This window comes from Pogoniulus pusillus, chromosome 17 (genome assembly GCF_015220805.1).
Source record: "Pogoniulus pusillus isolate bPogPus1 chromosome 17, bPogPus1.pri, whole genome shotgun sequence".
Taxonomy (NCBI): domain Eukaryota; kingdom Metazoa; phylum Chordata; class Aves; order Piciformes; family Lybiidae; genus Pogoniulus; species Pogoniulus pusillus.
In genome coordinates, this window is record NC_087280.1 from 24389232 (window position 1) to 24524060 (window position 134829).

A 134829-nucleotide genomic window follows, 5' to 3' on the forward strand; every position below is an offset into this window, starting at 1 on the left:
ACATGTGGGCAGCAGCAGAAGGTGCTGCCCTTCATCACCAGCCCTGAGTGGCTCTGCTCACTCTTCCCATCTGATAGATGAGGGAGAGCCATCCAGCTCCTGACTTCATCCCCAACCACCCAGACCCTGACTTCATCCCCAACCACCCAGACCCTGACTTCATCCCCAACCACCCAGACCCTGACTTCATCACCAGCCCTGAGTGGCTCTGCTGATCACCCTCACTCTTCCCATCTGATAGATGAGGGAGAACCATCCAATTCCTGACTTCAGCACCAACCACCCAGATCCTGACTACACCACCAGCCCCGAGTAGCTCTGCTGATCATCTTCACTTCTCCCATCTGACAGATGAGGGCGAAGCATCCAACTCCTGTCTCCGTGCTGTATTTTTCCTAGTAGGTGTGTGTGATTTTCAAAGCCTAATTTGTGCTTGAGTGATGCTTACTGCCTTCTGCTGCCAGGGAAGCTCCAGGGAGCAGAAAGAGCAAGGGCAGCTATCTTCTCAGTCTGAAAATGACCCTTCTGGCCAGCTGAGGCCCTGGGAAGCCCCCTGCACTGCCTCTTGCAGACAGACAGGTAATTCAGCTCTCGGTGCCCTGAGCCCCTGGTTTGCATGAGCACAGAGGTGTATTACAAGCAGAGGAAGCCTCACCTTGTTAAATAATTAAAGCTGGGTACACACAACTGTAGTGAACAATCTGAAATGTAAGTGGGAAATTGAGTCTTTGTCCTTCTTTTTCAGGGGAAAAAAAGAAGTAAGAAGAGAGGCAAGGGAGTGATAACAATGTAAAAGCACAGCAGAGGGGTGAGTGGACTACATCTTGCTTCTAAGTACCTCTGTGACCCAAAGGATTTGTGACTGCAGCTCAGTAATTTTGAGGTAAATGAATTGAATTCCGGGAGAAGTGGGAGAGGAGCAGAGCAGCCTGCTGGCAGGAGCGCACAGGTGCAACAGGTAGCAGCAGGCAATATGCAGCAGCCGCAGCTCCTTGCAGCCGGCACTAACCCAGAATGCCATTAGCAGTCCTGGCACAGCGCAGAACGGGAGGGAGATAAAGCAGGCAAAGCAATGAGGATTGATGTCCTCTTCCTGTAGCTGTTATCTTCCAGAGAGCAGCAGCAGAATACAGATCAGCCCAGCCCACGGGCAGGAGCTGGCATCCCTCGAGACTCTTGTTTTATGGATGAAATAAATGCAGCCACTGGGGAATGAAAGGCTCTGGAAGTGTAAAGCAAACCCAAAGCTTTCCCTTCACCCCCCCGAGGCAAGAGCCGGAGCTGTGCGAGGGGAAACACCAACGGTGGCTTGGCTAAGGATGGACACAACTTTCCTCTAACCAGAAGCAAAGCTCCAACAGATTTCTTCCACTGCTTTCCTGGAGATGAGAGTGGCACAGACAGAGAGGGGAAACCTGAGAGGAGCTGGCTAAGGAGAAGCTGCCCAGGCAGAAGCAGGGGAAGGCACACTGAGCAGCTGCCAGCAGAGACCAGCAGCCTCACTCTCCCCACTCTGCAGTTCCCGACCTGAAAACCAGGACCACACCTGCCACCCTCTGCCCGAGCCTGCCTCTTCCCGAGGGCACAACACAGGCAGCACCAGGCGGGGGAAGCAGTCCCAGCTCACCACCAACCCTCTCCAGCTCAGTGCTGGTGACATTGCAAAGCTATTTCCCACACTGGAGCACAGCCTGGAAAGCAAGAGAGATTCTGCAGCTCTCCAGACTCACCACAGCAGCAAGAGCTGAAACTGGACTGCAGGGCTCCCTAAAAGACATTCCTGGCCTCAGCTCCTGCAGAGGAGCACATTTTGTGGCCACCTCTTCAGGCCCTTTGCTAGAGTACCCAGATTTACAACTGGAGTCAGGATATTGATTGCTGTAATAACATCACTCATCAGCACAGTACTTCCCTGTTGCCATCAGAGCAAATATTCCAGAGCAACTGGGACTCTTGGAGTCCCCAAACACATTGTGCCCAGAAGGTGATCTCCCTGTGAAACCAAATCTCTCTCTAGACCAAAGGGCACTTCTCAGATTGGTGATGAAAGTCTTAATTACACAGCATCAAGCACAGCAGCAGCAGCAGGGAGAAGCAAATTCCTCTCAAATGATGCACATAGATCAAGGCCAGCCTCTGCTCCCCAGACAAAGGCTCAATCCATCCCATCCACTTCCCATCTCCAGCAGGCTCTGCACCAGGCTATTCTGTAACCACATATTTTCATGCCTTCCCTCAACAGGCACTCAGATCATCATTAGCCACACTGGGGAGGGAGCTGAACTAGCCCAAAGTAAAGCAGAGTCAGACAAAACTGGTGGAAATCATGGAACCAGACAGCCACAGCATGGCCTGGGTTGGAAGGGAGCTCAGAGCTCAGCTGCTCCAACCTCCCCACTGTGCCCAGGGACACCTCTCAGCTACACTCAGCTGCTCAAGGTCTCATCCAGCCTGGCCTGCAACACCCCCAGGCAGGAGGCAGCCACAGCCTCCCTGGGCAGCCTGTGCCAGACTCTCACTACCCTCACACTCAACAACTTCTTCCTCAGCTCCACTCTAACCCTGCTCTGCCTCAGCTCCAAACCATTCCCCCTTGGCCTCTCTCCAGACTCCCTCAGCACAAGTCCCTCTGCAGCCTTCCTGCAGGATCCCTTCAGGCACTGGCAGCAGCTCTGAGGTGCCCCTGGAGCCTTCTCCCCTCCAGGCTGCACCCCCCCAGCTCCCTCAGCCTGTGCTCACAGCAGAGCTGCTGCAGCCTTTGGAGCATCTTTGTGGTCTCCTCTGGGCTCCCTCCAGCAGCTCTGTGCCCTCCTGCTGGGGACAGCAGAGCTGGAGGCAGGACTGGAGGTGAGGTCTGAGCAGAGCAGACTAAACACAAATATTTGCTATATTAATGCCAGTGAAAAGTGGAGTGGGGAGGTCGAAAAGGGCAAGGCTGGGAATGAAAGCGTTTTCCTTCTGGTATAGCACAGTTCATTTGCAACTGGATAATCTCTCCAGACTTCATTAAAGGTGCTGGTGTCAGTTTTGTGAGCCAGGAGAGAGATTCTGGCAAAAAGGAAACTTGATTTTATTTCAGTCTTTGCTGCTTGGTCCAGGGGATGAATTAAGGCAGAGCTGAGGTGCAATTTACAGCCCTGTGCCTTGGGCAGCCTTTCTGGAGACAGGAGAGCAGCAGTGGAACAAGCCCAATGCTGCTGGCTTGGCTCGAGGTAACCTGCTTCAAAACACAGGGGCAGGGCCACAGGCGAGGTGCTGAGAGGAAGAGAGGTGAGAGGAAGAGTTATGGCTCAGTCCAAGAGAGAGTCACAGCCAGTGCCAGCTGCCTGGAGAGGATAGACCAAAGGCAACAGAGCTGGGTTGAAGTAAGCAGCACAGAGCTCTGCTGGTGCTGTGCTGGGCACACAGAGGAGCAGCAGATGATGCTTAGGAGAAATTCTCCACAGTCAATAATCAGCCTTCTCTGTACCTCCAGCACTCAGCCTCACAGAGAAGAGCATATTCGGTGCTCCTGTGCTCCACAACCTGCCTGGGCAAACCTGTGCCAGGTCTCTCCACAACCTCCCTGGGCAACCTGTGCCAGTGTCTCACCACCCTCACTGCAAACAACTTCTTCCTAACATCCACTTTCAATCTCCCCTCTGCCACTTCAAACCCATTCCTCCTCTCATTACCAGACCTTGTCAATAGTCCCTCCCCAGCCTTCCTGCAGCCCCCTTCAGATTCTGGAAGGCCACTCCAAGGTCTCCTGGAAGCCTTCTCTTCTGCAGGCTGCACAGCCCCAACTCCCTCAGCCTGCCTATTGGCAGGCTACAGGCCAGGCTGGATGAGGCTTTGAGCAGCTGAGTGCAGCTGAGAGGTGTCCCTGGGCACGGTGGGGAGGTTGGAGCAGCTGAGCTCTGAGCTCCCTTCCAACCTGAGCCATTCTGTGATTAATGAAAGGAAAGATTTCTGCTTAACCCACTGAGAAGTCTCACTGCCCTTACCAAACCAGATCTTGCCCCTTCATTCACACAAGCTCCACCCCACATAACTGGCACAGCTTTTTGCCACAGGTAAGAAGGATTTAGGCAGAGAGACCCCAGTGGGCATCCACAGCTTCAGCTTCCCTAGGGACTGTGCACGAATGGCAGCTCAAGGGACACCCAGAGCAGCAGCTCCGAGAGCAGAACCTGTGGATCACTCCGAGCCAGGGAAAACACTGACGGCTAAAGAGGGATGTGTCAAGAAGGAAACAGGGCTGAGAAAAGCCATTTTTGTCCTTTCCACGATTTGCTCCAGCTTAGAACAACACTGCAAAGAATTCTTTCTTTGCAGATGCTGCCCTTGCAAGTGCAAGCAGGGCAGCGCCCGGGGGGAGGCGACGGCAGCGCCCGGGGGGAGGCGACGGCAGCGCCCGGGGGGAGGCGACGGCAGCGCCCGGGGGGAGGCGACGGCAGCGCCCGGGGGGAGGCGACGGCAGCGCCCGGGGGGAGGCGACGGCAGCGCAATTTGCCACTGACAGGCCTGAATAACCTCCAGTGAAGATCAGATTAACAAAGGAACACCAAAAGTGACTGTTGACCTTGTGCTGGGTGGATGGGAAAGTAATGAAAACCTCCTGAAAGATAAATGGTGAGGTTAGCTGGGAATGGATTTAATGAAAGCCAAAGAGTGCTGATTGCAGGCTGCTGATTTATGCTTTCTGCCCCCATCACCGAGCAGTGCCTCAGCCACTGGAAGTTAAGGCAGGGCTGCACCTCCAGGCAGAACCCAGGCAGCTCCTAAGCTTTGAACGAGCGCAATGCTGCACTGCCCAAGATTAGCAAGGGTGTCCTTGGCTGGATCCCTGCAGGCTAAAAACTGATCTTCAAACCCCAGTTTTTCTTGGGGGATGGGGAATAATTCAAACTGTTTCTACCTCCTTTTTTTTCCCCCCTTCATTGATCTTGGTCTAATGTAAAATGCTACCAAACAGGAATAAAGGTTCACAAAGAATTAGCTACAAAACGAGTGGCTTCTGTGAAGATAAAAGAGGCTCCAAAATTAGCTGAGGGTTGGGTTTGCTTTTACTTAATTCTATCTTTTCTTGCCTTTCAGCTGCTCGAAGTTTCTAGAAACAATGAGCTGACTTTTTTCCTACTTCCTCAGTAGTCCTCCCCAGTGTAAATAATTCACAGCAGTAACAACATTGGGTTTATTTGGAGAAAGTGGAGTCTGCCTTGGTGTCAGAGTCAGGCTGGAGGCAGCCACCGTGTGTGGCTCAGTGTTAGGTACTGTGGCAAAGCCCTTGTGTGACACAGCAAGAACCAGCAGACAGCAAGGCCAGCCTCGGCTAGATGTGGGCATCACTAGAGGGATGCACAGGGATGCATGGCCTTCTGTCATGGAACCCTAGCACAGCTCACGGTGGAAGGGAGCTCAGAGCTCAGCTGCTCCAACCTCCCCACTGTGCCCAGGGACACCTCTCAGCTACACTCAGCTGCTCAAGGTCTCACCCAGCCTGGCCTGCAACACCCCCAGGCAGGAGGCAGCCACAGCCTCCCTGGGCAGCCTGTGCCAGACTCTCACCACCCTCACACTCAACAACTTCTTCCTCAGCTCCACTCTAACCCTGCTCTGCCTCAGCTCCAAACCATTCCCCCTTGGCCTGTCTCTGGACCCCCTCAGCACAAGTCCCTCTGCAGCCTTCCTGCAGGATCCCTTCAGGCACTGGCAGCAGCTCTGAGGTGCCCCTGGAGCCTTCTCCCCTCCAGGCTGCACCCCCCCAGCTCCCTCAGCCTGTGCTCACAGCAGAGCTGCTGCAGCCCTTGGAGCATCTTTGTGGCCTCCTCTGGGCTCCCTCCAGCAGCTCTGTGCCCTCCTGCTGGAGACAGGACTGGAGGTAAGGTCTGAGCAGAGCCAAAGGGCTGAATCCCCTCTCTTGCCCTGCTGCCCACCCCTCTCTGGCTGCAGCCAGCACACAGCTGCCTGCTGGCTTTGTACAAAGGGTCGTGGTGACAATCAGCGGGAGCCTGCCGGCAACACTACCCACGGCTACTAACAATAAGGGTCCCATCGAGGTGGGCTCTCAGAAGTGAGGCACAAAGAGGAGCCCAGGCACAGCCCAGGCTGCCCGCACCGCGCTGCCGGTGACTCAGCTCCGAAACTGAGCCTCTCCCAGCCCTGAGCGCACAGCTCAGTCCCCTGTGACTCATCCCCTCAACAGCAGCAAGGCTGCCGGAGCCAAGGGGCTGCTGTGACACAGGGACGCGCAGCAGCGCCCGGGGGGACCCCAGCCCCCCACTTCCCCTGGGAAGGGGCAGCAGTTTCTGATACCGACCTGGGCTGGACGCAGTCCTGGCACTGAGCAGGTCTTCGTCTCTGCAGGGAGCGGGCCAGTCAGGGCAGCTGCCACGGTCAGCCAGGAGCTAATTAGCTGTAATGAGTTAATAAGGAACTGTAATTGGCTAATGACCTAATGAGTAATTTAAAGCACCGGCGCCCTGTCAGCTGCCTGGCTGCAATGAGAGGTTATGCACCCAGCTGACAGCGACGCCCGTGGTGGTTTGGGCTGTGTGAGTGAGTCAACAAACAAACCTCACACACTTCCCTCCAGGCACGGGCAGGATTTGCCTCGTCCGGCCGAGGAGCAGCCCTGTGCCCAGGGTTTCCTCCCACACACATCCCCAGCGCTGCTCCATAACACAGGGTCCTGCTCCAGCCTCTGCCGGCATCTCTGCAGCCTCTGCCAGGCTCTGCTGCCATAAAGCAGCTGCCAGTGCTAAGTGACTTTCTGCACCAGTGGTCTTCTCATCAGCCACGCAGGCTTTTCTTTTCCTCAGCAACTGAGGAGGCAGGGCCTGACTCTAGTCGATTGTCCTTGATGGGGCTGGCATCCTCTGGCACAGGGTGGCACTGGTTGCGCTGCCGCCGGCCCGGTGAGCAAGTGCGTGGGCAGCGAGAGCCGGCTGCAGGCAGCTGCAGGCAGCAAAGTAACTGTGTGAGAGTCGATCCCCACGGGGCGAAAGCAGCCTGGCCCCTGCCCTGGAGCCAAAGCAGCAACTCGCTCCTTGCTGAAACTCGGCTGGCCCTTAGCTCCCCAAGGGCAGGTGCTGCCTGGGGGCTTCGTCGTGCCTGGGCAAACGGAGGGGAGGCAGCCCTGGCCCAGCCAGGGCTCCGAGGGGGGCACTGCCCACGGGTGTCCTGCAGCATGACCCATCGGTACGCTGTGTTGGTCTGACTTAAGCTTCCCAGAAGCTCAAAGCCTAACAGAACAATGCAGTAACAGGATGCCTTCCCCTCTCCCCCAGCTTTGGGAAGAAAGGAATTGGATGGAGAGAGTGGGAAGGGGTAAAAGACCCAAGGAAGAGTCTTGCTTCCGTTTGGAAGTGAAAAGGAAAACTCCAGCAACAAATAAAAGGTACTGCAGGTAGGGGAGTGAGAAAGAGGTGTAGGGGAGGGAAACAAGGTACAAAGTACATATACAGCCAGATTGGTGGCAGTGGATGCAGGCAGAGTCGGGAGGGGGTTGTCCACCGTGTGCTGGGATGGCCATGTGGCAAAACCAGGAGCAGCAGGAACAAGGGTGGCAGGGAGGGAAGGGAAAGAGGAACAGGCAGTTCCTCTGGTTTTGTAAGGGGTCTAGACACAGAGTGGGAGTGGGCTAACCCCTACACCTGGGGTCAGGTTCAGACCACCCCCAGGAGGGTTAACCCTTTACAGTAAGCCACACGCTGCTTTTGCTGGGGGTATCTTGCTGTAGTGATTCACCTCCCAGCCAAGAGCTCAGTCTCATTGCAAAGCTGCAACAGAGGAGCTCCCAGCAAGCAGCTCCAGCACTGCACTCCAAGCAGGGGAGGTGAGCCCTGTCCTGTGGCAATCATGCCATGCTGTGAAGGGGCACAGCCCAGCTGATCAGCAGCTGTGGACAGCTTGGCCGTGAGTCTCCTACAGCCTCATCATGGGTTTCTTGACGCTTTCAGCCCAGAGACAGAGTGGGAGGAAACAGGAGCCTTGCAAGGCAGCCAGTGTGGGTCCCTCTTCTCCATCCCCTACCAGCAGTGTGGACTTCCCTCCTTGGTGCTGGAGAAGCAAACACATTCCCCAGCACGGCTAGTGGCAGGCAAACAAACAGGGAGCTGTTCAGGCCCTGGTGAGCAGGGCACAGCTCTCCCCAGAGAATAATCTCCCAGGACTCGACACATGACACAGAAAGACAAAGGAGAGTGAAGAGGCCTCTCCGATTTAATAGCCTCCATGAATCACGCTGCCTTCCCCTGCATGGACTGTCACCCCTGCCATTAAAGAGTCACTGTCACCACCAACCCAGCTGAAGACTGACAGAGATGGAGATTTACAGACTGACTGCTCTCATCTGCCTTCATCTTTGCTTTTTTCCCCCACCATGTATCTGCACAGGCCCCCAGAGGTGGGCTTCTACCCACAGCCTGCATGCCAAGCGATGAAGCCACGGTGGGGTGGGGTGGCAGGCTTTGCAGCTGGATCCAACAAAACCTGACAATGCTGATAAGAGGAGCAAGGCTGACAGCACAGGGGAGAGAGGGAGTAACAACGACAAGGACATGGGCCTGAGGGAGCTGGTCCAGAGGGGCTGGAGCAGCTCTGCTGCGGGGACAGGCTGAGGGGGCTGGGGGTGTTCAGTCTGGAGAATAGAAGGCTCTGGGGAGACCTAATAGAGGCATTCCAGTACCTGAAGGGACTACAAGAGGGATGGAGAGAGACTGTTTGCAAGGGCCTGCAGGGACAGGACGAGGGCAATGGCTCCAAAGCAGAGCACAGTATGTCTAGATTGGATGTTAGGAACAAGTTCTGCACCAGGAGGGAAGTGGAGCACTGGAACAGGTTGCCTGGGGAGGTGTCTGGGGCTCCAGCCCTGGAGATATTCAAAGTGAGGCTCAAGAGGGCTCTGGGCAAGCTGATCTAGTGGAGGATGTCCCCGAGAGGGGCAGAATTGCCTCTCTTGCCCCGAGGAGCCCAGCACAGCCCTTCTGGGCTGTGGGTGGAAGCCAGCAGCAGCCTGCAGACACTGTCCATGCCTTTCACAAACAAGGAGCAGGTCTGCTTAAGGAGCAGTGAGCTGTGGGCCCCAGGTGTGTGACGCACCCCAAAGGGCTCCCTCTCAAGCACAGCTCTGAACCACGGCTCCAGTGGTGCTGGAAGCTGTGTCTGTGCTGGTCCCTTACAGCACACACAAGTGATGGCTCCCAAAGCAATTAGCAGCACAAAATCGGCTTCCTGCTTGTACTTCCCAGCTCCAGACAGGGAGAAACTTCAGCGGTGGGTGAATTTTGCTGAGCTCCTGGGGAAAGGCAGAGCAGTGCTAAGAGTCCTGTCAAACCTCACAGAATCAGAGTTGGAAGGGACCACAAAGATCATCTAGTTCCAACCCCCCCTGCCACGGGCAGGGACACCCTACCCTAGGTCACACTGGCCAGAGCCTCATCCAGCCTGGCCTCAAACACCTCCCAGTGTTAAATCTAACCTAGTCAAACTTTCCAGCAGGTAGGCTTATGCCCCATGAATTCAGGAGCAGGCTTCCTGGGCTCTCAGTGTTACACAGGAAGGAAATCACCAAGCCAGAGCTGTTAGGGGCTTCTCCTTGAGCAAAGAGTTTCCTACCCTAGAGCCCTGGGCTCCCTGCTTTGGCAACCCCTTGGCTGTCATTAACACCCCAGCAGCACTGCTCTCCTGTGCAGCAGTTTTGTACTGGGGCTGTTGTGCACAGCAGCCTTTGCATGGCACAACAGCTGACTGGGAAAGAGAATTCAACAGGGCAGAGCTGGACATGCTGGGGTTGTAGTGTGCTTACCCTGCTCTTGGCCTGGCTTTAAGGTGAAGAAATGAACAGAGATCATTTAATGCAGCACCAGCATTGCAGAGGCCTTGCAAAGGAGCAGGGTGCTCAGCTGCAGACAAATTCCTCCTCCCTGGGAAGGGCACTGCTGCTTTTGGAGCACCAAGGCTTGTTCCACGACTGAGAAAATGGGGAAGGAGCACAGAGGTTGCCCACCCTTTCAGGACCCTCCATGGGAAGGGAGGCTGCCTGCAGCAGCCTCCTCCTCTACCTGAAGAGAGCTGTTTGAAAATGAGTGAACTGGCAGTTAGGGCACCTTGCCAAACTCCTGGATCCTGCAGACCCATAAGGAAAGGAGATATTTCACCTGGGAATGGGCTGCCCAGGGAGGTGGTGGAGTGGCTGTCCCTGGAGGAATTCAAGCCAAGCCTGGCTGGGGCACTTAGTGCCATGGTCTGGTTGACTGGCCAGGGCTGGGTGCTAGGCTGTACTGGATGAGCTTGGAGCTCTCTTCCAACCTGCCTGATTCTATGACTCAAAGGCTCTTTCCAGGCCTGCAACACCTGCTGCAACAAGAGGAGCTTCTCATCATCCACCCCACTATGCCAGCATGGCAGCTGGACACTGCTGCTGGTCACCACTGAACTGCTAGGGAGCCACAGGGCACCAGACAGGGGCAGAGCCCCCCCAGCACTTCTTCCACACAGAACCCCCCTGCTTCGGGCAGTGATGCAGACAGCAGAGGAAGGCATTGACAGTTTAATATTTAACCAATTTGCTGCATGTTTAGCCCAACAGGATAATGATCTGCATGTCACAACAACCATCAAGTGGGGGGGAAATTGCTTGTAATTAGCCACTTCTCCTGTCACAGCCTACAGCAGATCAGGCCCATGCCTTCTAATTTTAGCCACAGGTTTGCTTTGAAGCCTGATTCCCATTCTGCTCCCCCCAGGACCCTCAGATCCTTGTGTCCCCCGTGGCTCTGCACATAAAGACAAGCCTGTGGCAGCCCCAAGTGCAGATGTGGTCCCTCCCCTCCTCCCCAGCCACTTCAGCTCCTCATTGCCCACTGCAGTGCCCAGAGGGTGCAGTCCCCTCCCTGTCCCAGGAGGACAGCATTTGATTTCTGGGAGCTGGGCAAGACCCCAGCTGTACCCCTCAGGACTTCTGTCCCCACACCACGCAGCAGCCCACAAGTGCCAGAGCAGGACACTGCCGGCGCCAGCCTTGGAGAAGCCCTCAGGGCAAGAGGGGACAAAGCCATAAGGCACACAGCCAGGCTGAGCCCGACCTGTCCCGTGGTGCCAAACCAGCCTGGCTGCTGCTGCTGCTGCCCCACGGCCCTGCCCCAGAGCCTGGCACTAGGCCACCCTGCTCCTGCCCCTTCAGAGCTGTGCCCTGTGCTGCTGCTGCCCACGGGCAGAGGCCTGCCGTGCTCTCAGAGCCCAGAGCACCCACCTATGGAGCCTGACAGCTGACTGCAGTGTTGGTGCAGGTGATGCAAGCCCAACTGCTCACCAGCTGGGGGTTCTGCAGGGGTTGGCATTACACTGGTAAATGGAGCAGGGCTCTTCTTCCTTGCAAACAAAGCAAAGCAATCACCTCAGCACCACCAGCAGCTTTTACCACCAGCTGCCTGCATCATTTTTACCACAGCAGAGAGGCTTTGACTGATTTCTCCCTTGCACATCAAACCTCAACTCTGCTGTGCTGGAGACCTGAGTACCACCATGCACAGCACCAGGCTGCCTGCACCTCCTCAGCATCCTTATTAATGATGTCCAGGCCAGCCCCTGCTGCTCTCCCCTGCTTAGCACCAGATTTATGGCTAATTTCCAGGGCCCTTCCCACTCCTCTGAGTTGATTGCAGCAGCAGAGTTCACACAGGAGCCTCTGGTGCTGGGCAGTGCTGCGTCCAGTTCTGGGCTCCTCCACTGAAGAGAGATGCTGAGGTGCTGGAAGGTGTTGAGAGAAGGGCAGCAAGGCTGGGGAGGGGCCTGGAGCACAGCCCTGTGAGGAGAGGCTGAGGGAGCTGGGGGTGTGCAGCCTGCAGCAGAGGAGGCTCAGGGCAGAGCTCATTGCTGCCTGCAGCTGCCTGCAGGGAGGCTGTAGCCAGGTGGGGTTGGGCTCTGCTGCCAGGCAGCCAGCAACAGAAGAAGGGGACACAGCCTGAAGCTGTGCCAGGGCAGGTCTAGGCTGGATGTTAGGAGGAAGTTGTTGTCAGAGAGAGTGATTGGCATTGGAATGGGCTGCCCAGGGAGGTGGTGGAGTGGCTGTGGCTGGAGGTGTTGCAGCCAAGCCTGGCTGGGGCACTGAGTGCCATGGTCTGGTTGGTTGGGCAGGGCTGGGTGCTAGGTTGGGCTGGCTGAGCTTGGAGCTCTCTTCCAACCTGCCTGATTCTATGGTTCTATGCCAGTGCCCAGGAGCATCACAGCAGATGAAGTCTACCAGTCCAGGCAGCCAAGGTCCCAGGGAAGCAAGGCTCTCCCAGCTAAGGAGCTGTGAAGTTGCTTCCTGAGCCCTTGCAGAGTGTTTAACCAGGGAGACTCACTGATGGGCAAGGCAGCAACAGCAGCAAAGGCCTTGCACACTTCAGCTGGGACTACATTTTCCAGGCGTGTCCACAACCAATCATAGAATCCTAGAAGGGTTGGGTTGGAAGAGACCTCCAAAGCTCATCCAGGCCAATCCCCCTGCACTGAGCAGGGACATCCACAACTAGATCAGGTTGCTCAGAGACTCATCAAGCCTGACCTTGAATATCTCCAGGCATGGAGCTTCAGTCTACCTCCCTGGGCAACCTGTTGCAGTGCTGCAGCAGCCTCCCGGTGCAGAACTTGTTCCTCACATCCAATCTCCATCTGCTCTGCTCTCATTTCAAACCATTGCCCCTGGTCCTTTCCCTGCAGGCCTTTGGGAACAGTCCCTCTGCAGCCTGCTTGCAGCCCCTTTGGGTACTGGGGGGCCTGAAAATCACTCCCCATTAAAACAGTCTCATAACAACCACTTGATGAAGCTAAACTATTTAGCAGTAGCTGAGCCTTCCCAGCCACCCGTTTTAGCCGTTCCAGTGGAATGTCCTCATCAGTAACTCTTTATTCTGTTGGGCAAGGGGCTGAGGAAAGGCTACAGAGAAGCATTCAGTCCTACTGGAGCCTGCAGTACCTTCCAGGAAGGTCGGTCTGGACTCAGCACTCCAGCAGTGAAAAGCCAGTGCTGCTGCGGGGGATGTTCAGACTTCACAGCTCTGCCCTTTGGGGAACAGCTCTTCACTATCGATCCACTCCACTCTTCTGAGCTCCTGCCCACAGCAAGCCACATCTGCAGGAACGCAGGGATGGCTTCTCTCTCCTCCCCAGGTGCTCCTGCATGTGCTGTACTAAACCACAAAGCACAATCTGCTGATCAAAACAACTCTAAAGCTGTGAACACACCTTGCCCCCTGACTGTATAGCCAAACAATCTCCAAAGTCTTCCCTTGGAGCTGCTAAGCCATTTAATGTCTTACTCTGGTGACAGACAAGCTGGCATTTGCTACAAGCACTGTTCTGATTCAGTAGTTTTCAGAGAGAGTAGGGAACTAAGCAGCAGATTTACACTCTAACAAAATCAAATCAGAGATCTCATCTGCCTGATGCATGACTACAGCAGCTTTCATCTGCTGATTGTCAGCTGGTTTGCCTGAAGCTGGAGAAGGGATTGTTTAGGATGTGACGAGGGTACCCTCAGGCTGAGATGAAAGGGTGTGTGGCAGCCTGTGCAGAGCATCAGAGAACGGCTCAGGGTGGAAGGGACCTCAGAGCTCAGCTGCTACAATCTCCCCACCGTGCCCAGGGACACCTTTCAGCTGCACTCAGCTGCTCAAGGCCTCATCCATCCTGGCCTTCAGCACCCCCAGGCAGGAGGCAGCCACAGCCTCCCTGGGCAGCTGTGCCGGAGTCTCACCACTCTCACACTCAACTCCAAACTCACCCAGCCCAACCTAGCACCCAGCCCTGCCCAACCAACCAGACCATGGCACTAAGTGCCCCAGCCAGGCTTGGCTGCAACACCTCCAGCCACAGCCACTCCACCACCTCCCTGGGCAGCCCATTCCAATCACTCTCTCTGACAACAACTTCCTAACAACATCCAGCCTAGACCTGCCCTGGCACAGCTTCAGGCTGTGTCCCCTTGTTCTGCTGCTGCCTGCCTGGCAGCAGAGCCCAACCCCACCTGGCTACAGCCTCCCTGCAGGCAGCTGCAGGCAGCAATGAGCTCTGCCCTCTGCTGCAGGCTGCACCCCCCCAGCTCCCTCAGCCTCTCCTCACAGGGCTGTGCTCCAGGCCCCTCTCACCAGCTTCTAACCAGTCTCTAACTGGATGGATGAGAGGAAGCCTACAAACCGTGGGTGTGATGTGGGCACAGAGCAGGGAGCTGCAGAAAGCAATACCAAGGTGGTTGGATGTTGAGTGCTGTCATGAGAACTGGCTTGGCTGCAAAGGGCCTGCTGATGCAAGATGATACAGGTCTGGAGCTGGTCCTTGTGTGCAAAGGAAAGCCTTTTACCTATCTGTGTACTTCACCTGGAGCCGGTGCAGAAGCCCCAGGAGCCAGCTGCTCAGGCTGCCATCAGGACCCCAGGCGCTGTCAGATGAGGACACGCAGAGCTCCCAGCCCCACGGAACAGCAGCCCCAAGGACTGGCTGCGCCTCCTGCGCACAGGCACTTTGGTGTTCCCCAGGGGGTCTGTGAACAGCGCAGCTGCCGGAGACCTGTCCCGCGTCCGAGCCCTGCGACTCCTGAGCCCTGCTCAGGGCAGCTCCCCAGGCTTCGCCTTACCCTGGAACCCTGCCGAGCCTCCCACTTGCTCAGCCGCGACCACGACTTTAACAAAGCCATTTCTACCTTAGCTAATTGGTCTCCGAGGCCTCTCTCAGAGTGTGTAATTAAAGCCCCTTGCAGTAAATAATTTACAAGTTCCTCCCCGGGGACAGTTTTTAATGAGCACTCCACGGGTCAGACCCTGCGCAGGGCTCCGAGAGCGTCCCCTGCCGGGGCGCCGCGGCACAGCGAACCCGGCCCTGCTGAGGCTGCTCCCGGTCGGCCTCGCCGCTGCCGGCGCAGGGCAGGCAGAGCTGCTCACGGAGCCTCTGCCGCAGGTTCGCCGGGAGCGCAGCCGGGGGCGGCCACTGCCGCGGGACGGGACGCGGACACCCGGGGAGGGGGCACCCTGCTCTGGAGCAGTTCTTACCCAGCCTGCTCTGACAGCTCGGTGTGGAGAGAGACAAGGGCGCCCCCAGACAGCCCCCCCGCCCCTTGGCAGCCTGCCTTGCTCCCCAGGTGCACAGCAAAGCTGAACAGCTCGGAGCGCCCCCCGGGCCCTGCGCCTCACAGCGCTGCTGCGCACCCCGAGCCGGCAGGGAGCCCCCGCGGCACGGCACGGGGCGAGCCCCAGGGCGCAGCAGCGCGGCTGGGGCTGCCGGGCGCAGCTGCCACGCTTCTGGGCTGGGTATCTCCAGGGCAGCCGGCACAAAGGTGGTCCTGCCGCCCCCACCAGCGGGATGCTGCGAGCTGCCCGCATCAGGCAGGCGCCGGCAGCTCCCCAGCCTGGCCAGCCCGCGGCAGCCGCCTCCTGACCCGGGAGAGGCAGGCAGGCAACGAAGCACCAGCCCCACTGGCTGTTTCGGAGGGAGAGCAGGAGAGAGTGACTCTGGGGTGCATGGCAATGGGATCTGGGAGGCAGGGGGGCTGGGGACTCCATTGCCTCAAGCCCTGCAGACCTGCTTTTACCACGCCAGTGAGTTCCAGCAGCTCCAGCGAGCCCCAGGGCCAAGTGTTGGTGCTTACCTGCAGCTGTGCTGGCCAAGGGCCTGTGCTTTGCATCCAGACTCTCGCTCTTCACTTTTCCCCCACAACAAAACACCTGACAAAATCCCAGCCCCTCTCGCTCCTGTGCAGCTGCTGTGCTGGCTCTGAGGTCTCTCCATCACACGCTGGCCTTTTGGCACACAGTTGTTCACCTGCTGTCACCTGTAGTAGAATGGATAGGAGTCAGGCTAGCCCTTACTCTAGGGAGTAAATCAAAGCTCAGGCAGATCAAAAGCTAGCCCAAAGGGCCAGAAAGTGCTGCAGCTGAACTTGTACCTGCCTGAGCCAACAGCAATAATAACAACAAACTCCTCTTACATACAGAATGCCTCAGAAAAGCAAAGCCACCAGGCACAGAGGTCTGGGATGAGAGGTTCCCTTTCATGGTAGCCATTTGATTTATGTGACACAAGGCAGCCAGAAAAAGCACAGCTCAGAACATCCATCTTCAGCCTTAAAACCAACACCTTGGATCCCCTCTGCTCGGATGCAGCTCAAGAGGGCATTAGCCCTTGACTGTGTCCTGCTGTGCTGACAGAGCCTCCGAAGCCTGTGCCCAAAGAGAGCTGCAGCAGGGCTCCTGCAGCCTCCACCACTGTCACACGAACCAGAACCATCCAGGACCCCAGACACACCTCCATGGTTAAACCTTGAGTCAGGACACCTGAGCCTGTGTCCAGAGAAGAGCAACAAGGCTGGGAGGGGTTTGGAGGGCATCATGAGGAGCAGCTGAGGTTGTGTAGTCTGGAGAAGGCTGAGGGGAGACCTCATTGCTCTCTGCAGCTACCTGAGAAGAGGCTGGAGTTGGCCTCTTCTCCCAGGTAACCAGCAACAGGGTGAGAGGAAATAGGTTTGAGTTGTGTCAGGGGAGGGTCAGGTTGGACATGCGGAAAAACTTCTTCAGTGAGAGAGTGGTGAGGGACAGGCTGCCTGGGGAGGTGGTGGAGTCCCCATCCCAGGAGGTGTTCAAGAAGCTGCAGCTGTGGTGCTGCAGGGCAGGGCTGAGTGGTGGTGGTGGCTGGGCTAAGGTGGGACTCGGTGAGCTCAAAGGTCTTTTCCAGCCCTAGTGAGTCTGTGCCACCACTAAGAGCACCCTCTGGGTTTGGCGGGGTGGAAGCAGACAGCTGCACTTACAGTATGCTTTTACAACACCTATCAGATGCAGGGTGCAGGCTCCCCCTGTGACAAACACTGGCTGCAGTGTGGGCTTTGCTGCTGCCCACGGCAGGCTGTGCCATATGGCAGTGCTGAGCCCAGTGTGAGCAGCGAGCTCCAGGAGCCCTGCAGACCCAGCTGGAAGCAGGTCTGCTGCACACCAACCAGCCCCTTCCTTTGCTTTGCTGCTCTCCACAGGCCAGCAGGAGTTCAGAATGGAAGAAGATATTAAAATACTGCCAGGACACACATCCTGGGCAAAAGTGGTCCAACTTTCTCATCACATTTCTTCCCCTAGGGTCTTAAACCCTATGAGAATGTCTTCCTCCTGTAAGGCAGTGCAGAGCTGAGAAGAGCTCTGCCACAAACACCAGCACTGATACTGTCATCTTCTGCCTGCACAACCCTGTCTGAATACATCAACACAACTGGCTCTGCTCTGCCCTGCTGAGACCTCATCTTGAGCACTGCCTTCAGTTTTGGGCTCCCCACTTGAAGAGGGACAGGGATTTGCTGCAGAGGGCCCATGGGAGGTCTGTGAGGATGATGAGGGGACTGGAGCACTGCCTGGTGAGGAGAGGCTGAGGGACCTGGGGCTGCTTAGGCTGCAGAAGACTGAGAGGGGATCTAATCAATGTCTCTAAATTTCTGAGGGCTGGGGGTCAGGAGTGGGGGACAGGCTCTGCTGGGATAGGACAAGCAGCAATGGATGGAAGCTGCAGCACAGCAGGTTCCAGCTCAGCACAAGGGGCAACTTCTTGCCTGGAAGGGTCCCAGAGCCCTGGCACAGGCTGCCCAGAGAGGTTGTGGAGTCTCCTTCTCTGGAGCCTTTCCAGACCTGTCTGGAGGTGTTCCTGTGTGCCCTGAGCTAGACTGTCTGGTCCTGCTGTGGCAGGGGCATTGGGCTGGATGAGCTCTTTGGGTCCATTCCAGCCCCTGCCATCCTGTGAGCCTGTGACTCTGCATCCTTCATCTTCTGGAGTGGAAGTGTTGGACACAGAACTGCTGGCAGGCAGAGTCACTGCAGAGCCCTCCCTGCAGAGTGCTGCCAGCTGACTGCCCCAGGCTCCAGCCTCTCTGCACACACTGCTGGGGAGCTCAGCAGGACAATGCTGAAGGTACCTTCACCCCAGACACAGGAACCTTTGATAACAAAGGATGGAGAGGCACCAGGTGGCACAGGGCAAAGATACCTGAGCTGCTAAGCAAGAGGGTTTAATTAGTAACTGCATTAGCAAAGGAGAAATTAAACTGGATACACATCCTGAGGTGGAAGGGTTCAAATGTATCCTAAGCAGGGGTTTGGCACACCCCAGGTAGTGTGGAGGAAGTCTTAAGGATTCTGATTTGCAGCTGGTCCTTGAGACTCCATGTCTGTGTGAATGATGGCACAGAGCACTCTGGTGCAAGTAAACACACACTGATAACTGACCCTGGGGAGGGAGGGGGAGTTCAACAGGCACAGAACAAGTGAAGTTGCCCTGAAGAGGGAAGACAGCATTCTGGTGCTGAACCACTCTCCCGTCCCTGAGGACAGTGCAGAGGAGACCTCACTGCCTCTGCAGAGGGTTTTACTCAAAGGAAAGCTCATGAGCTTCCTCCTGATCTCCAGGATGATGTAAAGAGCTGGAGAACAAGCAACCTTCCACCAGAAAACTCACTCCATCCACAAAACCTGCTCCCTGAGCATCCCTTTAGCCCATGCTCCATGCAGCATTTTGCACGCTGTGTATGGGCCATGCCCAGAATGGGAGGCACTGAGGCAGTGTGAATGTACTTTGACAAGAGAAAGCTGGGTTTGGCCAGGGAGACCCAGAGAGCACTCACTGATCAACAGGAGCCAGCAGTGTGTCCTTGTGGCCAAGAAGGCCATGGGCATCCTGGGGTGGATTAGCAGAGCTCTGGTGAGTAGCTCAGAGAGGTTCTCCTGCCCCCCTGCTCTGCTCTGCCCTGGTGAGGCCACAACTGGAATACTGTGTCCAGTTCTGGGCCCCTCGGTTCAAGAAGGACCTCAGGGAACTGCTTGGGAGAGCCCAGCCCAGAGTCCCCAAGCTGCTGCAGGCAGTGAGCATCTCCTGGGAGGCCAGGCTGAGGGAGCTGGGGCTGGCAGCTGGCAGCAGAGCAGCCTGAGGGCTGCCCTCGGTGTTGCTGATAAAGATGTGCAGAGCAGTGCGGGGAGGACAGGGACAGGCTCTGCCCAGGGGTGGCCAAGGGCAGCACAAGGGGCACTGGGTGCCAGCTGGAGCAGAGCAGGTGCCACAGGAACAGGAGGGAACACTTTGTCACTGTGAGTGTGACAGAGTCCTGGAGCAGGCTGCCCAGAGAGGTTGTGGAGTCTCCTTCTCTGGAGACCTTCAAACCCTCCTGGATGTGTTCCTGTGAGACCTGCCCTGGGTCAGGGTGCTCCTGCTCTGGCAGGGGGGTTGGACTGGATGAGCTCTGAAGGCCCCTTCCAACCCTTACCAGTCTGTGATTCTGGGATCATTCAACTCTTGTCTTCAGAGGAAAGAGCCACACAGCAAAGGCATGGATGTGAACATTTTTAATTCAGAGGCACACTTCTTGTGCTAAGACATCTTCAAGGTGCCAAGCAGACAGTCACAATTACTGTACACACTTAAAATCAGTTCAGGGTTTTCCCAATCACCATTTTTTGCCTAGTTCACTGCAAGATTTACCTAGCACCTTCTTCTTGTGCTCATAGATGGACAGAGCAAGTACTGAGAACTTTCACCACCACCAGTACCTGATTCCAGAATGGACCCAGAACTACCAGCAGCAGACAGTTAAATTTTGGAACCAGAGTAATAACTGTGAAGTGGCTTGTTCCTCAAAAGCATGATGAGAAGAAATGGTCCTGAGCATACCAAACAGCCTCACATTCTTGCTCCTAGTGATTGTAGAGTAAGAATTTACACCAGGCATTAGAAGCAAATCAATGCAATCCTCACTACTATTAGCACATCTACATGGGTTGGGGATTTTTGTTCACATAAGCAGCAGAGTTCACTGCTCCCAAAGCCCTAACTGACTATTAAAGAGCCATGAGTGAAGGATCTTTGGCAGGACTCTCTGCTCAGGGTGGATCTTTGGCAGGTCCCTCTGCTCAGGATGGATCTTTGGCAGGTCCCTCCCTTCATGATACTTTCAGCAGTCTTCATAAAGGATTTCGTCTACTTGGACATCGTTTTCTGTCACAGGCACTGAGTCACAAATCTGCTCCCTAAAGGCCAAGGCAATGGTGTAAGGCTTCCCCCTGGGGTGTTTCATGCATCTTTCAAGGTAGGTATCATAATATCCTTTCCCTCTTCCCAGCCTGTTGCCTTTTCTGTCAAACCCAAGGCCTGGCATGAAGATCAGGTCAAGACCTCCTGTAGAAAAGTGGAATAAATGTTAGTGTTTGCCCTGTGGATTTCCTGCTGGCTTGAACTGCATCCAACTTCAGACAGGAGCAAAAATGCAAGCTCTGTGTTTTGCAGAATGCTTCCCTTTTCTTTGATCAGATGAAAAATACTCTGAACACTGAGCCTGTACATTTACATTTGCATCTTATCAAGTGCATACTGGATCAGCTGCAAAGTAATTAGACCTTGAGAAGCTAGAAGGAAAAGCCTACATTGTAACAAATTTCTTCTATCACTTTAACCCCACAGTTCCAAATACTGATGATTATGGCTCCAAATCCAGCAGAGACTGAACTCATGGAAATTAAATGCAGGAGGAACCAGAAAATCAAATGAACTTCAACATCAGGAACAACAATAGGGAAGGGAAATAAAATGAAGACATGTAAGAGAGAGAACATCTTTTGGGCACCCTTCTAGGATGTCACAAACCTTCACTGAACCTCCCAACCCCAAAAAAGCCTCCAGCACAATAGAGTCTGAAAATGGGCACTGCCCTCTTGGATCCAGCCCAAGACCTGCAGGCTGGTGTCAGTCTTGCCAGGTTTCTCCTTGCCCAAAGGACTTTGTTGCTGATCAGCCAGCAATGCTCCCAGATGCTCCAGGAGGTGTTCTGCTTGCCCACCCTGCATATGCCTCCTTCTGGGCTCCCCAGCACGGTTCTGAGACTGCACTTGTCGTGACTATGACATGGGCTCTGTGCCCACAGCTCCTGCAGCTGTGCAGCCCCATGCATGAAACCATACCCCTGACTTCGCTGAGTGTGGGCACAGGGCCCTGCTGATGTGGCCACCCAGGTGTCACTGGCACTGCTGAACACAGCAGAGCCAGAGCACAAAGTGATGTGCAGGCTTGCAGGTGGTCAGCGCTGCCAGCATGCTGCCTGGCACTGCCAGCCCCAGTGAAAGCCAGGCCTGCTGCAGGGGACAGCAGAAGAGTGCAAGCCTGGCTCCTTCCAGCCCAGCATTTGCTCCTGCAGACACAGCCCCAGGCTCTCCTACCAGCTCCCCGCCGAGGCACCGCTGTGCTGCTCTGCCACAAAGCCTCACAGCTCAGGGAGCTCTGGGCTGGAGATGGCACAAAAAGCCCCAGCGCTGCCGCAGGGCCATGCAGGCATCACCTGGGACCGAAAGGGAAGCGACAGGCAAGCTCTGTGCGGTGTGGGCAGCACCAGCCTGTGCCACTTGGCACTGCAGGTACAGCCCTAGCTGCCGAGCCCTGCCGGGGCACACAGCAGCCTGCCTGTGCTGCCTTGCCCACAGCTCCGCACTCACACCCTGGGCACCGAGGGAGCCTGCGGCAAGGCGAGGGCCAGCAGGCAGCTGTGCGAGCCGTGTGCCTCCTGCCTCCAGCAGCACAGCACAGCGGCAGCAGCCCCTCGCCGCTGCTCCCAACGGGACGCTGTCAGGTTGGGTTTGTTCCCTAGGGAAGGATCTTCTTCTCGCACCTCATTACCTCTCTTCTCCTTGCTCTGCCATTCCCGGCTGAAATGCCAGCTGGCGTCTCCAGAAGTGCTCCTGACAATGGTTAATTATAGAAGACTCCATCACACCGCACAGATACAGGTCACGGGAAGACTGCTGGGGACTTGTGCTGGCCTCGGAAGCAGCAGCCAGCAGGGTCCCCGTCCCGCTCCTCCCGGGTCCGAAGGGGCTGCACCAGTCCCCTGCCCTCACCTCCTCCTGCACCGCCAGCCAGCCCTACCGGCGGGACCCCGAATCGGCACCTCCTCAGCCCTCACTGCCGCTGGCTTTGTGGACACAGCAAAGTGCCTGGGACCCATCAGAGGGGGAGCTGTGACTCTCTTCATCCTCACCACCAAAGCTCTGAGAGGAGGAGGCCAGGCTGCAGCAGCTCCCCTGTCCCTGCTCACAGCGCCGACAGCTCCCGAGCTCCAGCCTGCAAGGCTTCAGTCAGCTCTGTGTGCCACCGTGCTGCTCCTCCAGCAGCAGCTGTGCGGCCTGAGCTTCTGCCTGCAGCACGGAAGTTTGTGCCCCATTTACTCCATCAGCACAAGGCTGGCTTGATGCTCCCAGCCTGGTACCCTGGGCAAGAAGCAGCTTCTCAGCAGCTGGGTTTTTTCCATGCACAGCTCACTCTGCAGGGGCAGGCAGGGACTTCCCCTGCTTTGTTTGGATGTAAATCATAGAACAGTCACAGAATGTTTTGACTTGGAAGGGACCTTTAAAAGATGATCAGAGAAGGTGTGGGAGCAGAAGACTCAGGACAAGAACAACATCCTGTTGAAAGGAGATGCACATTTCTGGTGCCCTGCACACCGTAAACACCACCAGCTCAGCTCCACAGCTCCTCTGCACAGCTGCCAAGTGTTTGACAGCTGCTGAGGCACAAGCAATGGGAGCTTGCCTAGCAAGGACCCCGATGGAGAAGGGACAAGGCCTCTCCAGGCAAACCTTACTTCCCAGAATGGGAAGGGCGCAGGAACCATCTGCCTGGGGATCTGCTGCCCCAGCACAGAGGGAAGAATTAACTCAATCACCTGATTTGGCTACTTTAAGTATCAGCTTTGGTTACAGGCAGGGCATGAGCCAGTGAGTTGGAGTAACTTGGAAAGCTGTAATTAGTGCCTGAGTCGTTACTGTAACTTTAATTACTGCCAGCACCAGCAGTCAGGCCTCTTGGGGAGGCGTTAGCTCAGATAGGCTCTGCAGGGCACAGAGCACCATCGTGTTCTCTAGTGACACAGCACCTCGCACTGCGCTGGGCCTTGGGCAGCAGCTGCACAGAAGGAAGCATTCCAATGACCCTGCAGCAAAGCCAATCCCTTCTCCTCCAAGGCTGCCTCAAAGCCCTCTCTCTCCCCAGATGGCCCCGGGTGCCCATCACACCGCCGCAGAGGCTGCTGCCAGCTTGCTGTTGCTCCCTGCCCTCTGGGAACAGCCTGCCTTTGGTTTCCAGGGAGCATCTCTGTCACACTGAGCAGAAGGGATCTGCCAGGTTCTGCCCACTACAGCTCTAGCCCAGACCCTACCCAAGTGCATGGCTCCTGGAAGGGCTGGGACTGCCTCCAGAGGAAACCAACTCACTCTCCCAGCTAAGCCCTGAGGAAGCCAGACACTTTTACACCCCCAAGCAAATGAGCAAAGCAGCAAAAGAATTCCCCTTGGCTGCCACTGGCAAACGTTTGGGAAAAGGCATTCAGCCCAAAGCCAGGATGCTGACTGCTGCCACCAGCACACAGGATGGCAGCCACAGGCAGTTCCACTGCCCAGCCTGATCCCAAACACTCTGCTGAAGTGCAAATGCAGTCCTTGAAACGGAAAGGCACCCTCGCCCGGCAATCGCTCACACCAGACAGCCTGTGACCATCAGCATCAGCTCAGCAGGAGTCCTCATCTCCTTGGAAACCTCAGTTACAACACAGGGCCAGATCCTCGGCGGCCGCGGCGCTGCTCCGCTGCCTCTTCCCCAGCCCCGGCAGCTACGCGACAGCTCCGCTGGGTTACCGGCACGAACGGGAGAAGAATCAGCTCTGCTCTCGTGTAGGGATTTGCTGTCGGTTGTTCACACGCAGCTCCCCGCCGGTGCTCGCTCCGGCTCTCCTCGGGAGCCCACACAGCTCCCAACAGCACTGGAAGTTGTGGCTCATACTGAAGTGAAAAGCAGCTCACCTTAAACTGCAGGCAGGAGCTCTTCCCCCAGGCGTTCCCCCTGCGTGAACACCTTTCGTTGTGTGCTGCCATAGCACTGCAAGGACTCACTCTTAGCTAACTACTCATGGACATGTCTTGCTTTAGACGGAGAACCAGAGGGATGCTTCCCTTTTTCACCCAGCCAGGCACAGGAACCAAAACTGAAGGTATCAAGTACAGATCCCACAGGCTGCATCCATGCTCCAGGGCACACCTGAGACCCACAAGGCTAATTTAGGGATCACAGAAGCACAGAACCGTAGGAGCTGAAAAGGACCTTGGAAGATCATCAAGTTCAACCCCACTGCCAGGGCAGGTCACACAGGAACACATCCAGACCACCTTGGAAAGGCTCCAGAGAAGGAGAGTCCACAACCTCTCTGAGCAGCCTGCTCCAGGGCTCTGCACCTTCACCATACACAGGTGTCTCCTCCTGGGTTCCAGCTTGTACCCATTGCTCCCTGTCCTGTCACTGGGCACCACTGAAAATAGCCTGGCACCTTCATCCTGACACCCACCCCTCAGCTATTGATAGGCATTGATCAGGTTCCCTCTCAGCCTTCTCCACACTAAGTAGCCTCAGGGCTCTCAGCCTCTCTTCACAGCAGAGATGTTCCAGTCCCCCAGTCACCCCCACAGCCTCCACTGGACTCTCCAGCAGCTCCCTGTCTCTCTTGAACTGGGGAGCCCAAAGCTGGACACAGAATTGCAGGTGTGGTCCCAGCAGGGCAGAACAGAAGGGGAAGAGAATCTTGCTGGAGCTGCTGGCCACACTTCTCTTGCTGCAGCTCAGAAAGCCATGCTTTAAGGGCAGGGGCACTCACCTGGTTTATTTTCCCTGTGGAATTGCAGGCACCTGCAAAGTTTTGCATCCTTCAGTGTTCTAAGAGCCATTTTAGCCCCTTCCATGCACACCCAGCACCTACCAATCTGATTTTTGCACGCACACAGATGCCAGGCAGCCTCTCTCCTCTGCCATCACACCCCCCAGGTGCCAGAGACAGCTCCTGTTACTGCTTCAGTAAGATACGTGGCAGAAAACAGAACCATCAGCAGAACCTAGAAAGCAGCAGCGAGCAGCTCAGCCTTTATCTGCCTGCTCCTCCACGTCACTGCTTTGTGTGAGCATGAAGCACTGCTCCTCACACTTGCCCTGCTGAACTGCAGCAGTGACCTACTCACACTGCTCCCGAGCAGCTCCAGGACAGCCATCAGCCAGACGGAGTTAACACAGCCAGTGGCAGCCACTCGCCCCCCGTTAAGCCTGCAGAGCACACCCAGCAGGCTGCCGAGCAGCTCCCGTGCTGCTCAGCTGGCTCCAGGCAAACACCTTCCCCCCTCGCCCATCTGCAACTCATTTAAAATCAAATTCTAGCAACCTGGGGCCAATGCCCTTGAAAGGTTAAGTGCACAGCACAGCACCAGCTGCACAGAATCACAGAATGGGCTGGGCTGGGCCCAGGGACCCCTTTAGGACCTCTCAAACTCATCCAGGCCAACGTCCCTGCACTCAGCAGGGACATCCTCCACTAGATCAGGTTGCTCAGAGCCCCATCAAGCCTGACCTTGAATATCTCCAGGGATGGTTCCTCAACCACCTCCCTGGGCAACCTGCAACTGCTGCAGCAGCCTCCTGGTGCAGAACTTGTTGCTCACATCCAATCTGTCAAACCTTAGCCTTGGTCCCGTCCCTGCAGGCCTTAGCAAACAGTCCCTCTGCAGCCTTCCTGCAGGCTCCCTTCAGGCACTGCCAGGCTGCAGGTCACCCTGGAGCCTTCTCCTCTTCAGGCTGACCCACCCCAGCCTGAGTCCTCACAGCAGAGCTGCTCCAGCCCCTGATCACTTTTGTGGCCTCCCCTGCACCCTCTCCATCAGGTCCAAGTTCTTCCTATGCTGAGGGCTCCAGAGCTGGACACAGCACTGCAGGTGAGGCCTCAGCAGCCCTGCACAAACAAAGCTCTCCTGCTCCACAAAGGAACATGCTGCCAGGTGTCAGGAGGGGTTCCACTGCCCAGGCCAGCACTGGTGTTCCACAAGCTGGGAGGGCTGTGTGAGGCTCTCACCACCACGCTCATGCCCCCTGAGGTTTAACTTACAGTCAGCTGAGCTCGACTCTCTCATTCTCAGAATCTGCCAAATGTCTACCCAAGAGAACACCTGGAGAAGCACTTCTGTGTCTCACTCTGTTTCAGCAAGTCTGCAGAAGGCCCTTAAAAAGCCCAGAATCACTCAGTGGCATCCACCCAAGTGCCTGGGTTTGCAAATTCAGAGTCGGTGACAGAACTGCCTGAAAATGCTTCAGCTGCCAGCCTGCAGCCAAGGACTTCTCTGCTCCGGCTACCCTGACGTGAGCAGAGCTGAGCAGGCTGGCTGGGACAGTGAGAAAGGGCTGGTTTGGAGGCTTGCAGCTGGGCTTTCCTGGCATTTGAACCCACCAAAGCGCTCTGAAACAAGGTGTAGCAAGGAGAGGGCAAATGGCATGGGAGCAGCTGACAGCACCTCAGTGCCTGCTGCTCCATCAGGGAACGCTGAGTGCAGATCTGCTCCCGCAGAGAAACAAGGCACTGGGGCTGGAACTGCGCTGGGATGGGCACAGCACTGCTGCAGCCCAGAGCCCGAGGAGCTGTGGGCAGCTGTAGGCGTCTGTACCTTGCACTCTGTAAGAGCCCAGGAGCTACACTTCCTGTGCTCTTCAGCTGAGCACCTACGTGCACCCTTCCACCCGGCACATGTGCACTACTTCACTTCCTCACTCCTCTTTTGCATGTTGCTGTCTGTGCATTTTTAAACCAAAATATGACCAAATGAATCATTCTGGGATTTTCTGGTCAATGCATCACGCATCACTATCAGTGTTTCCAGTGCCCTTTGACTCACTCAGCAGAGAGCCTATCGTACAACATGCCAAGTGCCTCTGAAATGCAAATGGTGAAGAGCTCAGCTTGGCTGTCAGTGAACAAACCTGGCTCCTGTGGGACTGGCACTGCTTGTTGGGAGCAGTGAGCAAGCCTGCAGGCAGAGTTTGCTTGACATGAAGAGTCAGCTGCCTGGGAGTGATGGCAGCTCCACTGCTAGTGTCACACACCTTAGCATCACAGCAGCTCAGAGCTCCTGCTTCTTGTAGCACAAGATTTTCTTCCATCTTTTGAAGCTTGCACAGCTTAACCCCCCTCAACTGTCCCTGGAATCCTCCACCTGCCTTGCTCCACTGCACAGGTTGGGCTGGAGCCCTTGCTCTCCTCTGGGTGTGAGTGCAATGTCTGCAATCTCTCTGCAATGGAGAAGCCCAGAACTGGACACAGCACTCAAGGTGTGTCCTGAGCAGTGCTGAGCACAGGAGCAGAAGAACCTCCCTTGTCCTGCTGCTCACACTGCTCCTGAGCCAGCCCAGGATGCCATTGGCTCTGCTGCCTCATCTTCAGCTCCTCTCTCCAAGCACCCTCAGGTTCCTTTCTGCCTGGCTGCTCTCAGCCACTCTGTCCCCAGCCTGTGTGCTGCTTGGGGGAAGCAAGTCTGCACTCCCCTGGTACACATCTGCTGTGCAGACTCCTGGCATGCTCCAGACATCAACCTAAGCCCTTATTTGCTTTTGAGAGACTCCTGTTTCTAGGAAACAGTCTGAAGAATGTGCCAGTGCCACTGTTCACACTCAGCAGCAGCCCTCTGAAACAAAGCACTCGAGAGCTTCTTGCAGGTAGATTGAAAGCCCTTCCACTTCTCTTTCAACTTTAATTGATTGCAGCAGAAGGAATCGTTTCAGCTGTTTCCTGAGCGCAGGGGAATGCTTTCTGCAAGAAGGGAAACATGGATGTGACACTGGAGATGATGGCAAGGAGAAGAGCTGCTTTAAACCCTTAATGGACTTGATGAAAGCAAAAAAGCTGCAGTGGTGCAGAGCTCTCAGCCCTCCAGGTTCACTGCAGTGTATCCCAGCACAGGTGGCACTAAAATGACACCACAGAGTGCCTACAGGTGAGTCTGCACCAAGGAAACTGAGGACATAAAGACAGCAAAGGGCTTCACCAAAGGGACACCACAGAAACACATCAACTCCTGCACTGGAACAGGTTGCCCAGGGAGGTTGTGGAGCACAGAAGCACAGAATGGGATCTTTGATCTTTGATCCCATTCTGTGCTTCTGTGTTCCACAGCCTCCCTGGAGATGTTCAGATCCAGGCTGGATGAGGCCTCAAGTGACCTGGCCTGGTCTATGGAACTGGATGATCATTGAGGTCACTTCCAACCTAAAGCATTCTATGATTCTAGGGCATCTTTTCAGAAGCCTGTCAAGGAAGGAGAGCCTTTGTAGTCCCTGCTGTGCCTGCTTCTGCAGAGGAGCACTGGTGGAAGATGGGCTAGCACTGTGGGCATGCAGCAGCAAACTGGGCACTGACTGCTGTGCATGTGGTGCAGACAGCGAGGGGAAGGGCAGAGCCCAGCTCCAGGGCAGAGCAAGCCCAGTGCCAGTGCTGGAGTCCTGCATCTCTCACCTGGAGGAGCAGAAAAGCCCTGAGGGAGCAGCTGCTATCACAGCTGGCTATAACTCCTGAAACATTTTATTTCCAAGCAAGAATTGTCTGGAACAGCCTCTGGTGAGGGTAAGAAAACAGGCAGAGGTCGCTAGAAGAAAACACAACAGATAGAACAGAGGTTTAACTAGCAGCTAATAATGAAGAGAAAGTCAAACATCCTCCTGTGCTCCTCATCACAGCAGAAGGAGCTGGCACCTGAAGCGAGAGCAGCCAACTTAGAATGAACACAAGGAGCAGAGTGTTTCACCATCGGTAGGGACACGATGGAGTAGCAGCAGCAGCAGGGACAGAACAGTTCCCATTACAGCTAACCAAGCACTGCAGCTCACAGCTGCCAGAGGCAGCAGGGCCAAGAGCTTAAGACAAATAAAATTAGCTGCTGTCCACAGGTAAAGGAACTTAAACTTGTTTGTAAGGGGCTAAGCTGGGGACTGCAGCTGCAGAGCTAGGAAGGAATTTCCATTCACAGGTTCACAGAACAGATCAGGTTGGAAAGGACCTTGAAGATCATCTTAGTTCCATCCCCTGCCATGGGCAGGGACACCTCCCACTGGACCAGGCCACTCAAGGCCTCATCCAACCTGCCCTTGATCACCTCCAGGGAGGGGACATCAACGACCTCGCTGGCAAACCTGTTCAGTGTCTCCCCACCCTGACTGTAAAGCCTGTCCTCATCTTTACTGCTGCACAGGTAGCACCCTGGGAGATTTCCTGGCTCCTGCAGAGCACAGGGGGCTGGATTGCATGTCCTGAGCTCTGCTGCTGGCTCCTGCAGAGCACAGGGGGCTGGATTGCATGTCCTGAGCTCTGCTGCTGGCTCCTGCAGAGCACAGGGGGCTGGATTGCATGTCCTGAGCTCTGCTGCTGGCTCCTGCAGAGCACAGGGGGCTGGATTGCATGTCCTGAGCTCTGCTGCTGTGCCAGGGGCAGCACCCTCTCTGCACAAGAAGGCTCAGCAGCAGGCTGTTGATGCCTGACTCTGAATTTGCCCTGCTGATGCACACCAGAGCACCATGCCTCCCTGTCACCAAGCAGAAGTTCCCTCCTAACTCCCAGTCATGTCATTAACAAACACATGCCATAAGAGCTGAGCTCCATTTCCAGGTTTGCTTCGTGCATGCTCCCAGGCTTCCCCCTGTGACCAGTGTGAGGAGATTTTAAATGACAAAGCATCCCTTGACACATTCTGGTTCTGTAAGTTTTAATCAAGGCTCCCAGAGGAGCAGAGAATCTAATAGTGCCTTCAATCACTTTACAATCTTGCTTGGTGTCTTTTTTGTTGGTTTTGTTTTTCCTTCCTAAGCAGGAATATTTAACATCTCTGCTCTTCACACACTCATATTTCATCTACTGCAGATACACTTCAGCCTGCACAGATTCCATTCAAGCACTCCCTGTTCCCCCTGTCTGTTATTCACCACACATCACTGTCAGAGTGATCAGCATCACCCTGCAGGCTCCCATTCTGCCTCCATGTGCAGCTCCACAACACAACACCCTCTGCTCTGCACTGCTGAGACCCCACCTGGAGTACTGTGTCCAGTGCTGGAGCCCCTGGGACAAGAGAGCTGTGGAGGTGCTGGAAGGGGTCCAGAGAAAGGCCACAAGCATGAGCTGCTTTGCTGTGAGGAAAGACTGAGGGAGTTGGGGCTGTGCAGTCTGGAGAGGAGAAGGCTTCCAGATGACCTTCTTGTGACCTTCCAGTATCTGAAGGGGGCTACAAGAAAGCTGGGGAGGGACTTTTTTGGCTGTCAGGTAGTGATAGGACTGGGGGGAATGGAACAAAGCCAGAAATGGGGAGATTCAGACTGGATGTTAGGAAGAAGTTCCTCAGCAGGAGGGTGGTGAGAGCCTGGCAGGGGTTTCCCAGGGAGGTGGTTGAGGCTCCATGGCTGGAGGTGTTTAAGGCCAAGCTGGCCGAGGCTGTGGCCAGCCTGATGTAGTGTGAGGTGTCCCTGGGCATGGCAGGGGGGTTGGAACTGGCTGCTCCTTGTGGTGCCTTCCAATCCTGTCTCTCTGATGGAGCTGGAGCAGATCAGGCCTCTGTGTGCTGCAGGACACAGCACTGCCCCCTCACACCACTTGGGCTTCCTAGGCCCTATTTTGAAACTCTCCCACGGCAGGTGCATGGTGTGGTGGAGGGAAGGGGAAACCCATTCTCTTTCTCTTACCTCCCATGGTATTTCACAGCTGTAAGCCAAACCTGCTCCTCTTAAGTCTGCACTGCCACCACTCAGTCATACTTTTAAAGGAGTGTGCTAAGATCTGGAATAACTCAGCACACTGATGGCAGCACAAGGCCACCAGTGCCAGTTGCAAAGGCAGCCTCTTTGAAGGGATGAATAAAGAGCAGGAGTTCAAAGGCAGATGGGAAAGAGCTGCTGCAGTGAACTCTTTCTGCAGGGCACATCCCAATGGCAGTTTGAAATTACAGAATCTCAGAATGGCTCAGGTTGGAAAGGGCCTCAGAGCTCAGGTGTCTGTCTCCATGCCATGGCAGGAGAGGCCTGCAGCTCAGGCAGCAGAAGCACATGAGCAAGCACCTACCTGTCAGCAAACAGCCTTGAAAGAGCCCAGACCACTGCCCCTCGGCTCACCTCGGGCTGCTGGGTCACATCTGTACACCAGCCTGCTCCTTGTCTTTCTTAGCAGCACCTCACCATCCACCAGGGCAAGCACACTCACATCCATCATCTCTACCAACTCAGTTTTCATCCAAACCAAAGCATCTAGCCCAGCACTCCTCTCCTCCTCACCCAGGTGAGTGTTTTAAAAGTAGTCCATAACTTATCACACACCTCTAACTGCCCAGCAGCAGCTCAGTTCAGTGAGGGACATTTCAGCCTAGTGTCTGCTCAGGTCCAAGACTTGCAGCTGACATCCCTCTCCATTCATGCCTGGCCTCCTGGCTTCCTTCTGAGAAGCCACCTCCATGGGTTTACCATCTGCAGCTTCCCAACAAGGACAGTCTCTTTTTCAGAGGAACACCTTAAGGTTTTCACCCAGAGGTCCCAGGATAAGTTTAAGTAAGAGTAAATAACAGGAAAGAGGAGGAAACCCACGTGCAGCCCCCTGCATCACACCACCTCCCTAACCCACACCCAAACAGGGCTGCTGGGGAAGTGTCCTTTACGTTTCTGTAGGAGTTGTGCTTAAAAACAGTTAAAAGCAGCAGGGCTTTATCTGATCTTCCCCTCCCAGAGTTGTGCAAGGTGTCTGCATTCCAGTAAACAAGGGCTGCAGCCTGCCTGGGCGTTCAGCAGCCTATGACCTTGGGAAAACCTGACACCAGGGCACATTTTGATGGGCTGGGATCCAACAGGGAGCTGCTACCTATCAGGAAAGCGTCCTGCTGCTTTGCTTCAGAAATTGCCCAACTCCTTCAGTGTGCATAGGTGGAAATGAACCTACCTGATCGATTCCTTGACTCCATGACTCTAAGCCACAGAATCACAAAATCACAGCTTGGCTCAGACTGGAAGGGAGCTCAGAGCTCAGCTGCTCCAACCTCCTCACCATGCCCAAGGACAGCTCTCAGCTACACTCATCCAGCCTGGCCTTGAATACTTCCATGGAGAAGCCATCCACAGCCTCCCTGGGCAGCCTGTGCCAGTCTCAGCACCCTTCTGCTGAACAACTTCTTCCTCAGCTCCACTCTAACCCTGCTCTGCCTCAGCTCCAAATCATTCCCCCTTGGCCTGTCTCCAGACACCCTCAGCACAAGACCCTCTGCAGCCCTCCTGTAGGATCCCTCCAGGCACGGGCAGGCAGCTCTGAGCTCCCCCTGGAGTCTCCTCAGCCCTTCCCCAGTCAAGTATCTGCACTTCTGGCACCTTTGCCCTTCCTGCTCCTGTGGCCACTTTCACAGGACAATTGCTGTCACACATGCAGCATGGAGAAGGTGACAGACTTGCTACAAGTGCACTGCTCTTTGCTCATGCCAACAGCTGTGATTGTCTGGGCCCTGTCAGGATGAAAATGGCAAAGCCTGGCTGAGCACTGCCAAAGGCAGAGAAACTCAAGGCAAAGCTTGTACCTCGTCTGCTCGAGCTGCTCTGCACACCCAGCCCGCTGCAGTTCTAAGGGCAGTGTGAATTTAAGCTTTTTGTAATGCAAAACGAATCCCTCAGAAGTGACATAACTTATTTATGTACCTGCAGGCTGTTTCTTGGAAATTACAGAGCACCTTCTGCCAGCAGCAGGAACATTACTGCTGGAACACCGTGTTAGCTCCTTCTAACGGGTGCAGTGCCTCAGATCACCACCCTGTTTGATAACATCACACAGACAAACGCCTCAGCCGTGCATAATGCCAACGGCAGAGCAGGGATGTAGCAGGAAGGCAATTTGCATTCCTGCAAGGGTACTGAAGTGCAAAACGTCCCAGAACCACGGAACCTCCAGAGAGCAGCCTCTGCCACAGCAGGGTCACCCAGAACACATCCAGACCACTTTGGAAAGGCTCCAGAGAAGGAGACTCCACAACCTCTCTGGGCAGCCTGCTCCCGGGCTCTGCCACCCTCACCATACAGAATTGTCTCCTTCTGTTGAGGTGCCACCTCCTGGGTTCCAGCTTGTACCCACTGCTCCCTGTCCTGTCACTGGGCACCACTGAAAAGAGCCTGGCACCTTCATCCTGACACCCAGCCCTCAGCTACTGATAGACATTGACCAGGTCCCCTCTCAGCCTTCTCCTCTCCAGGCTGACCAGCCCCAGGCCTCTCAGTTTTTCTGTGGGCAGGGGCAGTCTGCTCTGCAGTAGTGAAAAAACACTCCACCGATGCCCCAAACTACAGAAACTGGTCAAGGATACAGGACCAAGCTCTGCCTCCCAGCCCTGGCAGAACTATTGCTAAATTGCTGAGTACAAACAGACTAAAATGCAGCTTCAGACAGAACTGGCCTGACGTGGACAGGCACCAGTTGGCACAACTGTTCTCTTGGCACCTCTCTGCAGACTGCAGTGACTCTTCTGGCATTGCTCTCTGCCCATAACCAGACCCTGGTGCAGACAACAGAACAGCAGACCCAGAAGTAGGCAGTCTCTGCCCTTCCCCATCTTCACTGCCTGGCACCTGGCCAGTCCCCAGCAGGTACATCTGGGCACACTCCACCTCAGGCAGTCCCTGCTGCCACCACACCTAAACCTGTTGTGTGATCTTGTTCAAGTCAGCAGACTACATCAGTTTGTCCCAAGGGCTTGAACTCAGCTTAGGAAACAAAACCCTGGACCTTTTCAGGGTTATCTTCACAAGTCCCTAAATCTCACCAAGAGACACCGTCTGGGGACAAAAAGAAAGGTGACAGAACAAGAGGAAGTGGCCTGAAATTGTGCCAGGGGAGGGTTAGGCTGGAGAGTAGGAAAAATTGGTCAGACTTTGGAACAGGCTGTCCAGGGAGGTGGTGGAGTCCCCATCCCTGGAGGCATTCAAGAAACCTGTGGCCATGGCTTTTGGGGACATGGTTTAGTTAGCAGTATTGGGTTGATACTGGGCTGGATGATCTCAGAGGACTTTTCCAACCCACACAATTCTCTGACTAAGAAAACAAGTAGCAGTGACAAATAGGCAATGCAGAGAAGATGGCTGCATGAGGCAGTGAAAGCCCTTGCTAGCTCAAGTATGGCCACAGAAAGGATTCTGAGTTAGGAAAGAAGCAGAGAGCAAAAATCGAAGAGAAACAAACACAGTGAAAGGTTCTGGGAAAGAGCATTGACATCCCAAAGCAAACACAGCCCAGGGGCAGCCAGAGGCAGGGAAATGTTGTGCTCCTTCAGAAAGCATTCAGGAGCTGGTGAGCCTGAGGGGTCAGTTTCCACCCAGAGGAAATGCTCCCAGGCTGAGGGTTAAAGCATGAGTTCCATGTCAGTGTCGCAGCAATGCCATGAAGCTGCTCTGCAGATGGTGTGGGAAGGTACTGGTGTGCTTGCAGCAGGGGTGCAAGTAGTGAGTGCAGACACAGAAAGGTTGTCTGCAAGGCTGCAGAGGTTGGAGAACTCTAAGGTAAGAAAGAGAGGGGCTGGGACCAAACCCCACATGCCCTTAGCTAGATCTAGAGCCCAAACCCACGTGCCCTTAGCTAGCTCTAAAGAAGCCCAAACCCACATGCCCTTAGCTAGATCTAAATGAACTTTTAACTCCTCACCCCTGAGAAGAATGCAGTGGCTCAGGCAGCATTATTAGATCAGTATAACACTGTGGGAGAACACTGATGGAAAAGACTGCAATATTCAGCCAGGCCTACAAGAAAGGCCTTTGCCTTTCAGTCCAAGGTCTCAGTCCAGGAGCTGCTCTGCACGGGCAGGCTCCACAGCAGCACTGTGAATCACCCATGCCATACAACCTGAAGGATCCAAGATTTCAGACAGTTCTCCCCTCAGCTGACAGACATCACCTGAAAAGTTCCCTACCCCTTCAGGCAGTGCAAACTAAGTTCTTAGAGTGCACCCTAAAACTGGGAATGCCCAAGCCACCCCCAGCAAGCCTCTCTCCTTCACCAGCCTCTGTGCTATGCTTGCCAAGACTGCACTGAAGATGCCTGTGAGTGGGACCAAGGAGTTGGCTTCCCTGGGGGGCTGAGCTTCCTTCAGCTGGATTAGCTGTGGGGCTTTGCTCCTGCCCTGCTGGCACGTCCTAGTGGTGGCACAGGGTAGAAAAAAGGAGGCAAGAGAGAAGATTCACTGCCTTCAGCACCTCCCCAGCATGCCAAACCAAGTGTAACATCTCCTCTTGCTATTGGACTATTTCTTGCTCACCTGCAGCTTGCTCCTACTGAAGAGCTCCACAATGTATGCAGAAAATACTCACCAGCAGCAAGAGCCTCCTCTCTTGCAGTGTCATCATCACCAGGCTGAAGAATATTCCAGGATGTCAGAGCAAGGGAAGAGATGTCCTCAGCTGACAGCAGCTTCAGCATGTCCATGTGGTTGCTCTGGGGCTTGTAGCGTGGGATAAAGCACTCCTTCCTTTGCTTAAAAATGTCCTGGATGATTTCTTCAGTCTGGATTTCATCTGGCATGCTCAGGAAGATTGCAATTCTCTTGGACTCTTTGTACTTGGGATGGCCAAGCACCTACATGGGAAAGGGATGCAAGTGGCTTAGGAAAACATGATGAAAAGGTGGAGTTAATTTATTTTAGCACACGACTGGAGGCAGACAGCAACTGGAAGGGGCAGGGACACGCAGCCTGGTGCGTCCATCACCAAGAGGACAGCCTGGCTTTGTTTCCTACACCAGCACTTGTGACAGCAGCAGAGCCAAAATGGGCACCTAGTGAATATAGCAGCATGGGATTGGGGCAGCAACTAGCAATTTTGGAGGCAGCCTCCTGACTCTTTAAATATTTAGGGTTGTTGAGTCTAGAGTCAAGAAGGCTCTGGAGAGAGTTTATTGTGGCCTCTCAACATGTAAAGAGGACTTATAGGAAAGATGTGTGCAGACCCTTCAGTAGAGCCTGCTGCACCAATTCTGGAGCCCCCAGCACAAGCAGGACATGGAGGAGGCCACCAAGATGCTGAGAGGGCTGCAGCAGCTCTGCTCTGAGCACAGGCTGAGAGAGTTGGGGCTCTGCAGCCTGCAGAGGAGAAGGCTTCCAGGAGAGCTTGGAGTGGACTTGCAGGAGGGCTAGGGAGGGACTATTGAGAAGGTCTGGGAATGGCAGGAGGAGGAATGGGTTTGAAGTGGCAGAGGGGAGATTGAAACTGGATGTTAGGAAGAAGTTGTTTGCAGTGAGGGTGGTGAGACACTGGCACAGGTTGCCCAGGGAGGTTGTGGAGCACAAAAGCACGGAATGGGATCTTCAGTCTTCAATCACAGCCTGTGCTTCTGTGCTCCACAGCCTCCCAGGAGGTGTTCAAGGCCAGGCCGGATGAGGCCTTCAGCAACCTGTTCTAGTGGGAGGTGTCCCTGCCTGTGGCAGGGAGTTGGAACTGGCTGAGCTTTGAGGTCCCTTCCAACCTGAACCATTCTGTGATCCTGTGACCAGGGGCGATGGCTTTCAACTAAAAGAGGGGAGATGACTACATTTCAAGCAGATTTGTTTCCTGTTTGTTCATCACATCTGGGCAAGACAAACAGCAATGTGTGCTGTCTCGCTGCAAAGTGATTTGTTTTTCTTCTACCACTTGCAAAAACCTGTCAAAACTTCAGACAGCTGAGAAAGTGCTCATCTGTGGAACAGGGCACAAAGGCTCTGCTCCCTGTTTGCACAACTGAAGGCTAACCTGCTCTGCTCTGCTCAGCAGGGCCTTTGCCCTGGCCCTCTTCTGACAGATAAATGCCCCTGCCCCCCTCCAGCTTCACATAAGCTGCTCATGCCCTTGTTTTTTATTCTTTCCAGCACAGCAGTTAAAAGTCCAGGTGAAATACTGAGAATAGACACATTTTTGTAAGGAAAAAAACACACCAAACCAACCAACCAAACAAACAAACAAACAAAAGAAGTAAAATAAGACAAGATAAAATAAAATAGTAAAATAAAAGAAAGTAAAGGAAACAGAACAAAACAAGCACTCTGGAGCAAATTATGGTCATGTGCTGCTTGGCCATAGAAACATCCTAACATCTCCAAATCCTATTTTACTTCTCTTTGTCACTTGCCCACCCTTACAGATGGATTTTCCAGTGATGAACAGGCAGTCACAGAATCACAGAACGTGAAGCCCAGGCAGCTGAAGCTGGCAGTGCAGCCACTGCTGCGCCACAGCCGCTGCAGGAGCAGCCAGAGCAGCTCCGGCAGTGCTGCAGTCACCAGCCTGGGCCACACTCTGCTTTCACCCACTGCCATACTGCTGCTAGCCAGGACAGCTCATGGACACCTGGCCCAGGCTGTCTGCCCACACAGCAGTGACCACAGCCCTGAGTCACAGCTCCGGCAGATGAGCACTGCTGGGCTTAGCTGTGGAAGGGTAAAGGCTTCACAGAATGGCTCAGGTTGGAAGGGAGCTCAGAGCTCAGCTGCTGCAATCTCCCCACTGTGCCCAGGGACACCTCTCAGCTACACTCAGCTGCTCAAGGACTCATCCAGCCTGGCCTCAAGACCCCCAGGCAGGAGGCAGCCACAGCCTCCATGGGCAGCCTGTGCCAGAGTCTCAGCACCCTCCTGCTGAACAACTTCTTCCTCAGCTCCACTCTAACCCTGCTCTGCCTCAGCTCCAAACCACTCCCCCTTGGCCTGTTTCAGACCCCCTCAGCACAAGTCCCTCTGCAGCCTTCCTGCAGGATCCCTTCAGGCACTGGCAGCAGCTCTGAGGTCCCCCTGGAGCCTTCTCCTCTGCAGCTCCCTCAGCCTGTGCTCACAGCAGAGCTGCTGCAGCCCTTGGAGCATCTTTGTGGCCTCCTCTCGACTGCCTCCAGCAGCCCTGTGCCCTTCTGCTGGGGACACCAGGAGTGAAGGCAGCAGTGGATGTGAGGCCTTAACAGAACACAGTCAAGGGGCAGAATCCCCTCTCTAAGCCCCTGACCAACACAATTTCCAGGCAGCTCTTTGAAAGAACAAAGTGCAGCCTGTGACTGATGTTGAGGGCCTCCAGAACCAAAATTTATCACTGCTTTGGGGAAAAGGGAAACAGCCACAGAACTCTCCTCTTGCAAAGTGGTGCTGTGTCTTGTGGGCACCACAGGTCCAACATGCTCCACCATGCCCAAGCCAGACAGTGATGATGCTGTGTAGGACAAGAAGGAGGCTGAAGACACAAAGCCACATGCTAGCAGGAAGGCAGCACCTCGGGGGGCAGAGCTGTGAAGAGGAAGCTGCTACGGCTGGGATCAGTTTCCAAGAAGACTGCAAACATTTCCACACCTCACAAACATTACCTGCCCTTTGCTCACTGCCCCATAGCAACTTCTGCAGCACCAGAGCAGGCAGGCAGCAGCACTTTGATCATCACCACAGAAAAAGAACAACCATCCAGCAGCTAATTAAACACAGGCAGCTTGCTCAGCCTGCAAAGCTGCTTCACCCTGAATGCAAACATTTTATGACTGAGGCTGTTGTTCAGGTGTTAGAAAACAACTGCTCACTTTCAGGAGCTGCAAGCACTGATCTATGTTCTAAAGCTGCCTTTGCAGCCCTATGTAGGTCCAAGTATTCTCTCAAGAATTTCTTCCACCCTGCTGGGTCACCCTCCTGTTAAGGAAAGACCTGAGCTAGATTGCATAGTCCTGCTCTGGCAGGGGGGTTGGACTCGATCATCTCTGGGTCCCTTCCAACCCCTGACATTTGTGATGCTCTGAACTACTTTCTGCCACTTGTGCAGGGCCCCTGTCTCAAGGAAGCTCAGGAGTTTCAACTTGTGAGAGATATGAAGATGGCAAGATGACAGCAATTCCTCTGTCACATTTCCTGATGCCTTCTCAATGAACAAAGCAGAAACTCTACCTTTCCATGTGCTCTCTAGCCCACTCTTTTAGCACAAATGCAAGCCCTGGGGCTGGGTTTGTCAGCTGCAGCTAGACAAAGAATAGAATAGAATAGAATAGAATAGAATAGAATAGAATAGAATAGAATAGAATAGAATAGAATAGAATAAGCCAGGTTGGAAGAGACCTCCAAGCTCATCCAGTCCAAACTAGCACCCAGCTCTGGCCAAGCAACCAGACCATGACACTAAGTGTCCCAGACAGGCTTGGCTTCAACACCTCCAGCCACAGCCACTCCACCACCTCCCTGGGCAGCCCATTCCAGTGCCAATCACTCTCTCTGACAACAACTTCCTCCTAACACCCAGCCTAGACCTGCCCTGGCACAGCTTGAGGCTCTGTCCCCTTCTTCTGTTGCTGGCTGCCTGGCAGCAGAGCCCAACCCCACCTGGCTACAGCCTCCCTGCAGGTAGCTGCAGGCAGCAATCAGCTCTGCCCTGAGCCTCCTCTGCTGCAGGCTGCACACCCCCAGCTCCCTCAGCCTCTCCTCACAGGGCTGTGCTCCAGGCCCCTCCCCAGCCTTGCTGCCCCTCTCCAAACACCTTCCAGCACCTCAACATCTCTCTTGAATTGAGGGGCCCAGAGCTGGACACAGCACTCCAGGTGTGTCCTGAGCAGCGCTGAGCACAGGGGCAGCACAGGAACAGTACGAATGCAGAACACATCTGCAAGCACCTGCTGGTGTGGCAACAACGACAACAAAAAAGGACTCTTCTCTGCTAGATGCAGTCACTGCCAGCTACAACTTTATTGTGTTAATGGAAACGATAAAAGGCAGCGATGTAAGGACGCTGCAATCCAAACATGCCCCTTCCAAAGTCCCTGCCAGCACACGCTGTGCCAGGACACCAGTTAAGTGAAGCCTGCTTATCTTTGGAGGTACAAAAATCGCGTTAGAGATGAAATCGCAGGGCAGAAGTAGCACTGAAAAGGCAGAGAAGGGCACCGACCGCCTGCGAGGCAGAGCCCAGAGCCAGGCGGCTGCTGGTTGCGGCCCATGGAGCTAGCCCGGTGGGGCACGGGGCACACCGTGCACAGACACCAGGAGCCACCGGGCCCCACCAGGAGCTGCTTCGGGGTTCCGACAGTTGGCCTGTTTCACACACACACACACACACGCTCCCCCCGCACCATTAACGGGCCGAAGGCTGCCGCTGCTCCCCGCAGCCGCTGCGCTGCCCGGCGCCGCCAGCCTGCTCCCCGCCTGCCTGCTCCCCGCCTGCCTGCTCCCCGCCAGCCTGCTCCCCGCCAGCCGCGGCGAGGAGGAGGAGAGCAGGGCCGAGGCCGAGCTCCTCTCCCCCGCTCGGCGCACTGGCCCGGGACGGCCGGGGCGGCCTCCGAGGAGCCGGCAGGTCCCCTGAGTCACCGCTCCGGTCCCCGTGCGGGGTCCGGAAAGTCCCCGGCGGGCTTCCCCGCGCCGGATCGGGGCCGGGCTCGGCTGCTCGGCCCTCCCCCGCCCCCGGCCGCTCTTCCTGGAAGCCGCCGCTCGGCGCGGAGCCGCGGCCCGCACCCACCTTGCGAGTCAGCAGGCGGGACTGGCGCTGCCTCTCCGCCGCGCCCAGCGCCCGCAGCCGCTGCCGCAGCTCGGCCCGCAGCGCCCGCTTGGCCGCCCGCAGCGCCGCCGCCATCTCCTCGCCCTTCCCCGGCGGCTCCATGCGCACACTGCGCGGTGCTGGCCTCGCCCTGGCGGGCCCTGGGGGCGGCGGCACGGCCGGGCAGGGCTCCCGGGGGCGGCCCGCAGCCAGGACCCATCGCCGGCAGGCAGCGGCCGCGGGGTCACTCTGCGCGGGCACGGCCGCGGCCCCGCCAGCCACCAGCCATGGCACCGCCAGCCACGGCCCCGCCAGCCACCAGCCATGGCACCGCCAGCCACGGCTGCCCCGGAGGCTGCCGGAGGACAGCCTGGGCCGGGCTCGGCACAGCCTGGCTTGCTCGGGGTTTTCGGTGTGTGGCACCGATGCCGAGGAACTTCCCCTTTGTTCATTTGGCTGTGGAAAGGGAAGTCACCTCTCGGCGGGTATTTTGCTGCGCTCTACCGAAGGGTTTCACTGCCTGTAGCCCCTGCCCCGGGGCCTGCCGTGTACAGGAGCGCTGCGGCCGCGGCCCGGGGTGCCATGGGCGCTGCAGCTCCCGGGGAAGGTGAGCAGGCTGCCCCCGCCGAGGCCGGGGGACACACCGGGGGCTTCGCTGCGGCACTCTGACCCAGCCTGCCTTTTAAGTGCAGAGAGGGATGCGTCTGCGGGAGAAGAGTTACCGTCACAGACCGATTCAACGTGGCCTCTGATGGCACCACAGTTTGGCTGCTGAGCACATTGATGAATCACAGAATCGGGCTGGAAAAGAGCTCCAGGCTCAGCCAGCCCAACCTAGCACCCAGCCCTGGCCAACCAACCAGACCATGGCACTAAGTGCCCCAGCCAGGCTTGGCTGCAACACCTCCAGACACAGCCACTCCACCACCTCCCTGGGCAGCCCATTCCAATGCCAATCACTCTCTCTGACAACAACTTCCTAACAACATCCAGCCTAGACCTGCCCTGGCACAGCTTGAGACTATGTCCCCTTCTTCTGTTGCTGGCTGCCTGGCAGCAGAGCCCAACCCCACCTGGCTACAGCCTCCCTGCAGGCAGCTGCAGACAGCAATCAGCTCTGCCCTGAGCCTCCTCTGCTGCAGGCTGCACACCCCCAGCTCCCTCAGCCTCTCCTCACAGGGCTGTGCTCCAGGCCCCTCCCCAGCCTTGCTGCCCTTCTCTGGGCACCTTTCAGCACCTCAGCATCTCCCTGCAATGGAGGAGCCCAGAACTGGATGCAGTCTGCAGCTCTCTGACCCCTTTTGCTCTAGAAGCATCATCACACAGTGTAGTGTGGTTCTGTGTTGTCCTGTGCATTGCCTGGCAGCTGTAAGGATCCTTCCAGCAGCAGTTGCCCAAGGCCTGGCACACACTGGCACTGATAGATGACTTCGTGGTACATCTCACCACTGCTTTTCCTGCTCTTAGAGGTTGTGTCCTGGTGAAGATAACCTGGAGCCCACTGGCCTGTTACTGTTAAAGCCAGGCCTTACCCTGAAGGCAAGTGGTAGATTGTGAAGGGGTGGGTTAGGCTGTCATGTTTCATGTAAAATTGGTCGTCCCCAGTGTAAAATAGGTTACCAGATTAGTGGAAAAGGAAGTGACTGTGGTATTAATAGGCTGGTGTTAGCCACTGCAGACTGTGCTCACAAAAAGAACTGAGTAAGAATTGCAGTTCCTGTCCCAGAGCTTTGGACTACAAGCTAATAACTGTATGTTCAGCCCTGGTTTTAAATGTCACCTCTCACAGGGGCTTCCTCAGCAGCTCTGGAGGTGGGCACTTGCAGGACACTGTCCCCTGCCCGAGGCATGCAGATGTCTTGTCCTCAGCAGCGTGTCTCAGCAGCCTGCCAGGCGTGTGAGATTGTCCTGCATGTGTTCAGTGGGGAAAGAGGGGAAGGGGGAGAACACAGACTCTAGAACAGCTCAGGTTGGAAGGGAAAGGGCTGAAAGATTGCCACTCCAGACTCCCATAGGAAAGGGAACTTAGGTGAAACCTTGCATGGGAACCTTTCACAGGAATCTAGGTGAGACTACCCAGCACAGCTCAGGCAAATCTTGAAAGACCTCCAGCAATGGGGACTCTACCATGTCCCTGGGGAGCTCATCCCAGTAAATTGCTGTATTACATCACTGTGAAAGGTGGAGAACCCCTTACCAGAAGGGTGAAAGATGGGAAACCCATTATCAGAAGCAGGCTGCTTCGCTCTCCCTTTCTCACAAAGCTTTGCTTGTCTGGAGGATTTGTCTCTGAGAAAAATACTGCTGTGTGCCACAGGCGACTTCTGCCTCCCTTTGGTTCATCTCCCAGCATGGCTGCAAAAGAATGAAAGTGTTTGGAGCCAGCCCTAGTTCCCTGCTGTAGGGGAGTCTCTGCAGCTAAAGAAAGCCCTTCTGGAATGAGTCCCTGAAGAGCTGCTGTCTAACATGCACAACAGCTGGGATTCGGCTTGTGCTGCCCCCGAAGCCTGGCAGTCTGTTCAGTCCTGCTGAGGAAGCTGCTGAGTTTTGCTGTGTGTCCCCAGACCCTGACGCCTGTCAGCAGAGCTGATCCACTTCATTTGTTTTGCCACAGGCTGTCTGTTTCTTGGACAGGCTACCAGAGATGCTTGAGAAATGCTACAGGAAAATGAGGTCTTGTCATGCGTGGGCCTCAGGTCAAGCCCATGTTTGCATTCTCCAGAAGCACTGTGGTAGCTTTGCTAGGAGTTGCCCTGCTCAGATCTTTCCCCATCAGCCAGGCTTTGGTTTTTCCTGAGAGAAATGAGACCAAGCAGAAGCCTTTACAACCCATACTTTAATGGATTTGCCCAGACTGTTAGTGTATTTACACAGACCTCTCACTTGAAAAAGACTTGGCACTTGCCTGGTTTAAAACATCTGGCTTGGAAAAGAGTTCAGGCAGATGGCTGCTTTACACAGATGTGCAAGGGCATTCACAACTGGAAACTACAACAAAGAAACACACAAGCACAGAATGGTAGGGGTTGGAAGGGACCTCCAGAGACCATTGAGTCCACCCCCACTGCCAGGGCAGGGTCACCCAGGGCAGGTCACACAGGAACACGTCCAGGTGGGTTTGGAAAGGCTCCAGAGAAGGAGACTCCACAGTCTCTCTGGGCAGCCTGCTGCAGGGCTCTGCACCCTCACCATACACAAGTGTCTCCTCCTATGGAGATGGCATCTCCTGGGTTCCAGCTTGTACCCATTGCTCCTTGTCCTGTCGCTGGGCACCGCTGAGGAGAGCCTGGCACCTTCATCCTGACACCAACTCCTCAGCTGTTGATAGACATTGATAGGTCCTCTCTCAGCCTTCTCCTCTCCAGACTGAACAGCTCCAGGGCTCTCAGCCTCTCTTCACAGCAGAGATGTTCCAGTCCCCCAGTCGTCCTCATAGCCTCCATTGGACTCTCCAGCAGCAAGCTGTCTCTCTTGAACTGGACACAGTACTGCAGGTGTGGTGTCACCAGGGCAAAGCAGAAGGAGAAGAGAGACTCCCTAGGCCTGCTGGCCACACTTCCCTTCCTGCAGCCCATTGCACCAGCAGTAGGTGAGTGCACGTTTATAAGCTGCCAGCTTCCACAGATTGCCCTTCCCCTAACAGCTGCTCAGACTGTGACAGGAGCCCCTGCCCACTTCTACACCTGAACTGGCATTTCCTTTTTCTCCAGACCCCCCTCTCCCACACACACCTTCCCTTTTTGGCTTATACAAATGTTGCAATAAAATGCATTACAGTAAGATTTCATTTTCAAAACAAATGACATAAAAACTCATTCCTTAACCCATGGGATTGTATTTGAGTAGAACAAAGTCCTTTCCGGGAGGCACAGCAGAGATTCCAGCAGCTGCCTGGAGGTGGAGAACGGCCTCCAGGCAGTCCTGCCTGGAAAGGGTGACTTGAATTGCTGGGTGATGCTGTGTTGATTCCTCTTGGGAGGGACCTCACCTTCAGGTTTGGCAATTAGGATGGCACGTGGAGCACTGCATTTAGCAAAAATAAATACCAATAAATTAACCCCTCTGCAGAAAAGAACTTTCTCTTCAGTATTGCTTGGAGGAAAGCTTAGCCATGAAGCTCGTGGCCACGTCGAGGTTAGGCGTGACTGGCAGGTCCACTTGTTTCAGTAGTACTTTCTGAACAGGGCAAAAAGAGCCAGGAACATGGCTGTGACTTTGGAGAGGGACAGTGGGGATCTTCTCTCAAACTTTGTCAGGAAGCCATTTTCCTGTGGGAAAGAACAGGCACAGTTAGAGGCAGCTGTGGCAAAAACGTTCCAGGCTCTGCTGGCAGCAGAGTTAACCAAGTGCTACCATGCGCTCAGAGAGACAGGTTCCAGAGCTCTGCCTCCAGAAGATGAAGAGGGCTTTAAAATCAGTAGCTGAAAATAGCTGCACCTCGCTGGAAGTTTGTTTCATCTGCAAGTCAGGACTGTGCCCTTCTGTGTACACAGCTAAGGAAGGGCAGCTGTGGTGTCTGAGCTCACATCCACGAGAAGGTACAAGTGCTAGGATGTAGTAACAGAAAGATCTTTAAGCCTCTTCGTTCTCCTATGCTGAGCCACACACCAGGACAGAATGTTGCCAGCAGCTGATGCTTCTCTGCAGTTAAATGGAGTCTATTTGAAAGGGATGGAGAGAGAAGCCTTTGCAATCCACCTGATGCAGCAAGGCTCCCTGACTCATCATCACCTTTTGTTACTGTTACCAGCCAGGGGGGAAAAACAGCGCCAGAAAACAGAAACCCAAGGTATTAGAAATGAAATTAAGAGGAAAAAAGTAACAGGAAACGTAAGAGCAACGGGACAAGTGAGGGCTGGAAAGAGAAAGTGACCTTTCCATCTAGGCACAGGAGAAAAGCACCAGGGAAATAACGACCACTGATGTCACTGGCTCTCAGCTTCCCCTAGCTGCAAACCGCTGGCTTGGTGAAACTCTGCAAAGCAGAAGGGATCTCCCCTCGCTGACAGCAGGGCTTGGCAAAACAATCAAATACTGACAGATGCTTTCCTCAGCACTGATCACAGAGAGATGGAAGTTCAGAGAATCACAGAATGGTTTAGGTTGGAAGGGACCTCAAAGCTCAGCCAGTTCCAATTCCCTGCCATAGGCAGGGACACCCCACACAGTATCACAGTATCACAGTATCACCAAGGTTGGAAGAGACCTCACAGATCATCAAGTCCAACCCTTTACCACAGAGCCCAAGGCTAGACCAGAACAGGTTGCTCAAGGCCTCATCCAACCTGGCCTTGAACACCTCCAGGGAGAGAGCATCCATAACCTCCCTGGGCCACCTGTGCCAGTGTCTCACCACCCTCACTGCAAACAGCTTCTTCCTAACATCCACTTTCAATCTCCTCTCTGCCACTTCAAACCCATTCCTCCTCGTCCTCTCATTACCAGACCTTGTCAGTAGTCCCTCCCCAGCCCTCCTGTAGCCCCCTTCAGACACTGCAAGGCCACTCCAAGGTCTCCTCCAAGCCTTCTCTTCTCCAGGCTGCACAGCCCCAACTCTCTCAGCCTGTGCTCACAGCAGAGCTGCTGCAGCCCTCTCAGCATCTTGGTGGCCTCCTCTGGACTGGCTCCAACACTTCCATGTGCTGCTTGTGCTGGGGGCTCCAGAACTGCACCCAGGACTGCAGGTGGGGTCTGAGGAGAGCAGAGCCAAGGGGCAGAATCCCCTCCCCTGCCCTGTGCCCACACTGCTCTTGCTGCAGCTCAGCACAGGGTTGTGTCTGGGCTGCACTCACGCTGCAGGCTCCTGTTGAGCTTTGCATCACCTCAGCTACCTCAGACTGAGTCCACACAGAAAAGAAGTAACTGATGCACTCAGCTATAAATTTGTGTAAGTAAGGTCTCTTCCAACCTTGGTGATACTGTGATACTGTGATACTGTGAAATAATGGCTATGTTGTGATCCACAGCAAAAGGACTGAGCAGCTGTGAGGATCCCACCTCTCTACCATAACCTTACTTTGAACTTCAGTACACACACTTCTCAAACACCTCCAGGGATGGGGACTCCACCACCTCCCTGGGCAGCCTCTTCAAGGCTCTGTCACCCTTCTAATCCACAAGCACAGCCTTGTGTGCTCTCGTCTTCTGCTTCATCCCCATCTTTTCCCCCTGTCATTCATATCTTCTACCCAAACCCACCAGCTTTTCCCCAAGCCCACCACGGCCTCCCCAAAGCTGCAAAAGACCTTGAATGTCCCAGAAGCCAGCTAGCAGGAGCACTAAACTACAGCCTGAAGCAAGGTACTGCCCAGTTGTAGATGCAGGTGTAGAAGAAGAAGGAACAGAAGAAAAGAAAAGCAAGAAGAGAGAAAGTACCTTTGGACTACCTCCTCTGCAGCTGCAAACTTGCTGCACTAACTTTAGGATACTGTTTCATTTAATAGTGGGAAATTTCATGGCAAGAATAGTTTAACCTGCTCTGAGCAGGAGGCTGGACCAAAGGTTTCCTAAGGGCCCTCTCATCATGAAGAATCAAATGATCCTGTGGTCCCAGGCTGAGGGTAAGGTTTGAACCTGGTACAGAGAGTGCCTGTGTGAAAAGAAGGTTTTCTTTTGGCATGGTTCTGTTTAAAGCAGAAGCAAAACTGCAAAACTTCTTCACTGTAAGTCTGAAGGAGACATTGCAGACATCAAATGTTAACCACCAAAAGGAGCCCTTAAAACGCTTTGGGCAGTGTCTGTGACAGCGATTTATCTTAATTAAACAACATCTCCTGATGAGGAGATGGAGGGAGAGGAGGCGCTTACCCAGCCGCCGTTGGCATCTATCCACTCGCCTTTGTTGTTTATTATGTACTCGGTGATGAAGTAAGAGATCTGCTCTCTCTCCTCCCCGGTCAGCTGAACTCCGTGCTCCTGAAGCTTCTTAGTGAGGAGCCCTCCAAAGGTAAATATGGTCATGATTCGTCCCCAGTTAGTATTTCCATCAGCGAATTTCTCCTCCATGACACCGTTGAAAATCCTCTTGGCAGCAGCGACCGAGGAGACGTCGATGCTGTCCAGCAGCGGCCGCACAGCCTCCTCCGTTTGGTCTTGCAGAGAGGAAGCGATGCGGCGTAGCACCTGGGCAACCCTGGTCCGGGCTGGCGGCAGCGGCGGCTGCCGCAGCACATAGTGCAGGTAGTCCTGGGCCAGGTAGTAGACGTAGTAGAAGTCGGCGGTGTCCATGGAGCAGGGCGCGGGGAGCAGCGGCGGGCGCGGGCCGGGCCGGGCAGTGCGCGGCGCAGGACATGCTGCGCGCTTTGTACCGCCGCCTCGGCATGGGAGTTTCTTGCTCTGACCACACGAGTTCCTGTAAAACCCGAGTGACTTAATGGCTGTGTGGGGGCTGTGGAATCTGCACAGCGGAAACGAAAGAAGGTGTCTGCTCGAGGGGAGCAAATGTCTCTCCTCCAGTGATTTGTTGCTGCTCTCAGCCGAAACCAGCAGGGCAAACTGGCATTTCCTAGGGACTTTTGCTGCCACTGGAAGGGGCTTGGCATTTGCCTTCCAAAGAGCCAGGAATGGGTTATGCTAGCAAAGGGCTGGCGTTTTGCTTCTGCAAAACATACCTGGAGGAGCAAGCAGCCCCTAGCACCAGCCCCTTCCTCCTGCTCGAGTCTCTGCCCTGCCAGTGCTGCACTGCGGGTTAAGGGATACTGCCGGTTCACAGCCCGTTGAACAGCCACGGGACGCTAGGGGTTGGAAGGGACCTCCAGAGCTCATCCAGTCCAACCCCCCTGCCAGAGCAGGAGCACCCTGACCCAGGGCAGGTCTCACAGGAACACATCCAGGAGGGTTTGAAGGTCTCCAGAGAAGGAGACTCCACAACCTCTCTGGGCAGCCTGCTCCAGGGCTCTGTCACACTCACAGTGACAAAGTGTTCCCTCCTGTTCCTGTGGCATCTGCTCTGCTCCAGCTGGCACCCAGTGCCCCTTGTGCTGCCCTTGGCCACCCCTGGGCAGAGCCTGTCCCTGTCCTCCCCGCACTGCTCTGCACATCTTTATCAGCAGCACCGAGGGCAGCCCTCAGGCTGCTCTGCTGGCAGCTGCCAGCCCCAGCTCCCTCAGCCTGGCCTCCCAGGAGATGCTCACTGCCTGCAGCAGCTTGGGGGCTCTGGGCTGGGCTCTCCCAAGCAGTTCCCTGAGGTCCTTCTTGAACCGAGGGGCCCAGAACTGGACACAGTATTCCAGTTGTGGCCTCACCAGGGCAGAGCAGAGCAGGGGGGCAGGAGAACCTCTCTGAGCTACTCACCAGAGCTCTGCTAATCCACCCCAGGATGCCCATGGCCTTCTTGGCCACAAGGACACACTGCTGGCTCCTGTTGATCAGTGAGTGCTCTCTGGGTCTCTCTGGCCAAACCCAGCTTTCTCTTGTCAAAGTACATTCACACTGCCTCAGTGCCTCCCATTCTGGGCATGGCCCATGCACAGCGTGCAAAATGCTGCATGGAGCATGGGCTAAAGGGATGCTCAGGGAGCAGGTTTTGTGGATGGAGTGAGTTTTCTGGTGGAAGGTTGCTTGTTCTTCAGCTCTTTACATCATCCTGGAGATCAGGAGGAAGCTCATGAGCTCTCCTCTGAAAAAAAGGCATCTCTTGAAACTGGAAGATGTTTCCAGCAGGGTGGAAGGATGAGTACACTGTCCTCAGCACTCAGGGAGCTTTGCGCAGCTGCAAATCCTGGGAACACAGCAGTGAACAGGATGGATGGAAAAGGGGAAAGCCAACTTTACAGCATTATCCCTATTCCAGACTGCCACAGTCTCTCTGGGAGAGGCCTCTTCAAGGTCCTTCTGTGTGTGTACCTTCAAAGTTCTCCTTTCCCCCAGGGAGTTCTGCTGTAAAATACATTGTTAATGTGAGAGGCAATGCTGCTGCAGGCAGCCTGTGAGAGCAGGGGTGGGAAATATGGGCCCAGGCTAGAGATAGGTGACACTACCTGCGCCTGTCAGGACAGGTGCCAGAAGCATTGTGATACCTGCAGCAGCTGCACTCAGGTTCGGGCTGGCAGGCAGGCAGTTATTTTGGGGGAACAGGAGGGTGCAGCCCACTCTTCCCTTAATAACCTCTCTTTCCTGAGGCAACTTCAGGATGGTAGACTCATAGAATGGCTCAGAGCTCATCTGCTCTGACCTCCCCACCATGCCCAGGGACACCTCTCAGACAGACTCAGCTGCTCAAGGCCTCATCCAGCCTGGCCTGCAACATCCCTACAGCCTTCCTGGGCAGCCTGTACCAGAGTCTCACTACCCTCCTACTGAAGAACTTCCTCATCCCCAGTCTAACCCTGCTCTGCCTCACCTTGAAACCATTCCCCCTTGGCCTGTCTCTAGACACCCTCATGAGAAATCTCTCTGCAGCCTTCCTGCAGGATCCCTTCAGGAGGTGCCTGTAGAGAGCCTCACACCACTGCAAAGGCAGCAAGCAGCTGAGGGTTTGGAAACCTCTTTCTCCACCCCTCTACTTTTTACCCACCTCTCCTTCATGTCTCTTCCTTCTCTAAAAGCAAAAGGCATCACAGCCCCACACACCAACAGCCCTTCTCTGCTCCAGGGATGGCAGTGAGCCTGCTTTCAGCCCTCTGGACTCCCTGATGCTCAGGTCTATGGAAGATGAGCAAAGCCCTAGTGGCTGGTGGCCAGCACAGGACTGGGGTCTCACACTGGCGCTGGCACAAAGCCGAGCCAGCCCATCATACAGCCGTGGTGTCAGCATGCTGCTAACCCCAGGCAGCCCCCGCAGTGTGTGTGCTGCTGCTCTGATGTCATGGTTTTGCAGAAACCCCTCGGGCAGACGAGGGCAGTTTCCAGTTCCTCCTCGGATTCTTTGTTCTGTGTGGTGAGGCTGGCCCAGAACCACACACAGCAGCCAGTGCATGGCAGGCTTTGCAGCCTGGAGCCAGCAGCAGCACAGCCACCGAGCACTTCAGGGAGTCAGGAAAGGGTTTCCCTCTTTCTCTAGGAAGCAGAGAAAGAGATGGCTAGGTGTCGTGCCCACCTTTGCTAGTCAGTGGCTTTAGGGGTCAGTGTGAGCTGGCAAAACCCTCATGTGAGATGCCACCCCCAGGGAAGGATGTGATGCTAGAACTGGGAGTGGGCTGGGGTGGGAAGCCAGCTGTGGGGTGGGAAGCCAGCGCTCCCCTCCTCCATACACACGGGTTCCTAGCAAAGCTGCTCTGGAAAGCTGAGAGGTGTCCTCTCTCCAATACCTGCAGCTGCTGCTTTGGCAGAGCTCTCAGGCAGGCTCTGCCTCTGCTCCAGTCAGTGATTTCTGCAAGCTGCCAGCGCGTTATGAGGAATGCAAACAAAGCAACCAAGCAAAGCTGCCACAACCTTTAACTCTTCCCAACTCAGCTAAAGCTGGGCAGAAGTTTCTGGGGCAGGGAAGCCTTTGCTCTACCCAGACAGCTCCCTCCGGTGAGATGCTTGCTGCAAACAGCTGAGAGAGGGAAAACCACAAGGATCTGTTTTCTGTATAGCACAGCCTGCAAAGCTACAGATCAGTCCTGAGCCTCCTAATCAGTGATTAATGGAAAGGTTTTTTCGTTGTGAATACAATAAGGGCTGAATATAGAGCAGTGAACAATAGCTGAGCAGACAAGTTTTGCTTTCTTCATCAACAGCAGCAGGGCACAGGCAGGAGCAGATACTTCTACATTAGTGGAGCGTTGAGGGCTCTGAGGAGGGTGATGAAATCATGCTGTGAATGCCTGCCCATAGTTGAAGGAAATCGGTGTTCATACTTGGCAGCTGTGGTGCAGATGCTGCCACCTTCAATGTCTCCATCGCGCAGAGGTGAAGCCAAGCGCTCAGTGAAGGCTGGCGGCTCTGAGCAGACATCTCTAGCAGCAGCTGTGACACTGGCGAGCAGAGCTCAGGATGTAGCTGCTGAGCCTGCCCCAGGTCCTTTGACACATTTGCTTTTCAGGAGTGCGTAGCAGAGGGCTGCAAGCGTTGGACATCCTGATCCAATGGAGGATGTCCCTGCTGACTGCAGAAGGGGTAGGACTGGATGAGCTTTGGAGGTCCCTTCCAACCCAGACTATTCTATGAAAAGTATTTCATAGAGGCTTCTTTCCCAGAACTGATGGGGCCTGAGTTGACAGATCCTCATAAAGCTGACTGGGGAGAGCTGATGCCATCTCAGCATGGTGGAGACAAAACTGAGCTGGAATGACAGAGGCTTCAGTGAGCAGTCCCTGCTGCATCTGTTCCAGCTCCAGGTGAATGTGGGAACTGTGAGCTGTGTCAGGACAAACGGTCTGTGAGGCCTTGAGAACATCATGGCAACATCTTTTATGGCTTTCGTACCTTTTTGATGCCTAAACCAGGGTGATTTTTGGGTGGTATTGGATTTCATTGCAAAAGAACAGCTCTGTTCACATGTAGCTTTCCAGCTGTCCTGCGTGGCCCTGAGAGAAGCCTTCAAGAGGCTTTGCTGCCTTCTGCTTGCCTCCAGTCTGCCTGTGAAGTGGAACCTGCAGGCTGCTTGTCCTGGCTGTGGGCTGTACTGCTGAGTACCGAGCGCAGGCTGCTCGGTGCGGAGCGCAGGCTGCTGGGTGCGGAGCTCAGGCTGCTGGGTGCGGAGCTCAGGCTGCTCGGTGCAGAGCGCAGGCTGCTGGGTGCGGAGCTCAGGCTGCTGGGTGCGGAGCGCAGGCTGCTGGGTGCGGAGCTCAGGCTGCTCGGTGCAGAGCGCAGGCTGCTGGGTGCGGAGCGCAGGCTGCTGGGTGCGGAGCGCAGGCTGCTGGGTGCGGAGCGCAGGCTGCTGAGTGCGGAGCGCAGGCTGCTTGCCCGGTGCAGTGCTGCCACCTAGCTGCAGCCGGCGCTGCCTGCAGCGCAGCTCAGCCCTTCTGTGCCGTGAGCTCTGCATGCAGCAGAGATAAACTGCCATAGAATTGCGGCTGTGGTCTAAATTGCGAAGCGATATTGTGTGACCCAAAGAATTCTGTCCGCTGGGGAGCACCGAAGTCTCCTGTGCAAAGCTTGAAAGTGCAGGGAGCAGTTCACCCTAAAATACCTCAGCCTATCTCCTGATGTTTCTAGGATGGAGATGAAATAGCAGGAGCTTGGTACTCAGATTCTGTGGCACTTGAAACATTCTGTGTGAATCTCTGTGTCTCGGAGATGCACACAACACAAGCTCCAGGAGGCATAGGAGGATGAAGCTGGTCTTGGTTTTACATCTTCTGGGCCAGCTGGGAAGCCAAAGTGGTGCCCAACATAAACTAAAGCAAAGCAAAGCAGCTGCTGCAGCTTGCTGCTGAGCTGTGGTGCATTCCACAATAGCTGAGGGTTGAGCAATGTGGCCTCCACTCACTCCTGCTCCTGAAACAGCTTGTAGCAAAGGCTGGGAGGATGGAGCCCACTCTGTGAGGTCTCCATTGCTCAGATGTGAGAAGAATTCTTCTGCTGCCCTTATGACTCCTCTCTGGCACTCCAGTGAAATAGGTGCCAGGTTTGGCTGTGTTACTCAGAGTCCAGCTGCTGCCTTGTCACTTCCTCTGCTAACTTGGCTGCTTCTGGATCCCAGCATCTCTGATCATGTGAGTCGAGAGGGCAGCCAAACATGCTTAGGGTGATGCTTGTGTGCAGACACATGTTCCATGTTCCCAGAAGCCTTTCCAAATGGTTAGCCAGGATGAGGAGAACTTGCACAAAGAGGGCATAGTTGTCAGCAGTGAGCCATAGGAACAAGGCTGCCTAAGCTTCCCAGACAACGGAGCATGACCAAGTGAAGTCTTGGTAGAAGCTTGCAAGGTCTCGCAGACACCAGCAGCCAGTGTCTGCTGAAGCCAGCCCCAGTGCTGCCTTTCCTTCTTGCTCCCAAAGAAGCCTGCTTGTCAGTACTGATCAAATCAGCAGTCAAGAGCTCATCCCTCAATGTGATAACCAAAGCTTTGTGTGTCCCCCACACCCAGCAGTCATGTCCTCATCCAGCCTGCATTTCTCCTCCTGATTTGCACCGTTCCAGCAGACAGGGCTGCTGGCTGTCTCTGCAGTAATTTCAACCTCACAATGATTAAGTGTAAATTGCTGCAAATTACAGCAAGAAATGAGCTGTAAGTCTGATGGTGTATTTTTATCCTCCTGTTTATGATGACTTTCTGATCCTCCACAGAGGCATGCTGAGGTGGCATTCCTCTGCTCCCGGGAGAAGGCAGTGAGCAGAAATAGCTAACTAATCTGTCTCCCCAGGTATTTATGCCACAGCCCTTGCTGTGCTGTCTGAGCATGTAATAATGTGCCCTCAATCTTTTTAAGTGAAATGATGTCCCATGAAATGAGTGAGAAGGAAGCAGATGCCCCCGTGACCAGTTATCCAAATGTCACCATTCTGTAAGCAAAGCAGAAAGAAATTTGCTTTTGAGCTCGTTTTTCAATCATAGAAGTTTAGGTTGGTCTGTGCTCTGAACTGCATTTGCACATCATTCCATGGCCCTGCACAGAGCCTCTCAGTTCCTCCCTTCCAGTGCCTGAGGGGATCCTGCAGGAAGGCTGCAGAGGGACTTCTCATGAGGGTATTTAGAGACAGGCCAAGGGGGAATGGTTTGAGGCTGAGGCACAGCAGGGTTAGACTGGAGCTGAGGAAGAAGTTCTTCAGTAGGAGGGTGGTGAGACTCTGGCCCAGGCTGCCCAGGGGTGCTGCAGGCCAGGCTGGATGAGGCCTTGAGCAGCTGAGTGTAGCTGAGAGGTGTCCCTGGGCATGGTGGGGAGGTTGGGGCTCTGAGCTCCCTTCCAACCTGAGCCATTTTGTGATCTAGGGAACTGACCCTGTGAGTGTGTTAATAATGAGCTAATGCCAGTGCCTGCTCAGGCCCTAAAATGCTGCCTTTCAGCAAAGCAAACTCTCAGATCATCTCGGTGCAAAGCATTTGCTGGTTTGTGCTGCTGCACAAGTCAGGAGCAGAGGTTGTCTTGTGCTGGGGGGTTTGCCCATTAAGGCCAGGGGGAGTTTCCTGCCCCGGCTCCCAGGGGCTGAGCCCACTGCCCTCGCAGAGCAGCAGGAGTGGGACCCTGGGAGTTTCTCAGTAGGCAGCAGTGGGGGTGAGTGCATTTAATCTGTGAAGCATTCTAATGGCCATGGGTAGCAAGAGGGAGCAAACCCCAGAGCAGCCGCCCAGGGGATGTCACAATAACAGCCCAGAGTGCCCATTCATCCTTAGCAGACTTGCTTTTGTATCACTTTGGGACCAGATGCTTGGAATGCCAGGGAATTATGCATCATAATGACTTAGTCATGGGCTTTCACAGTGCGTCCTAGAGCTGAGGAGCCCTTCTAAAGCCGAACGCAGATGGCAGCTTGGAGCCAGCAGGCAGTGCTGGTGAAGTCAGAGGAGCTCTGCACAGACTGCCCCCCGTGCCTCAGCAAAGCCCTGTCGATCCTGCTAACCTCCTCTGTGCAGGGCTGTGCATCTTTCTAAGGGAGCTAAACGAAGCCTAAAGTCATCGATTCTCAAATGAAGAACTTAGCTAAAGATGCCTTCCATTCTCTGAGAGCTGACATCACAGCAGAGGACGGCAGTGCAGAGGGACAGGAGGTACCGCAGCCAGCCCCACCTGATTTAGCGCGGCAGGAGCAGAGAGGGTGGCACCGAGTTGGGCCAGGTTTGGATTTGCTCGTTGTGCTGTTCATCACTCGGGCAGACACCCCCTGCCAGCGCTCCAGCGACCTCAGAACTAGCGACATCCTTGTTTCTCTTTGCCCTTCGTCTCCCTGGGGAGGCTTGGCAATTGGCAGCTGTTCCCAACCTGTTTTGCAGCTCAGAACCCCGCTCCAGCAGCCCCCATCAAACGGAGGCACCTCGCTTTCTCTTCCTCAGCTAATAAACGGCCACTGCAGCCGCAGGGGAGCTCATTGCTCTGGGAGGTTCTCTCCTCACCTGAGTACAGCTCAGTCATCAGCTGGCTCTGCTGGCAGGGAGCAGCACTCTCCAGCCCACAGCCTTATCCCCACTGTGCGACTTGGTGTCTCCCTGGCCCGGCAGACCCTTTCAGCCCTGGAGTTGTGGCTTCCCATCTCTTGGCTAAGCTTCTCCAGGAGGTGTGCTGGGTCAGCAAGCACAGCTTCATCTCCTGCTTGTGGCACAGCTTTTCTTCCTGGCCTTGAGGAAGCTACCAGCTCCTCGGTGACTCAGCTCCCCTCTTCTAAAAGAGAGGAAATGAAGGACTCACACTCAGGTGTGTGACCCTTGCCTATATTTAGCAGCCTTTGTGTGCCTGTCTCAGTTGCTCTGGGGCACACTGGCATGCATTAGCCTGGGCTATTGATGATGACAGGTCTGTGGCTGTGAGCCAAGTGGAGCTGAAGCAGGTAAAAGCTGACTCAGGGTGCATCACTCCAGTCATCTGCCACGGGTGTGTGAGTCAGAGCCCTAATGTTTGTTTTCTTCCATCCTTTGTTGGGAGCCAGTGGAGCTGTTTGCACAGCAGCCGGCGGGCAGGCAGGCCTAGGGGCTGGTGTCAATGCCCAGCGTGGCCCAGAGGCACTGCCATGGGCATTCCTCTGGTGTGTGCGCACCTCTGGCAGCCCATTTCTCTGCCAGGTGGCACTGCAGCCAACAGGCAGATCTGCCTCAGAGGTGCCGAAGGTGTAGAACTCATTCTGTGAGTCTGTGTTCTGGTTAAGTGACCAAAGACTGAGTGCATGTGAGGCAGCCTGAAAGGCAGTTTGATCAAGTTCATCTTCTCCAATCACTTTCCTCACAGTAAGGTTTGCTGCCTGGAAAGTTATTCCATTAAATGGTGCTGCCATGCTCTGAGGCAATTTGTTTCTTGTGCATTGATCTTTGATCCAGGCTACTTGCTCCTGAAAACATTTTTTCCTCTCTTTAAGCACTTAGCCAGAAGCTGCTTCTATATCATCTGCCAGCTGGTGTAGGACAACCTTTCCTCTGCAGCCTCTCCTTTGCTATTTGCTCCTGATTTTTTCCCCCCAGCAGTCAGTTTGTGAGTGGCTTCCTGTTCAGTCACAGTCAGCTTCTTTAGTCTGCTGAATGAATGTGTGGTGTAGCTCTCTAAAATAGTTTAAAAGGAGAGATTGCAGAGAAGGGTAACAAGCTCATAAAGAAAGAGTCCTGGAGAGGCCTTGCAGGATCTGCAGGAGACTACAGGAGGGCTGGGGAGGGACTATTGACAAGGTCTTGGAATGACAGGACAAGGAGGAACGGGTTTGGAGTGGCAGAGGGGAGATTGAAACTGGATGTTAGGAAGAAGTTTGCAGTGAGGGTGGTGAGACACTGGCACAGGTTGCCCAGGGAGGCTGTGGAGCACAGAAGCACCCAATGGGATCTTGGATCTTCGATCACATTGGATGCTTCTGTGCTCCACAGCCCCCCTGGAGGTGTTCAGGACCAAGCTGGATGAAGCCTTAAGCAACCTGTTCTAGTGGGCCTATGGCAAGGGGCTGGAAGTGGGAGGCTGTGGAGCACAGAAGCACCGAATGGGATGGGAGATCGCAGAGAGTGTCCCTCGGGGCACAAGGGAGGCGCTGGCCTGGCTTTGCCGCAGGTGTGGTCGAGAAGCTGACTGCTGCCTGAGCAGCACAGCAGCACAGGGCTGGCTGCTGAGAGTTAGTTTCTAATCTGGGCCTTACTAACAGCTCTGCAGCCGCTCCACAAAGCATGCCCCGAGGGCAGGCGGAGGCATGGCAGGGCGCAGGCACACACCAGAGTGCATCTCTCCATCAGCCTCTCTCAATTCTGCCTCGCCACTGCTGCTCATCGGTAGTGACCAGCTCTGCTGAACAGGTGAGGGGGGGCAGGGAGCCCTGCAGCTGGCTGAACAGTAGGACTTCTGTTTTTTCAGTTAAACATTTGGCTAAGCAGGAAGAGAGTCCCTGGAAGGGTTTCCTGAGCAGCACCTCTGTGTTGCCAGGGATTGCTGCCAAGTTTGGGTGCTGGCATGCTGGCAGAACTTCCACCCGTGCCATTTGTTCTGGGCCCTAAACCCAGCTCACTTCTGAAGCAGATCTTAGACTTCAGCAAAAGGATTTTTAGAAGCACCTTCATAAAATTATTGTGAATTCCTCACCCTGCCTGTTGCTGGTTCAGAGTTAAGCATGAAGAGGGCTGCATGGTCCTCTGCTACCTTGCCAGCTACATGGCCTTGAGTCCATGGGCTTGCCAGCTCAGCTCCCAAACCCTTCCACACTTCCTGAGCTCTTCCCAAAGGAAAGCCTGGGGAGAAGCAGATCAGTAACTGATCCCAATACTTACAGCTCAACTAATTAAAGAGATGCATGAGGCACAGACCTCATTAGCTCAGCCTTAGAGCAGTTCTCTGCTGTGGATGCTTTCTTATCCTTTCTGTCTCTACAGAGGGGCTCAGTGGTTCACCTTCTGTGGACTGTGGAACATCTCCCATCACATAATGTCAGCAGGGAAGAAAGTGCTACTCACCAGGAGCAAATGTGACAGCAGCTGGGTCTACAGTTAGGTCTAATCTACTCTGAAGTGAGAACCAAAGCAGGCCTAACCCTTGGCTGAGTCAGAGGCAGAAGCAGGGCGAGAAGCTCCTCCCTGGCCAGCAGCACTGCACTAGAACGGCGCCTGCCGCGCTGCCCCCCGCCCCTTATTAACACCGAGGTAGCACTTACAGCCGGGTTAGGCTTCTTCCCCTCAGGATCAACTTTCACCTGTTTTGGCGTCAGGCAGGAATCCTTCCTCCCCTCCCCTTGCTCGTCATCAGCCTCCTGTGCTAAAAAACACCCCCAGTGTCAGACTCCTGTTTGCCAACACGAAACCCAAACTGCTGGGGAACACAAAGTGCTTGGTGCCTGCTCAGCTGCCCCATGCCTGGCAGCTGGTCCAGCTCTTGCAATTGCCTTTCATTCCTTGTGGGCTGCTGCACGACAGAACATCACCAGGACAATCAGAACCAATGAAGTGTTGTCAGTTTGCCTGGCCTAAGGTTGTCAGGCACACCCAGCCCAGGTCTGCCAGCTCTTCTTTGCAGCCATTCAGGCTAGGAATTCCTTTTTCCACGAGCTACACCATTTCCTGTTCTCAGGAAAACAGGGAATGTTCCAAGACCTGGTGGCCAGAAGTAGCAGCAGCAGAGGTGCCACTGAAGGGACCTGGTGAGACTGAGTGGGTGATTTTTGCCTTTCCCATCTAGAATGAGGGCTTTGCTTTTCCCATCAGCACAGTGGGTTGGTGCTTATGTCACTTGGGCAGGCATGGACTGCTTCTGCTGAGACTCCTGTGTGAATTGTGTCACTGGGCTGGTGTGGGATGGAAGTCACAGTGGGGCAGACTGTCCTCTGTGGCTCGTGGCCTCTGACTTGGTTTGGGCTTGGCATATCCATTTGGTCTCTTCACTTGCTGCAGTTAGACCTCAGAGCTGCCTGCCAAGAGTGGAAGGGATCCTGCAGGAAGGCTGCAGAGGGACTTTTCCTGAGGGTGTCTAGGGACAGGACAAGGGGGAATGGTTTGAAGCTGAGGCAGAGAGGGTTAGAGTGGAGCTGAGGAAGAAGTTCTTCACTACAAGCCCTTGCAAAAAGTTCCTTCCAGGGGAAGACAACAGGTGAGGCACTGCCCACATGAAGTGTCCCTGCCCATGGCAGGGGGGTTGGAACTAGATGATCACTGTGGTCCCTTCCAGCCCTGACTGATTCTATGATGCTCAGTCTCAGTGGTGCTGCTGGCACGTGGCTGTGGCTGCCTGCCCCCAGCTCTGCAGCTCTTTGTCACTCCAGAATCTCCAGTGCATTGCAGCCTCCCTGTTGGTAAACCAAAGCAGGTCCCTTTGGGTTTCCCAGCATACAACCAAGTGAAGGCCCAGATGAACACACTGAGCCTCTCTTTTGAAACCCAGGAGTCTGTGAGGCAGTCGTGTGGCCCCGGGGACATGAACATTTCTATCTGAACAACTTAGGTCAGCAGCTTTCTGATTTTCCTTTAATAGCTGTGCCTGTGCTGGTGTGGTTTGGCTTCCCACACTGGCTGTAACCACCCCCCAGGGGTTCTGTTTTCCCTTCTAGTTCCTGAGGCTCTAACAGGACAGAAAATGTCATATGCAAGGCAGTTCTTCGGGCATTGCAAGTTTAAAACATGGAATATATATTCCTGGGAATAGAGTTTTCAGTCTTTGCACATATGGAAAAGGGATGGAAGCTTAAACATGGCCTGTTCAAGCTCCCTGCTTCTAGCAGAAGAGAGAGGGGTTTGGTTTTGTCTTTCTTGACAGCAGAAAGCTTGTTAAAACCAAGGACCTAAAAGCAGAAGGACAAAACAGCAGTGGAGCTAACACATGTTGAAGGGACAATGTTTGTTAGCCCTCCGTGGTGGGGCCTCACTTCTGGGAGGCTGTTTTACTGCAGGCAAAGCACAACACCACAGCCATGAATCAAAGATTAAATGCTGCTGAGACTTTTATAAGGACAGTTTTATGGTGCTGCCAGGTGCTGAGGCATTCTTTTAATTACCTGGCCATGACCAGAGTGCTGCAGAGCTAACGTGTGGGTGCTCTGGTGGGCATAAAGCAAGAAGCTGACAGCCTGGGAAGGGGACCCAGCTGCAGGTGGAAGATTTTTGTCTGTGCACACAGGGGGTCAGTGCTGCTTGCTCTGCTCTGTCCAGAGCTGTTGCACTCCTGGCAGGTGGGATTCATTCCACGGGGTCTAAACTCCGCTGGTGATGATGTCTCTTGGTTTAGCCCTCAGCTGAATGCCAAGTCAGAATCATACAATGGCTTAGGTTGGAAGGGACCTCAAAGCTCAGCCAGTTCCAACCCCTTGCCATAGGCCCACTAGAACAGGTTGCTTAAGGCTTCATCCAGCTTGGTCCTGAACACCTCCCTGGGCAACCTGTGCCAGTGTCTCACCACCAAGAACTTCTTCCTAACATCCATTTTGAATCTTCCCTCTGCCAGTTCAAACCCATTCCTCCTTGTCCTGTCATTCCAAGACCTTGTCAATAGTCCCTCCTCAGCCCTCCTGTAGGCCCCCTTCAGATACTGAAAGGCTACTCCAAGGTCTCCTGGAAGCCTTCTCTTCTCCAGGCTGCAGAGTCCTGGTACCTTCCCAGGTGCTGGCACTCCCCAGTGTTTACCACTGTGTCTGTTCAGTTCTCTGCACACAGTGCTGCAAGCAGTAATGTGCCCAGGCATCTGCTACAGCTTTCCCCTCTCTTCTTCCACCTTTGCCACTATGCACTTAAAGCACCAAGGACCCCTCTGCTGGGGCAGCTCTTGGCACATCTGCTAACCACTCTGCTGAACAAGCAGACCTTGTGCAGCACTGTTCTTTGTCACCCCTTGGACCACAGGATCTGACCCATTAGAAATTCTGCTCAAGCTTCTCCCAAGACCTTAGCAGGAACTCATTCCTCAGGAGAAGAATCAGCCCTGACTCCACTGAAGTGTTTTCTACAAGTGGTGCCAATGGGAAATCACACAGCATTTTTTTGCACTTAATCAGCTGGTCCAGTGAGTATTAAGAGCAGAAATTATAGAATCATAGAATCATTAAGGTTGGAAAAGGCCTCTAAGATCATCCAGGCCAACCATCAACCCACCACCACCATGCTCATTAAACCATGGCCACATGGTGCCTGAACACCTCCGGGGATGGTGACTCCACCTCCTCCCTGGGCAGCCTGCTCCAGTCCCTGACTGCTCTTGCAGCAAAGACATTTTCCCTGATCTTCAACCTAAGCCTCCCCTGATGCAGCTTGAGGCATTTTCCTCTCATCCTATCACTCCTTACCAGGGAGCAGAGCCCAGCCCCACCTCACTGCAGCCTCCTCTCAGGGAGCTGCAGAGAGCAACAGGCTCTGCCCTCAGCTTCCTCTTCTCCACACTGAACACCCCCAGGTCCCTCAGCTGCTCCTCACCAGCCCTGTTCTCCAGACACACACCCCCCAGCTTGGTTGCCCTCTGGACCTTCTCCAGCCCCTCAATGTCAATCCTTGCCCCTGTGCTAAGTCTCTCCCTGAGTGTTGGCTTAGGGAACTGCTTCTGCATGGAGAGCCTGACTGGGAACATCTGAGCATGGCCTGTGCCCTCCAAGGACCCCTGAACTCATCCATTTTTATCATACTTCTGCAGGCCTCTCCCTTCTTCAGGACCTGCTGTAATCCTATCTAAGGAGAGCTCTTTGACACTCAGCAGCTCACAGCAGGAGCTGTTGGGAGATGGGGAAGTTTTATCTAGCACCATGGCAGAGAGGAATTCTGCACCTTGCCCATGCAAAGGATCTGTTGTAGCCCTGCAGGAAGACAATCCTGCAGGAGAAGTAACTTCTTTGTGTTAGATGTGGACTGACACCTGGGGCTGGCCTGGTCATCATTTTCCCACTCTTATTTATTCCTCTGATTTCTCTGATTTATTCCAGACTTACTACTGGGTTTGAACAACACAGAGATGCTTTGTTAGTAGATCACCCTCTGGTCTACAGGGTATTGCTCCCAGTTCTTCTCTTCCAGGAGCAAGGCCCCTGACAGAGCAGCTCCAGCACACGTAGCAGTAGCACTGCAAATGGTCACTGCTTCTCCCACTGCTTCCTGCTGGACGTTATTGACACCAGCATGGGAGCAGCACTGAAGGTTGTGTCTTGATGCCACAGCTCACGATCCAGCATCTTAGCACCAGCACACCTCCACCATGGCTTTAACCTGTGAGCTGGCTCAGCTGAGTTACAAACCCTGCCCTTTCTCCCATCCCATCACCATGGTGGAGACTTCTCACAGAACAGAAAGATGGAGGCTCCAGGGGCACCTCAGAGTGCCTGCCAAGAGCTGAAGGGATCCTGCAGGAAGGCCTCAGAGGCACTTGTGCTGAGGAGGTCTGAAACAGGCCAAGGGGGAATGGTTTGGAGCTGAGGCAGAGCAGGGTTAGAGTGGAGCTGAGGAAGAAGTTGTTGAGTGTGAGGGTGGTGAGACTCTGGCCCAGGCTGCCCAGGGAGGCTGTGGCTGCCTCCTGCCTGGGGGTCTTGAGGCCAGGCTGGATGAGTCCTTGAGCAGCTGAGTGTAGCTGAGAGGTGTCCCTGGGCACGGTGGGGAGATTGCAGCAGCTGAGCTCTGAGCTCCCTTCCAACCTGAGCCATTCTGTGAAGCCTTTACCCTTCCACAGCTAAGCCCAGCAGTGCTCATCTGCCGGAGCTGTGACTCAGGGCTGTGGTCACTGCTGTGTGGGCAGACAGCCTGGGCCAGGTGTCCATGAGCTGTCCTGGCTAGCAGCAGTATGGCAGTGGGTGAAAGCAGAGTGTGGCCCAGGCTGGTGACTGCAGCACTGCCGGAGCTGCTCTGGCTGCTCCTGCAGCGGCTGTGGCGCAGCAGTGGCTGCACTGCCAGCTTCAGCTGCCTGGGCTTCAGCTCAGGGTGGTTTGAGTACATCTCTATTACATAACAGCCACATCAATGCCTGTCACGTAGACATAACTTAATGTTGACAGACTCAACTGTGTAATTAAGTATGGTAGCAAATTAACAGCAGTGTATCAAGCACTATCCTTTGCAGGAGCTGGTGAGCTCGGTGTGGGTGTGTAAACATCATTTTGTACCAGTAAGGAGAAGAAATTAGGCAAAATGAATAGTCACAGAACGGCCTGAGTTGGAAGGGGGCTCAGAGCTCAGCTGCTCCAACCTCCCCACCATGCCCAGGGACACCTCTCAGCTACACTCAGCTGCTCAAGGCCTCATCCAGCCTGGCCTGCAGCACTCCCAGGCAGGAGGCAGCCACAGCCTCCCTGGGCAGCCTGGGCCAGAGTCTCACCACCCTCCTGCTGAACAACTTCTTCCTCAGCTCCAGTCTAACCCTTCTCTGCCTCAGCTTCAAACCATTCCCCCTTGGCCTGTCTCCAGACCCCCTGCCTTCCTGCAAGATCCCTTCAGGCACTGGCAGGCAGCTCTAAGGTCCCCTTGGAGCCTCCTCTGCTGCAGGCTGCACACCCCCAGCTCCCTCAGCCTCTCCTCACAGGGCTCTGCTCCAGGCCCCTCCCCAGCCTTCTTGCTGCCCTTCTCTCAACACCTTCCAGCACCTCAGCATCTCTCTTGACTTGAGGAGCCCAGAACTGGACACAGCACTCCAGGGGTGGCCTGAGCAGTGCTGAGCACAAGGGCAGAAGAACCTCCCTTGTCCTGCTGCCCACACTGCTCCTGAGCCAGCCCAGGATGCCATTGGCTCTGCTGCCCACCTGGGCACTGCTGCCTCATCTTCAGCTCCTCTCTCCCAGCACCCCCAGCTCCCTCTCTGCCTGGCTGCTCTCAGCCACTCTGGCCCCAGCCTGTAGTGCTGCTTGGGGTTGTTGGGGCCAAAGTGCAGAACCCTGCACTTGGCCTTGTTCAATCTTATCCCATTGGCCTCTGCCCACCCATCCAGCCTGGCCAGGTCCCTCTGCAGGGCTCTGCTACCCTCCAACAGCTCCACACCTGCTGCTAGCTTGGTGTCATCTACAGACTTACTGAAGCTAGACTCAATCCCTCAATCCCCTTCATGCTCCCTGAAGTCTCTACACAGGGAGAGGGGTCTGCATGTTGCTGGGAAGCTGCCAGCATGGAAGTGAGAGCTGGACAGGCTCTGTCCCCTCTGAGGTAACACAGCAGTGAGTGAAGTACACCTCAGAAAAGCAGCAGGACTGTGCCAGATTCCTGTCTAGGAAGACATGAGGGTTTCAGTGCTTGCTTCAGGTGCTTGGATGCAAGGTGCCTCCCCACAGCAGCCACAGCTGCCACATCTCCTCACAGGCTGCTCTCTGAAGGCAGAACACCAGCACTGCACTCACCTGAGCTCAGCTGGAAGTCCACTGCCGAAGCTTATGAGAGAGCTCAAAACCAATCAGCACAAAGTAGTTGGATACTGTGGGAAGTGCAAAGTGCAAAGGCTCAGCTCCAGATGTGCTGAGGAGAGCACACCCATCTCACACGCACTGCCAGCACCTGGGATGCAGTTGCAGCATCCTGCTTTATTACTTTCTCCAGTAAGTGTTTTATTGTTTTTAAATCCACCCAAATCTGATGACATCTCTGGCAGAGAAGATTAATTATCTCACTCAAGGAAACGCTGATCTGATCTGCTTTGCTGTAAAATCTTTTATTGGCTGCAAATTTCAAGTCATTCCTGTGTCCAAGAGTGCTCCAGAACAGGACTTCAGGCAGCACAATTTGACAAGAAGTAACTGCTTGGAGAGTTTTGCAAAGCAAATGGCTTGCTCCTGAGCAATCAAAGCCGACTTGCAGCACCTTAATGAGGTAGTTCCCTCAAGGAGCTGAAGCGAGCTCCCTCAAGGAGCTGCAGGAAAAAGGCAGCAGCAGGAGCAAGCAGCAGCAGCAGGAGCGAGTAGCAGCAGCAGGAGCAAGCAGTGGCAGCAGCAGGAGTGAGCAGAGGCAGCAGCAGCAGGAGCGAGCAGAGGCAGCAGCAGCAGCAGGAGGAGCAAGCAGAGGCAGCAGCAGGAGGGAGCAGAGGCAGCAGCAGCGAGCAGAGGCAGCAGCAGCAGGAGTGAGCAGAGGCAGCAGCAGGAGCGAGCAGAGGCAGCAGCCAGCAGCAGCAGGAGCGAGCAGAGGCAGCAGCAGCAGGAGCAAGCAGAGGCAGCAGCAGCAGCAGGAGTGAGCAGAGGCAGCAGCAGGAGCGAGCAGAGGCAGCAGCAGCAGCAGGAGTGAGCAGAGGCAGCAGAAGGAGCGAGCAGAGGCAGCAGCAGGAGCGAGCAGAGGCAGCAGCAGCAGGAGCGAGCAGAGGCAGCAGCAGGAGCGAGCAGAGGCAGCAGCAGCAGGAGCGAGCAGAGGCAGCAGCAGGAGCGAGCAGAGGCAGCAGCAGCAGGAGCGAGCAGAGGCAGCAGCAGGAGCGAGCAGAGGCAGCAGCAGGAGCGAGCAGAGGCAGCAGCAGGAGTGAGCAGAGGCAGCAGCCAGCAGCAGCAGGAGTGAGCAGAGGCAGCAGCAGCAGCAGCAGGAGCGAGCAGAGGCAGCAGCAGGAGCGAGCAGAGGCAGCAGCAGGAGTGAGCAGAGGCAGCAGCCAGCAGCAGCAGGAGTGAGCAGAGGCAGCAGCAGCAGCAGCAGGAGCGAGCAGAGGCAGCAGCCAGCAGCAGCAGGAGCGAGCAGAGGCAGCAGCAGCAGCAGCAGGAGCGAGCAGAGGCAGCAGCAGCAGCAGCAGGAGCGAGCAGAGGCAGCAGCCAGCAGCAGCAGGAGCGAGCAGAGGCAGCAGCAGCAGCAGCAGGAGCGAGCAGAGGCAGCAGCAGGAGCGAGCAGAGGCAGCAGCCAGCAGCAGCAGGAGCGAGCAGAGGCAGCAGCAGCAGCAGCAGGAGCGAGCAGAGGCAGCAGCAGCGGCAGCAGGAGCGAGCAGAGGCAGCAGCAGCAGCAGGAGCGAGCAGAGGCAGCAGCAGGAGCGAGCAGAGGCAGCAGCAGGAGTGAGCAGAGGCAGCAGCCAGCAGCAGCAGGAGCGAGCAGAGGCAGCAGCAGGAGCGAGCAGAGGCAGCAGCAGCAGCAGCAGGAGCGAGCAGAGGCAGCAGCAGCAGCAGCAGGAGCGAGCAGAGGCAGCAGCAGCGGCAGCAGCCCGGTGCCCTCAGCGTGGCGCAGCAGCAGGCAGATGGATGAGCAGGCAGCGGCGTCAGCCCTGGGATCCCTGGCAGGCACCTCCAGCAGGCTGTCTGCTTTCGAGGCACCAGGACGTGCCCAGGCAGCCAGATGATTTACACAGAACAGCCCTCTGGGTCCGAGAACAGAGTGACACAGCAAGAGCTGAGAGCTCTGCCGCAGCAGGTGGAGGCAGCAGGAAGTTGTGAAAGCCAAAGCTGGCCCCCAGCACCCTCAGGGATGCTCTGAATTCTGCTGGGTTTACAGGCCTGGCCAGGAGGGCTGCTATTAAGGGATCACCAAGCATGGCAGGAGCTTTGTTAGCTCTTAAACTGGAGCAGAGTCAGGCAGGACCAGCTCCCTGGTGCGCAGGGAGAGCGTTCAGTGGCTGAAGGAAGCCTTTCTGGTCCCCTTATGCTCACAGTTAACACTTGGTCACCAGAGCAGCTGGCAGCCTCTGGGCATTCTGTACAGTGCTCTCTTTGTGCAAGGGTTTATGCAAGCATGGGGCGTGGGTATTGCTAATGCCACAGAAGTTAGGGCTCCAGATTCTAGAGTGAAATGGCAAATGAGAGTGACCTCCCCTTCTGCAGCTGCTGAACAGCAACCATGGACAGAGGCTCGGGCGCTGAGGAGCTGCGAAGGCCATCCAAGGGCTGCAGCAGCTATGCCGTGAGCACAGGCTGAGGGAGCTGGGGGGGTGCAGCCTGCAGAGGAGAAGGCTCCAGCAGGACCTCAGAGCTGCTGCCAGTGCCTGAAGGGATCCTGCAGGAAGGCTGCAGAGGGACTTGTGCTGAGGGGGTCTGGCGACAGGCCAAGGGGGAATGGTTTGGAGCTGAGGCAGAGCAGGGCTAGACTGGAGCTGAGGAAGAGCTTGAGCATGAGGGTGCTGAGACTCTGGCCCAGGCTGCCCAGGGAGGCTGTGGCTGCCTCCTGCCTGGGGGTGCTGCAGGCCAGGCTGGATGAGGCCTTGAGCAGCTGAGTGTAGCTGAGAGGTGTCCCTGGGCATGGTGGGGAGGTTGGAGCAGCTGAGCTCTGAGCTCCCTTCCAACCCAAGGTGTTCTGTGATACTGTTCTGGGTAGGTTTGAGGAGCTCAGAGGCTCTCAGTGAGCCTGGGGCTCACCAGATGTGTATAGTTTGAGCCAGTCCTTCCCTGAGAGACTTTACTATCTACATAGACAAAGGAAACTGGGGGGAAGGAAATCACAGAGGTAGACAGCAGGCATTACTGTGCCTGTGCCTGACGTTACTGGTGGGCTGACGATGGCACACGCTGTTCTCCTGAGCACTGGCCAGCTCTTCAACGTGGATATTAAAAGCTTAACCAGGGAGTTGCTAAGGTTTCAAAAGGCCCCAGCCCAGATTTCTAAACAAGCCTATCTAGAAGGAAGCTCCCAGATTTGTAAGTGTGTGACAAAACAGCCTGAGAGATGCTGAGTAGCCTGCTAGCTGTGGCCAGCACCAGCCTGGAGCTCTGCACTGTGGAGGACCTCCACGCTACCCTGCTCCCTGCTCGAGACAGACACTGAGCAAGAAGTTTGCTCTCAGATTCCTTCTGCAGCTCCAAAAGCATCCATGAGCTGCTTGGCTCTGAAGCTGCTGCCATCACTCTTGGCACGGCAGCACTGCCCTGGCTCCACTGGCTGCTCAGATGCTTCCAGGCTGCAGTGGGCATTGTCCAGCATGCTCTGCCTGGCATCCTGCTTGCCTGCTTTCACAGTTTGGATCTCTTTACTCTCAACCTTTATCTGCATTGTTACCTATTGCCCTTGCTCATCACCCAGCTTTCCCCAGCTCTCCTGCTTTTCTCTCACTCCTCAAGAGGCAGAAAGCAGTAACTGTTTTTAGGGCTGGACTCCTCTCTCTGGCTGGGGAAGCAGGATGCAGAAATCAAAAGCAGAGCATTGAACTTTTCATACATTGTGAGGCTCTTTTGGCCATTTTCAGAACAGTAACCCCCCCACCTTGATGATCAAGGCCCCAGAATGCCATAAGTAAGTACCAAGAAATGGATTTTTCATTTCTGCATCTGTTTTTTCCCCTTTAACGTGAAATAGTCCCTGGGCTGGTTTGGAAAGCAGAAGCTGGGAATCCTAGTGGGAATCAATGCTTCTTCATTTCCATGTGTGCATCTTTCTGGCAGCCTGTGTAGCATCAGCACAGTAAATAGCCTGGGCAGCATTCCACAGTAAAATGCAGCACAAAGCACACTGTTAGCTCCCGATGACAACATCATATCAACAGAAGATGAGGGGGTCAGGAAAGAGCCTGGGCCAGTTTGTGCCCTTGGCTAAAATCCTACAAGCCCCTTGCAGTCAGTGGTGTTCTGGGCTTGCAAAGACAAGCAGAAGTTGGGCTCTGGTTCTACAGAACTCTGACCATGGCACTGCAATGGAGAGCTGGCTCTGCAGCTCTGGGAAGGCACTGCCAAATGACAAAGCCAAGTGGGAGGGCCTGCACCTGGGTGGGTGCAACCCCAAGCACAGCTCTAGGCTGGGTGGGAAATGGCTGAGAGCAGCCCTGAGCAACAAGACCTGGGGGTCTGGGGTGAGGAAAAGCTCAACAGGAGCCTGCAGTGTGAGTGCAGCCCAGACAGCAACCCTGTGCTGGGCTGCAGCAAGAGCAGTGTGGGCACAGGGCAAGGGAGGGGATTCTGCCCCTTGGCTCTGCTCTCCTCAGAGCCCACCTGCAGTCCTGGGGGCACTTCTGGAGCCCCCAGCACAAGCAGGACATGGAAGTGTTGGAGCCAGTGCAGAGGAGTCCACCAAGATGCTGAGAGGGCTGCAGCAGCTCTGCCGTGAGCACAGGCTGAGAGAGTTGGGGCTGTGCAGGCTGGAGAAGAGAAGGCTTGGAGGAGACCTTGGAGTGGCCTTGCAGGATCTGAAGAGGGCTACAGGAGGGCTGGAGAGGGACTGCTGACAAGGTTTGGTAATGACAGGATGAGGAGGAATGGGTTTGAAGTGGCAGAGGGGAAATTGAAACTGGATGTTAGGAAGAAGTTGTTTGCAGTGAGGGTGGTGAGACACTGGCACAGGTTGCCCAGGGAGCACATTCTGTGCTCCACAACCTTCCTGGAGGTGTTGAGGACCAAGTTGGATGAGGCCTTGAGCAACCTGTTCTAGTGGGAGGTGTCCCTGCCTACGGCAGGGGGTTGGAACTGGCTGAGCTTTGAGGTCCATTCGAACCTAAACCATTCTATGATTCTATGACTGCTAGGCACAGCTTGCAGTAGGTCTGAGTAACTGAAACTCTGGCTCATTCTGCTGGGGTGTGACACAGGACAGAGGTTAAAGTGGCTGTGGGAAAAAGAATATCCTGCAAGATTCAGAATGAAATAAAATGTGAGATTCAGTTCTTCAAGCAAGTCTTGCTGTCATCTCTTTTAGGTTGTTATAGGCCCTCTCTCAGGAAGCAGCATCTGATTTTGCTCTCATTAAAGCCGCTGGTGAAAATCTCAGCAGCCTCAGGGGCTGCCTGCTGGGCCCCAAACAACTACATCAGGAGAAGTGAAATTACGTTAGCACAGAACACCTGATCCAGAGCCCACTGAAGTGAAGCAGAGACTTTCTATTTAGCAGCTCTGAAGACAAATCTACCTCAAAATTAATGCATTACTAAGATTCCTCAAGTGATTTGGAAAGCTTTGGCAAGAGAAATAACAAGCTGCTGTAGCAGAAGCCAAGATGGAAGGAACCAGAGGAAAAGGTCCTCTGTGTTAGCAGAGAGTTTAAATGGATTTGGGCAAAGGCAGCAAAAATGAGAAGGAAATCCTCTCAGATCATCTGTGCCCACACTTTCTGAAGAGGGTTATAGATGGCCCTTAAACCATGACAAGAAGTGATGCTGAGATACCAAGGTGATGGGAGCCTTAAGGTATGCCAGGCAGATGGCAATGATGCAGGTCAAGGGGATTAAGCACGGGCTGAGCTGTGCCGTTGTAACGAGGAAGTACTGTTCACTGCGTGTTCCACCTCGCCATACACCACCTGACCTCCAGCACTGCTGGCTGGCCTCTCACCCCCTCCCCTGCTTCTGGCTCCAGTGTCTGTCTGACTGCTCTGCTGAAGCGAAAAAAATCACACCTGGTAGAACAAAGTTGTTCCATGAAGGTGAACTTCACACCACGTAGCGAGCTCCAGATGCTTCTGGCAGGTCTAGGTCCTGCCAAACGTTTGGGTACTCCACAAAGTCCAAACTACTCCTGTCCACTTCAGGTAGATGCACAGCTTCTCTCTCTGCAGTGCTCCACAGAAAACAATCTTCCATGCCCATCTGCTGGCTCAGGGTAACTTTTGACTTCCCAGGTTCTCCAGCTGACTTCTGAGCCCTTCTCAGGGTCAAGGATGCCTTTCTCTGGGTGGCTAACACCTTCAACTTTTCTCTGGCTAGACACTTCCCTCTTTCCTTGTCCTACATGAGCTCAGCAAGGGGTTTTAGTCTACCAGTCTAAGGCCCTCAGAGGAGAAAACTGAAAGCTGTTTCTTCAGTATGATGCCTTCCATTCAGGCTGGACCAAGATGCACATTTACTCCTTAGCTATGTCCTTTCCTCTGCCCGAGGAACGAGCCTGGACACCTTGTTTAGGAATGTCCTCCCTCACAGCCACTCTCCTGCAAATAACATCAACCTTTGTGGTCCTTACTTGCCAGTTGTTTGTCTCTCCTGAGTCGTGGCAGCTTCTACTCATGGCAAACACACTGATTCTGAATGCTTCAAGAGCCCTACTCCCCTCAGCACTGCTGCAGCCGAGCGTCCTCACTTTGGCACACCAGAGCCCAGGAGAGCTTCATGCACAGCTTGAGGGAGATCCCATCTGAGCATTCCGCTGCCTCCTCCCCCCAGCCCCATGATATCTGATGCCATAACTTAACATTTGCTCCAGCATGTGTTGCTGGTCAATAACTGCTGGCAGGAGGTGTCCATCTTGTTGACTGTTTGCATTGCCCTGTTCATTGCCACTGCTGTAGTGCCAGCTGTTGTGCTGGCTGCTTACAACTGCCAGAAAATCAGCTGGCCTCTTCCCAAGCAGACACTGTGGGTGTTCCTCCTCCCCCCTCCTTACTATTCCGCATCTATATTTCTAATGAGATGAAACCTGGCACAAAGCAAGCAGCCTGAGATCTGAGATGAACCAAAGGGAAATCTTTTTTTTTAAAACCAAATCATATATCTATGATCATGCAGAGGGCTGGAGGAATGTGATCATCACTCCCCACAGCTCCTCATGATTACAGCCAAGACCATGAAAGCACTCCAAATAACGTTGTGGGGAATGCTGTGATACCCACATGCAACGCAGGTCATCTTCTGTTCATGCAACCTGGCATTTGGAAGACTTATTGCATCAGCAAAGACAGCCAAGAGTGAATAATCTACACCAAAATAGCTGTAGAGCTATGTTAGCACTTCCACGCTGGTTGCGCCAGCACTTTCTGCTCTCCATCCAAGCTCAGACAGTCAAACACACAACCCACCGGGGGCCTTTAGGCAGGTGTGTGGACCCGCCTGCCCCACTGGCAGCCGCGGTGACAGCGAGCTCTTACCAGCAGGACATCTCTGCTGGGGCCGCCCTCTGTGCCCATCCTCGGGCAGTGCCCTCCTTAGCTTGTTCTCCAGCTCCTCTGCTTCAGCAGACACCCAGGGTTTGGAAAGTCTGCCGACTGCTTCCCCAGGCACTGGAAACACAATTCCCAAGGCAATGGGCACACATTGCTTAGCTCCTCTGGCTGCCCTGCAGCTTCTCAACCGCTCACTTTTTTCCCTTCTCCTTCAAAACTCGGCTCACCTCCTGGCAGCTTCCACAGCCTTGGCCTGCGCCTCTCTGCTAGCCACAGATAAAATTGAGGCTCCTTTATTTGGCTTGTTTCATCTCTCTGGAATCCTGCCCTCCCTTCCTATCTACTTCGAGCCACCAAGTCGCTCATCCTCCCTCGATCTCGCCTTTAAACCCTCCCTCGGTGGTACTGCTGTCGGGCGCCGGTGCCGCCGGGCCGGGCGGTGCAGCGGGTGCGACGCCACAGTGTCCTCTGTCACCAAGCACTGTGCTGCACTGCCTTACAGCCCCACAGCGAGGAAGCAAACCCCCCACGCGAAGAAGCTGTGTGCCACAGCGTGGAGAACGAGAGATTCAGAGCCCGGAGCTGACCTTTCCGAGGCACGGCAAGCCGCTGAGCAGCGAGGGGCCGCGGGCATCAACAGACCTCCCCAGTGCCCTACCAAGCGAAGCCTGCTCCCCGACATGAGCCTTTTTCTTCACTCCCTAGGCAAAGGGGCTGGGGGTAGACAGCTACAAGGGATTTTTACAGCAAAACACATTTATTTGCGTGGGGATGAGGATGGACGACGACGTGCCGAGAGACGGCGCAGGGTCAGAGGGCGACCTCCTTACGGGCTACCCCCGAAGGCCCCGGACCCCTGCCTAAGTGGCACAGCTCCTGTCCCCTGCCCACCTCCAGGCTCGCCCTGCTCGGTGCCGCCCGCCCCGCTCCCGCCCCTGCGTTCGCCTGAGGTCACCGGCGAGGGGCGGAAGAGCAGCCCGCGCGGCTGTCCCTTTAAATGGCATTCCGTGGTTCACGTCGCCGCCGTCTCCTTGTAATAAGTGTCGCGGCGCCGCCTCCCGCTCGGCGCGGCCTCCCCCCGCGGCTCGGCCAATCAGCGCCCGCCCGCGTCACAGTGAGGGCAGCGAAACACGGAGAAAGGCAAAAAAAAGTTTGGTGAGGAGCGAGCGGGGCCAGGCGGGGCTGGGCGGCGGCGGGACGCGGCGGGCCCGGAGCCAGGTGAGGGGAGCGGGGCTGGGCTGGGGGGCGGCGGACGGGCGGCCCGCGGGCGGGCGGCCCTTCTCCGTGGCGGGGCAGGCGGGGCGGCGGCCGAGCTGTACCCTGGCGAGCGGCGCGGGGGGCAGAGGGCAGGGTTCCCTCGCCCTTCTCAGCCCCCTGCCTCCCGCACCTGGCAGGCTTGGGGCTGCGGGGCGGCGGCGAGGCCGGGCCGGGCCCAGGGCCCTGGCTCTCTTTTTTCTCCCTTTTTTGGTCGTTCCTTCCTCTTTCCCCCCACCCCCCCTGCCGAGCAGCTCTTCGCTGCGTGCGCAGGAGCCATCCCAGGGCAGAGGTGTTTGTACTCGTGTCCTTGGGTGGAAGGGGAGAGGCAGGCTGCCGGCCCGCAGCCAGCCCTGCGCCGCGCGGGCGCCTGGCCCCCTCGCCGCTCCCCTCTCTCCTCCTTCGCTGGCCCCGGAGTTATTTTAGTTCGGCTGCGGTAGGTCGGGGGGAGAGCCGGCGGTGCGGCGGAGTCGGCCTCCGCGGCCGGCGGATCTCCAGCTGCTCTGGGGGGTTGGACTTGAACTGGCGGCGGTGCCCTGGAAGTGGGAGGGCTTCCCTCTGTTCCGGCTTGGGGCCGGGGCCTTGCTCGGGGCCGGGGCTGCTGCTGGCCACCGCCGTCGGTGTGCGGGTCTGCTCCTCGGCCGAGTTCAGCGCAGCGGCCGTGGCTGGTGTGGGGTCAGGAGTACCGAGGCAGCAGCGTGCAGTTTGTGTTGTGGCGCCTTTCCAACTGAAGCAAGGGTTTCAGTCAACATGCTCTGTCATCTTTCTGAGTTCTGCTGTAAAAAAAGTTCTTCTGGCCGCTGCTCCCGAGTTCGCTCAGCAGCCCTGCGAAATCGAACCCAACTTGACTCCTTTCTAGGCTCCACAGAAAGCCTGGAGCAGCAAAAAAAAAAACCCCGAGGTGGTGGGGGAGAGGGGATACAAACATCCGCTGTTTCCACAGGATATCGGGATGGGAGAGTCCTTAAAATATAATGAAACCTACAAATTGTTTTACTGCTAATAACAACGGCAGCAACAACAACGTGCAGAAGCTTCCACCAAGCGTGCTGGTGTGAAGACACATGGAAGACCCGATGGTGGTTGCTTCTGCAGTGACTTAAAGTGCACCGTTGTGTTCTGGAGCCCATTCCCTGGTGTCTGTCCAGGCTTGTCCCGTAATGGGTGGCATTGCATAAGAGTTGCGGGGACTAAAGAGCCTGCTGAGTTTCTTTCACTCTTCTAAGGATCTGTGCTGGCGTCTCAGTTGTGCCAGACTGTCTGTGCGCTGAGGAGAGAAAGGGTGCAGCTCGGTAAGCTGCCCTTTGAACTTTGGGGGGGGAATAAACTGTTCTCTTCCTCCTCCTGCTTCCAAGCAAATGGTTTTGTTTGTCTGATGTCAAATAATTTCATTCACAGAGTGCTAATCCTTTGCTGAACCGTGAGTGATGGTAACTCGGCCATTGAGGAAGCAAATGCCAGTTTCTTCCTTAGTCTCTTTCCTGTCTCTGCTTTAGCTTTCGTAGTTTTGCTCTCCGAGTTCTGCCTGGTTTGTTTATCTAGTGCTGAGGTGCCCACACCTAACCTCGAACAAGGGCACTCTTTGCCAATGTATCATACCTTCGAACAGGCCAAGCTAAGTGTTTTGGAGGAGGAATTATCTGTCTTGTGATACTGAGTGCCAGTGTCTGTGGCATGAGAGACATCGTTCCTTGGGCTTACTGCTTTCCAGGTAGAGGTGAAGAAATTCTTCCTTACTGAAGAAACTATGTCCTGTGTGTGGTTCATGGGATACCTCGTTAAATACTTTTTGCCTTACAAAACTATGAATCACATTAAAATAACAACATTAAAATAAACTTCTGGACTAATCATAGATTTGTGGCAGAAAGGAACAGGGCTGTACCTTCCATGCGGCGCTCCTAGGAGCGTGAGTTAACCCCCAGAAGTTTACATTTCACCTTCTTGCTACTCGATGCTCTCGGATGGCACAGCAGAACCTTGCACAAACAGCTTGGAAGAGATAGTGGCAAGTTATCAGGATGAGAGTAGCTTTAACAAACTACTGAAAAGTTGCTATGGTTACAGATAAAGGTAATCCCTGTTGCTGTGAAAGTGTGGCCCTTTGTAACAGCTATATTAATCAGTCTGATTTCTGAGACACTTTGAAGTATGGAAACTTCTGCTTCCATTTTCTTGGCAGCTAAGAGCTCTGCAGCTCTTTCTTGATTGTAATTTTATTTTAACAAACAGTGAGTGGGCCATGACTTGCATGCCAAACACTTGATTTAAGCCACGGAGAGTACTACAGGTTTCAGCATGGTCCAAGTGCACTTCCACTGGATACTACAGCATTTTTTTTTCCTACTCAAGTGATACCTGGTGTCAAGGAAAGGTCTTTTAAAATATCTGGATCCCTTCTCAAGGACTCTGGCTGAAGTGAGTGGTGATCTATCGCTGGAGGCCTTGGTGGTGCAGCTGTAACTAATTCCATGTCCTAATGTAAGCAAACAAAACCCCAACAAAACAACCCCCAAACCAACCCCACAAAACAAACAAAAATAAGAAGTTGATAATAATGATAATCACAGCCAGAAAGCACCACCAAAACTAAACTTCACAGCCAAAAAAACCAAATGAGTATGAAGCTGTTGTATGATTGAGAGCTGGTATGTGTGTGTAGCTTTGTAGCCTCAGTCCCTTACTGAGGAAAGCAGTTGGAGTTCAGCACAGGGATGAACTTTAAGCTCTCAGGGTAGTTAGGCTTTGGGTGGTTTAAGATAGCTGCTGGAACTTCGTGGGAAGCTGTTTGTGTCTAGTGCAGCTGTCCAGACAGCTAACCAGGTCTTTCCTGCTGAGGACCCAGTACTCACCACAAGCACCTCTGTGTTGTTTACAGGTTTGATTATTGCAATACAGCTGGGATTGAAAGCAGCAAGAGGAATCTCCAAAGCTGTTGAAGATTGCTGGTCTCTCATCAGTCTGGTATGTTGTTTTCTGGGCTCCTGGAGTGGCACATAACAATCTCTGTATGTGAGGGCCTCCTTCGTGAGGAGTGAAGTTCTGTAGGGTGTTGGCTTTTCATCCACAGCTTCGTTCTCAGGGAGCAATGTGCTACACAGCTCACGGTTCTTGGTGCTGCTGGGGCTGTGTAGAGGATTGTGGCTGGTGGTGGTGCTGGTAGCAGTACAGTGAACCTGCTCCCCAAGACCTTCAGTCAACATAAACTCTGAACTTGTTTTCATCTTGCACACCCAACCTTGAAATTCCCAAGAGCTTTTGTCAGGTTGGAAAGGAGCTATTGCTTGTTGACTTGGGAGAGGATACACATTGAGGGACTGAAGAAAGTATAAGGATATGAAAAGGAATGTTTCTTTCATCATACAGGGAATTTTGCCCCATGTCTTTATATAGATGTGGCTCTCATGAAGTTTGTGGTTTAGATTTGATTAAGGTATTAGCAGTATCTTTTAAAGTAACTTCTCCCATGCCAAAGCTCTGGAAATCTTCCACTAATGTGCTTTTAAAGTTGCTTGATTTATTTCCAAGTGTATGGGAATTATTGTTTATAAACAGGACTGCAGCATCTGCGGGTGTGAGGAAAGGGATGGGAAGCTAAATATTACTTGTAAAGTTGTGTCTATTAATAAAAAAGCTAAAAGTCATAGCTGCAATTGTTTTAAAATAGTAGATAGCAAATTGAGCACATGCTGTAGCACTGACAACCAGAGGGTAAAGTCCTCCACAGCACAAGTTCAGAAGGTGTATGCAGCAGATCGGTTGCTTGCTACTTATTAACATGTAGAGAATCCAGGAGGTGTAATATATTCAGGAGTGAAAAACAGGTGCAAAGCTGTGAGGAGAGCCTGGTGCTGGTCTGTTGGGGACTGGACAGCGAGTAACTATCTCTTCATCTAATCCCCCAACAGCCATCACATGCAGCTTTTGATCGCTACTATTCTGGTCTCTGCTTGAACTGCTGACTTAAAGATGAAAGGCTCTGTTCTTGATCTCTTGAGCTGTCAAGTCCTCCCAACTTGCTGTCTTCTGGATGTGTAAGATTACAGAACAAATGGCCCTTTAGCTGTGCCGTGATTACAGTAGCCAAATGAGAGTCAGGTGCTTTCTCTTGCTGTGGCCCTCAGTGCTAAGTTTGGGGGCAACAAACTGAATCTTTTTTGCAGTGCTGTCAAAGCTTCCCTGCTTAAGGTGCTTGCAGCTGTGTTCAGCTGCTTTAGCTTTTTTTCTGCACTGCTATAGATATTATAAGTGGCAAAAGCAGAACTTGAGCCTGGTCCTTAACAGTACCTCTACATTTTCTTCAGCCTGTGTATGTTTATAGGGAGCGTAGGTGGCTTGTGTGGCAGTTGAGCTTAGAAATAAGGCTTTGTAATGTCTGCTTTCACTGGGTCTCCTTCAGCATGGGGTGTTTTTTGTGCCTGAATTCCCAACATCTAGGCAGGGATGTGTTTAGCCATGATTCCTAGCCCAGTGAGGTGGGGTCAGCTGTGAGAGCCTCTTATGGGTACCCCACTCCACAGGTTATTTTTTTGTGGGGGCAGGAGGGATCTTGTGCGAGGGATTGCAGATTATTTTGGGGGCATTCTTAGTATGCAAGTTTTGTGTTGGGTGGTTGGTTTGTTTTGTTATGGGGTGGGTTGTGTTGGGTTTGTTTGGGTTTTGTTTCACTTTTTAAAATGAAATGAGGTAAGCAGATCCAGAAAGTTGGTGCTGAATGGAGGAAAATCTGCTTCCCCTGTGCTCTGGCTGAGCTATGCTCTTGCTTATCAGAAACTGGCCAAACTTCTGCCAGATCAGTGGAGAGGCAGGTGGAGAGGTCTGATGAGCACCAGAATCAACTGGGCTGCATGACTGGGAGGGGAAAGGTGGAGAGAAAAAGGGATTAAACTTCTCCCATGTTGAGATAAGGTGTTGGTTGCCTCTGTAGCTGAAGTGTGGGGCGCTTGATGGAAGTTGTTTTGGGTTTTTTTCCTCCCCTCTTTGAACAGTGACTTCAGGGTGGCAGTTTGGTTGTAAGATTTGTGACTTGTGCTGTTTTTATGGACTGAAAGTTAATGTGCTCTGAGGACTTTCAGGACTGGTAACTGAGATGCTTGGAGGACAATTCTCTGATACATTTTATTTCCATGAACTATGTTCTCACATTTGATTACTTAGATAATGTTTGCTCAAAGTGGGGTGCAAGTATGCCTCACAGTTTGTACTCAGAGGGCCTGATGAACAGGCTGCTCAATTTAGATTTAAGGATTAAGGTTTGCTTTTCAGTTTGCATTTTCAGTTCTGTAGGGGAAGTTACTTAAATAGTATTAATTCTGTCATTTTAGTGTTTCATCCTAATTAACTTGCAACTTTTCAGTCCTGTTTGGCTTTGTGGTGTGATAAATTGCTCTAAAATAGAATGTAGCACACGATTTGCCATGTGGCTGTTTCAGAGGAATTAAATAGCCTTCTTCTTAAAGGTGTTTTCTAATGCTGTTTTGGTGTGTGCATCACAGCTCGAGGAGAGTATTTGCCTGATGTGGGGTCGCATTAGCAGTAAAGCAGTGTGCTGAAGTGTCTTGGACTTGGCTAGCCTGCATTAGGGAAGTTAGATTCCCCTTTGTGCTGTGGGCAGAGGGAAGGCAGACTGCTCCGAGGCTGGCTGGAGGGGGCTCTAAGGACCAGAAAAGTGGAAGAAACTTTTCCCTCCCTGCCCCAGCACAGTGAAAAATAACTGAAATGTGCTTACACTGACAAGTGCTGCATCTCCCTCTAACGCTGGCTGGCTGTGTTAGACTAAGGAGTAGGAACCGTTTGCTGTAAGGTACCCTTTGTAACCGGTGAGGCTTGTGGGAGCCGGAGGGAGCACCGGCTGTGCTCTGGCCCTTCCCCGCGGTGCTTGTCTGGAACGGGACCAGTGGTTTGTTTTCGTTTGTTTCTGGACGAGGCGTCCTATCTGCGCTTGTGAAACACTTCGCTCCTGTTCTGTTCTCGCTCTTGCGTGGTCGAGCCTTTCCCCTTGATAGGTGGGGTAGGGAACTGCATCAGTGTTTACAGTGATACACTCTTGAGCTGAACGGTAGGGTTTTGCCTGCTGTAAGAGGAGGCGATGCGGTGAGAAATGCTGTCGATTGCCAGAACGTGGACGGGATCTTGCAGATCGGTTCAGTCAAGTGAAGCCTGAATAAGCACGAAAAGTTTTTGGCAGAAGCCATGGTATCTGGTGGGATGGAGACAGTCACTTCCTGCGGAGCTCCTCTTCTGCTGACTCATGCTTCGCATGGGTGGAAGACTCTTTGGAACTAGCCAACCGAGGTGCTTTGAGCCGGGGTTGCTAACTCCGGTAGAGTCCCGCTGCCCGGGGTAACTCCAGTCGCTCCTGAAGAGTGGGTGGGCTCGGAACGCACAGCTGATGTTGCCCTGTAAGTGGAGCAAGCGGCAGTCGTGTAATTGCAGCGAGAGAAGCGTTTCCAGCCCACTCGGGTGCCCTCTTTCCCTCCACCCCCTGCCGTCGTCGTCGTCCCCCACCCCCGGCTTGAGATCAGGGTGCTGGGCAGGACTGGGTGGCCCACGGGGACGGCGCTGCCGGGAGTTTGGGCAGGCGGCGCGGAGGGTCCCTCGGTTCTGGTCACTCGCTGCCGCTCGCCGGGGCACCCGCGGGAGCTCGTCCGAGGCGCCGCGGCGCCCAAGGCTGTAGTTTGTCACAGCCCGGAGCAGGGTGCTGGCCCTTTAAGAAGCAGCTCGCCCAGGGTGCTCTAACCCGCGCAGCCAAACCTGCTAGCGAGGAAAAGTTCTTTAAATAATGGATGTGCCGCTCCGCCAATCGGGGGCCGCAACCCGGCTGTCGGGGCGGGGCTCGGTCCCCTCGGCCAATAGGGGCGGGGAGGCGGGGCTCGGCTCCCAGGCTAGGTTGCACCGAAGCACAGCTTCAAGTGAAGTTAATCTGGGGTGAAGCAAAGAGAAAATTGTGGCGATTTCGTCGGTAGGAATTTTCCGGTTCTAATCGCGTCGTGTGGCGTTGTTCTGCCCTCTGGGGCGCTCACGTTCATGTGCGTGGGGCATTCTGTCATTGTTCCGCTTTCTAATGGTGGCAGAATATTCACATTTATGCAGGGAAGCAGAACAAAAGGGCTCTTTAGACAGGAAATAAGGTGCTGAGAGGTTCAAACTTGACCGAGTTTCTTTTGTCATCTGTCGGCTTGCACTGAGTTTTTTGCGTGAAAGGTTCGAGCTGCTCCACCTTATCTTAGGGAGAAGCGTTAATTCTAAAATAGTGAGGATAATGCCTGCTGTTTGGGAGTTACACAATGTTACAGGAGGAGAGCTCGGGTTTAACTCTAACTTCTCTGCTGCCGATGAGGTTCGAGCTAACTAATTATGACAGCTGCTGTGGGGTTGTTCAGTGGTAGCATTTGCTCCGAGTCATTTGTCTTACATTGTCTTTTGTTGTATCAGTGGAGGCTGCTGTGCTGCTGTCTGTATGTGTGTTCTTGGTGGGTGTCTCGCAGCTCTTTGGCACTTGGAACAAAGATAGGTGAAGACTCTGTACAAGGCTGCAGCTTTCCCTCTTGGTTTTCAATCAATTTCCGCGGATTGCCTGCCTCTGTCGGCTCTGGTTACCAACACAGGCAGGAAAATTAAGTCTTAGTGCCACACGGTGCAGCCTGCTACCTGTCCAACCACAACAAAACCGGGGGGAGGGGGAATGGGATGGGGGAATGTGGGGGAATTGGTTTTTTTACATTATTTTTTAAACGGTTTTTCCCCCTTCTTTGGAATTGGTCAGAATCTCTTTGGAATCCTGTGCGGGCCCGTGCTAGCTGGTGGTTTCTGATGGGTTTCTATGGGAGGTTTGCAACACAGGGTGTTTGTAGTGGGACTTTGTGCCTCTGGAAGCTCTTCGGGGCAGGAAAAGTCTGATTTGCCATGGGTGCCATGGGATAGGGTGAGAGGGAGGAGAGCAGGAAGTGGCGAGGCAGGAAGCGGGGGGGAGGTTCTGATGAGGACCAGGACTTGGTGTGGATTATCCTCCTCCCTGAGCAGAATGTTAGTGAGGTGAGGCCACACACAGAACAATGCCCTCGGAATGGGGAGTGTGTTTTTCTCTCTCCCTTAAATATTTCTTTTTTGTAATAGAAGCACTCCTATAAATAGGCAGCTGCTCCTGGGAATTGGCAGGGCATACCCATGGACCTAATACTTGTTGAATCCGAGGAGTTTGATGGGGTTTGTGGGATTAGTCAAGACGATAGGAGAATGGATGTGAAAATTGAGCAACAATCTTCCAAATGACAGTGGAAAGCAATTGCTGAGACGTTTGCTGAATGCAAACAGGAGTGCTTATTAAAGAGTGCCTCCTCCTTGTAGTTTTACATTGAGCCATTTGTTTTCTCCCCAGATGAGTATGGATTGCTTTTATGTATGTCAGTGTCTTGACTTGCTGGCAACTTGCCATGCTCCTGTGGCTCGTAGGTCTGAATTGCTAATTCACTCTTGCTGCCTGTTTTGGTTTGGGTTTTTTTTCGTTTGTAGCACTTTAAATGTTCTAGGTTGTATTTAAAGCCTGGAAATGCCACGTTAGAATGAGTGGTGACTCTGGTCCTTCAGCTGAGAGGTGGGCCAGATCTCATGTGTCAGGGGAGGATTCTTAGGACTGGGATGAGCATTTAAGTACCTGGGGTTTGATTAATTTCTTTGCTTACAAGTGAGGCAAGGCCCAGACTGAGTGGCTAGGTCAGATGTCTGAGATGAGGGCAAGAAGAGTAGGGTAGCTTGCCATAATTTCTGTACACTTATGAGTATTAGACTTGATTAAACGAAAGGAAACTGAAGTGTTTGTGTGCACTTAGCCAGAAGCTGTGTTTTGCCTAGAGCGGGAAGTGAAAGCTAAATGTGTGAGGTAACCTGGTTCGTGTTGCCTGATGGCTGAGTAGCTGCTCTGTTCAGACCCTCTCTGCACCCATCCCGGGAAAGATGTACTCCCTGGGACCACTTTCCCTGATTCATTCCGCACAGAAGCGCAGTGCTCAACTCTCTTGCCACATGTATGTGGTGCTAACGCAGGCTGTTTGTAGAAAGCAAATCTGCCCTGAAGGATAAACACCACTTTGCCGGCACAGCTGTACAACTTCTGCATTCAGGCTACAGCAAATGTTGCTTGCCTGCATTCAGAGCCGTGGCTGGCAGGACCCGTGGTGTCCCTGCATGAGCATTGGTTGTTCCAGCTCTTCTTGTTCATAAACCCCTCTCCTGCACATGCTCCATCTGCACCTCTTACACGCTGCGAACGTGTTGTGTGCTGTGGGATTTGTGTGTCTGCTGCTTGTGCCAAGGCGGAACAGACATCTCTGCTGGCAAGGTCCTCCTCGAAATGCTTGTAAACCTGGATACAAAAGCAGGGCCAGAACCGTGTCTGTCCTTTTAAAGGTCCAAGGGTGTGTGTGCTCTGCAGTCCACCCACTGCAGGTGGCACTTGCCGGTGCCATGCGGTGAGTGGCCTACCACGTGCTGGGATGGTGACCCGGCGCTCTGCCTGCTTTAATGCTGCTTAGAGAAAGCTGCCCTGCTCCCCTGGGATCATCTCTGTCAAGCATGCCTGGAGTCTTAGGGAGAGCAGACGTTCATCCTGCAAGCAGTGACGTGGGCATCAGATCCCTGCTGCTTGAGTGCCCTCTGCAGCGCACAGGGTCCTCCTGGCATGCTTGCAGCAATGGGTCCTGTGGGCACTGGAGGGCTGCAGCAGCTCTGCTATGAGGACAGGCTACAAAAGTTGGGGCTCTTCAGCCTGGAGAAGAAAAGGCTTCCAGGAGACCTTACAGTAGCCTTTCAGTAGCTGAAGGGGGCTGCAGGAGGGCCTATTGACAAGGGGAGGGACTACTGACAAGGTCTTGTAATGACAGCACAAGGGGTAATGGGTTTAAACTGGCAGAGGGGCAATTCAAACTAGGTGTTGGGAAAGGGTTCTTTGCAGTGAGGGTGGTGAGACACTGGCACAGGCTGCCCAGGGAGGTTGTGGAGCACAGAAGCACCAAATGTGCTGCACAACCTCCCTGCAGGTGTTCAAGGCCAGGCTGGATGAGGCCTTGAGCGACCTGTTCTAGTGGGAGGTGTCCCTGCCTTTGGCAGGTGGTTGGATCTGGATGAGCTTTGAGGTCCCTTCCAACCTAAACCATTCTATGAAAGTCATCTTGGCCAGCTTAAATTGGTTTGAATTAGTGGCTCGAACCAACCCAACTGGCTCTCTCCTCTCACCTTCCTCCCCGTGTTTTTACCGAGTGGTTCAGAGGTCATTTCGGCTAATTGCCGTGTGCCCAAGGCAGAAGGGAGTCAGGGGAGAAACTGTCCTTGTGGGGAGTTCCAGCCCTGTCCAGCAAGGCACATCTGCCCGTAGCTGCAGAGGTGGAGCTAAGCCTGTGCAGCAGTTGGCTTGCAGTATCTAGGCAGGGCACGGCGAAGGGCTCAGGAGCTGCCCATGGTGACAGCAGTGCGCTGCGGGCGAAGATTGGTGCCGGGGGGGCAGCCCTCCCGGGAGATAGCAGCGCTCCGCACGCCGGTAGTTGGCCTGCCCTGGGTGCAGCTCGGCCGGGGTGGCGCAGGGGATGCGGCCGCGGATGTTCACGGGGGGCTGCGTTTGGTGGAAACAAGCCACTAACTACACCTGACCTACAGAGGAGTAACGACAGCTTGGACCCGTTCTTGCTCTGGAAGCCTTTTAAGAGGCATGAAATGTTTGGGGAGGTTAAAACCTTCTCTTTTTTTTACCTTTAGAAATATCAAGAACGTGAAGTCCTTCTCTACTTGTTGGATGTCTCCGATGTGTCTTAAGCTTCTCAGCCCTTAATTGAAGGGGTGGGATGATATATTTTTAACAGATCCCTTCTTCTAACTGTGTTTGTAGGGCTTTTGAGCTAAATAGAGACTAGCAAAAACAAAGCTTTGACAGTGCAGAAATAAGTTCTCCTCCATCGAGTTGTTTTTTCTTGCTCTTTCTCCAGTTATTGACAGAAACTTAAGGGTTTTTAATCTGAAAAGTAACTTTTTGGGGCGGGGAGGGCGCTATTAAATTATGCATCAAGAGATAAACTGAGTTAAATCCTAACTCAATCCATCTTCTGTTCCCTTTAGATCAACTCAAGACAATCTTTTGAGTATTACTTAGACAAATGAACACTTGCATTTGAGTGTTCCCTAAAAATAGCTCTCCTTTTAGCAGCAGCTTCATGAATGCACAGCTCTTCCTTGAGCTGAATGGTTCAGCAGTCTGGTAGAAGCCAAAAATGTCTCCGTGCTGAAGACCACCCCTGCTCAGCCACTCAGCCCTGGCAGGATGTATTTAGCACAGAACTCTAACCTTCAGGATACAGTATTTGTCAGTCTGAAAGGTAATAATCCTGTAGCTAGAGAGCTAAACTCTGGGCAGTGTGGCTGACTTGGCAGGCCCCAGCAGCCACCTGAAGAGCTTTGCTGGCCCAGGGCTGGAGGCAGCACCGCACTGGTGTGTCCTGTGGCTTACGGCGCTAATGCGGTTTTATCTGTCTGAAGCATTAGGGAAACAAATACGAACTTAAGAAGCAAATTGGGGTGGCAGCTTACCAGTATTTCTGAAGGCAGGGGTTAGGTTCTTGCAGCTGCTTTGAAAGTTTTGCATTGGATGCATGAAGTTTCCAGCAGTAGCTTAGACCAGGCAGGAGGTCTGACAGTTTGCTTGTGTGTAGCATTGAGTATAACTGAGCTGGTGAAAGCAGACTGCTGCATGAGGAAGGCAGATGTTTGCCACTTCAGCTTTTCTGTCTGGAGGTGAGGAGCAGGAGAAACCTGCTGATTCTGCAGGCAGAAAAAGTAGAGTTCTGTACCCAAACTGGACGTGCTCCTGCTGCTTTATGCACAAGGGTAACTCTGGCCTGGACCAGCAGCAGTGTTGAAGGAGTTGGTGGTCATGCTGGGCTTTGAGGATGAGGTGTCAGGGGAGATAAGAGGGAGCAGAGAAGGATAAAATGTTCTCTACTACCCCCTGCGGATTGAGCTGGTTTCTAAAATCACATATAGAGTCACCCTTCATGCAGTGTGGTGTTGTCATGTGGCACAAGGACATCACCTTGAAACCTGCATCATTATCAAGGTAGGGGCAGAGAAGTGGCTGTGTTGGGAGTGTTAAGCTGAAACATTTGCAGACCGCTCTTCCTGCCCAGCTCCTTCAGAACTGGGTAAGAGGCTTGCAAGGTAGCTTTTGTTGCTGACATGGGAGAGTGTTCTGAGTGAACTTCACCGAGCTTCTGTTGCGATTCTGCTCTCCAGAAATCAGGCTGGCATGAAGTACTGCTGGGTGTTGATGATGAGTCCTTGAATAAAGTGATTTTGGAGGTTTTTGGGTTATTTATTAAGACAAATGCTATGGTGAGAAGTGACTAGAAAATGTTTGTGTGGTGGTTTGTGATATTAAAAGCATTTAATTACTAACTTGCCAAAGAGAAACAAATCCTTGTGGCGATATGAGAGGACTCACCTGAGTGTGTTTTAGAGACGAGCCTTTGGAATTGCTCAGCAGGGTTGTTTTGAGCATCACTGTACTTCGATGGGGTTTGTTTAAAGGGTCCTGGGAGAGGAAGAGGAGAGCAATAACAATAGGGCAAGGTAAGTGTATTATTAGTTACATAACAGCTGAGCATGGCAGGGGCTGAGACTGGAGTGTGGGATTTGTTGTGGACTGCTGGCCTGGCAGCTGTGGGCCTTTTTGCTTTCCTAGTAAGTCTGGTCAAACTTAATGCTTTGAGATTTAAGGCTCCCACACATAGCAGGGGAGTAATTGGCTGGCTGATGGTTTTTTTTTTAAAGCAGCAACAACAAAGATGCAATTTCACACTCTGGGCACTTAGTTTTTGTGCTGCCTTCCTGTGCTTGCTTTGCTCTAACCTGGTGTCCACCATACCTTGTGACTGTTACCTGTGGTCTCTTACTGCACGAAGTAGCTTCTTGTTCTGCACAGTCATAATGTGCCTGTGACCCATGGGCTTAAGTTTATACCTAGTCACTCTGTACATAAACAAATCCCTGCTTAGTTGCTGCCCACTTATCCTTTTATCTTCTCCTTCAGATCCCCCACTGCATGACCAGAATGCTTGAAACATCGCTCTGCTCTGTCGAGTATCTTTGTCCTTGCTGCAGCTCTGACACCTTCATTTCTCAGACTGTCAAGGCCTGAGATGAAGAATTTGTTGAAACTTCTCTGTATGTCCTGCCAGCTCTTTCTGGGGAACTTAGAAGGGCATTGGCAGTGCCTGGAGTGCGGTGCAGCAGCGCTGGGTTTGCTTAGGCAGCATCAAGTCAGTTGTTGGAACAGGGAAGTCTTGTCTTGAAACCCAGGGGTGTGGGTTAAAGTTCGTGCTGTTTGTGATGGCTGGGGTTGCTCAGTCTGGAGAAGAGGAGGCTGAGGGCAGACCTCATTGCTCTCTACAGCTTCCTGAAGAGGAGGCTGGAGCAAGGAAGGGGACAGCCTCTTAGAAGCATAGAATGGTTTAGATTGGAAGGGACCTCAAAGCTCATCCAGTTCCAACTCCCTGCCATAGGCAGGGACACCTCCCACTAGAACAGGTCACTCAAGGCCTCATCCAGCCTGGCCTTGAACACCTCCAGGGAGGGAGCAGCCAAAGCCTCCCTGGGCAACCTTTCCCAGTGTCTCGCCACCCTCACTGTAAAGAACTTCCTAACATCCAGTTTCAGTCTCCCCTCTGCCAGTTCAAACCCATTCCTCCTCATCCTGTGAATAGTCTCTCCCCAGCCTTCCTGTAGGCCTCTTCAGATACTGAAAGGCTACTATAAGGTCTCTTGGAAGCCTTCTCTTCTCCAGGCTGAAGAGCCCTGACTCTTGTAGCCTGTCCTTATAGCAGAGGATCTCCAGCCCTCTGAGGATCTTGGTGGCCCTCTTCTTGATGATAAGTGGCAGGACCAGAGGAAATGATTCCAAACTGCACCAGGGGAGGTTCAGGCTGGATATTAGGAAATATTTCCTCGCTGAAAGGATTCTCAAACATTGGAATAGTCTGTTTAGGGAAGTGGTGTAGTCTCCATCCCTGGGAGCGTTCAAGCAGCCTGAGGACCTGGTGTTTAGGGACATGGTTTAGTGTTGACCCTGCAGTGCTGGGCCGAGGGTTAGGATGGATGAGCTTGAAGGTATCTTCTAACCAGATGTATTCTGTGACTCTCAAGGGATGTAAACATTCTTCAGCAGGAGTGTGAGATGAGGTTTCTAAGGGGTCTTTTGTTTCTCAAGCCCCAGCAGGGATGTGGTGCCTGCAGAATAAGCCTAGTGCAGTGCAGCAGCTGAAGCTGTGTGATTGTGTCCAGGCCAGGCTGAAGGGCATCAGTCTGTCTGGTGTCTCTCTTGTTTCTGCCCTTGCACTATAACAAAAAGGGAATCTGTTGTGGTGTTTTTCCTTTCTTTCCTGCTGGAAGCCCCAGTGTCTAGCAATGAGTGTCCTGACAGAGCCACACCTTCCTGGCAGTTGAGGTTCAGCATCTTGTGAGCAGGTTTTGTTCCCTCTTCATCCATTTTAAAGTGCAATGCAGGCTTTAATATGCCAAGCAAAACAACTTAGAGGAGCTCTGGCTTATATTGCCTGTGTTTGTCTGCTTGATATCATGATTTTTTCTTTCTAGAGAAAAGTGTTTTTTCTCAGCCATGTGTTGATCTGTTCCCTAGCAGAGTGCAGTCACAATGACAAGAGAGTAAAATAAGAAGTCAGATATGCTTTGGGTTACTGTTCAAAATGCTTCTAAGAATGCAAACTTCTGTTTGTGTAGCATGAGGAAAAAAGGGGAATCCCATGACACTGAACAGCTTGGCCCTTTGCATACAAGTTCCTCCCTTAGAGCCATTTATGGCAGTATTTTTCTGCGTAGAATCATAGAAAGAACTCTGTACAAAGGTACCCTGGTAATAAATGGGGAGACAGTGGCATCCAGCCATGCTATTTTTAGCCTATTGTGCACTTAACTTGCTGATCTCAGTGTTCTGGACAGTAAGTGGGGGAGACATTGTACTAGAAGTGCAAGCTCACAGAGCTGGATCTTGTCTGACAAAAGAACAGATCGTAAATCAGTGGACAGGGCTGTACCTGCAGCGTTAGTAAATAGGATGTCCTGGTGATTAAAACAGTGTTTGCAAGGCAGACTTTGACTCAGACTGCCAGCACTGGCTTTCTTCTCCGTTGAGAAGCTGAGATATGTGCAGCCTGTTCTGTTAGGGGCTCAGCAAAGAAGTGTAATCCCCCACAATTTTCTGTTCTGTGACTACAGTGGGGGAAAAATAGCAGTTGTTCTCAGTCAGGCTTGGGGTTTTCTCCCAGTAGCTCTAAAGCTTTTCCTGAGCACTGTGCTGACCTCCTCCCCATCAAAGCAAGGAGTGTAGTTTTGGAAGCCAGCAGAAAGGAGAGTGCCTCTCACTGCCAATTCTAATTGTCCCTTAGCCCCTCCCCTATTAATCTGACTCTTGGATAGTTAGGGCTGACACAAGGCAACTCTTAGTTTTCCTGCTGACTTCTTGGTCATTCATGTGGTTTGCCTGGGTTTGTTATGAGTGAGGCTGTACTTTAGAGTTCAGTTCTGATACTTGTTAGGCTGTTTCACCTTCCTCCTGTTAACCCTGACTGTTCTGGCACAGAGCTGTGGAACTGCACCATAAACCAGATACAGTCATGGAATCACAGAATGGCTCAGGTTGGAAGTGAGCTCAGAGCTCAACTGCTTCAACCTCCCCACCATGTCCAGGGACACCTCTCAGCTACACTCAGCTGCTCAAGGCCTCATCCAGCCTGACCTGCAGCACCCCCAGGCAGGAGGCAGTCACAGCCTCCCTGGGCAGCCTGTGCCAGAGTCTCAGCACCCTCATGCTCAAGCTCTTCCTCAGCTCCAGTCTAACCCTGTTGTGCCTCAGCTCTGAACCATTCCCCCTTGGCCTGTTTCAGACCCCCTCAGCACAAGTCCCTCTGCAGCCTTCCTGCAGAATCCCTTCAGGCACTGGCAGGCAGCTCTGAGGTCCTGCTGGAGCCTTCCCTTCTCCAGGCTGCACCCCCCCAGCTCCCTCAGCCTGTGCTCACAGCAGAGCTGCTGCAGCCCTTGGAGCATCTTTGTGGCCTCCTCTGGACTCACTCCAATGGAGAACTAGTCCAGTCTTTTGAAGAATGCAGTCCTCAAGGTAGATCAGTGCCTGGCTCAGCAGCACTGCCAGAAGTGTCTCAGACTCTACTGTGCCTGTGTCATGAAGCCATTGTGTTGGTTGCATGTAAATGTTTGCTGGATCTGGGTATGTTGCTGCATTTGGACCTTCACAAGTTGCAGCATTTCATGCAGAGGAAGGTTGCAGTTAAGAGGAAGCTAAGGAAAGATGCCAAACTTCCCAGTGTGACCCAATGGTGTATTCCTGTGTTCAGTGAAACCTGACTCTATGGAAGTGATGGGTAGATGTTGGTTGTCGAGCGTGGGGTTGGGGATCAGCTGGACAGTATCTTCTGATGCTTTGTGCAGTGTCATAACTGTTAGTGTTTAGCCATCCAGTGACCTCTCAGGAACTTGTAACTCAGCTTCCCCAGGGACCAAAATAATATCTAAGGGGGGAAAAATGCAACCCAACGACAAAACCCCCTAGAATAGCATTGAGGCTAAAACAAAGTAGCACCTTTGAGTTTCTTGGCTAAATTTAAGTACACTGCAAAAGATGAGGAATGCAGCTTTGCCACAGGGAACGTCATGCTTATGCTCCTGCTGCTGAAAACTTGTCCTTAAATACCCTCTTTGTTTGGGCAGACTTTAGGTTGAGCTCCCCATCACACCACAGTGAGGGTATTGTATAATTCTGAACACTTAAATTAGACCTGGTGCACAGCTCTATATAGAGCACCACATGCATGGTAATCAGTGCTCTTGAGAGCTGAGCTGTACTGGCGATGCCCCTGCCTGAAGTGGTGGTGGCTTCAGCTATGAGCAGCTAGGAATCCTGGTGTTAGAGTAGGACCTCCCTGAGCGTTAGGCCTGTGTAGAACTGTAGCATTGAGCTGATTGAAATTCTGGGTAGTGCTGTTTACAGAAACAAATTCTAATGTGTTTTGTGCTTGCTGTCGGTTTGCAGCAACAGGTGTTTTGGTAACAAGAGCTGTCTATTTTGGGAGCTCGTGCTAAAGAGGCTTTTATCTCTTCTGGGTTTGAGATGCTTAAAATAAGTGAAACTTCTGCTGTATTGACAGAAGATTACTTATTCAGTGGAGCTCAAAGGAAGCCATTACCGAATCTGCAGCTATTCTCTCGGTAATTACATGGGGACCCTTGTCAGTGTTGGAGTCCTTCTCGCACATTATTTTTCATCACTTTGTAAAACCAACCCTGCTTGAAAAACACAACCTGAAGTATGATCTCTGGAGGTCCTTTCGAACCCCTGATGTGCTGGGATTCTGAGATAGTTTATGGAGGTGCACTCCTTCTGCATCCCTTAAACTCTGGTCTGGTGCATTAGTGTAGAGAATTTCAGGCTCTTCAGATCCTGACCTCTGGTTTGAGAGGTGTCTGACTTCAATAGGAGAGGCCAAAGAAGGCAGAATGTGGCCTTGTCTTGTCTGTCTTTGCGGCACACTTAAGGCATTTCTGTCTGACAGATTTCACCCCAACTTTGCAGGTATGAGCAGCAGCTGGAGGGTTCCTGCAGCCTTTGGTTTAGGTACTTTAATGCCAGAGTACAGCCAGGAGCTAGCAAAAACTCTAGAGGAGAGAAAAGGGCTCTTGAAGCAGTATCTGCAGCCAGCACAGCTTGACACCGATTCAGCTACACGTGATAGAAGCTGGTTTGTGGGAGCTGACACCCAGAGTGTTGCCGAGCAAGTGCTGAGAGGGTTTGGGTTTTCTAACCTGGGCGGCTCTTGAGCAGAGGCACCAGAGCAGGCAGTCCCTAAAGGTTTGCTCTCTGAGTGGGAGATGTGCATCCCATCACAAGTGCAACCTCATGTAAAATTTCCTTAAGTCTTGTTATGGAGACAGCCAAAACCGGACCTGGTGAGCCTGGAGCCTGGCTGCCTCCAGCCTTAAATCTTGGGTGATGTGGGCAGGCTGAACTAAGTGCAGCCTGATGTGTGGGGAGAAAACCACTTCGGTCTCTCCTGGCTTGTGCGTGCTGTGCCCTGGCTAGGACAGCAAGAGCGGTGGGGCAGCGGCCAGCGTCCTCTCTGCACTCCTCGGGTACGCACACGCCTCCGGACTGCTGGCCCCATGGCCCTCCCAGAGGCAGCAGTGCAAGGACAGCTTCCCAAAGCATGCAGTGTGCTCGTCTCTCCTGAGTGCTGTCCTTGCTCTGTGATTCACTCGGTGTCTGCCCAGAGCAGCTGCAGTCACTGGGGTGATCTCTGTGCTTTTTTAATGTTTAACAGTTTGTCTTTGCCGAAGGTCCCTCTTGTGTCTTGCTGTAAACAAGCATGTCCAGCTCCGAGGGTTACTTGCTACGTTTTCCCTTGAACCCAAAAAGCGACTTCTTTTGGTGTGGGTGGGTTTTGTTTTGACTTTGTTTTACTGGCATTCAGGATGACCTCTGCAAAAAGGCAGCTTTGTCAGCTTAGATTTTCTGATAGTCATCACTGAAGAGACCAACTTGGAACATGCTGGTGGTGCTCTTTCTGAAAGCATCCCTGTGCGTCTCTGGGCCGGAGCTTCCCCGATCAACTGGGGCTGCCCGCAGGTGTACTGTGCTCTTTGGAGCGGCAAGAGGTAAAGAGGAGGCTGCTCAGCTTTCTAAGCTGGAGGGAAAAGCACTTCTTTGCATTCCACCGAGTTTGGGTACTGAGGTGTGCAAGGGCCTAATTCTGGTGATGCTGCAGTTTCAGTCTTCATCAGCTAAGTCCAGATGTACCTACTAAGGATGGTAATCCTTGACATTTGGAGTTGTTTTGCTGCTTTAGACTCAAAATTAATGACATGCTAAATAAAAGGGAAATTCCTGAAGGCTGCATGGAGAACACTGCCTTTAGTCCCTTAGGTGCCACGGCAATTTGCAGAGGCTCCTGCATAAAGCTGGGGACATTCCTGCAAGAGCCTCACCAGCTGGAAGCTCAGCTCTGTGTAGCAACTTTCTGGAATCTCAGCACTTCCATGGAACTGCTCTTGTCTGTCCTCTGCCACTTTGAAATCTCATGTAAACAAAATGTGGTTCCTCCCATTAGCCAGTACAGTGTACCTGTTACCTTTGCTCTGGTTCTGCTTTGTTCAGGGTTAATCTTCAGTAGAGAGGTTATATTTTTGGAGCTGCCCCTTTCTTTACTATGGTGACTGCTGGAGTTGGGAAGTAGAAGCAAAAGAAGCAAGGAGAGCTTGTTTATGCTCCTGGGTTTTGTTTGGAGACTTGAAGTGTTCACCACAAGTAATTTCTGCTTGTGTGAGACGGGTGAGAGTTTCTGAAGGTACCCTGTTTTGCAGCAGTTAATCTTTGGTTCTGGTAATCCCTGCTTTGCAAAGGCTGAGCTTGGCCACAAGTAGTAATTACAGTTTCAAAGTGACATCTATTAATAGTGTAAGCAGACAACATAGAAAGCTGAATCCTAATGATCAGTGATCTTCTTGATACCAGGATAGAATCTAAGCGTCTTTGTGCTCGCCTAGTAAGAGTGAAGAGGCTGTAGTGAAACGTTCTCTTGTTCCTTGGGTAACCTTGAGCACAAGAGCAGACAGCTGGAGTTAGCAGTATGAGCACTGGAACACTGGAGGCTTTGTCTGTACCAAGTGTTCCTGGGCTGTGTGGTGATGTCATATTGAAACTACAATATTCTGGCTCCAATTAGTTAGGAAAGTCGCTGATGGTCCTCCCTAGGACCTGAACTCTCTCCTGTCCATCTGCCATATCTGAGCCTGCCTTTTCTCTTGCACCTGTGGTTGCTTTTGCCACCAGTGTGATTCTTTCACAGGCTTTCTGACACTTTAAATCTGGGATTTACAGTGTACAGAGAAAGGAGCTTTCTTCAGCGTCCAGATTTTACTGAAATCTTAATTCTTAAACTTGCTGACTTCTTGGAATCAGACACAAAGCAAAGACTTCTGTAACTCCGTCCATGTCTGCAAAGTTTCTCCTCGGAGTGTCTAAGGAAAGCGCTTGGGTTCAGCCTGAAGTGTGTCTGTGCATGAAACAAATAAAGAGCTGTTCGACAGGAATAGACAGGAACAGGAGGAGATGTTGGACGGCTTGTCAAGGGAGCTGAGAGAACGGCTTATGTAAGCCTTTGGTCACCACTTGGAGTCGTTTGCTTGCGATATGAGGCTGTTACGAATTCTACTCCCCAGCTCAGACTGAGGCTCAGAAGTGCTTTGTGAGCAGGAGGAAGGCTGGAGGCCTGCGGGGAGCTGTGGGACGCGTGGGTTCTCTCGGTGCTGAGGAAGCTGCACAACTCCTGTGCTTTGAAAACTGCAGCAGCTGTGCGTCCTGCTACAGGGACAGAAAGGTCACTGCCCTTACGGAGCTGCTTGCATAGCTGGTCCTTAGCCATGTTCACTACTGACTCGGAGCCTTCTGCTGAAACTGGGTCAGAGTGTAACTGCACATGGAGCTCTGCCGGCAGATCTGGAGCAGCTGTAGTGTTGTAGGCAGGGTGAGCTGGAGATGAAATGACATGTCTGAGTGCAACCGGCGAGCTGGGCTCAGCTGTAATGACTGAGGCCCCTATTCAGGTCTGCCAGTTCTTGGCTCCATAGCAAGTCGCTGGGACATGGTAATGCCTTAAAGCGGCCACAAATGACTGCTCGGGGAATGCAAATTGGGGCCTTTTGGGAGAGAGCAGTGGAGTAAAAAGGAAACGGGACCCCTCTGTAACTTGCTGTTAATTTGTGAGTCTGGTGCTTTGCACCCTAAGGAGCATCCTGCGTCCAGCAGCACACCTGAGCAGCTGTGCCCCTGCCACTGGTGCTGTGCTGTGCCCCCTCACAGCCAGTGCCTTGGGAACTGCTGCAGCCACCTTCACCAGCGCTCCATGTGCCCTTTGCTTTCAGCTTGTAGAGGAATGCACTTTGGGTGTTGTACCAGCAGGCCTTTGCTCGTGCTGATACGGGTGGTATCAGGTACCCAGAGCAGCGTGGGCTCTGAAGTGAAATGTGCTATCTGCACAACCTCATGTCCTGCTTTTATTAGTGCCTGGGACAAGCTTAGTGTGTTTTAAGCAGCACAAATGACCATCTCTGCAGTTCCTCCTTTGCTTCCCTAACACAAAGGGAAAATGAGCGTTTGCACTGGTGCTGCTTACAGCTGCTGAACGGCTTCGTTATCAAAGTGATGAAGATGGAGGAGGGAATATTTTAATCACTTGTTAAAAATTAGAGTGATCCTGTGAGGTGAGTGCCAGCTGCAACCTGTCAGTGCATTGCTTTCTGCCAGTGAAGAGCACAGCTTACACTAAATGCTCTGCCTTCTCTTGGAGAAGCGTTTTCCAAACTGGCATTGCTGAGATTCAAGGTTTGGTGCTGCAGCTGAAGCAGGACTCTGTTCAGGGAGTCTCTTGTGTTTCACCTTCAGTGTTTGGAAGGATCTTTCCCATAGCAGCTACAAATTGCAGAACCCAAGACACTGGATGTGAGGATGTGCTCACTTTCCCTATCACTGCTTGGAGAGTGAGGACAACCAGAATTCAAGGGAGAGCTTCTTTGGGGCAGGCAGATGAAGAGAAGGCTGACTTCTGTGCGGGGAGGCGGGGAGAGATTATTCCTAAACCTTGTGTGTTTAATCCTGCTAAACACTGCACTCTCTGATCTTACTGATTAACTTTTGAAGCCTGCAAAGCTAGGGAATCAGTTATTTGAAACTAGTAGCATATAAACATTTTAATTAAAAGGAGGAGGAGGGAAAAAACCCAGAGTGTTGTGAGGCCTGCTGTGTGGAGAGGGGATGTACACAGCCATCTAACCCACACTGCTGAGTGGTGCAAGAGGCAGCTCTGCTCCTAGAGAGTCTGATGTCCAGACCTTGTGCCCTGCCATAGTGCTGCTTCAGCTCAGTGCATTTTCTAATTGAGGGTGTCCTTTATGTGACCTGTTGTGATTTTTTTTTTTTTGCTTGGCACAGACAATAACTTGCTCTGAGGATGTGCTCTGGAGAGGGGGGAATGGCAGGACCTACAGCAGCAGTAAGCAGGCCTTACAGAGGTGTGAAGCTGTCTCTGTGTGACAGGATGAAGAGGAGTGGGTCCACTTGAAGCACCAGATCTGTAGGAAAAGAAGGGCTTAGCCTGTGGAGCTGTGTGCCACCGTTCTGCCGAGGGAAAGAAAGAAAGAAGAAAGAAAATGATCAGAGAGAATTTCAAGTGAAGCTTAGCAAATCTTAATTCATACAAAAAGGCTGTTTATGGAATAAACTTCCATGAAGTGGATGTGCTGGGATTGCATTCAGGGGCCTTGGTTAAGGCTCTTGCCCTTCCCTCTAGGATGCTTCTTTCTCATAAGTGCTCCTACACCTGGTTGTACAACTGTACTGCAGCGCAGGGAACATGCTTACAATAGCGCGGAGTCTGTTGGGGTGGGGTTTTCGGTGTGCTTGCGTTTTGTATGGGTGTTTTCTGTTGTTTGGGGTTTTTTTTCCCCTTTAATGTGAATCAATTCTGCATTCGGTGTAACAGGATGACCCTAGGAACGTTTGCCTAAGCACAGTGCAATGGGGGAACAGGTAGAGCCGAGGAGTATTTGCAGTAGCTTTTACAAGCTCCATGTGTGACTCCTCAGACTGAGCGAGTCATAGCTGTAACCATGCTGATCCTGAGACCTTTCTGTCGCTTCAGCTAGGAAGTTGCTTCAGCTGTTGTACTGGGGCCAAGCTGAGAGCAGTTTTGAAGCACCAGGTGGGGGATGCACAGGGTGTGTTCTGCAGCAGGCTTGGTGCTCAGCACGGGGTGGGGTCCTGCACTTAGCCTTGTCCCTTTGTGCTCTGGCGTTGATCTTCTGTCAAATCAGCAAGCTCTCGAGTCTACCAGAGCACATAGTCCTGATCTTTCCATCAGATGAGCTGATCTGGCCTGAGGAAAGGGTGGGGGTGCGCAGCTGGGGCTGTGGCAGAAAGCCCCCCCCTTTCCACATCGATTCCAAGGCTGCAGGGTCAGTGCCAGCCCCACGGTTGCTGGCTTAAGTAAGGGCTGGGCTCAGCCATGCTGTGGATCTCTCTGCATGAGAAATTATGGCCAGTTTTGGTAAAAACAAAACCTGAAGCTGAGCCAAGAACTGGGATGAAAGGAGTTTCCCTGCCCCCCCAACATCTGTTCAACAATCTCTTGCTGCTGGTGTTTGCCGGGATGGGGACAGAGTCCAGCTGCTCTGCTTGCAGCTGTTTGACTGCTGCCAGAGCAGGTTGAAGTCTCTGGGCACAGTGCTGTGTCATCGTGGCCCTTGCCCCTGGGCAGTGGTGTGTGTGTACAGGAGGGGCTTGCCTGAAGGGCGGCGGCAGGAGCCTCCAGCGCTCGGCTCTCTTCTCCTGTATCCCCAGTGCTGCCTTTTAGCTTGGGGCTCTCCTGATGCTGCAGGCTTGCTCTCTTGCTGAGAGGAGTGTGCCACGGGGGTCACAGCACACGGGGCAAGCACAAGCTTGGAAACCTGCGGGGCTTCAGGCTAACTGGCAAAAGATGAGGTGGGTGATCTGCTGGGTTTGATCACTTCTGCCATGTGCTGGCACCGAGAGGGTGTGAGGGGTTCGGGAGCAAGAGCTGCTTGTATTGATTTGGTGTTCTGTGGCATCAGGGTTGTTAGAGATCAGCAGGCTGCTGAAATGCTGTAGTGGTTCTGGAGTTACCTGCCCCCCCCCCCCCCCCCCCCCCCCAAATTCACCCAGACTAGACTGAGCCGGGTGGGAGCTAAGGAGCGGAGCTTTGTACTCACAGCTTAGCACAGTGTACAAGCAGGTAGTTACAATATCACAGCTGTATACAGAAAGAGACAAAACACAACAGCCCTCCCAGCAGTCAGAGTGCCCAGGAGGGGCTCCCAACCACCCTTCCACCTTCTTTCCCATCCCCTGCCCTTATCCCAGAGTCTGCCTTATGTGCAAGGTGGGTTGGAAGAATTGGCAAGGAGGCTTAGAAGCAGAACGATTAGTTGGGTTATGTGCAGGCTCAGGCAGAAGCAGTTAATACAGCAGAAGCCTGGGGGAGACTTCCTTATCTGTGTTTGTATTCTGGTTGTGCTTGCCTGTGAGTAAAATAGACATCACCTTTATTTTGCTTTTCACAGCCAATAATCTGGTGTCTCATTAAAATAATTCCAGTTAGCCTCAAACCAGCACAGATGTGTGGTGTTCCTCCTGGTCCTGCTGGCCCTCACATCTGTTCCAGAGGTTTTTGCCCTTGTGCTGTGCTTTTTTATGTCTTGGTTTAGTTTGGTTGGTCTGTTCTGGGGGTTTTAGTGTGTGTGAGCCGATGGAGCTCACTGAGCTGTCAGAAGACTTTGTGGTGGTGGTTGGCATTCTTTCCCAGATGGCATTTTGGTGGCACCGAGCCCGGGAGCTGGTGTGGGGAATTGCCTGCTTCGAGCAGTTGTGTTGGTTGAGACCTTTCTCATGTGACTTCATAGCATTGCATCAGTTTGATCCTATCTCCTCTCCATTTTGTCCTCCAAATATTAGCAACCAATGAAGGATCTCCCACTTCCTGTGACTTGTAATAAAGCTCTTCAGAGGAATCCCTGGCACTTCCCCTTGCAGATCTAAGTGTGTTGGAGCCTCATGCCAGTGGCTTACGCTTTGGCTGGTGGCAGGATCCGCTGGTTAATGAACTCGGGAACTGGCTTAGCTGGAACCCGGTCCAGCTTTTCTTGTTTTACTTCTGGACATCTTTGCACACCTTTCACAAGTTGTTTATTGAGTTGAAGCAGTTTTTTGCGTGCCCATGTTGGAAGTTGTTGTGCTGGGATCGCTTTAGCACCTGCTGCCTTCAGCGCTGGTGGTGCTGGGCAGTGGGAAGAGCGAGCAGGACCTGCTGCTGAGCTCTGTGTGCTGCTTGGTGCCAGCTCTGCGGCAGGCATGCGTGTTGAAGCTTGGAAGTTAGCGTGGTAGGGCTCTTGTAATGTGCTCACACCCAAAGGATCGATACCTGTGTCATGGCATCTGTTAGTCCTTCACCTGCTCTGTCCAAAGTGAGGCTTTTTAATTCATCTCTCATTCTTCAGCGCTCTGTGCCCAGAGTGACTTGTATGCAGTTTCGTCTTGGAGTCACCACAGCACAGGCAGCTCCTGGCCACTGGCACTCCTGAAGCTGGGCCCAGCAGGAGAGCTGGATTCCTACACGTGCAGCCTGCAGGCTCACCCCAAAGGGCGGTCTGGGGGCTGACAGTGCCCTTTCAGCCCCGAGTACAGTACTTCAGCAAAATCACACTGAGCTGCTTGAGGTCAGTGGGGGCTTTGTGTGTCCAAAGCAAATGCTTCTGCGTGGGGTGGGGGAGCACAAGCAGCCTGCAATAAGCTTAATTGCAGGTTGAGGCTGAACGAGATGCTATCAGAGGTTTTGTCTCTTGCTCCTATACGTTCCTCCTCTTGTATCTTGACCAGTTTCTCATCCTCGGAGACCCTTCTTGCTCTGAGCAGGGCTTGACTGTGGCTTGTGTTGCTGCTAGCAGTGCTTCTGAGGTGTCAGCGGCGTGTTCTTTGGGGAAGCAAACCCGCAGTGCAGTGCGAGTGGGCATCAGGGAGATGAAGATACCTGTCTGAAAACAAACCACTGGGGAGCTTGTTTGTGTCTGGCTGCCAGTGCACCTTATGTAAAATCAAATCTCTTCACCCTGCTGTACTTCTGACTCTGGTTTAATCTAGTTTTATAACTTGGCAATTGGCAGAGTGTTCAATATCCTGAAGCCTCTTCCCTCCTGGACTTTCTTTGCTATTGAGAGATGTAGAGATTTTAAGTGAAGGATGATTTTTATTAGGATTTTGTCAGTAATATTGCTTATCTTTGATTCAGCTTGCAGCAGGTAAAGTTATCTGTGCCTCAGCCTGCTTTTGAATCAGCAGTGTGGAATGCTAGAGCCCAGTTGATCCTGAAGGAAATAATCAATACCTTAATTCAGTTTCTTAATGAGAAACAGGTGTTCCTTCCAAACTGATACCACAGAAGGGGCAAGAACCTGTTTCCAGAGGGGCGAAAAATGGAAAACTGATTTCATCTGAGTGACAGATATCAACAGCTGACTAACAGGTTGGGCCATTTGAGAACAGTTAGGAAGCTCAGGACACTGAAAATGGTAACTCGTTGGGGTTTTTGCACTAAGGTTTATAGATCTTTAGAAGCCAGGGATACGAAATGCAAACGGTGCAGGGTTTGTGAGGACTCAAACTAAGGATGCCACAGGAGCTGCCTTGATGGCTGTCTAGTCACTTCTGGTGTATTTTCACACGAGATTGGTGCCTAGACACATAATATCCTGCCCAGTATTGGTGACTGGAAGGCTGAGAGCTTTCCGTGTTTGACATCCCGGTGCGGGGTTTGTGGTAGGAGGTTGTGTTGTCCTGTAAGAGTGAGGCAGTGACTAACCAGTGACATGAGTTCATGTGACTGCTGCTAATGACAATCATTATGCAGTAAGCTTCTGTTACCCTGCTTGGTTTCAATTGCAGAACTCTTCTTCACTGATCAAGGCTTCAAGTTTCAAGAAGAGTTCAGCATAGGAGTCCACCTGCCCTGCCTCCCCTTAACTTGCTACTAGAAGCAATAACACTGCCAGTCCTGCCTCCACTTCTGGTGTCCCCAGCACAAGAAGGACACAAAGCTGTTGGAGTGGGACCAGAGTAGGCCACAAAGATGCTCCAAGGGCTGGAGCAGCTCTGCTGTGAGCATAGGCTGAGGGAGCTGAGGGGGTGCAGCCTGGAGAAGAGAAGTCTCTAGGGGGACCTCAGAGCTATCTGCCAGTGCCTGAAGGGATCCTGCAGGAAGGCCTCAGAGGGACTTGTGCTGAGGGTGTCTAGAGACAGGCCAAGGAGGAATGGTGTGGAGCTGAGGAAGAAGTTGTTGAGTGTGAGGGTGGTGAGAGTCTGGCACAGCTGCCCAGGGAGGCTGTGGCTGCCTCCTGCCTGGGAGTGCTGCAGGCCAGGCTGGATGAGGTCTTGAGCAGCTGAGTGCAGCTGAGAGGTGTCCCTGGGCACGGTGGGGAGGTTGAGGCAGCTGAGCTCTGAGCTCCCTTCCAAAGTGAGCCATGCTGTGAATATTTTCTTAAGCGACTCTTCTTTGCAGGCTGTTTATTTGCCGTGAAGTGGTGGTGCTGGGGGGGTCTGGATGTGTAGGTCATGCAGAGCTTGTGGTTGTGAAATGTCAGCCATGAAGGCGTTTTCTCAGGCCGCTGAATGCTGGGTTGTGTGCTTGGATTTCAGGTCCGTAGCAGAAGGGAGAATGGCTCAAGAAACCAACCGCAGCCAGGTGCCCATGCTGTGCTCCACTGGCTGTGGCTTCTACGGCAATCCCCGCACCAACGGCATGTGCTCGGTCTGCTACAAAGAGCATCTGCAGCGGCAGAACAGCAACGGTAGAATTAGCCCTCCGGGTAAGTAGTGCTGACACTGCTGGCCGCACCAGGCGGCACGGCACAGCAGACAGCATCTTGGCCACGACAACCCCAGGCACAAATCCAGGCAGGATGCAGAGTGGGTCAGGAGTAACTCTGAAGACAGACTTAGGAGTGTTGGGTGTGGAGCAGCTCCTCAGGAGCCAGCAGTGCCCTCATGCAGCCCAGCAGGCAGCTGTGTGCTAGGCTGCAGCCAGAGGAGTGTGGGCAGCAGGGCAAGAGAGAGGATTGTGCCCCTTGGCTGTGCTCAGACCTCACCTCCAGTCATGCCTCCGGTGCTGGTGTCTCCAGCAGAAGGACACAGAGCTGCTGGGGTGAGGCCAGAGGAGGCCACAAAGATGCTCCAAGGGCTGGAGCAGCTCTGCTGTGAGCACAGGCTAAGGCAGCTGGGGGGTGCAACCTGGAGAAGAGAAGGCTGCAGCAGGACCTCAGAGCTGCCTGCCAGTGCCTGAAGGGTTCCTGCAGGAAAGCTGCAGAGGATGTCTAGAGACCGGCCAAGATGGGGAATGGTTTGAAGCTGAGGCAGAGCAGGGTTAGACTGGAGCTGAGGAAGAAGTTGTTCAGCAGGAGCGTGATGAGACTCTGGCACAGGCTGCCCAGGGAGGCTGTGGCTGCCCCCTGCTTGAGGGTGTTGCAGGCCAGGCTGGATGAGGCCTTGAGCAGCTGAGTGTAGCTGAGAGGTGTCCCTGATCACGGTGGGGAGGTTGGAGCAGCTGAGCTCTGAGCTCCCTTCCAACCTGAGCCATTCTAGGATCATTGTATCGGAATGCTGCAGTTGATGCTGATGTTTGTAGATGCTTTAATTAACCAAAAATAGGAACTGTTTCACAGCTTCAGCTTCAAAATCTTGTGTAATTTCTGGGGTCCTGGGGCTTGAATATGACCAGAATATGGCCAAACAATTAATGTCTGTAAAATTACCTTTCATTATGATCTCAACAGAGTCAATTACTTTCCTGGCTGGTGTCACGGGGGTCAGAGAATAATTGCATTGTTGGCTTTTGTGATCCCAGGGAGCAGCAGAACACACTGACATGAGTGTTTTCCTTCCAGCAACTTCTGTCACTAGTATAACTGAATCCTTACCAGTTCAGTGCACAGAAGGCAGCACCCAGGAAACTCAGTCACCTTTAGATTCTACATCGACTCCATCTATGCAGCCAAGGTAAGCTGCTCGTTGTTGTGCTGCCTTCTTGGGTTAAAGCGTGTACCAAGGCTGTGCAAGCCCAGCCTTGGTGTGTGGTGCGCTGACATCTGGGATTGAAATGTTAGGACCCGCTTAGGCAAAGGTAAGGACTAACAGCTCACTTGAAAGCTCGGGATCTGGCAGTTAGTAGTAGCTGATCTGTCAGCTACATCTTGCATTCAAATGCAAATTTGTCTTTGGAGTTTAGCCTCAAATAGGAGCATTGCCAGCTTCATGCTGTTCTACAGAGCTTTGTCTGGCTCGGCTTCTGAATCCACAATCTGCACCAAAGGAGAGCTCTTTACAGCTTAGAAATGGGAGGATTTTGTTACGAGACAGGGCTGGGCGCTGAGCTCAGGTGAAAGCAAGATGCTGCGTTAAACTGGTAGGTGCAAGGCAGTCCCGAAGGTGTGCCCGGATGGCATACACCTGGGGTGTCTGCTGCAGACCTCCTGGGCAGCTCGGGCTCTGTCAGTTCAGCTCTGCACAGGCGTTTGCTGCCGCAGTGCCAGGGGACAAATGGTGACTCTGTGGTAAGCACTAGCATCTGACCACCGACTTCCAGATCCTTCCCCCTCGCTGCTCTTACCTGGGTTTGTGGTACAGTGGGGTTCTGGCTGGGAGCACCACTGAGGAAACTTGAAAGTGGTGATGGAACAATGAGTGGCTCAGGACAGGCAAAGCCACTTTGATCACAGCTAGAAATGGAGTCTGCTGTCCTCATCACAAGTGTCCGTGGCATAGAAGCTGTTGCACCACGACCATACTGTGCCCTCCTGGCTCACAAATGGAGCCTGCTAGAAGTGCAAGCCTTGGGTTGCTCCACCATTGGCACCTGAGCCAACAGGGGAGATGGCAGGATCTTAGTACAGGTTGTGCTACTGAGCTGACTTCTTCCTAAACAAGTAAGTTCAACTGGCTTGTTGAAGGAGACACAATGTTCTCGTGTAAATCACCCATTCTGTGCTCTCCATGTCTGAAAGCCAAATTTGGTCCTGTTTAGTGGCTGCATTTCACTTCAGATGACACAACCAGCAGTGACTTCAGTGCTTTTGGAGTGAGAAGTGTTAGTGTTACACTGTGGCAGGTGACCTGCAGTAACAATCATTCCAGCTTTCCTTTTTAAACCCAGAGTGTAGTGAGATGCAGCCCGAGGGGGATTTCATCAGTTAGCACTGGTTGATTATGTTCAAACTGTCTTCTGCTCCTTAGCTTTTTATAGGAGGTGTTATCTCAGGCTTGGAAACTGTCTGTGCACCAGTGTGAGGTGCCATGCCTGTCACTATAGCTGAGCTTTCCTTTCTGAGCTTTCTAATTGGGATAAGAAAGGGACATCTTACCCTGGTACAACTCCTGGTATGTGTTTAGAAAACAAATCAATTCATCCAGGTCAGTGCTCAGAAGTGAACTTGACAGTGCCTTGGGTTTTTCTCACACCACCTTTCTAATGCCATAAAAGAGGGAAGAAAGCATCTCTCTGGTCACTGCTTTGATTACTGCTTTCTGGAGAAGTGAATGGATGCTTGCTCACAGACTTGCACTTCAAAAACCTGTCTGCTTTTTAAAGAAGGAATTCAGCTTCAGTCTCTGGTAGTGCCTCAGTTTTGATACTTGCAGGAAATGTTCAGTAAAGCAGCAGTGCCCTGTAGCAGATGCCCAAGCCTGCAGCTCCAGGCCCACCTGCAATTCCAGGCAATTAAAATTGTGACCCCCCAAAGTCCTGGTTGTGTCATGGACTGCTGGTGGAGCTTTGCTGGTGGTTGAGCTGCTGGATAATCCAGTTTCCTGGATCCAGAGTGCATCTCTTGAGTGTAAACCGATGGGGCAGTGTCATGTCTCACCTGGGGCTCCACCAGTGTCTGGTTGCACAGCAGAGCTGCTGGCTGAGCAGCCTGGATGTGCCCAGAGGCTTCCACTGGGACTTCAGTGGTGTGGCTGCCAGGGCTGGGGACTTTGGCCCACACCACTTCACACTGAAAATCTGAAGGGCTGTGTGTGCAACTGCAGATATTTTCCTGCTGCAGACACTGCCATGCTGAAATTTTCCTGTTCATATCACTGGAACACCAGAGGCAGCTCCTCTGCAATTATCCTGCTGACTTAGGGTGGAAAAATCCTTGCTTCATGAATGTTGTCTTGTTGCTTCCCTGTTGGAGGATGGCATGCCAAGCCACCCCAAAATGTTGTGTTTTCCCTCCTTGTAGGTGAAGTGGTTGATTGCCTTCAGTATGGATGCAAAAACGTTTAGCTTCCTACATGGGTTTACAGGGTTCTTAGACACTGATGGTCTGAAGTGGCTGCAGACACCCTCGGGGGGAGCAGTTCTGACATGCATCAGACTAGATATTGATAGGAGAGTGGTTTGGGTTTTTTCCTCAGGAATGCTTTATAGAATGTGCCTGTGCTCCACATACAGTAACTTTTCTCTTGCACCCTCTTCTCCCCCATTCCTTCCAGCCCTGTGTCCAGTCAGTCCCTTCTAACAGAATCTGTAGCATCATCCCAAGCGGATAGCACAGCTGTGGACAAAACAGTACCTGAGACAGAAGAGTTGCAAGGTTGGTGCCTACTTTTCAGACACAGAACTTATGAATTACTTTATCTGTTCTCTATTATTCTTTTTTTCCCAAGAGATGCCTTATTCTGAAATCCAACTATTCTCTGAAACCAGACAACACAATAAGGCTGAGCTTTCCTTTAAGAAAAGATAAGGCTTAAACTGAAACCTTTCATGTTGAGCTGGTGATTTCAGTACCTGCCATAACAGGTAATAATTGGGCTTGGGAATGCACACCATAAACCAGTCTGCTTTTCTGGGTTTGTGCCACAGCTGTCCAGTGTGAGTGGCTGTGAGTGTCTGCTGCTTCTCACTGTGGTCACTTGCAGTGAGTAGCAGCAGTTTGTGCCTCTATCTGTGGTGGGAGGGGTGTTAGGAGACAGCTGTTGTGAGAACAGTGTCTGCTAGAAGCTTGAAGCACCTAGGAAAGAGCTTTTCCTCTGAACCATAGTGGGGTCATATTTTGACCCCCTGAAGTTTACTTCATCAAATACAAAATTACCAAACCACAAACTCTGCTTGAAAAGAGCTGAGTGACTTGAACTGAAGTCCTTGCTGCTTGTACGAGGCAAAGTTTGGGTTTCTTTTCCTGGGCAGGTTTGCAGAGCTTTCTAATAATCTTTCCTAGGCAAAGGCAAAATAAAAGTCAGATCATAGCCAAAATTCAGTCAGACTTGTAGTGCACAGACATCAGAAAAGGTGTGTAAAGGCAAGTCAGGAAGTGTCCTGTTTTACTTCTACTGGCATAGCTGAGGCTTCAGTGGGTTGTGTTTCTCTAGACTACTGTAGCCACAGGAGCTTGGTTTTTCCACAGATACATCATCTAATTCCACCTAAGATGCTAAATATGTGGGTTTGTACTTCTGGTGTCAAAGTCATGCTCTTCAGATACTTAGAAAACCTGAGCTGTCCCTTTTCTAGGGGCAGTAGAGGAGTCATTATTCAGCTCCTGTGCTGAGCGAGGCCACCCCAGTCCCACAGCAGCTGTGAAACTCGGAAGGTTTAATACTAACACCATTTTTGTACCAGCCCTTGAGGTGCTCCATCTGGAAACGTGTTTGCTCTTCAAAAGTTAGATGCCAGACAGACAGTTCCTGCCTTCTAGCTTGCTTTCTGGAGCTAGAGCTGGTGCTGCCTCAGCTTTGTCAGTGCACAGAAGGCATGCCTTTAATGCTGACCAGCTCCAGAGAAGAGCAAGTGCTGGGAAGGTTTATCAGCCTTAAACTCTCTGTATTTGCACAGCAGAGGGAGGTTTGCAGGCTGTGTGTAAGGAGCACAGGTATAGCTCTGCTTTCATCCTGATTCTACAGTGTGCTATGTGCCAGCTGTAACCCAGCTCCCACACAGTACATCCTTTTTTGGATCCCCCAGAAGTAGAACGTCTCAGTTCAGGCACTGCAGGTTTGCACTCTGGCTGTTGCATATCCGAGAACATCAAGGCAGCTCCTGTAAGCTGATCTTGCTGCCTTGTCTTTGTATTTTTGCCACACTGCTGTGGTTGTCCATCTTCTGTCCAGTGCCTGGCTCTGACTGTTTACCTTTGCATCTTGTTTGGCTTAGCTGCAGACCCTTGGTTTGCAGCTTCCTCTGTCTCTTCACTGGAAGGTGGAGAGAGTGCCCTAATCAAAAACAATCTTTGATGCTTGTGCTGTGAGGTGAGCTGAGCCTGTGGAAAGGTTTTCCCAGCTGCTCGCTTTGCCCAGCTGTGTAAACTTAGTCCCCTTCTAATTCCCCACCTTTACTTCTCCCTCTGGGAAGGTAAGATGGGGTTCTTGGCTTCAGGAGCCTACTCATATTTTACAGTGTGTATGACAAGGATCAGCCTGTCGCAGGTGCACTCAGCTGTGTCCTTCTCTCTGTCCCATGGCGATCTCTGAGCTGAGAGCACCATCACTTTGTAATTGCAGCTCTAAATTACAGTCCCTATTTATAACTCAGTGGCAGGGTCAGCCTCATTTCCTGCGGAGGTGCTCCTGTGCTGTCCCTTAACTAAAAATCACAGCAAATGGCAGGCTGCTTTTAGAGTGTTTTGCTTTGGAAAGAAAGTAGCTTCCCCTGGATGCTGAGTGGATTTCCTGGAGTTGCTGTTAAAGTTGTGCAGCCTAAGGTTCAGGGACCTCCTGAATTTGAGTTTTAGGCTGCTGTCAAGAGTGTAATACAAGTCTGTGCACCAAAGGTATTTAGTATTGTCTGCCTCTCTAGTGTTCAAAACTAAAAGCAGTGATTGAGGCAGATGCCTGCAGCCTGCTGCACTCTTAGGGTTAGCTTCACCTTTCATTCCTCCACAGCAGTACCCGTTCTCCCTAGGCTTGCTCAGATGCACTGAGTGCAGCTTCTCACAACTGCCTTCTGGGGCTGAGGAACCTTTGTCTTTAAGAAACTCAGCCCAGTAATGAGGAGGTGACAAACGTGAAGCATCCACTATAGGCAGCCGAGAGCAGAGGAGGTGTCAGGAGCCCTGCAGCACAGTTGCATGGTGTGGCTGCAGGGGTGCAGGCACTGCAGTTTGCTCCATCTCACAGGTGCTGTTCTCCTGGTCAGTCGCAGCACACTGGAGTTCAGGCAGGTCTGGCACAAGCAAGGCAGTGGCAAAAGCTGCTGCCCTAGGAGGAAATCCAGGCTCTCCTTGTTTTGCTCAGCTGAGAGCATGCTTTAGGAAACAGAACTTCCAGCAGCCAGCCCAGCTTGTCAGCTGCAGAGAAATGAGTGCACTCAGCTTTATTCCTTCTGGTGAGCTGGCAGCTTGTCCTGTGCTGCCAGTGCTTTCCTTCTCTGGCTAAAGGTAGAGCTGGGGGAAGGGAGGGAATCACTTAGAGGAAAGCAGTGGCCTGGGATCTAAACAAAGTACAGCAGCTGGGAGTGGCTGCAACCTGTTTCCTGCGGTCTCCAGAGTGGGTGACATTGCATTGTGCCTGCCTTTTTATTGCCTTGGTCACAGCTGGCATGGAGACAGAGCACTGAACCCTAGCACCTTGTCATCCAAAGGTGGCTTAAGGCTTTGTTGCTGTCACAGAGGACTTGGGGTCCAATTGCTGTCTTCCTTGCAAGAGCAACTTGAGGTTACTACGGTAGATGCAAAGTGACTTGTAGCGGCAGCAGCAGCTGCAGAGTCTTCCACTCGGCTCTACAGTGAGCAGCAGCCCTTAAATATTGTTAAACCTTTCCAATGTGAGAGCCACTTGGACTCGATCTCCTTGGGTCCCTTCCAGCCCCTAATATCCTGTGATCCTGTGATGTCTTAGGCTTGGCTGCAGAGAACACGGCCACTTTACCCTGCACTTGGCTGGGAGGCTTCAGTAGAACTTGTCTGGAGGTAACTGCATTTGAGTCACAACAGCAAATGCAAAGCTGAGAACAGTCACTGCTCAGCACTGCCTCACAGCATGCAGCTCTCTTATGCAGTCAGGAATGCTGCAGTGGCTGTGCTGTACAGCACTGCAGAATCCACGGGAGGAAGTCTTGCTGCTTCCAACACTTGCCTCATCTTTTAGTCTTCACTGCTTTTGATTTGTGGAAGTACTTGGATGCTGTGGGTCAGAAATGTGCCCTTCAGCAGCCATTTAAAGCTGCTGGATGTTGGGGGGTTGGTTGTGGTGGGGTTTGTGGGTTTGTTTGGAGATTGAAACTGGATGTTAGGAAAGGGTTCTTTGCAGTGAGGGTGGTGAGACACTGGCACAGGTTGCCCAGGGAAGTTGTGGAGCACAGAAGCACCAAATGTGATCTTCAATCACATTCTGTGTTTCTGTGCTCCACAACCTCCCTGGGGGTGTTCAAGTCCAGGTTGGATGAGGCCTTGTGTGACCTGTTCTAGTGGGAGGTGGCCCTGCCTACGGCAGGGGATTGGAACTGGCTGATGCTTGAGGTCCCTTCCAACATCAACCATTCTATGACATTGGGAAGAAGTTCTGTACTATGAACACTGGAATAGGCTGCCCAGGGAGGTGGAGTCTCCAGCACTGGAGGTATTCAAGGTCAGGCTTGATGGGGCTCTGAGCTGCCTGATCTAGCAGAGGATGTCCTTGCTGACTGCAGGGCGGTTGGACTGGATGCCCTTTGGAAGTCCTTTCCAACCCAAACCATTCTCTGATGCACTGCAAGAGTGGAAAGTGCCAGCATGGGCCAAAGCCACACCAGAACTGGCATGCATGATGGCTGTCAACTGGCACAGCGCTGGCACACATATGACAGCCTCTGCCTAACAACATCCAGCTGCACAGAGATGTCTGCAGCTCTTTCCCTGACAGAGGTCTGCCTTTGCTGCTGTTTTCTCTCTGCAGTGCTGGCCCAAGCTCTGCTGCCATTGACACTTCTCCCAGCTGCAGCTTGTTTTGCTGCAGGTACTCCTAGCTCTGTGTGTTTCCCTCACTGGAGATCTAACAGTGGCTGCTAGGCAGAAATTGGCTCTTAGCCCTCCCTGAAGTTGGACTTTTTGGTTTCTCTTTCTGTTTTGTAATGTGAGGAATGTGCACATAGCTGGGGAAAAGGAGCCAGTTTCCATTCTCACCTGGGTCAGGCAAATACTCCTATGACTCGTGGGTATTCTCCCACACCACCTGGAGCCAGGCTCCTGCAGAAGAGAGAGCTCTGAGGTAGCTGAAAGCTGTGTTAGCAAAAGCGTTTGAGATGTGGTATTTCCCTGCTCCCTTCCGGGTCTCAGCATGGTGTCATTCTGCCCTGGAAGCCTGCCTTGAGCCGAGGGGCCCCTCTGAGGGCTCTTTCCAGGTGTGCTACAGCAGCAGTCTTACTGCTCTGAAATGCTGCAGTTGTGTGGCCTTTTACTGCAGCCTTCAGCAAAAACAGTGCTGGCTCAGTATTGGAAAGGGAGAGTTTCACTGCTCTGATCCTAATGTCAGTGCTTTTCACAAGCAGATGTTGGTTACCCTGATGGGGAAACACCTGAGTGTGCATTCTCTTCCCAGAGCTGTCAGCTGCCCTTGCAGCTAATTCCTAATTCTTCTGTTTCTTGATGGTGTTTCTGTCTTGTGAGCATCAAGCATGCAGTGAACTCTCTCCTTATGGGTGTCCAGAAGGAAGTTCCTGTACCCTGAGTCTGTTGTACTTCAGATGTGAAAGCTACAGCAAAATGGTTAAGCCCAGAACCTAAATTTACCACAGGAGCTTTAAGATGATCATGTGCCTCAGAGGGAGGAAGGGGAGAGGGACTGACTCGGTTTCACTGTTCTTATTCACCTCTTTTAACGGCAGCTTCAGTGTCAGAGCATGCAGAGCCTACAGCTGAGGAGCAGGAGAAGTCGCTTGACAAACCCAAACAGAAGAAGAATCGTTGCTTCATGTGCAGGAAGAAGGTTGGGCTGACTGGTAAGGAGCACTCATGTCACTGCTCTCAGACTTGCCTTGGGCCTTTTGCCAGGCCCTAAGGAAATGGGGCATGGTCATCTGGGCTGCTGATTTGAAATCAAACTTGGCCAAAGGTGCCTTTGCCTGTCGCTTCCTACAGTTAGTCACAGAGTGCTAGGGGTTGGGAGGGACCTCAGAAGATCATCCAATCCAACCCCCCTGCCAGAGCAGGGTCACCCAGGGCAGGAATGCATCCAGGTGAGTTTGGAAGCTCTCCAAAGGAGGCTCCACAGCCTCTGTTCCCCCCTGCTCCAGCTTGCACCCCTGTCCCTTGCCCTGTCACTGGACGTCCCTTAGAGGCAGTCAGTCATGAATCATTTTGTTACTCAACTTCCTGTCCTTAAGTGAGGCTCACAATTTGAAACACTTCCCTTTTGGAAGTCTGCTCAGCTGAGGAATTGGATGACAGTTGGCTGCTGTTCCCCAATCAGCTTTGCACTGGTTGAGCAAGAGGGCCTGAGAAAAACTGGGTTGTGTGGGGTGAAGGCATAACCCAAGGAGGAGAGATCTCCAGAGTGTGGTGTGGTAGGAATGGGCAAGCCAGGCCTTCCCGTAGCCACTTCAGAAGGGGCTCCCTGCGATGGTTGTGCCTTCTGCAGCAGAGGCCCCTTGGCTGGTTGGCACAGGTGCCCAGGCTGGCTTGCTGGTGAGTGCAGAGCCCAGGCTGTGCAGGCAGGGCAGTGCCTGAGCAGTGCTGCTGTTTGTCCCCGCAGGCTTTGAGTGCCGCTGCGGGAATGTGTTCTGCGGCATGCACCGCTACTCAGACGTGCACAGCTGCTCCTACAACTACAAAGCTGATGCTGCTGAGAAGATCAGAAAAGAGAATCCTGTAGTCGTTGGGGAGAAGATCCAGAAGATCTGAACTGCTGCTTCTGCTGGAACACGAGAGTCCTCTGCCCGTCTGCAGATTGAATTGACTTGAGCTTTCTTTCCTTAGTCACCGGGAGCGTAGCGCAGTGTCCTTGCCTAGACCTTTAATCATGCATGTCAGCAGATGAATAGATTTTTGGGGGTTTTGGGTTTGGTTGTTTTTTTGGTTTGGTTGTTTTTGTTTGTTTCTGTTTTGAACATGAGACTGAACCTTTTCCTCTTCATTGCAGTTTTCTGTGGCTGAAGACTTCAGTAAAACTTTACAAGTATTATCCTTTAAAGATGATTTTAATCCTAGTGGAGTGCAGAGGGCTTTTATAACCAACGTGGAGAGAGCGTCGCGGGGGCTGTGCTCTCCCAGCCTCCAGCGTGCATGCATTACCTTTTGCAGTTCATTTTCCTGGTGTATATAGCTTTCCTCTGCAGCACAACTTCCTTTTTGGTTTGTTTTGGGGGTTGTTTTGGTTTGTTTTTTTGTTTTGATAATGCCTTGTATGGCACAACTAGTTATCAGTAACTGAATGTATTTTAATCATTATGGCTGCTTCCCTTGGTTTGTTTTTCGTTTCCCCATTAATGAGGGGTTATACCTGTTGGCATATTAGCTTGTTTGCACCCTCTACCTATTTATGTATGAATCATTTGTAATGAGAGTGTGTGCTGAGGTCTGTCTGCGTGGACTTGGGTTTGGTTTGGGTTTTTATTTGCCCTCGGGGTGGGTTGGTTCGTGCGTGTGTGTGTCTGTGTGCGTGGGGGGCAGGCTGTATGCACTTCACTGACTGCAGGTTTCCTTGGGGTTACATCCATCAGTCTGTCTGTACACAAATATGAAGAATGATCCGAAGTTCTGTGCTGTATTTATGTTTATCCATGTCTTAACTTTGATTAAATAAAATTGGGGGAAAAAAAAACCATGGGAGCCCTTCTGCCTGTTGCTGCTGTGTGCCGGTTGGGCTCCTCTCGCTGGGTTCTTGTCCTGCCTCTGCTGAGTCCTTTGTGTTCATTCACAGTGTCACAGAATGGTTTAGGCTGGAAGAGACCTCGAGGATCAGCCAGTTCCAGCCCCCTGCCAGGTGGTCTTGAACACATCCAGGGAGATTGTGGAGCACAGAAGCACCGAATGTGATCACAACCTCCCTAGGCAACCTGTGCCAGTGTCTCACCACCCTCAACCTGTGCCAGTGTCTCACCACCCTCAACCTGTGCCAGTGTCTCACCACCCTCAACCTGTGCCAGTGTCTCACCACCCTCACTGCAAATGACCCTTTCTTAACATCCAGTTTCAATCTCCCCTCTGCCAGCTCAAACCTATTCCTCCTTCTCCTGTCATTACCAGACCTCATCAGTAGTCCCTCCCCAGCCTTCCTGTAGCCCACTTCAGATACTGGAAGGCCACTCCAAGGTCTTCTCCAAGCCTTCTCCAGGCTGCAGAGCCCCAACTCTCTCAGCCTGTCCTCATAGAGCTGCTGCAGCCCTCTGATCATTTTTGTGGCCCTCCTCTGGACTGGCTCCAACAGTTTCATGTCCTGCTTGTGTTGGAGGGTCCAGAACTGCACACAGGACTGCAGGTGGGGCCTGACATTACTTCTCTTCTGATTCCCACCTGCAGCTTTCAGACACTGCAGTTCCCAGAACTTCTGCACCTGCTGCACTGACCCTCAGGAGCTTTCTGTGCTCCTTGTGCAGCCTGTCACTCATGCAGGAGTTGGTCGTTTGTGTCAGTGCCCTTAAGCTGGGGGCAAACCTGCAGTGAAAGAGTTGTGGATCCACAGCCTGCTCAGTGTCTGCCTGTGTGATCCTGTCGCTGAGAAGTGCAGCAGTGGGAGTGGGATCCACCATCTGACAGACAGCAATTGAAGGCAGGTGAGAGACTGGTTCTGGAGACACCTCCTCTGTTGAGATGTCTGCTGCTGGGGTTTGAGATCAGTGGGTTTTAGTGTTGAACGCTGCCACAACCTCCCTCCACAGACTCCTTAGCAGATCTGCAGGCCTGTAAGTGGTCCCTGTTGGGGGCTGTCAGTAAGTCTCCAGTGAAAATGGCCCTTCCTTGTCAGGCTGTGCCTCGGCCATTCAGCCTCCCTGGTGAGCCAGATGACTGAAAGGCTGAGTGGTTCATGCAGTCATGGTAGCTTCAGCCTCTGCTGCTTATCAGCAGCCTCGACAGCACCCCAAAGCAGAACTGGTTCTGCTCCAGGTGGCACGGGTCCGCTGCTGAGGCTGCGCTTGGTAACTTGCTGCTGCTCTGAAGCCTTTGTGAGCTGAATGGAGTTTGCCTTTATTTGAAGCATTAAGTTTCTCACCAGAGCTGCCCCCAGCCTTGGAAGTGCGGAATGCTCTTTAAAAGCTGCGGCTGGCAATCAGCAGACAAAGCACCCCCCTGAGCATCTGAACACCCTGCCGCAGAAGGAGCTTTCTCCGTGGAAAGGAAGCTGCAAGGCCCAGTCGGTGAAGTATCTTGTGCCTGAAAATGGCCTAACCACAACCTCCGAGGCACGTGGGGTTGGCTTTTATACTATAGAGGGGCAGTGAGTGACTCTTCCAGGTAAGTTGTGGTAGGGGTCTCCCTTTGTGGGTGGTGGATCTTGTGTTTCCTTGGAGCATTTGCTGGACTCCCTCTGGCACAGCACAGAGTATGCGAGAGCCTCCTCTCCCTCGTGGGTGTTTCTGTTTGCTTTCCTCTGCTGCCACTTCCCCATTCTCTAATCCTTCCATCTGCCTCCTCCTTCTTCCCTGTTTCTGGTCTCTTCCTTTCCCACAGAGTGTGCTCTTCTTTCCCCTCCAATCTGGCACTTCACAGCTAAACAGAGAGGAGACTCTGGATTGCACAGTGTGGGGAAATCCAATCCTGGCAGCTGGGAGACTGAAGGAAAAGGTACAAGGAAAGCAACTGCCTTCAGCAGTCACATCCCCCCTTCAGCACCACCCGTGAGGAAGCAGCAACTCCTCTGACCCTCAGGTCCTCTGACCCACAGGCAGGGAACATACCTGTGCCTGGCAGTGCCATGGGAGTACCCGCAGCACCTGGGTGCAAGCACACTCATCATCCTCCAAACAGCCCACAGACCTCCCTCAGCCTGGCCTGTGCGGGTGTCTCAGAGTTAAGAATGCTCACAGGTCCTGCTGGATGAGCTGGAGCTCCACCTTCCCTGGTGTCTCAGAACTCGGTGCCGTCGGTGTGTGCTGTGCCGTTGCTCTGGGACCGTGGTTGGTCAGCCTGGCTGAGCAGTGAAGCTTTGTGTTCTGTGGCATCAGCCTGAGGTTAGCAGAGGACACGTTCACGGCAGCAGGGTGCCAGCGCTGCACAGCCCTGGGCAAAGCTGGCTTCTCACCGCGGGCTCTGTGCGCTGGGAGCGTGCCTGCAAGGTGCTCACCCACACGCTGGAACCAGCTCCTGCAGCGCTGGCCTGTACCTCTCCTCTGTGCCCAAACTGTTCCCAGCAGCCACTGGGCTGGAGCTGGGCCTTGGGTGCAGGGATTTCTGCTAGGCACTGTGTGGTTTGACCCAGCAGCAGGTGAGCTGCACTGGTGAGGAGCTGCCACAGATGGGCTGCCAGCAGTGCTTGTGGCACCTTACACGGAATGAGGCTTCTCTGCCAGAAGACAGGAAGAGTTGAGCATGAAAGCAGGTCCTTGGCTTGGCAGTCACAAGCATCTGATCCTTTCACCTGAAAAAGGACGGTCTGGTCTTTGCTGTTTGCCTCGAGTTTCAGGGTCAAGATGGGGGGATTCTGCCCCTCTGCTGAGACCCCCACCTCAAATACTGAATCAGTTCTGCTGTCCCCAGCAGAAGGGCACACAGCTCCTGGAGGGAGTCCAGAGGAGGCCACAAAGGTGATCCAAGGGCTGGAGCAGCTCTGCTGTGAGCACAGGCTGAGGGAGCTGGGGGGGTGCAGCCTGCAGAGAAGGCTCCAAGGGATCCTGCAGGAAGGCTGCAGAGGGACTTGTGCTGAGGGGGTCTGAGACAGGCCAAGGGGGAATGGTTTGGAGCTGAGGCAGAGCAGGGTTAGAGTGGAGCTGAGGAAGAAGTTGTTGAGTGTGAGGGTGGTGAGACTCTGGCACAGCTGCCATGGGAGGCTGTGGCTGCCTCCTGCCTGGGGGTGCTGCAGGCCAGGCTGGGTGAGGCCTTGAGCAGCTGAGTGTAGTTGAGAGTTTGGAGCAGCTGAGCTCTGAGGCCGCTTCTGAGCTGAGCCACTTCAGCACTCTGTGGTGATTTGATGATTTCTCCTTCTCCTGAGCATGGGTGAATGTTCTCCTGCAAACGAGGCAGCTGGGCTGGGGCAGGCAGCCCCGGCTCTCTCTGGTGGGCTGCACATCCATCTCTGTTCAAGCTTCCAGAGCTATGAAGAAAGCAGACTCCGGAGCAGCACTACAGAGCTCAGAAGCACTCGAGAGCAGTTTCAGATGTGAGCTGTGAAACTTGCCGAAGGCTGCAGAGCTCCTGGTGAAGGTCAGTGTGGGCACAAGCATCTCACCCTCACTGTGGCACATAAGGACCCCTGGGAAGTTAACGAGTGGAGCTGCCTCTGGTCTCAGGGCTGCCTGCTTGGACCTGTCGCCCACCCCAGCGCCCTGGCTGGTACTAGGAGGCCTCTTTCACAGGAGGGTTCCCCCAGCAGCAGCAGGAGCTGCCTCTGCGCCATCGCCGCTTGGCCGGGGGCAGTTCGCGGCCGCTGACTCAGACCTCTGGCACTCATTAACGGCGGTCAGGGGGAACAGGCGGAGGCGTGGGACCGAGACCGGACAGGGATTGGTTTGGGGCCGAGGACAGGGGGTGGGATTTGGTGCTTCTGTGCTCTGGGTTGCAACATCTGGAGGGCTCTTGCCCCCGGAGGACGCGCGGCAGCCCGGGCAGCGAGGGCTCTGGTCCGCGGGCAGAGCCAGCCCTGCGCCGTGCCCACCATGTCGTTCGTCCAAGTGGACAAGGACTCGCATTTCCCTCTCCAGAATCTCCCCTACGGGGTTTTCTCCACTAAGGAGGAGGTAAGAGCAAACCGTGTCCCTGGGGCATGCTGTCCCCGCCCCGAGGCCGTGCATTAGAGAGGAAGTTCCCAGCGAACAGGGGCGCAGCAGAGCCTCAGCCGCAGACACGGGGCAGGCTCCTGCCCCCCGCCCCGGCACAGCCGCGGGTGCCACCTTCCCTCTGCCGCCTGGAGGCTGCGCCAGAGAAAGCTCAGTGCTGATGCTTGGGGGAAGTGCTTTGGCTACTGCAGGCAGCAGTCTAGGGGCGAGGGGTGGCTGAGGTTTGTGGCATCATTAAGCCTGTCTCTGATCCTTTCCCCTCCCCAAGCAGCTCACCCGGGTTTGCTTGCATTAAACTCAGTGCTTCGCTTTCTGTACAGCTGAGGGTGACCACCCCAGCGCCCCTCAGAAGCCACCTTCCCTGTTGATTTCACTCTCCTGTTAATTCTGTGGCACCCGGACCCTCTTACACAACGTTAATTAACATGGGGGACGAGTCAGGTCTGGACTGAAGCACATTTGCAAGCGAATGGTGTCTCCTGGTCTGGCTGCAGCCTGCTCCCGGCGAGCCTGGTGGCTGCAGAAGCATCAAACCAGGGCAGAAAATGAGCTTTGCGTTCTGGCGCTGGTGTTTCTTTGGGCACGGGTTCGTGCCGTGGTGAGTTCCATGTGCAACTGTCACGTCTCAAGCTGTGCCCAGCAGCTACGGGCTGGGCCAGCTCCAGGCCTTCTATTTTATGCTCCCATAAGACAAGTGGCTCAGCGTCTCTTCCAGAGCTGGAGCTCCCAGTTCCCCTCTGCATGAGAGATGAGCCCAGCTAGGCTGGAACTCGCACCTCTGGGTGCCTGATGGCATGGAGCCCTGACGATGTGCCCTCCTGGGGAGAGGGGAGCAAGGCAGGAACCACATCTCAAAGAGAAGTGGAGGATTTATTTACCATTGCTCGTGGAAACTTTGTGATTATCTCCTGCTTTCTGCTGTCTCAGCTCAGCTGCCAGGCTCAGGAAGAGTTTAAACTGGAAGATTGTGTTTTCTGAGGGAGTCTTTTCCACAGATGAACCCAGAGTGGCTCACTTAATCTCTTCCTGGGGCGGGGGTGGTGCTTATCTAGCGAGTCTGGGTTATTTTTCTGCCTGCTCCAGTAGCACTCCTCTGAGCAAGCATCTTCACTCAGCCCCTGCCAAAAGGCAGGCAGGGACTTAGGGAAATGGAGTTCTGAAAGCATCTCAGTGGCTGCAGGACTTCAGGCTGAAGCAGTTGCTGCCGTTCCTGCCTGTGCCAGTTACAAATTAACCTGCCGTGACCCGGAGCCGCTGCCGCAGCGGTGTTTGCTGAACACATGTTGCCCGCCGCATGTGGCATCCTCTTCAGACAGCAAAGCTAACCAAGCAGGCTGGGGCGCCTGGGTTGGCAGAGCTGCTGCTCCCCCTTCAGCCAGCTGCTTTCGCAGGGACTGGGACTGCTTTGCCTTTGCCTGAAGAAGTGAAGCACTGACAGCTGCCTCTGGACGCTGCAGCAGTTTTCTGGTCCCCGTGGGGTGCAGATGTGGTGGAGCTGCAGTGGCATCGCCACCAGCTGCACACGCACTCGGCGCCAGCCCTGCCAGAGCTGCGGTGGCTGAAGGGAGGCTTTGTGTCTTCGTGCCCAGGGCACGTGTGGGCAGCTGTTCCTGCAGCAGGGGCTAGGCCAGGGGCTGCAGGCCAGTCGTGGGCTCCTTGTGTGGCAGCCGGATGGGCTGTGTAGGGCAGTCTTGTGGGGCAGGCTGGGCAAGGTGTGCAGTGTTCCTCATGCCAGTAGAGTGCAGAGCACCCTGCACCTTCTGGGGACCAGCCCTGTGCAGAAATGCTTGGTTCTCCAAACACATGCCTCTAGGGATGGGATCAGTCCTGCCTGTGGTGAGTCTGTGCTGCATTTTCACACCTGTGGAAGGACACAGCATTGTGCTACTTCTCATCCCATTGGAGATGTATGGGCTTGTGTGGCAGTGCTTGTCCAAAAGAGGGGTGGGCAAATGCCTCTGGGGAAAGGCAGCAGTGAAAGAAAGCTCTGCTGCTTGTCCTGACCTTCCCCTAAAGGATGAGGAGAAGGCTGTCTGCAGAGAGTCTGCAATGATGCCTCTAGGTCTCATGGACCAGCTTTTGCTGGTCAGTTGCTGTGCTGTCAGCCCCTGGTTCCTGATGGATGGAGCTGTCTGTGCTGCCTGGCTTCCCCCATGCCTTCTCTGGAGCTGTGTGAGTACAGGCACAAACAACTCCTCCCCACCTCCTCTCCCTGCTTTGCAGCCTAGGCACAGGCTCGGGGTGGCGATTGGAGACCAGATTTTGGATCTCAGCGTCATTAAACATCTGTTCAATGGACCAGCTCTGGCCAAGCAGCAGCATGTCTTTGAGCAGGTATTTATCAGCTCTTCTGATTTCCATACACACCGCAGGAACATTCCAGGAGGGCTGTTAGCAGCTCGTGGGGAGGCAATGACCATGAACAGGCAATGCAGGGCCAGGCAAGCTCTGCTTGCAGGGAGAGCTCCTCACACCTGTGGCAGCAAGGACAGCGCTGGGGGCCAAGGGGCGCTTGCAGTGGAAGTTTCATCAGACTTTGGCAGTGCAGACTCTGGCACAAAACCTAAGCATCCCTTCAGTCCTGCTTGTGCCTGCTGTGCTCTAGGGCACCAAATCAGGCGGGATTTTAACGGCAGGGAGGCCGTGTTAAGGGCAGAGGTAAAGACATGATCTCTGGTTGCAGCTGGGTGAGGTAGCAGAGCTGCCAGGATCTGAAGCGATGTGTAAGGATGGGCATGGCACAAGCATGTCCTGCTGCAGAGCACTCGTGGTGGGGGGCCAGGAGGGGGCCAGGCAGTGTGGGCAGGCACCCAGCCCTGGGGTGAAAGTGCTGCAGGACATCTTCCATGTGTGGAAGGTTAAGGGAGATGTGGTCTTTTATCTGCCACTCCTTTCTGTCTCACCTGGCAGCCTACCCTGAACGCCTTCATGGGCCTGGGCCGGCCGGCGTGGACCGAGGCAAGGGCTGCTCTGCAGAGGCTGCTGTCAGCTGAGGAGCCAGCCCTGAGGGACAACGTGGAGCTGAGAAGGAGGTGAGGGGACCAGGCTGTGCTGCCCTGCAGCCATCACCTGCACCACTGGGTGGTACATGGCACCAAAACCAAAGCTCTGAATGTGGCCACCTGCCACCAATGTGGCAGTTCCCTGGGCCTTGAGCATCCTGAGGGCTTCCTACTCCTAAGAGGTTCATCAGAGACATCCTTAACTGCCCGCACATCTGGGGTCTCTCCCTCTGCTTGGGAACACCAAGTTCTTGGATCTCCTTCTATGGAGTCTTTCCAGGCCTGTCTGAATGTGTTCCTGTGTGATCTGTGTTAGTATTATCCTGCTCTGCCAGGGGGTTGGCCTCGATGATCTCCTTGGGTCCCTTCCAACCCCTAACGTCCTGTGAGCTGTGATCCTGCCCTGGGGCGTGCCCCCCTGGAAGCAGCCGGCCTGCAGTGCAGAGGTGCTTTGTCTTAGCTTTTCTGCGAGGTTTCTGTGCCACAACATAAAGGAAGGAAGAGGCTGGAGAGAGAGTCAGCCTCTGTCAGGCTCAGCAACCACTTAGGGGGTGAGAGCTTCGGGATTTCTGAGAGCTGAAGGTGCTTTTCATTTCAGAGCATTTGTGCCTCAAGCCTCGGCCACGATGCATCTGCCAGCCCACATTGGTGAGTCTGCAGCTGAGGGATGCTCAGCGCTGCCCTTCACTCCCAGCCAGAGAAGCTGCTTATTTCCAGCCTGCCAGACAGACAGATCATAGCCGAGACAGAGAATGGCTTTTGCAGGAGCCAGCAGTAGTTTATTGCACACAGTGAACAGGAGGTGCTGTCTGTGGCACAAGAATAAAAGCCCAGGGAAGTTCAACAGCAGCCAGAAAATTCCTGGGTGCAGTTTTCACTAAATCAGGGCTGCCTGGTGCCCCATAACTTCTGTCATTGCCTTGGCATCACCAAGCACTTGTGACTAAAGCCAAGGCATAAACACTTGTTCAGTTTCCAGCACTTTCCCCAGCTGCCCTCAGAAGGTAAATCAGCTCTTCCAGAGTTTTCCATGGCAGATACTCTGGCACAGCCTCATTGTCAAGCATGAGTCTCTGCTCCCACACTATTACTCTGCATCCCAAATCCCACTTTTGCTCTCAGGAGGCCCTGAGATGCTTTGAAGTTAGTGTTTGCCCACAGATATAGAAATCTTTCCCTCCTCTTAACAGGAATGTATATTTGGACCCAAACGAGGTAGATCAAAGCCACTGGAGGGATGTGGCTTCGACAGGAGCAGGGACATCAACCTTTCCCAGCTGAGCCCTGTTCCGGCTGGGCTTTTGCCTTCTGTGGGGCACAGCCCTGGATGGGACAAAGTCTAGCCTGGCCTAAAGGAATTATAGGTGTGATTCCTTCCTGAAACCATTTCCCAGCTGAGTGTCTTGTCCCAGACCGGCCAGCTCCTGGCACTGCTGAGTGCTGGGGGTGAGTGCAGTGCCCAGGCTCTGTCCCGCAGTGAGGAGTTAGGTTTCCTCCGCGCTTCGCTTCAGCCCTGCCCTCTGCGTGAGTCCTGCTTGTCCTCTGCTGGGGCTGCAAGAGAACTTTGCGAGCTTGCAAAACAACCGAACGTGATGTGAGTGTCCGCCGGCGCCTTGAGAGCTGTCCCCCAGCGCCGCTGCTGTCCCGGGACCCCGAGCGGCGGGCGCTGTTCCCCAGGCGCGCCAGCAGAGGGCAGCAGCTGCCCTGCCTTGCAGCCGGCTCCCGGGCACCGGCGGCGCTGGGCTGGGCTCCGGAGCGCTCTGCTCTTCCTCTTCTGTACTGGAGGTTTCCCGAAGGCGGCCACTTCTGTAGGCACAGTTTATGGCCAGGTGTTAATCCCCACTGGGATGATATTAATCATATCCCTGTGCTGGTAATAGCAAGCGTCGCTGCCCGCCTCTGCTCCGCTCTGGCCGCCGCCTCTGCCGGCAGCCTGCCGTGCCCCAGCAGATGCCAGGTCAGTGCCCTGCCTCTGAGCTTTGTCTTACAGCCTTCTCTCCGCGCAGGGGACTACACTGACTTCTATTCCTCCCGACAACACGCCACAAACGTTGGGATCATGTTCAGGGGCAAGGAGAACGCTTTGATGCCGAACTGGTGGGTAGTTCCAGCCTCCCCCCGGGGCAGCCCTGGTTTGCCATATGTAATTTATTTGTAAGAACTGAGGAGTCTTTCAGCAAAATGCTGATCCCAGCTGCTAGCAGATGAGAATCTGAGCTGTCAGCAGCTCCATCCAGCAAGCTGCGTTTCCCCAGCCACATTTCATTGCTGCCACACTGTATCACAGTATCACAACCTCTGGTTCAAAGACAGCCTTAGCTTTGAAGCTGGGGTTTGCTGAGCGACAAGAAAGCAAGGTCGAGTGGCTGAGTGGCACAGAAGTGCATTATCAGTGCCACGTGGCTTTGGACTGTAGTTTGTCCACACCTCTGCCTCAGAACAAGTACAGTGCAGATGTCTGTGCCTGCCTATGCAGAGCTCTCTCCTTGCTTCTCACGCCCCTGTGGTGCTGGTACCGGGCCCCCCCCCCCCCAGTCTGCCCTGGATGGTGATCACACAGCTAACCCGTGCCCTGTGGTGCTCTCTCACAAGGCTGCACTTACCTGTTGGGTACCATGGCCGGGCATCAAGTGTTGTGGTGTCTGGGACGCCCATCCGGAGGCCTGTGGGGCAAATGAAACCTGACAATGGTAAGTCCCTGGGAGGCCTTTGCTGTCACACCTTGGGTTAGTTTTTATAGAGCAGTGGAGAGGAAGGACCTGGGGTGCCTTGGCTCTAGAGCCCAGTCTGGGGCTGAGGCAAGGGAGAGCCCCAGGTTAAGCCTCTCGTGTGTCTGCCAGGCAGGCAGCATTAGCTGCTCTCTTCCTTCTGGCTCTTGCTTTTGTTTCCCTGCCTGCCTCCCTGTAGTAAAATGCTCTTCTTCTGCCCACAGATAAGCCTCCAGTGTTTGGTGCTTGTAAGCGCCTGGACATCGAGTTAGAAATGGTGAGAGGCTTTCTTCCCCCTGCCATCTGAAAGCTACTGAAATAGAAACAGAACAGAAAAGGCAGCTTTAGTTTCTGCTCAGATGAATGTCTCCCAGGCCCACTCCTGAGCAGTCTGAGCAGCAGGCAGTGAAGGTGCTGTGGAGGAAGCCTTCCCACCTGACAGGGCTGCCTCGGCTCACCCAGTGCCGGCAGGCTGCAGGCTGCTCCTGCGGCCAAAGCTGGGCACTCGTGCAGCAGCCTGGGGCAGGCAGAGTTCTGTCTGGCACCAGAGGCTGCTCTCTGTTGAGAGCCACCTCCTTGCTGTAGCCAGGGCCCTGGAGAGGCATCTGGGGGGCTCTGAAAGTGCAGGCTGTCTGCTCCTGGAGTCTAGGGCAGAGGAAGCCCTGAGATATGGGGAGTGCAACTCAAAGCCCTCCTCTTTGTCTGGAGAGGTGAGAGCTGCAGCTGGGTGCTGTCACAAAACTTCCTTGAGAGGTGTTGCTTGTGCTTAGTGTGGTCCAGAAGGAAGGCTTCTAAAGGGTGGTGGCTTAGATGATTTAAAGCACCTGCATGTGACTTATTCCCCAGCTCTCTCTTTTTGAGAGGTCTAATATTAGAGGAAATGCTCCAAATGGTACAGAAGCTGAACTGAAAGCTGCTTTGTGCTCTGCAGAGCAGTGCTCTAAAGTGAGAGGCAGTTGCACAAAGGGGGGTAAAAGGTGCTGCCATACCCCTGTTTGAGTTCTGCCTCTGGCTGCTGTGGCAGATGAAGGCTTTGAAAGACAAAACTTGCCCATGGTTGGCAGAAAGACACAACCAAGGTTCCCTGTGGAACTCTCTCCGTGCACTCAAGCTGTGCATTTTCTAAGGCAGCAAGTGCTGACCCCCAGCTCAGGACCTGTTTTACTTGGTGGTCACATTTCCTCCACCAGCCTCCTCTTTCCCACTCATGTGTCAGGCTCCAGCTGCACTCCAGATCCCCTCAGATGACTTTAAACTCTTTCCTCCTCACTGCTGACAGCACAGAGCCACTTCAGTGGGCAAACCTGTTCTGCATCCAGATTGTTATTAGCAGGGACCAGTTTTGCTCCTGTGCTTTGCAAACATCATGCCCTTGTTTAACGCCTGTCTCTTAGCAACACAGCGCTCTTAAGGATGCCAAAGCTGCCAGCTTGAGGGAGGGGAAGAAAGAGGGAGGAGGCCAGGGGTTTGTCTAGTTGTGTGCAGGGAAAAATCCCATCCTGGCCAGGCTCTGTTGCCTGGGCACTTAACCCTCAGTGCAGTCAACATTTTTAGCTTCAGACACTCCATTAATCAGCATTTTGCTTTTCCACTGCAGGCATTCTTTGTTGGTCCTGGAAACAAGTATGGGGAGCCAATTCCCATCAGCAAAGCCCAGGAGCACATCTTTGGGATGGTGCTGATGAATGACTGGAGTGGTAATTGGTGCTGCAGGGGTGTGCCTGGAGAGGGGCTTACAGGGACACGGAAAACCCTACCTGGGGCAGAGGACAGCTGCCAATAGTGGGGTGGTGATGGCTGGAGGCAGGGCATGAAAACAAAATGCTGCCTGCAGTTTTCAGGCTTTATCTTAATCCACCTCTCAGCAATCAGCAGAACCACAAGCTGCTGTCTAAGGAAGATTTCTTTACTTATGAAAGAGCTCCTATCAGCCTGGGTTCTTCTGAGCAGGGCTGGAGCAGCCCTACAGCTGGCAATGCCAAGAGAGGATTGATTTTGGTGTCAGGGCTAGGAGAAGGATTTGGCAGTCACAGATCTGTCCCAGCAGGGGTTTGGCTCGCTGAAGTCGGCCCTGTGGCTGCCACAGGCCATTGGCTGGGTGCAGAAGCAAAGGAGTGGCTGTAGGAGGGCAGTCTGGCTCCTTTTAGTTGTTGCTGGGTTTGCTTCCTAACCTACCTAGTCTAGGAGAATTGCTTTGAGGGTCTGAATGGGGTAGCTCTGAATCAGGCCTTGGGCACAGTGCTAGACAAGGATGGTGGTGACACTTCCAGTCCATGTCACTCTTTCACAGCTGTGAAGGCTCCACAGCTCCCAGGCCAAGTTTAAATGCGCTGCTCTCAATTCTCTCTTCCTAGCTCGCGACATCCAGAAGTGGGAATACATCCCCCTGGGCCCCTTCCTGAGCAAGAGCTTTGGCACAACCATCTCTCCTTGGGTCGTTACCATGGATGCTCTCATGCCATTTGTGTTGCCAAACCCTGTCCAGGTTAGCAAGAGAAAGGGTTGAAATGGAGGCAAAGCAGAGCTGGAAGGCTCCCAGCAGCACTGGCAGGTCCCGTTGGCAGAAATCACTGAGCTGCATCACTGCCAAGCACTTTCTTCACAGAGCTGACAAGTGTGACCCTGCTTCCAAACTCAGGAAGGCCCTTGGGCCCCCTGAGTTCCACCACTCACTGTTGTCACTGGTACTGGCACATGGTGCCCTGAGCTGTCATCCTCCCTGCTTGAGCAAGGCAGAAAAAGCATCTCCTTTAGAACACCCAGAAAATAAACTGCTCAGAGAGCCTCTTGTTAGCCCTTGGTAGCACTCAGCAGGCAGTGGAGAAAGCACGGGCTGAGGCCATACCACTTTGTTCAGGCACTTCCACCTGTCTGCGTTGTGGAGCTGTTCAGTTAGCACTGGAAAGGAGAGCAGAGGCTTGCAGAGGACTGCCCACGCCGGGGCAGGCAGAGAGCAGAGGTGTGCTGGCACTGCATTTGGAGAGGGCTTTTGGAGCCCAGGGGCAGAACAAGGAACTCGATTGCAGAGCTGTCACACCTCTGCAGAGGGTCTTCAGATGTGAGTGCCTGAGGGCAGGCTCAGTCCCCCGAGCAGGAGCAGTGAATGGGGTGTGCAGCACAGGCTGCTTGAGCAAGGAGCCCCTGGCATGGCTCCTGGGGTCTTTCCTCTCTGTTTAGGCTGTGATGCCTCTCCTATGCCTTTAGGACCCCAAGCCGCTGCCCTACCTGCAGGATAAGGAGCCCTACACTTTCGACATCCAGCTCTTTGTTGCTATTCAAGGTATGGCAATGCTGGCACTGCCAGCTGGGGAGTGCAGAGCCACCGAGGGGCAGTCTGCTCTTGCCTCTGCACACCTCCTTCCCCGCCTTTGCCCGGGCTGCCTCTGCCAGAGAAAGGCAAAGCTCTTTGTGCTCCCTGCTGGCTGTGCCACAGTGTGGGGAGGAGGGGAGACCTCCCAGGTGAGGAGGGTCCCTGTGGGGTCTGCCTGTATGGGCAGGAATGACCCAGGCATGGCAAGAGCAGATGTGTGTGGGATTGAGATGTTCACCAGCTCATGGCCTTGCTTTAGGGCCAGGTGGTGCTCCTGTAGTGGAGCAGAGGGCAGGCAGTGGGCAACTTGGTGCTGCCTCACTGCCATCTGCACCCTTGTTCTCTGTGAAACCTTGGACTTCATTAGCAATAGCAAATGTTGCTGCTTGCTGGGGATTACAATGATGGAAGGAGCCTCCATCCATCTGTACAATCAAAGGCTCTAACCTCATTCCCTCAACACCAACGAACTGCTCCTCTCTTTCCTGTGTTTCATTTCCTGCAGGAGAAGGGATGAGCACACCAACCACCATATGCAGGTCCAATTTCAAGGTAAGACACCAACATCTGTTATTTGTTTGAAGCCTTGCTGATGCCATCAGCTCCAGCCTTTGGCCATTTCAATCCCTGACTTCTGCTGAGCTGAAGATCAGACCTGGTGCACTGAGGGCACAGGGGACAGTGGGAGAAGAGTGGAGAGTGATGAGAGTTCACCCTGACTGAGATGGAAGCAGCTGAATGCTGCATGGATGCATCTCTTCCTGGTGCTCAGTTTAGGCTGTTCAGAGCGTCCTACATCATGGCTCAGGACAGGCAGGCAATGGGAATGGCCTTTGCTGTGCAGGGTTGCAACACAGCTTCCCAGGCCCAGCTGGGATTCAGCTGCAGTCTTGCTGCTCCAACACAGCCTGAGCCTGGCTCTGTCCCAGCCCCTCTGTGGCTCTGCCCTGCAGGCTGATAGAAGCCAGAGGTCTCCATGCCAGCTGCAGGATTCCTCCATCAGTTTTATGGTCACTTTTGGCTCTTTCCATGGTAATTACCTTAGTCAGCAAATCAGTGATAAGGAGGCTTTCCCATAAAGCCATTAAAATACTGGATGCACTCATGGGGCCTGGGGCAGCAGTGCTGGCCTTGGAGAGGAGGAAGAGGGAAAATGGCATCCAGCTGAAAGAAGAGAAATGTTGGGGGCTAAGCTGTGCTTTAAAGCATGTGTTTGGTGTGCACACAGCAGCTTTTGGCCACCAAAAAGCAATCAGCCAAGCCAGACTCACTGCTGGAAACAGCACTGAGCAGCTCAGCAGCCTTTAGGCAGCTGGAGGTTCCCAGCTCAAGAGGCAAAGTTCCCTTTAGGCTCAAGAGGGAAAGTTCTCTTTAGGAACAGTCTTGGCAGCAGCATCCCAAGAATGCAATAGCTCCTGCACAGCCTAATGGCACACCAGAGAGGTTTGTCCTTCGCTGCTGTAGCCTTCTCTTCCTCCTTCCTCCAGCACATGTACTGGACTATGAAGCAGCAGCTGGCTCATCATTCCATCAATGGCTGCAACCTCAGACCAGGAGACCTCCTGGCCTCTGGCACCATCAGTGGACCTGTAAGTGTTTAAGTGTCACAGAACTGCTCAGCAGCCCAAAAGCAGCTGAGCAAGGCTTTGGGCCAAAGACCTCTTTGGTTTGTGCAGCCATGAAGACCTCTGCAGCTCTGCCTAGGCGCTTTGGGCTGACACTTTGGTAGCCCCAAAACCACACTGAGAAGTGCTGGGTTTTGGTTGGGTTTGGGGTTTGAGCTTCTCCTGTTTTCCTGCCCTTAGGAGCTGTGCTACAGATGCAGATTAATTTCTGGGCACAGTCTGCCCTGTGGCCCTTTGACACCCTGTGCAGTGCAGCTTCCCTGTTCCTGGGCAGCATGCTGCAGGTGCATGGCTACAGCTCTTAGTTCTCCTGCTACTGCACGGTTGGAGCTAACTTCACCAGCCACTGCTCCCCTTGGACTGCCCAAGGGACAGCTGTTGCAGGACATAGGTACCTTGCACTCTGTGAAACATCAAACATTAATCCCACTCATGCTGTTTGAAAGAGCCTCAGGTGATGGGAAGCATCTCTGTGCTTCCAGTCTGAGTGGTTCTGAAGTGCTTTTTGCTCCCCCCAAACTACTGCACTGCAGACAGGCACTGGGGGTTGGAGAAGATTACCTGTACGTGTCCCTTCCAAGCCAAAGCATTCTGTGATGAAGACTTAAACCCTTTGCCAGCTTTGCTCTTCTGAAGAGCAAAATGTAAACAAAGAGCAGTCAGGCACTGGGAGAAGTGCTCAGGGGAGTGATGGAGTTGCCGTGCCTGGAGATGTTCACAAAGTGTGTAGCCATGGCACCCTGGGATGTGGTTTAGGGAGTGCTGGGTTGATGGTTGGGATTGGTCTCAGAGGTCTTTTCCAGCCTTTACTGCTTCTGTGATTTCTACCCTGCTAAAAATCCAAGCATGCCTACCTACATGCTCTGAGCTTGAGAGGTGCCCTCGCTTGATTTCCATTCCTGCAGTGGCAAACCTGGGCCACTTGTAGAGGCTTTTGCACTGCTTTGCTTGCAGCAGAGAGTGGCTGTCGGCATGACTGCTTCTGGGGAGCAAGCAGCTGAACTGCAGAGGCAGGAAAGCGAGCTTGTGTGTCAGGGAGTCAAAGCAGCAGCAGAGCTCTGCTCTGCCAGTCTGGCACACTGGCCTGCCTCCTCCCAGCAGCAGAACAGCAGGACAGGCACTAAAAAGATGTTTGTTTGTTGATGAACTCTCGCTGCAGGAGCCAGAGAGCTTTGGCTCCATGCTGGAGCTGTCCTGGAACGGAACAAAGGAAATCCCCCTGGGCGGTGGGCAGACCCGGACGTTCCTGCAGGATGGAGATGAAATCATCTTGACAGGTAATGGGCAAGCAGCTGCTCCTCCGCTGCCCCGGGGACACCTGCACAGACCTCAGCAGGGAGCTGTTCTCTAGGTACCTGCCACACACACCCAGCCCTTCCCATCCTACCTGTCAGGGGGCAAGAGCAGGTGGATGGAGACCTCCCCCCAAGAAAGGCTCTCTAGAGTGGATCGTTTGCTTTGCTAAGTCCTTCGTGATCTCGCTCTGCCTGCGTGTGAGTGCCAGAGGGGTGATGCAGGTGGGCTTGCCTTTAGGGGGTAAAATGCCCTGGGACTAGAAGCAGCTCATGTGTTGTTGCCACCAGGGTCCAAGTTTGCCTGTGGAGCAGAGCTCAGGGGAAGTGATTTTGTGAGTCTAGTTGATTGGATGGGGCTGGGTACTAGGTTGGACTGGGTGAGCTTGGAGGTCTCTTCCAGCCTGCTTGATTCTCTGATTTGCAGCAGGGCATAGCCAGTGGAGTGTGTGGGAAACAGCATCAAGCCTACTAGAGCAGCTGAGCAGTTTCCTTCTGCAGAGGGTGGGCTGGCTCCTGCTGGGCCGTGGGGCTCATTTTCACCTTGATGAAGTGAGCATTTTATGAATTGAGACCTGCCAAGGGATTTTGCCATCTAAATCCTTCTCTTATCTCTTTTTAATCCAAAGGCTGGTGTAAAGCAAATTAGTTTTTCCCCTTTCCTCCCACTTTATCAAGCCCTTTGCAGCTCTGAGGGGCAAATGCTTGTCCCAGGCAGCCACGAGGAGTTTCGTTCCCAGCCTGTGTGTGTCTTTGCCATGTCACCTACTCAAGTTTTAGCAGCACAGTGTGCACCATCTGATGAGCCCCAGCCAGTGCCACCCCTGGCCCTCAGCATCTGCATCCTGCCCATGTGCTCAGAGATGGTCTGCAGCAAGGACAGGGATGAGAGAACACTCAGAGGTGGAAGTGACTCTTGCCTATGCAGCAGGACACGATGGTGTGCACTGGGGTGTGTTGGGCAGCCTGGGCCTGCTTAATCCAACCAGCACCTGTGGGATTTCGCCCAAAGAGCCCTTTTTTCAGACAGCTTTTTAGCAAGAGGGAGGAAAGGAGTATCTGGATGTATCCCAGTCTCCCATGATGGCTCTATGGAGCTGTCTGGGCAGTGCTGCCTCCAGAGCCCTGGTGCCTCCTGGCTGGCAGCCTGGGCAGTAGGTTTGGAAATCCTTTCTGTGAGGTGCTGCCAGTTCTGCAGAGACAGCCAGAACTTGAGATGTGCTGGAGGTGATGAAATTGAGGAGTGGCCAATCCCTCTGACATCCTTCAGCCTCCCATCAGCCAACCCAGCAACTACTCCCACTGCAACGTCCAGAGGTTGTTTACCCACTCAGTGCAGACACTCCTCTGGGAACTGAGCAGCACATTGCTCTCCAGAGCTGCACAGCTCCCTCCAGTCACTCTGCCAGGAGCCCTGCGTTAGGGCTTCCTATGGTTAGGAAGTTGGATCATCCACTTGGTGATATCTCTAATGGCAGTGAGCACCTCACAGTTTGGGAGCTGCTGGCACAAGATGGACAGCTGAGGGACCAGTGGGAGCAGCCCATGGCACATGTCCTTGGTGCCCACAGCCAGCTGTGTGCCTTCAGCTTTGGGAGATGAGAGGATGGCATCGTGGGTGGGGGCACGGTTGGCACAGGGGGCAGCTCACCTGCAGCAGTCTGCTCTGCTGTTGCACATTAGCAAATCTGTGGCTGCAGTTCAGAGCATCTCACCACTGATAAGAGCCTGAGGCTGTCTGCTGCCACGCTTTGGGATCTGCTCCTGTTCAGTGGTGCATGGCAGGTCCAGGGCCTTGGGGCACCCTTGAGGCAGGGTGAGTGCTATTGTATCCCCTCCTCAGGCAGTGCCACCAGCTCTGCCAAGTGCCCAACCCATCATTTCTAGTCTCCTATTTCAATTTTGTGTTCTGGCTCCCCTTGTGGGAGCTATTGCAGAGCACTAACATAAAATGAGAGCAATATATTTGCCCCCAGCAGCACACCTGGGGGAGAGAGCTGCTGCTGGGGTGCTGCAGCTGGCTGCAAACATCTCTGTAGCTCCTTGGCACAGCTGCTGGCAGCCCAGGGCCTGCTCCACGGAATGTGCTGTTCCTTGGTGCTGCTGTAAATCGTAGCTGACAGCAAGGATAGCCGAAGTGAAATGGTGAGGAGGTGCCCAGAGGAGAGCTGGCAGCACAGCCTAATGAGGCAGGTGGAAGCTGAGCAGGGCCTTACAGCCAGGGTCTTGCTCAAGCACTGCTCACCGTGAGGACTGCCCAGCAGGTGCTGGGCTGGTGTCTGAGGCCAGGCTGTTCCACAAGCACAGACACTGCACCTCTTGGGAGGGCAGCACCTGGGGCTGGCTGTGAGAGCTGCACTGGGGGTTACAGCTGGCAGGGGCTGTCCCCATTCATTCTTCTCTTCACAGCAGGTCTCCTCAGGTGCTCCTCCCCACGACAGCCTTTCCACACGGGGCAGAAGCCCCTGGCTGTGTCCCCTGCCCTCCTTCCTCTGCAGCCCTGCCGCTGGACCTGCTCTGGAGCAGCTCAGCTGGCCCGTGGCAAGGGGCACTGCAGCATCTGCCTCCTGCCGTGCAGGAGCGGGCAGGAGTTGCACCCTCCCGGAGTCAGAGATGCTGTCACAGGCTGGCGACTTCAGCAGCAGTCAGCAGACCTTCAGTGCCTGGTTATAACAGAGAGGATAAATCAATGTTCTGAGCCAGATGCTGAGTTTGTCATGGAACTAAACTGGTAGATTCTGGTGAGCTAAGCAGCCCCTGCCAGCCTAGCTCCTGCTGTTTGAGGGGATTCTGTGCTTGCTTTTCTGGCTACGGGCATCTCAGGGTCCCGGGAGCAGTCCTAATGCTGCAGAAAGAGAATCCAGGCTGACTCTTAATTACAAGCTTGTGCCAGGCAGCAAAGCAGCTTGGCAGTTAGAGTGCTGCTGCTGCAGGTCAGGCTGGCAAGCAGAGGTGGCCCAGCCTGGCTGCTCTGTGACCAGCCCCCAGAGCCTGCACGGGGCTGTGCTGGGCACTCCTCTGCTGCTGCTCCTCTTTGCTTTTCTGTTCCTGGGCCGCTTGAACTCTCCCAGGTGTGTTGCTTTTCTGTTCCTGGGCCACTTGAACTCTCCCAGGTGTGTTGTTTTTCTGTTCCTGGGCGCCCACTCAAACTCTCCTAGGTGTGTTGCTTTTTCCCTACCCCTCATTGCAGTTCTGAAAAGTTCCTGCTAGGTTTTGGTCTCTTTATGCCCTTATTCCCCTTCAGCCCTGTCGAAGCCTGCTGTGCTCCCAGAACAAGCTGTCTGCTGTTTTCTGCCCCTAGGTTACTGCCAGGGCAAAGGCTTCCGTGTGGGATTTGGGCAGTGCTCGGGGAAAATCCTTCCTGCCCTGGCAGGTCCCTGATGGCTGGAGGAGGGAGATGTCCGAGGAGGAGGATCTGTCTCTGCTCCACTACCAGTCTTGCTGCTCCATTCAGGCCTACTGTTTTTATATGAGTGATTGGAATCTTCTCGGGTTCAACGAGCAATAAATATCTCAAAGCTGAATGCATCTCTCCGGTGTGATCAGGAGAAGATTCCAACAAATGCACTGCATAACAAGGAGGTGACTGCAGAGGAAAGTGAGGTTTTAACTCTTCTGCTGTATTACTGTTTGCTTCATAAGGAGTCAAAGAGGCTTTGAAGTGAACTTAACCATTCAGGCCCCTGGGCTGGTGGAGCAGCTGGAGCTGCATGCTAACTTCTTTCTTTCACAGTGGGAATATGCTGGAGGTAAAATCCTGAAGGAGAGCTGCATCTGGGTCCTGCGAGCTCATAGACTCTTCTGAGTACAAGAGGTTCCTGACTGTGCTCTAGACTAATTTGCAACAAAGCAATCTGCCAGTGATAATCAGTGACAGCAGCAGGAAAGCAACCAGGCCTGTGTTGGTAAAACAGCAAAGGCAGAAGTGTGCTGCACATAACCCCACAGGCAGGAAGCAAATGGAGGCCGAGAAGGTGAGACTGCAAGCACAAAACCCCTGCAGCATAGAAGGAAAGGCTGTGCAGGCTCTGGAGTTCAGCCCTTACGCTGCAGCACTGGAGAAGAAACCCCTGCAGGCTGCAGCCTGCAGCTGCTGCCCTCCCCTTGCCCCAGGGGCAGGCAGCTTCCCCCTGCCCCTCCTGCCCTCCCCTTGCCCCAGGGGCAGGCAGCTTCCCCTGCTCCTCTGTCTCCAGGAGCAAGCAGCTTCTCCTGCTCCTCCTCCTGCCCTCGCAGGTCTCCACCCTCAGCACAAAGCCTGGTGCCAGCCCTGAGATGGGCGCTGGTGTTGGGGCACCCCTCAGAAGCCGGCCTGGAGACACCTGGTGTTCCTTGCTCCTGTTTTGCAGAAGAGGCTTCCCCCTCCTGCCATCCTGTGCACCAGGGGAGGAGGCTGAGCTGCCTGGCTGGAGCGATGCTCAGGCGCTCGCTGGTGGCAGCCAGACCTTGTCACCGAGCAGGGGCTGCGGCAAGAGGACAGCGAGGAGGCAGACCTCCCTCCTGCGCGCCTGAAAGCCTCTCCTGCTGCGGTGTCCCCTTGCAGCAGGCAGTAAACAGAGCCACATGCCACCGTTCTCAAGTGGAAAGGGCATTTGCCGTCTCCTGCTGGTCTACAAATCAATTTAGCTGCGTGGCCAAATGCCAAATCACATCAATTAGAGAGTATTACTGACTGGAGGAGCTCAGGAGACCGGATAATGAACTCTGCTAGGGTGCAAGGGGAACTTGTTAAATATTTGCTTGGTCCTCCAAGTGGAGAGCCTCAGAGGCTGCTGGTTTCGTGCAGCGGCAGCAGGATGAGCACAGGCTGCTGCTTTCCTGCTCCTCCCCGGCTCTTCGCACCCTGGCGAGCAGCCGGTGCTGTGCGGCAATGTGAGCCTCTTGGGCAGGCAGGAGAGACGAACGCGTCTGAAACTGAGGTGAATGAAGCACTGCAGCAGTGTGGATAAACAGCGTGCAGCAGTAATAGGCCCTTGCAGAAATGGTTCGTGGGAAATCATCCCCACACTCCTTACAATATTCAGCCTAGGACCTTCTCCTGTCACCAGAGGCAATGACCTGGCCAGCAGAGGAGTGCTGCTTGCTTAGCAAGGAAAAGCTGCTTCCTCTCCACGTCTGGTGGAAACCTGGAGCTGCACCAGCAGGCAGGTATCCATTTAATGTACTCTGGCTCTCTTGTCAGGTTATGGGATGCCCTTTTGTCCGCAAAGGACAGCTACAGGTTGACACCTTCCCTCCTGGGTTTAGAAATGAGTCCTGCAGCTCCTCTGAGCTCAGCCTGGCTGCGCTCCTGACAGGAGCAGGAGGACGCAGAAAGCATTTACCCAGTGGAGGATTCCTCTGCACGAGCAATAGCCACACTGCTGCTTGCTGTGCCTGTGGGGAGAGGGTCACCCCCAGAGGGGCAGGATGGCATTACTCCTGCGTCTGCACCTTGGTGCAAGGCAGTTGGCAGCTGGGAATGGCCAGTGCCAGTGCTTCCTGGGTGCAGGAGAACTGATAACAACTGTTAGCTCCAGAGTGCTCTCTCCCAGTTTTGGGCAGGGTGAAGGAGCCTCCCCAAGAGCAAGCTGGTGCTGCAGTCGGTGCTGACAAGAGGGGTCTGGGTGCTCTGCTTGGGCAGGCAGGAACAGCCCCTGCAAACCAAACCCTGGCAGGATTGAGGCACCTAGCAGCAAACTCCTCCAAGCTGATCCCAGCCCAGAGCCAGGCTGCCAGCAGCAGCCTCAGCACTGAGGCACAAGGGTGGCTTTGGATCTGCTGTGGCCACAACTGCCAAGCACCCCCACACCATGCTGGGGATGGTGGTAAGGTCCTTCCTGTGACCCAGAAGTGATAGAGCTGAGCTGCTACAGCCTGGGGACATCTGGAGAAGCCCCAGGTGCCAAGGAGGTGGAAATTTTCTGGGAAGGAGCTCAGACACAGCTCTGAGAGCAGGTTTCAGAGGGAAGCTGGAGAAAGTCCAAAACCTGGCTCAGGACAGAGCTCAGAGACATCTGCTATCTGCTGCATGGATGGGGGCCAGAAAGCCAGGAGATGCTAAACAATGAGAAGTTTGGGTTTTTCCATGCCCAAGGCCACTTTCTTTTCACCCCCAGGAGAAGGAGGTGGGCACTGGGGATAAGAGGGGTCCATAGCTGGCCTGCCCTCACTGACACAAGAAGCCTGGAGCCACCAGCATTGCTGATCCTCACCCTTGCCAGGGTGCCCTGTGTCAAGAGGCAAATGGAAGGTGAATGGAGACTGCAGCATGCTGCACTGTCCTTGACTGGCATTGCTTTGGCCAGGACCAGCAGCACAGGAGCCCCAGCAGCACCCATTGCCTGGGGAGGCAGCAGCCTCCAACCCAAGCCTGAGGAGACACTCAGGTGTTCTGGCATCTCCCATCCACTTCACCTCCACCGGGGCAGCTGTGCTCACAGCCTTGGTCTTTAAAGTGAAGGTCACAGAGCTTTCTCCTGGTTTGGGTGCAAGGTGGCTATAGAGTAGCTGGAGCTGAACAGAGGAGAAGAGAGGAGGCTTCTAGAGCAGGAGGCTCCTTCAGCTTGGGTGCTCTTAGTTCCACACACCTTGTGCTTAGAAAGCTGCTTCTGAAGTGCCATTTCAGCTGGGTTGGCTCTAGAGAAAGCTTCCCCACCTCCCCTGGAAGCTTTTGCTGCCATCAGGTGTGAGCATGGCTCCGTGTCCAGAGGGCTTTCATGTTCTCTGACGAGCCCCTGTTGTGCTCAGTTTGCTGGTAAGCCTTTGCCTTCCAGCAAAGGTGAGCAAGTGGAAAAGCCGACCCAGCCCCGAGCCCCTTGCCTCTGCCCTGCCGCAGTGCCAGGCCTGTGGGCTGCCTGGCACAGGGGAGATTCCTCCTTAGCTCTTCAGAGCCCAAAAGAAGAGGTGAACCTTTCTGCTCTCACCTGGAGGTCTTGCTCAGAGTCACACAGCACCGTGTGGGAAGAGAGCTCCTGCTCTCCTAGCCAGAAGGGATGGAAGTGTGTGCCTGGAGCTTCCTCCCTGCTGGCCAGGTGTGGCACACGGCTGGGGTCAGCAGCTCCCAGCGGCCACCTGCGCTGCAGCGCAGGGACCCCGGACCCAAACAGTGCTGAGGTGCTGGGTGCAAGGTCTGGGGGGCATGCAGGAGGTGCCTCTGTGTTTGCTGCTGTGTCCTGGAGTGGTTGCATCTGCAATGAACCAAACTGGCTGGTGGTATTTAGTCTGGTTTTGTTATATTGCTGGTAAGAAAACTAAGAGCAGCCTCTGTCTGATAGTGTTTGAGGGGCATTTTCTGGCAGCTGAAAGCATCAGCTGGTTGGCAAGGAATGAACAAGCTGGGTGTAACTCACAGCAGTGCTGGTGCTGTAATTAGAGGTCAGAAGGGAAGCTGGAATAGACCCCTCCAGCATATCTCAGAATTCAAAGGAAAGAATGGGGTTTGTGTGTGAAATGCTGATGTTCTTCACCCAAAAAAGCAGCTTTCTGCAGAGATTCTACTTAGAAATGGATGCAATAGCATGGGGGGAAACCCAGTGATGACGAAAACGTTTGGGTCAGCAATACTCCTAATTCCTTTATTAACCAGGCAGTAATAACTCCAAGTAAGATGCCCTTTCAGTGGCTGCTTGGTAAGAGGGTGAGAGCTGGGAGGAGCTTTCAGCTCTAAGCACCCAGGCAGGATGCCATTTCTCAGGCTTGATTGCTGCTTCTGCCCTGGATGCCCACACAGCTGCTGCTTA

At 53.7% G+C, this 134829-nt stretch overlaps 4 protein-coding genes and 1 long non-coding RNA gene across 7 annotated transcripts; 2 read left to right on the plus strand and 3 right to left on the minus strand.

The window, feature by feature from the left end:
• Positions 1-12836: 12836 nt before the first annotated feature.
• On the minus strand, positions 12837-16117 carry LOC135183195 (uncharacterized). The gene is made up of 3 exons (XR_010305451.1): positions 15951-16117; positions 15608-15790; positions 12837-13157 (listed from the first exon to the last, which is right to left on the minus strand). It is a non-coding gene; the product is annotated as an uncharacterized LOC135183195 (long non-coding RNA).
• A 3193-nt stretch (positions 16118-19310) lies between these two features.
• On the minus strand, positions 19311-40446 carry MTHFS (methenyltetrahydrofolate synthetase). The gene is made up of 3 exons (XM_064158128.1): positions 40306-40446; positions 35179-35443; positions 19311-20154 (listed from the first exon to the last, which is right to left on the minus strand). Exons 1-3 carry the CDS (start codon positions 40444-40446, stop codon positions 19931-19933), a joined length of 630 nt encoding a protein of 209 aa, XP_064014198.1. The 3' UTR covers positions 19311-19930.
• A 3892-nt stretch (positions 40447-44338) lies between these two features.
• Positions 44339-47550, minus strand: BCL2A1 (BCL2 related protein A1). Its single transcript, XM_064157127.1, has 2 exons — positions 47131-47550; positions 44339-44591 (listed from the first exon to the last, which is right to left on the minus strand). Exons 1-2 carry the CDS (start codon positions 47548-47550, stop codon positions 44487-44489), a joined length of 525 nt encoding a protein of 174 aa, XP_064013197.1. The 3' UTR covers positions 44339-44486.
• A 24907-nt stretch (positions 47551-72457) lies between these two features.
• Positions 72458-111069, plus strand: ZFAND6 (zinc finger AN1-type containing 6). 3 transcript variants are annotated; one of them, XM_064158129.1, is made up of 7 exons: positions 72458-72638; positions 75553-75638; positions 99994-100163; positions 101238-101349; positions 103828-103928; positions 109133-109246; positions 109999-111069. In XM_064158129.1, the coding sequence occupies exons 3-7, from the start codon at positions 100013-100015 to the stop codon at positions 110145-110147; spliced, it is 627 nt and encodes a 208-aa protein (XP_064014199.1). In that variant the 5' UTR covers positions 72458-72638; positions 75553-75638; positions 99994-100012; the 3' UTR covers positions 110148-111069. The 3 variants fall into 3 exon arrangements, with proteins under 3 accessions (XP_064014199.1, XP_064014200.1, XP_064014201.1); XM_064158130.1 differs by having other exon boundaries at positions 72458-72575; XM_064158131.1 differs by lacking the exons at positions 72458-72638; positions 75553-75638 and adding an exon at positions 79557-79635.
• Positions 111070-114959: 3890 nt separating this feature from the next.
• On the plus strand, positions 114960-130635 carry FAH (fumarylacetoacetate hydrolase). The gene is made up of 14 exons (XM_064158133.1): positions 114960-115135; positions 117398-117508; positions 118085-118206; positions 118775-118824; positions 120183-120273; positions 120769-120866; positions 121109-121161; positions 122482-122581; positions 123239-123369; positions 124089-124164; positions 124700-124746; positions 125682-125783; positions 126979-127096; positions 130413-130635. Exons 1-14 carry the CDS (start codon positions 115055-115057, stop codon positions 130490-130492), a joined length of 1260 nt encoding a protein of 419 aa, XP_064014203.1. The 5' UTR covers positions 114960-115054; the 3' UTR covers positions 130493-130635.
• The last annotated feature ends 4194 nt before the right edge of the window (positions 130636-134829 follow it).

Bases quoted from the DNA above. Each gene is read 5' to 3' on its own strand.
- FAH (XM_064158133.1), top strand. From the start codon at position 115,055: ATGTCGTTCGTCCAAGTGGACAAGGACTCGCATTTCCCTCTCCAGAAT. The intron at 118,207-118,774 runs GTGAGGGGACCA...TTTTCATTTCAG, and splicing joins AACGTGGAGCTGAGAAGGAG to AGCATTTGTGCCTCAAGCCT. The intron at 124,165-124,699 runs GTATGGCAATGC...CATTTCCTGCAG, and splicing joins GCTCTTTGTTGCTATTCAAG to GAGAAGGGATGAGCACACCA.
- ZFAND6 (XM_064158129.1), top strand. From the start codon at position 100,013: ATGGCTCAAGAAACCAACCGCAGCCAGGTGCCCATGCTGTGCTCCACT. The intron at 101,350-103,827 runs GTAAGCTGCTCG...CATTCCTTCCAG, and splicing joins ACTCCATCTATGCAGCCAAG to CCCTGTGTCCAGTCAGTCCC. The intron at 103,929-109,132 runs GTTGGTGCCTAC...TTTTAACGGCAG, and splicing joins TGAGACAGAAGAGTTGCAAG to CTTCAGTGTCAGAGCATGCA.
- BCL2A1 (XM_064157127.1), bottom strand. From the start codon at position 47,550: ATGGACACCGCCGACTTCTACTACGTCTACTACCTGGCCCAGGACTAC. The intron at 44,592-47,130 runs GTAAGCGCCTCC...TCTTTCCCACAG, and splicing joins TAGATGCCAACGGCGGCTGG to GAAAATGGCTTCCTGACAAA.
- MTHFS (XM_064158128.1), bottom strand. From the start codon at position 40,446: ATGGAGCCGCCGGGGAAGGGCGAGGAGATGGCGGCGGCGCTGCGGGCG. The intron at 35,444-40,305 runs GTGGGTGCGGGC...TTTCCCATGTAG, and splicing joins CCCGCCTGCTGACTCGCAAG to GTGCTTGGCCATCCCAAGTA. The intron at 20,155-35,178 runs GTGAGTATTTTC...ACTTTTCTACAG, and splicing joins AGAGGAGGCTCTTGCTGCTG to GAGGTCTTGACCTGATCTTC.